The sequence below is a fragment of the Chionomys nivalis genome, chromosome 19 (genome assembly GCF_950005125.1).
Source record: "Chionomys nivalis chromosome 19, mChiNiv1.1, whole genome shotgun sequence".
Taxonomy (NCBI): Eukaryota; Metazoa; Chordata; class Mammalia; order Rodentia; family Cricetidae; genus Chionomys; species Chionomys nivalis.
Genome location: NC_080104.1, coordinates 37,629,037 through 37,773,215, shown reverse-complemented (window position 1 = coordinate 37,773,215; position 144,179 = coordinate 37,629,037). Strand labels below are relative to the sequence as shown.

The window sequence follows — 144,179 nt, the reverse complement described above, 5'->3', positions numbered from 1 at the left end:
TCCCTGCACCTTTATGCTCACACTCATTATTTTGAGCCATTTAGGCCTGGTTACTTATTTGGCAATATTTTTATAAGTTTTGCAGTTTTAGTTTTAGAGCTAATTGATTTGCATGAAGGAAAATGGGTTGATCATCAAGGCTGCCAGTCATTAAATGGGTAGCTTAAATTTCACCAAGGAACTATTTGCAAACACTTAAAATCATCTTTAAAACACTCTTCCTTATTATTTTACTACTAAAAGCATAAGTTGTTTAAAATTCATTGCGAATTATGCACAACTTAAAGTTCCGGAGACTATTTTCAGAGTGCGATTCAGTAGCAGTAAGTACATACACCTTGCTGCGGTATAACCACCACCGCCCACGGGTAGAACTTTTGCATCTTCCCAAATAGAACTCTGTTCACATCAGATAACTCCCCAACTTTCCCTCACCAAGTCTTGTGCCTGTCTGTGAAACTTCCCTTTGAGAATTTCATAAATGTCTATAATGTGTTTTGATCGTATTCTTCCCATAACCCTCTTTATTCCCCTCCCACTCTCATTGAACTCTATTCTCAATAACTCCTCTCTCTCTGCTTTTATGGGTTTTTGTTTGCTTGCTTGTTTTTTGGTGATGCACTGAGTTTAGTCACGGTTGCTTGCATGAACACGGGTTATTTACTTGAGCACAGACAACTTACCTGCAGCTACACCACTGACGGAAGATAACTCTTCCTCCCTCAGCAACCATTAACTCCCTGATGTCTCCTCAGGGAGGATGGGAACTCATGAGGCCCTCCCTCATCCATGATGCAGTGTTGATGGGCTCACTCTTGTGCAGGTAGCATAAGCTCTGTGAATTCACTAGTACAATGTCATCTCTGGAAGACGTAAGTTGCTCACACTACTCTCCTTACTCTGACTCTTACATTCTTTCTGTCCTTTCTTCTAGAATGTTCCCTGAGCCTTGGATGGAGTGATACAGATGTCTAAATTAAAATGGAACATTCAACAATTGCTTATTCTCATCACTTGTCCTAGTTTATGAATCTACATTAACCACTGCTCACTGGAAGTAAAAGTTTCTCTGACCCAGGCTGAAAACAGAATTAATCCACGGGCATAAGCAAATATTTAGAAGAGAATCTGAGAGCATTCCTACTTAACAAAGCAGCAGTAGTAGGCTCCCAATTAGAAACTATGATCTTCTCAGCTATGGGCTTTTGATCAGGCTTGCAGCAGTAGGCACAAATTCCCTCTTGTGGAATAGGCCTCAAACACAATCAGAAAGTGATTGGCAACTCCTATAATAATCGTGCCACTATTGCCTAGCCAATCAGTATGCAGGATTGCCTATACAGGTCAGCACACAGGGCTCACAGCTGAGTGACACTGTTGATGACTTTCTTCTGAACCAGCCTTCAAACCTCTTCTAGAATTAAGAAAGCTAGTTCGTGTGAAGGAAGCTTCCAGCTCTCTTCCAGCTTGGATTTTGAATGTCCTGTAACCAAAGCATATGATGTCTTCAGCAAGGGAGTCTTACCATCTAGTTTTGGTACACAACTGAGAACATTGGCAATATCCAGCATTATTTTGGGTAGCTCTGGTGTTTCCCTGACCAAAACTGGGGGAAGTATCCCAAATCTGGCACGAAGATTAACTATGGCTTCCAGGAGCAGATTTATTACCCCAAGCAGAATGCTTCCTTTCAAATTTATTTAAATGGAGTCTCTTTAAAAGTATTTTTTTAAATAATTAAAATTAATATATTTTAATAATTAATATATTTTAATAATTAATAAATATCATACCACGTGTGAGCAAACTCATAGTGTACATAGTGATCAGGGAACAACTTTGTAGACCTGGTCCTTGCCTTCTACTTTTACTTGAGTTCTGGGGATTAAATTCAGGTCATCAGGCTCGTGTGGCAAGAACTTTAATACTGGGCCAAACTGCTAGTTCTTAATTGTGGTTTTTAATTATCTTATAGTGTAGTAGACATGTATCTAGTTTTTCATATAGCCTTGGTTTGACTAACCCTCCTCTACTCTTCTGTCTCTCACATCCCCATCTAAACTTATACCCCTAGTATTTCCATCCCATACTTCCATGGCACGTGTTCTGTTGTTCTCTCAAACCCACCACCAGTGGTCCCTTTCTAGCTTTCAATCCTCTAAGATATTCCCAAGCTAAGCAAACAAATCAAAAAATGCCAAGCAAAGATCAATGTATGGAAGAGAACAGGTAATATTTGTCTTTCTGGACCTGAATTACTTCATTCAGTATAATGTTCTCCAGTTCCATTCATTTTCCTGTAAACTTCATAATTTTTTTTTACAGGTGAATAAAATTCTACTGTATATAAGTACCACATTTTCATTATCTTCTAATCAGCTGATAGGCATCTAGGTTAATTCAATTCCCTATATATTGTTAATTTCTTAAAAAAAGGAACTATATATATATATATATATATATCACAGAGAGAGGGAGAGAGAAAGAGAGAGACAGACAGACAGACAAGAGAACCTAATCCCCAACATGTAATATGAGGAGGTGTGGAGGGGTCCTTTGGAAGGTCATTAAGTCACAGGAGTAGGCAATTCATGTATAGGATTATGTTTTTATAAAAATCGGTGTTTTTCCAAAAATTTTATAAACATTGAAGAGCTCTCTTGCTCTCCAGGCTGTGCGGGCACAGTGACAAGATGACCGTTGATAAGCAAGGATGTGTATCTTCACCATAAATAATAAGGCCGGCAGCATCTCCATCTTCTACCTCTCGCTTCTGGAGCTGTTAGAAATAAAATGTGCTGTGTAAGCTGCCCAGGGATGCATTCTGTTACAGAAGGCTGAACTAAAGTCTAAGTGATAAACATAACAACAAGAACTACAGTGCGTGCTTCTTGAGTACATGCCTTTGAGCTCTTAAACACACAGGCCGTACAGTTATAGATGAGAAAACGAGGTTCCTATGGTACCTACTCAGGTAGAAACTGTCACTTGGCCTTATTCTGAGTCTCATTCTGAGAACTTTTATTTGGTAGCAGAGACTGCTCTTTGAAGACTGCTAACAGTAAACCTTGCAATTTCCCACAAGAAAGGAAAACTGTCTTCAGTCTGCACATGTGTCTCCTCCATGCAAGGGTACTAGCTGTTAAACGCTGTATCAGTTTACTTGCTCAGCCAACAGCTGGAGGTGCGCACACAATTAGCTTAAAAGCAAACAGCAAACTCTCCTTCATCCATTGACTCTTGCAACTATGTACGATGCTAGGTGAGTTCAGCAACATCCCTTCAGGCTCACCCACCAGGCGCAGTACAGATGCTCTCAAGACTCTACATTCAAATCAACATTTCAGTGGGGCTGGGCTCTTTTCAGATGCTATGTTCTCATGAACATTTCAAACCACAGTCTATAACAGGCAGTCGGCAATGAGGTTAGAATTGCAATAACTCTGTGGCACCATCCAACTCTGCTAACATCAGTAAGTGTCAGACAGGGAAGAGAGGAAGGCTAGCAGACCCCTGAGAGCTGGTTTATTTCTGAATGACTCCAATTTGGGTATGTCTGAGGTTCAATTTGTCCCCAGAGTCATGTGTCAGAAATTAGATCCCCAAATCCCTGTGTTGATAGTATTGGGAGGCAGAGCTTTGGGAAGTGATTAGGGCTAGATACCATCATGTAAATCCCTGGGGCCTCCAGGATGGTATTGGGGGCTTTATAAGAAGAGGAAGACCCAAGTTGGTATGATTGTTTAATCATGCTATGTGATACCTTCTGTTCTATTATAACACAGCAAGAAAACTCTCTCCAGATGTAAGCACATGCCAGCATGATATTCTTAGAATTTTCTGTGTAATGTGAGCTAAAGGGTCAATGAAACAACACAGAGGCTAGGAGAATGTGAAACACGGGCCAACGTGGTATCAGAGACATCAGTTCAGTGGGCAGCACAGGCCAACGCATGCCACAGAAGTCAGTACAATGGAAGACACAGGCTGACGTGATGTCACAGAGGTCAGTACAATGGGCTACACAGGCCAATGTGATGTCACAGAGGCTAGAACAATGGGAGACACAAGCCAATGTGGTGTCACAGAGGCCAGTGCAAAGGGGTATACAGGCCAATGTAATGTCACAGAACCAAGTGCAATGGGAGACACATGCCAATATAATATCTCAGAAGCCAAAGGATGCACAGGCCAGGGTATGGCTCAGTTTTTCAATGTTCTTCTCCAAACCAGATGGCGGATTCATTCAATGCCTTGATTCTGTCAGATGTGTCATTTCACTAGGTAGATGGATTCTTTTCTATGTCCTCAAGCTGGATTGTCTTAATATACAGGCACCGTCCACCATAGCTTGTCACAAAGTCCAGATGCTAATGTTGTCCCTGTTTCATTTGTGTGGTCCTAAGTGGGAAGTGTGGGCTTTATCTTTTCCTTTGTCTCTCATTCTTCTAACCCCATGGAAGGTGAATTAGAATGGTTAGCTTAGGTGACTGGCGAAAATGAAGCTGTCCTAGCTTATTGCAAGTTAGAAGTCAATGAGAAGAAACTAGAAGCAGAGACCAAACTGGAGTCCAAGTCAGCAGAAGACTGAGCATAGACTAGACTGCAATCTGGGAATATGGCGTGACTGTGAGAGCCTGGGAAGGAGGACGAACACATCTCAATAACTGCACAGAAACAGGGAGGATCATAGTAATGTGGGGCTTCTCTGTGGACCTTGGAAGATGATGGCTATATTGACAAAGGCCACACTTGCTTCCTCATTCCGAGAATCTCCAAACTGGGAATCCATTCCTCGGCTAAGTCACTGATTGTTGAGTTACATAGACTTGAAGACTTCTAGGCTGATCTTATTCATACAAGTAACTCAGGGTAAAGAAGGGGATGAGATAATTTCAGAATGAGCTTGGGGTGCTATATAGGAAGGGGAGTGTCTATGTGTTTATATATGTATACTTGCATGTGGTTGTGGTTTGTGTGTGTACTAGTGTTTATGTGGGTATGGGTATGTAAAGTAGAGTTAAGTGTGCCTGAGGAACGTGTAAGACTGCATGTGAGTATATGATTGATTGTTGTGTGTTAGGTAGGAGTGTCAATGTGTAAGAGCCACATGAGTTTGTATTGAGTGTGCATGTGAGTGCATGCATGTATGTATGTTGGGTAGGCATATGTGTGCGGGGAATGGATAAAGTGTGAACACTGAGTAGAGTGTCCAACAGTACTTATTTCAAGTAGCAATCTGGACTGTATCTAGAAGGGAGTATCTGGAACTAATATCCATCTCAATTTCTTACTTCCAAGACAGATATCCTATGGTTAAGTTCTGCTGTTCTGATCACACAGCTTTTCTCTTTTCTATCTACTAGAGAAAGACATCCTAGTATGTGCCTGATTCATAGGGATTTGCCTTGCAAGATGCACACCCAATGCTCTAGTCAATGATTTAAGGAATGAAGACAAAGGAGGTCTGCTTCTCCACCTCGACTTTCTTGCACCTTCTTGGTCATGCAAGTGTGGGGAAGGGAACCTAAGCTGTTTGGTGGGTGGTGGACTATTTCAGATGACCAGAAACTGGCTATCGAAATATGAATGGAATTTTCAGGGAAGACCACGAATCCTCAGCAGTTATTTTGCAAGATTTAACAAATTCAAGTTATATCAAAAGCCGAGCTATATACCATGGTGGAGGAGGGGGCTGATTGTGTTCAACTATAAAGAGCTCCTGGTTCAAAGGAACAGCAGGTGTATATGTAAGAGCTACACTAACCCTTTTAACTGCCATTTCCTGTGGACTCCTAAAAGTACCTGTTCTTATGTTAGAAAGATGTGCATACTGATATTAGGGAGAAAGTACAACTTGATGCGATTCAGTGAAAGTTTATTGTGATAACTAAGAGACTTAGGAACATTTGGAAATATTACATTTATATTGTTAATCCCCTAAAAAGATTTTCTAACTGTCCTAGTGTCTTTGTGCTGCCTTCTAGACTGTTTCTATTTAATTTAAATTAATGTATTTCTCTAGTTACCCAGTGTTTGATCATAGTCTTTAAAAGGTATTTGTGAGCTGTGGAGACAACTCAGTTAAATCTTTGTCCTGCAAGCAGGAGGACCTAAATTCAATCTCTAGGACCCACATTTACCAAACAAAAGCAGAGCAAAGAAAATCAAAGCAAAATCGATCATGAAGGATCACATTGGTTATCCCAGCACCAAAAACATGGAGACCAGACAGTCCTTGAAGCTCACTGGCCAGCCAGCAGACTACTCAGAGAGTTTCAGGCCACTGAGAGCCAATCTCTCTCAGTGGACACCCAAGCTGTCCTTTTCCCTTTACATACACATGCATGTATGCCGTGCACACAAATGTGCATCTGTATGTTGCACACACGCACACACACACACACACACACAGACAGAGAGAAAGAGAGAGAGAGAGAGAGAGAGAGAGAGAGAGAGAGAGAGAGAGAGGAGAGAGAGAGAGAGAGAGAGAGAGAGCAATATTTGTTCTTTCAAATGGGGTTGTGGGGGAACAGCTGTATCCTGTGAGCTGCCTCCACCTCTCTAAGTCATTAGAGAAACCCTTGCAGGGGCTGAAGCAACCCTCACAGTCTCGGTCCCGAGTTTGATCTTCCTGTCTTAGTTTGCAGACTGGTGCCAGTCTTTGACAGCAGTTTTTGACAGCCTGCTAAAGCACGGGCAGAGCAGCCGGGAGCCCACTACTTGGTAACCAGTTACAGAATACCCATGTCTTTATGAACATTTTTGATGACTAGGCTAGTAGCTTTGTCAGTTTAACAGCAGGAACCAGGGCTTCAGCTGCCTTCTCAGTTCTCTGTAAAATTCATGTCCCAGGCCTCATTCTCCTAGAGCTAATATTAAATCTAGATGCAGTTCACCTTGCTGCCAGACTCAGGAAAAGATAAACTCACAAAACAGATTTCAGCGTAGCTCCTTCCCGTTCCTTTGTTTAAAGGAACTTGCTTTGCACTGACTGCTCTCAGTGGTCAGCCCCCTGGATCCCTGGGGGATTAGACCGAAGATTTGTTTATGTGAATGTAGGAAAGTTTAAGCGGTGAGAAGGAGAAAGTGATCTGAGATCTATAAAAGAATAAAATGTTTCAGATTTCTTTTCCTCACTATGCTACTGTTATAGTAAGACTCCAAAGACTCTTAATAGTAGTTGATGGAATTCTGATAAGCTATTAATCTAGCTCTGGCAGAGGTCTAAACACCATACTATCACTATATGATCATTGTCACAAGATCAGTATTTGAAATTCCCTTTGGTTGTTTTCTAACTATAGACTTAAAAGGTACTTTTCGCTGTACTAAAAACATCTGTCACAGCTTTCCAGATAGAAAAAAAAAAAAAGAATGTTAACGTTTTCAACCGGAATCATTTCTGGGTTCCCAATGATTCAAAGGCAGGAGTATGATGCTTTTTATATCATGTGAATTTCAGTACAGAGTATAAAGAATGGGAATGTTAATGTGTCGAAAACTTATCTTTTTGTGAACTCAAAAACCTCTTGTGAGCTCCGGAAAGTAGACTTGGATCCACCTGGAACAGGTCAGGTGCACTGTTAGATGCTTCCCAGATAAAGTACTGACAATCAACTGCTCAAATTTCCCACCTCTTCCCGGGTCTTGGGGCTCCCCTCCCTCAATTATCAGGACCTAAGAAAACAACTTTCCACCTGAACTTTATTTTCTGCTCTGGTCTTTATTTTCTTGCCAGGTCCACGTGGCACCAGACCAACCCACAGAACCTGAAGAGCAAAGTGAAACAGCTGGTTATCTCAGGACCTGGCCAACACCTCAGCTTTCTCAGGCCCCCCAAAATGTTATGACCCCGGGTCAACAGGAAGCAGTTTCAAGAACCTGGCACCCTCATTCCTGTCCCGCTTGCTATCCCCCCTTTAGCGCCTCACCTTTTTATAATAAACAGAAGGAAGGAGGAATGGTAGCATTCAAGCGTTATGCTGGCCTGTCCCTTGGGGACCTGGCAGGGCGCTTCATCCCTGAGTGCATACACTTGTCAGTACTCAGGCAGTACTCTGGTCTGCTCAGGGTCCTCACAACCTCGTCCACTACAGGGCTACGTAGTCCCTGTACACATGCGCTAAGTACCCTCCTAAAAGGCGGGTCCTGCCCGCCTCCCGTCTCTCTTCTTCTCTTCCTCCGCTCCAGAGACAGGTCTCAATCTCCTCCCTTTTCATGCCCCTACCCCAATAAACCCTTCACATGAGTTCTGTTGCGTGGGTGAGTGTCTCTCTCCCTCCATTTTTAAATTATAACATTAGGATTTCAGGTTAGAAGAGGTGGGGGTGGGTTTGCAGCTCTGTGTGTTAAGGAAAAAACATCGCAGGAAGCTGTGGGCAGGACAGTCTTATTGACTGGATGAGTATCATCCCCTGAAGGCAATGGCAAGACACCGAGCCTGTAGAACCAGATGTGTGAGGCCTTCTGTAGACAGTGCTTCATGGCAAGAGGTGAGATAGAAAAACACAAAGACCAACACCCAGAACCCCCAGCAAGCCCACTCCCAAACTTACTGAGCTGAACCACAAAACAACCCTATCTCCATCAACTCCCCCCTGTATGGATAGCAGTGACGTATGAGTTAGAGAACCTTCCAGAGCAGGGTGGGTCACGGGAATGATGCATTGTCCTCACCGGGCTTCATGAGCTTGGACGTGGAGCATGGCAGCCTTCTAATAAACAAGTGAGGCGTGGAAAGGGGAATTCATTGCACTCAAACTTAGACTCAGGTCTAAGCCTGAGCCAATCCAGTTTGAAGGCATGTCAGAACATGCCTCTACCCCATGGAAAGGAATTAAATTCCTTCTGTTTGGAAAAAAAAAAGTGTAATACTTGCAGGCTACTCCCCGTACCCTATTGTTTGTGCTCCAATGTGAATGAGACAAAGGGAATTGGTAAAGCAACAAGGACAGACAGACACACTCCTGCTCCAACCCTAAGAGAAACTGTGTCTCATGCTCTCTCTGTAACGCGATTCCTGAGATAGACAAGTGAAAGGGCAGAAGATTGATTTTGCCCAAAGTTCGGGGGTCAGTACATAGTTGGGGGGGGGGTCATTGCTCTCGGAACCCTGCTGAGTCCAGACATCACGGTAGGAACAAATAGCAGAGGGAAGAAGCTGGTTCGATCCCCAACAGGCAGGCGGACGGGAAAGGGAGCCAGTTCTGAATGGTAGAGCTAGCAAAGTCACACCTTTTCCTCACCCTCCGGATGAGACAGAGGCTTGCTAGACCTTTTCTTCTACAGCCCCCGCTCCCTACTTCTGAGTGCGTTCACCTACAGCTGTGCGCTAATCAGTTCCTCTTTCCTTGTCTAAATGGACCCATTTGAAATAGGGGAGGGAACCCATCCCAGGCCACCAGAACCACTTAAAACCCCCGTCTCTCTAAGGGACTGGTCCTAGGGACTATTTCTCTCCCTGAGCTTTGTTGCTTGTGAAGTTTATTACCTGTTGCTGTGCCGGAGATTTCCCCTGCCCTTTCATCCTTTAATTGGCATAGAAAAGAATCCCTAAGACCCTCTAGACAATAACTGACTCTCCTCACCTAATGGTGGCCAGAAAGTAAAGGAAGAAGGGGCCGTGGTCCTGATGGGGCATACTTCTGATAACCCAGTTTCCTCCCTCTTTTCCCTTCCGTGTTTGGAGACCCAGCATGGTTACACGGCTAAGCTGGGCTGGAACTCTCGCGAGTCCTCCCGCTTTAGTCTCCCTGTGCTAGGATTATAGCATACCTGCTAGTCCCCACCTCATCCAAATACTGCTCTCACACAGGGCCTTTGGAAGGTGTTCCAGGCAGGTTTGGGGGCTCCTGAGAAGACAGGGGTCACAAGGTAGTTTTTCAGAAGTAAAACTCTGAGCATAATATGAAAAGCTCTCAGAATTTCATGGTAAGAGTTTTCATACTAACCTTCTACTCAGTGGCAGGGTGGGGCAGGGCAGTAACCCAAACATACTCATCTAGCATGACAAACCTGTGTCGGGGCTCAGAAAATGACACCCCCCCCCGAATATGGCAGTTTGACCTGTTATTTGATCTGAAACAAGCAATCTCAGAGACAAGCCCCCTCTCCCACTTCTCTCCTTTCCTTGAGGCTCAGGGAAAGGAGGGGCTTTCTCTGAATTCCTCTGCCTCTGAATTCCTCTATCTTCCTCTAGACCAGAGCCTTTGGAGAATTAACTTTCAGGAAATGTCAGAACTGACTCAGAACCCAGATGAACTTTGCTCCAGACTATAGTAGTTCTGTGGGCCCATTTAACTCTACAAAAAAAAAAAATCACTTAGAGTTACTCCAGATTGAGATCCCTTGTCAAACTTCATCTCAATCTGAGCCCTTAGGAAAGGCCCCTTGATGTTTCTAGCATGTTCTGTTCTGGACCCCCAGATCCCACAGCAGTGAAGTGGATGCTTCTGCGTGAGAGGCAAGCCTCTCAGAGTGGCTTTCAGAGATAACAGGGTCTAAAGAGTCCCCTGCAGGGTCTCTAGAGACCCCTAAAGCATATCTTGCCTTTCTTGTGGGTGTTTCTGGGTTGTGTTTGGGGCAGAGTCTAAGAGGCTGGTGGTATTAGCAAACACAGAGCACACAGAATTGGTCCAAAGCACACTTCCTCATTGCAGGAATTCTCAGAGCCTTTCATTGCCAGCAGACGCCATGACTCCTCGAGAGCAAACCATTGTCTACGACCAAGATGGCTGACATGGGCTGCCATCTTGATAGTATTTAGAATCACCACAGAAATCTGGTGGCACCTGTAAGGAATTTTCTAGATTATGTTCTTTGAGGTGGGACACCCATTTAAATATGAATGGCACTGCTTCATAGGCAAGGGAGCCAGACAGGGTGAAGAGAAGAACATGAGCTGAGAACCAGCATTCAACATTCTTTGCTTCCTGGCTGCAGGCACAATGTGACCCACCGGCTCAGACTGCCATACTTTCCCTATCATGGCAGGTCGTATCCCCTTGAACCGGAAGCAAAAATAAACCTGAAGTAGGTGTTAGCCAAGCATTTTGTCACAATAGCAAATGACTAATCCAGTGACATTTCAAATCTTGAGGACAGATCCCTCTGCTCTTCACTGTCCCCTGAAGATCCATTGAGGAAGGTTGTGTGGGCTCTGATTTCTGCATTTACAACAAGGGCCTCTTCCAGACTACAGCCAGGTTTCTTCCACTCTGAAAGAACCGCTCAAAGGTCTAAGGAGCATCAGAGCTGGACCCTCTGGGAAACAGCAGTTGTTTCTACTTCCTGGCTTTGTGCTCACCAGCATTTGGCCGATGACACTGGGCATAACAATGACAGGAATTTGTTAATAGTTGATGGAGTGAGACCATTGTTCTTGACCCGGTTTTGACATTCTTTCTCGCTGAATCACAGAAAAATGTAATTGCCTTCTGACTTGTATGATCATAGGAGTTCTGAAAACAATACATATACGTGTATGTGTGTACATATCTACGTATGTATATATGTCTCTGTGTGTGTTTAATTTTTACAATTTAAGTGCAGGGGGTAATGGAAAGAACCTAATAGCAATACCTAATTCACTTAACTCTAAAGGAAACTATGTAGCCAATTTCTACCAGATGGTTTTAAGACTGTACAGTGTTACGCTGAGAACCTTACTCAATAACCATTGGAATTATTTCATAGAGAGGCTCCAGTCATCCCAGGGTGTGGTGGTGTAAGAAAGCCCGTCTTCATCCTTGTTGCACAAAGCTGCCAGCCAATGAGGGCTGAGCTTGGCTGGAAGGGAGCCAAGATGTTCATTTGTTTCTATCTGTCTTGCCAGCAGGGCTGCTAGCCTGTCCAGTTGCCTGCCGTCCCTCCACCCTCAACCCCTTGCAACTTGGAGATGCCTCCCAGGTCCTCAGTTCAGAGAGCAGCTCAGCTGACCATTCTGCCACAGCTTCTAGCTTCAGCATCCCATCTCTGACACACCCTTTAAAGCGAAAGAAGAATAACAACAAATGTCACCTGTATGAGGTTGGTTGACATGCAGGCATCTTCTTCCTCTTGCTTCCTCTGGTTTTGTAATGAATGAGCGATCATTTATTAAACACTATGGTCTCGCTGTGTCAGGCATAGGGCTATCTCTGAGCCTCAAGGTGTGCCTCTATGGGCCTGAATATAGAATGCCCTCCTTACCTGAGGTTTCAGTTACCTTTGGTCAGCAAAAACCTGAAAATGCAAAGTTCCAGGAATAAGAGTCATAAGCTTTGATTGCACATTATTCTGAATAGTGTAATAAAATCTCAACCTACCGTACTGTGTCCCTTCTGGGCCGTGAGTCATCCTATTATCCAGCATATCCACACTGTATTGTATGTACATATGGAGGAAATTACCTCTATCTGTCAATAGTGAGAGACAGTGTGGGTATATTGGACTACCGTGGTTTCAGGCAGTCACTGAGAATATTCAAAGTATTCCCTAGGATTAAAGATTAAGGAACTGTAAATAAAAAAAAAGGGGGAGTCAGTGGATCTGAGTTTTCAAGGCCAGCTCTGAGTTCACTTGGTTGAGTTCTTTAGCCCTCTTCGTCATCGTCATGACAACTAAATTAACTATTGACCTGTCTGGAGAAGACCTCTGCCCATAGCTTCAGATGACCAGACCTTCCCTTTGAAATGGGAAGATCACAGTGCCCTTGGGCTGCAGAGGACCAGCATACCTGCCTTCTTCCAGCCACCGTGGCATGCCCTCTGTGTCCAGTCCCAGAGCAGAGCCATGTCAGGAGCTGGCATCTGCAAGTTTGAACAGGGCCAGCCTGGCAAAGGCCTGCAGACACCTGGTTTCAGTTGACAGTCTCATATCACAGGTCAGGAAACAAAAGAATAATTCAGCTCTGGGGAAAACCTGCCAAACTTCCACACAGCGGTTTCCTTCTTGAAAACACTTTTTTTTTTTCCTATCACAGAAAAGAACTCAAAGGAAAATGAATAATTGCTAGGCTATTCAGAGCCCTTGGTCCCCTACAGACAGGGTTGTTCCTGCATGAATCCATTAATTTTCATTTCCAGAGTTTTCAAATGTAAAACAAATGTTTGATGTAATCTGCACTGCTGCTCTGTGCTAATTAACCACCGCCTCGCCTCCCACCTAATGCTGCAAACACTTCATCGATCAGTAATAAATTTGGTCCTTAGGAGATTGCCTTTACATTTGTTTGACTCATGGGAAAATGGCTGTAAGTATTTTCTGAGGGTTCTTGGCTGCTGCTCTCCCCCTGGCTGTAATAAAGCAACTGATATTCCTGTGTTGCCTTCCTGCATTCTCACTGGACAGGCGGGGACTCAGTGCACATATGCTTGAAGGGAAAGGGGAGGTGGGCAATCTCAAATTACTGATAAAATACATTCAAGTCCAGGAACAAGTCCTCACCATCCTGACCATAAGTTTTGAAGTGTCCCGTGTGTTCTAGGAGCTACTGCCCTGATGAAGATGTGGGTCCTCTTGCAATTCAAAGAATGTCTTATATCATCCACTTTCCCTCTTCTGCAAGATAAGGTGTTTAGGTTCCTACTAGTCCTCATAACATAGAGTCTACAGCTCACACACAGCAAATCGAAGGGCCTGGGTAGCTTTCAAGTTGCCATTTCCCCATTGCTCAATTGTTGAGGCCACTGGACTGCCTTAAGTTGTGGGAGAATGCTCTTGTACACTGTAAAGATTTGTCACTCATATTGGTCTAATAAAATGCTAATTGGCCAGTAGCCAGGCAGGAAGTATAAGCAGGGCAACCAGACTAGGAGAATTCTGGGAAGAGGAAAGGCAGATAGTCAGTCATTAGCCAGACAAAGGGAAAGAAAGATAAGAATGCCTTACTGAGAAAAGGTACCAAGCCATGTGGCTAAACAGACAGAAATTATGGGTTAAGTTGTAAGAGCTAGTTAATAATAAGTCTGAGCTAATAGGCCAAACAATTTATAATTAATATAAGTCTCTGTGTGTTTCTTTGGGATGGAACGACTGCCGGACCAGGCAGGACAGAAACATCTGTCTACAATAAGTAAATCAGGCCTTTCCAGGGGTCCAGAGTGAGCCTGGGCTTAGTTAGGAACACATGGGCTGTTGGTGTTTCATTACTCTGGTGTTTAGGCACAACTGGCTCTGCTACAGCTGGATGGCAAGGCTCATACCTGAGTTTTCTGACATATAGCCTTCATGTTGCTTTCCCTTGGGGGTTCAGTTGCATAGAAAGGAATCCACTTGAGCTGGTTTAAGTTGAAAAGATTTATCATAGCTTGCTAAATGTCATATGAAGTCTTCAGTAAAGCTGAAAGAACATATTGTATCACACCTAGTAGAACCTGTTTCCAGTAAGGATGCTAGCTAAGAATCCTGCCAACATCCTGTTCTCTCTGTCTCAGATCCACCCCCTCTGTTCTTATCTTGGGAGCAGATATTGCAGGGTGTGCCTTTCTGATCACTTGACTGGTTCCAAATGAAATGTCCCCGCATGCATCAGGAGGTAGATCTTTGGTGAGGTCAAGAACTCTAGTTTCAGGAGACTTGAAATAAACTCCTCACTTACGTACTTCTGTAGAAGATTCCAGGCATTTATTGGTAGATCTTGAGTGGCCTCTGTGCACAATGTCAGTTTCTCCAAAGCCTATAACTATTTATATTCATATTTTGAAAGCTATCTGTATAGTAAGCTTAACCCTATGGGATACTGGGTATCTACTTCTTGTCTAGAGACCAGGTGTTATGTTAGATAGTTCTAGTTCAACAACTCTTTTTATTAAACATGTGGCCTCACATGGCAGCTCACAACCAAACTATAGCTCCAGGGTACCCAATGCCCTCTCGTCTTTTTTATTTATTTATTTATTTATTTATTTATTTATTTATTTATTCATTCATTCATTCATTTATTCATTTTTTGGGGGGGGGTTGAGGCAGGGTTTCTCTGTAGCTTTGGAGCCTGTCCTGGAACTCCCTTTGTAGACCAAGCTGGCCTTGAACTCACAAGAGATCCGACTGCCTCTGCCTCCCGAGTGCTGGGATTAAAGGCGTGTGCTACCACCGCCCGGCTGCCCTCTGGTCTTTATGGGTACTAGGTATACATGTGGTATACAGATACATATGTAGGAAGCACACATACACACAATCCAATGGGTGTTCTCATTCATTTACCCTTTCTCCTGTCCACCCTCTTGCTTGCGGGTCACTCCCGAGAGTGTTTGACCACACTGATGGCTTCCTCCACTGAACTGCCTTTCTCATCTGTCTTCCGGATACTCAGAGAGTGTGACTGATAGCTCCAGGGTAAATGAGCTCATTTTCGGCATGCATGACCCTTTGAGATGACACAGTCACAGCTTCAGAGACAGAGTGCAATAGGCCAGCTTGTTGTCTCAGAGAAACCCGGCTTAGCTCGGTTACAACTGCATTTTACAGAGAGGAAGAACATTGCTTGATCTCAGCAAGCTTCCAGGTCAGGCATCTTCAAAGGCATTTTCTGATTCAAAAATTAGCGTTTGGTTATTGGTTATTTGATACTTCAAATTCAGGACGTTTGTCTGCTTCTGCCAAGGGCTGTAACTAACAGCCAGCCCTCTAAATTCAGCTTCCACTAGAAGTAGAGATTTTACTCCGGGGTGGAGACCAGCATCTTGAATAATCTATGCTATGAGTTCTGGTGTCTGCTAAAGTAGCCAGTCACTGGTCTACAGAGCGTGGGAGTGAATGAACATAGGGTCACTTACTCTCTGCGTCTGAACTAAAACTTGAACTCAACTAAAACTTTCCCTTTTTGTTCTTTTTTTCCAGTAATTTTTTCTTTTTTTCATTTTAAATCAGGCAATTCCTTGGGGGTGGGCAGCTCATTAAAATTTGGATAACACGTTTCACTTCTAGTAGCCAGAAAAGACATGCCGAGAGGGAATAAATCTGTTAACACAATAGAGTTATTATACTTGGTAACAAAAATGGGTGAAGTAGAGGCACAAACGTTGCTTTTTATTTTTATTAATAGAATAAGGAGAGGGGAAGCTGAGTACGAACTAGTACGGGGTGACTTCACCTAAGCAGAATTTTAATGCAAGCTAAACCAAACTATGTTGCTCAAGGATGCTTGAACAGGAATTGAAACAGTGGATGGAGTTAAGAACAAGTTGTTTCTAGTCAGAATAATGGTCCTCTCTGTGGGGAAGAACCGTTTCAAACAAGAAGAGATTTACGAATAATGGGTTCAAGCTCTCAGGTGTTTCCAAACTTTTGACTTTGCAACATGTCATTGTCATTTAAAAAGTTTGTGTTCCGGGCCGTAGTGACAGCAGCAGCAGCTATAGCAGCAGTGGTACACACCCTTAACACCTTTACTCTCAGCACTCTGGAGGCAGAGGTAGGTGGATCTCTGTGAGTTTGAGGCCAGCCTGGTCTATAGAGTGAGTTCCAGGACAGCCAGGGCTACACAAAACCTTGAAAAACAAAACAAAGCAAAGTCATACTCTGGAACTGTGCAATAAAGTTACCAAAAGACAACAGAGCAAGGGACACAGAATAATCTTACTTAATGTTGTTAAGCAAGTGCATGACTTTGTCTCCAGCTGCAAGTAGCTATCCTCAGCCTCCCGTGACTCTAAGTGGTCCATAGGGCACAGCTGGGCATGTGTCTGCGGTCTTTTTCATGGCTTGGGTGGTATTTTTGTGGGCATTTGCCTTATAAACATGTTAATCCCAGAGTGGAGAGATGACTTAGTCACCAAAGGGCTCATTGTGCATGTGTGGACCTGAGTTCAGATCTCCAAGCCATTCTTGGCAGTATGCACCTGTATCCCTAGCACTTGGTTAGACGTTGTTTGCACATACATGACTTTAGCATGTACAGGCCTGTTCTGCATGGTTTTGTACTCATGAGCAATCATGCACTACCTAGGATGTTTCTGCGAATATTCACTCAATGACAAATCTCACAACTATATCACTCATAATTACTGCTGATCACACCACAGTTTACCTAACTACTGTGTTGCTGGTGAACATTTGGTTGTTTTTAACTTTTGTAATCTATTCTAAGCAGTATCACTATGAACACACTTGTATTTTATAGTCTCTGTGTTGCTCTATTCACATATACACGCTATGAATACACCAGAAGAGTCCGTCAGTGTACATGGAAGATAATACATTGTGGGATTATGGACATAGTTGACCCTCCGCATCCATGAGAGAGATGATCCGGTAACTCTATATAGTTACTAAAATTCATAGGTCTCTAAATTCCTTATTTAAAATGGCACAGTATTTGCATATAATACGTTTATATTCTCAATCACATACTTTAAAGCTTCTCTGGATCCCACTTTAAACCCACAATGCAATGTAAATGTTTTTAAATAGTTGCTATATTTTTTTTTAGGGAATAATAAGTAAAAAGATCTGTACATGTTTAATACAGACAGGATCCTTTCCCAAATACTTTTCAAGCTATAATGGAAATCTGGGGATACAGAGGACAGATATTATTGTGGAAATACACTTATGTACATCTATCTATCACCCATATATATTATATATACATATAATTTTCTGATGTGTTTAGCAGTAGAATATTTTTGTCATTCAAAAAGTTATATTCAACTTGATTATGATATTGTTTGTCTAGTTGGGGCTGGAGCAATGGCACAGTGGTTAAAAGCACTGGCTGCTCTTCCAAAGGACTTGGATTTGATTTCCAGTTCCCACATAGCAGTTCACAACTGTCTATAACTTCAGTTACAGTGCCCTCCTCTGACCTCCATGGATGCCAGGCACACACATGGTGCACAGACTTAGAAGCAGGCAAAATATTAATAATATAAAAAATAATAAGTCATTTAAAAGATATTATCCATTTGTTCCTGAAAGAAATTGCATCGATTTCTATTCCTAGCTTTAGAGATTTAGTTCAGTGTTTGAATTCTTGATGGGAATTTGCAAAGCCCTGGAACTAGTCCCTAAACAAACAAACAAACACACACACACAAAAAGTGGGACTTAAGGACAGAGAGAACTCTGGGAAGAAGAAAGGGGGAGTCACCAGCCAGATGCAGAGGAAGTAGGACATACAGGAGAAAGAAAAGCCACGAGTCACGTGGCAGCTATGGACTAATAGAAATGGGTTACTTTAAGTTATAAGAGGCAGTTAGAGACAAGCCTAAACTAAGGCTGAACTTTCATAATTAATAAGAAGTCTCTCTGTGTCACTATTTGGGATCCTGCTGGAGGGACAGAGAGAGACTCATTACAGTAATCCTTGTTTTCGATGGGGCCACCTCTGCCTTTGTTTCCACCCCCATACTTTCTGCCATTCTGTGCTTGAGGGATTACTCTCATCTCAAATCCATCAAGACAGTTTTAGAAGATTTTCTAAGTCTGTCTTTTCAGGCTATACCTTAATTCTGTTTCCTATCCTTTGATACGGATAGGATTAGATGTTTGCATTGTGGTCCGACTGTGCTACTTCTTCCGAGATCCTGCAGTGCCTCTCCAGATAGTTCCCACTCTCAATATTTCAAGGCCAATATCTGACACAGAGCTTCCTCCGTTTTGCCATTTTAGGCATTAGCTATCGAATTCCCATGATGGGAGACAAGATCCAACTTTCAAGCCTGGACGGGCCAGGAGTTGAGACAGTTTTTTCCTCATCTTTTTCTCCCTTTTCTAGAATATGAGAAATCTTGGTAATTTGGTTTTGAGTTCTTGTCTATCCAATCATGTCTTTTCCTCTTCTCTCCATTCTGGAAGATTTTTTTCAACATGATTGTCGAATCTACGAAGTCTATGAGTAAGTAAGGTCAGCTTATTCTTAGTTCCCAAGAACTCACTTCTGATCCTCTTACTTTTCCAGTCTGATAGCATTTTACTGTTTGACCCCATTGTATTGTGAGTGTAATATTTGTGTAGAACGTGGGGACCAAGTTGGTGGAACTGGGGTATTCAGGCAAGCAAATGGCCCAGGCCAACACTGTCAGACAGAATTGCAATGCGATTAAATCATTCCATTTAAAAATGTCTAGTTAGAAACATGTTTGAAAGTGAAATGGAAAAGATGAAAATGAATTTACTAATATTTTATTAAGTGAAACGTATCAAATTTATTATGTTTTCAATATGTAAGCGATAGAAAATCTTACAAAAAAGTTTTAATTCTTTCTGTGTATTTTATACTTAGGCATGTCTCCATTCGGATGTGCCACATTTTCAAGTGGCCCAGTGTCTACAATGACCTGTGATAACAGTGTGGATCAGTTCAGGTCTCAGGAAACGGCACTATCCTGTGGCTTGCTCCTAAACTTCCCGGGCTCTAGAATATACTCAGCCTGCCTCGTCTTCCAGGATGACCATCCCTGGACAGGTGGTTCTGGGTTCTGTAAGAAAGCAGGCTGAGAAAGCCAGGGGGAGTAAGCCAGTGGGCAGCACCCCTCCATGGTCTCTGCTTCACTCCCTGCCTTCAGGCTCCTGCCTTCTGCTCCTGCCCTAACTTTCCTAGATGATGGGGCTCTAAGCTGAAATAAAGCCTTTCCATTCCAAATTGTTTTGGTCTTTGTTTTATCACAGCAATAGAAAGTAAACTAGGGTAGATTCTGTGATCCTCACTCTAGAGTTTCACTTAGACCTTAGCCTGGCTCCATTGGTCTTGCCCCCTAACTACTGCTCAGACAACAGGCCATAATCTGGCTAAAAATTTGCATCATGAAACATTATAAGGGGAGGAGAGGGACTTTTCCTGATACACTAATTATTAGAAATGGCCAGTAGGCAATATCTCTAATGTTTCCAAATTAAAATTCCCCATAGGGCATGGACCAGTCACATTTTTTATCACAACCGCTCAAGAACTGCTGTGGGTTAGGCTACGGTGTCTAGGGCTTGACCTTAGGACCTTTGCATAGGTAGGAAGACAGCAAGGCAGCTAGAAATACAAGCTGGGCCAGCAGGCAGAGGTAGAAGCCACGATTTAGTGTTAAGAGGCAGGGCAGTGGAGTAACGCCCACCCCCTCACCCTACCCCCTACCCCCACCCATCAGCAATGAGGAAGCTCCACCCATGGCACTCAGGAAGATCTGCCCACTCAGCCTCCAAGAAGAGCAGGCAGAGGCCCTTGGGGAGTCAGCCTTGGGCCCCACTGCCTCCTACTGACTTACAGCTCACACAGTAGCCCCTTTGTGTCCTTCTCTTTAGCTGTGGCTTAGGTTCCAGCCAAGGGACTCAGCCAGGGGACTTCTAGGGACAGAGAGAAACAACTATGAGAGCAGCCTTTGTGCAAGTCTATTCCCAGGAAGGAATCCCTAGGGTCGCAGTCCGTGTGCCTGTGGCCGAGGGAGGACAATGCTGAGGAAGTAGAAATGGAGCCTACGCTTTTCCGGGACTGATTTGGAAACTGGAAAGAAAATGTTTCAAATAGGTAGGAAGTTGCTGGAAATTTTCAGTGGGTGTTCAGGCAAAAATCCCAGAGCCAGAAATCTAATACTGATTTGAAAGGTCTACTTTAGGTGTAATGGTTTAAGTCAAGGGAGAACTTGCATGCATTCACTTATCTGTCACTCTGTGTCTACATGGTGCCACACGTAGAGACCTACCTGAGAAGGACATGTGCTTTATGTAAGCCCACTGGCTCTTCAGATGGGGGCCTTCCTCAGGCCATTATCTAAGCTTAGAGGGTCTCATCTCCTCATCTAAGAGCAGTCTAGGGACAAGACCTGGTGCTCTGGCTCCTGCTTTGGGGTGCAAATTTTGATCATCGAATGTCTACCTCTGGGAGAAGAGGTCATCTAACCAGGGAGGAAAAGGCGTATTTCATCTTGTAGTTGTAGCAGCTTATGAAGGGAACTCAGGGTAGGTGCTGCAGACAGGACCTGCAGTCAGGAACTGAAGCAGAGGCTATGGAGGAACGCTGTTTACTGGTCTGCTTAGTCTTTCAGCCCTCAGGATCACCAACCCATAGGTGGCACAGGCACAGTGAGAGGAGTCCTCCCCTATCAAGAAAATGCTCCATGGGCCAACCTGGAGGAGGCATGTTCTCAGCTGAGGTTCCCCTTTCCCAAATGACTGTAGCTTATGTCCAGCTGATAGAAAACTATGACATTGTCATGGCTAGGCTCCTATCTGGGAGCTGTTATGGCTTGAAGGATGTGCTGAAGCGTGATTGCCTAGAATAATTCACCTGTGTGCATGGACAGGCGATCTCTTCAAACTTTCAAGCAGGCTACAACAGAACCCATATGAGGGCTGACCCACTTACAATGGCATCTCCTAGGAGCCTGTCAAAGACACGGATAAAAAGCTGGGAGTGGAGTAACTTAGAGGCTGAGGCAGGAGGATCACAAGGCCGGTCTGGGGTAAATAGCAAGACCAAGTTTTGAAAACAAAACCAAAAGACTTCAGAGACGTGTGAAGTTCTGTAGTCAAGCGTGCATTGTACATGTATATAAGACCTTCGAAAAGTACCCCCCCACACCACCAGCTAAAAAGGTGGTGATGGGGGTTTAGCTCACTGGCAATGTATGCTTGGCATGTCCAAGACCCTGAGTGCAACCCCAGAACCAGCTCCAACGAAAACTCATAGACATTTCTTACATTAGGAATAGAGTCTGAGGTATCGGTGTGAAACAAACCTAGTGTCTGAACTGAAGCCTAGCAGTCGAAGGAACTTCTCTTAAACGGCAATGCCACTGGGCAGTGGTGGCGCACACACCTTTAATCCCAGCACTCAGAAGGCAGAGGCAGGTGGATCTCTGTGAATTCGAGGCTAGCCTGGTCTACAAGAACTAGTTTCAAGATAGGCTCCAAAGCTACAGAGAAACCCTGTCTTGACCGCCTCCCACCCCAAAAGGGCAATGCCAGGATCCTCAGAGAAAGAGAACACCATCTGGGAATGGAGTCTCCATTTTTAGTCACAGGTTCCACTACTGAACTTCTGCTCCATCTTCAGGTGGAGACTGTTCTTCCCCATCCCCACCAGGAGAAAGCTGAAATGCCCCAAGGAAAATTACTCAGGATGTGGTTTGTCAAGGTCTGGTGAGATGGTTGTTACCTACGGTCCTGTGGGGCCTCATGGTAGGGACCTTAAAAGGAGGGGCTCCTGGAGTGTGCTGGAGTAAGCCTTCTTTCAACTCTTGAAGAGTCAAAGGTCCTAGGGTACATGGGCTCCACCAGGTGCCACCAGGTGAAGAGCACGCTGAAGAGCTCTTCCGTGAAGTCTTCACAGGAAAGCCACTAATGGAAGATGACGACTAGATCCCGTGACACATGGCAACACTGCACTGCATGTGAAACCCTTTCCCCGGGCTACCCTGGTGAACCCTACCTTAGCCACCCAGGTGACTCTCACGAGGAAATGTGTGGCCAAGACCAAAGAGAGCTGTCTTCAGTGACAATAGGCCTTGAGAAACCCCAGTTCATCTTGTGCTCTTCAAATGGCGTGCTTCTTCCTGAACTGCTGGGCAGCCACATGCCAGAGTCATGCTGGCAGAAGGCCTAAGTGGCACACCCAGCAGCTGAGGCATGACAGTCCGTGGCAGCGTCTGCCATCTGTACCAGTGAGAACAGAGGGTAATGACCCGTGGCACTCATCTGAACCAAGGTCTGTTCACTGTAACCAGGGAGCCAACCTCAGTCACCCGCCACACACCTTCAAGTGACTATAATACACAATAGAAAGACTGGGGCTCTTAGGGCTGCATCAGTGTTCTTGTTCATTCAGAGAGCAGTTGTGTGCCTTGTGAACCGATTTAAAACCTGTCTTCACCTTTAAAATAAGCACGTCAGTGGGGTCACCTCACAGGGTTGTGACCAGTTAGTGGATGATACCAGGCCAGCATAGAGGACACACTCCTGCATTTTGCAAAGCAGATAACTGAATAGTAAACACTGATGGAGACAGCAAGGTTTCCAGAGACAGCCAGGGGACTGCGTCTTTAAAAGCTCTGACTTCATACGTTTAAACCACTGATTTCCTGAAAGTGAACTTCCAGCTTGCTGCGTTAGGTTCTGAAATTCTGCCACTTAAGACTTAGCATTTCAACACAACAGTGTGGGCTGCAGGGGCTGGGGAGATGGCTAGGAGAGCAAACGTGCTTGCTCTGCAAGCCAAGGCGAGCAGCTGAGACTGACCCTCAGATCCCACAGGAAGGAGGAAGGGGCAAAGCAACTCCACCGACTTCCACATGTAAACACCCCTGCCTCATACACACTACTACCATTTACTAACAAAAGGATAGGAAACAAGACATACAAGCAATTGATGTGCTAAGCTCCTATGAGAGCGCTCTCATTTGTGTGTTTGTGACATGTGTGAATATGTGCATATGTCCACACCACATGCACTTGGAGGCCAGAGGTCACCATCAGGGCCATCCACTATCCACTTTATTTTTTGAGACAAGGCTTCTCACTGATCTCAGTGCGCATGGACTGTTTAGAATGCATACGCAGCGAGCTCTGGGGCTGGCTTTAGTGTGACCCACACTTGACTTTCTGGGGGTGCGGAGGCTCTGAACTCAGGTCCTGGGCAGCAGGCACCGTACCCACAAGTCATCTCCTTCTGCGATGGGTTTCCTGGGACTCCTGGAGCTGTCCCTTCCCCAGAGAGTCAGGTCTTCCAAAACACAAACACACAGCTTAGTCATGATACTTTTTTTTTATTACAATAGTCAAAAAACTGGGTATGCAAGTTTAGGGGATCTCAAGACCCCTTCTTCAATCGTAGGAATGTGCCATCTCAAGACTCTATAGTCAAACTATAAAGAAGTTCAAATGTAAAAGAAAAAATGAAAATGCAATTTCTTCATAAACATTCTGTTACTACCAATCACATACTCTTTTGTAAACCCTGAAAAATTTCCCTGTAAAGCAAATAATATATATATAATATACATATATTATATATATATATAGTGTGTATGTATAAAGTATTGGTAGCTCCCCTTCCCGAGAGATCAGCTGTTTTCCTTAATCATCTGTTATTAGTGTCAACAAACAGCTACAGGTACATATTACTTTGAGAATTAAATACATAATTGTGAAATTCAAACAAGCCGAAGGGCAAGAAGGAAAAAGCACTATGTGGATGGCACACCTGGGGGTACATTACCCGAGTTTCTTTCTTTCTGCTGTTGCCTCTTTTGCAGACCAAAACAAACAAAAAAACAAAACCAAAAAAAAAAAAAAAACCCTCTTTTATTGCAAGCACAGCCTCAAAGGCACTGGGCAGTTCCCTTACCATCACCTCCCCAGGGTTTCCAGTATTGCTATCCGCACATTCTTGGACTCCTGCAGAGCCTGGAGCCAAAAAAATAATAATAATATATATATATGCAGGCCCTGGACCAGCATGGCTGATGGGAGGCACCAAGCACCCGTGAACACAGCTCTCAGAGTGTGTGTACTAATGTCACATGTTCACTACATACAGACTTTCTGCCCTCCAAATAGGTCCCAGTCTTTTACTCGTGTGTGTGTGTGTGTGTGAAGGATTTAAACAGACTGCTTCCAAATATAAAGGAAAAAAGTGAGCAGCTTTGCTCCCTTTGACCCTCACCACCTGAAGATGTCCCGAAGGTGGTGGCCATGGGCATGGCTGTGAGGACCTGGGTAGCTATGGTCAACCGACGGGGCTACAGAGTGGAGGTGACCCAGGCCGCACGGGTGGAGGTGGCTGGCAGCGCTGGGCTCTGGGAGGCAGAGGTGGCAGCGAGGCCCACAGTGGGCAGGGCACAGAGAAGCCGATGGCTGCCTTCACTGCAGGGCCCGGACGAGGTAGAGCTTCTCGCCATGTTCGCTGGTGAAGATGGGGGCCTTCTTGTAGTGCTCCACAAGCTCGTCCATGCTATGGAACCGCCGCTGCCCGATGCAGTAGACGCTGTCCACCAGCTGCACCTTGAAGTGCTTGTTCCTCCCTGACGCTTTGAGAGACACAGAGAAGTCACTGGGCTGGGGAGGAAGAAAAAGGGAGTTACCAGCAGCGTAGGCACCGCGGAGACCAGGGTCTGCCTGAACAAGCACTGTGTTCGCCCAGAGCAGCACGGTCCTCAGACTGACCGGCAGCCCAGGGCTTTCCAGTTCATATTCAAACACTAATGAAATTCTGCTTCCCACGGATTCAGGGATAAAAAATGCACTCTGGGCCTCTGACAAGTAGGAACTCATTATAGAGAGAATGACAACTGGGTTAACCTTGGGGCGGAAGAACCTGAGATTTCCATTTCCCCAAATTATTTCTGACAAACTGGGGATTATTCACAATGGCTCTCAGGCAGGCAGGAAAACTAGAAGCACCCCTTTTGGATTTCTATTAGAATCTAAGCCCCTTAAACAACAGATACCGTCAGAGCAGTGGATGTGCTTTAAACAGTTTGCTGTGTCCCAGACATGGCATCATAGTGATTCAAGCACAGATCTCAGTGAGAAAAGTCTAAATTCTGTGATGAGTTCAGTTCCTTACTGACTTGAGTATATTTTGGGATATACTAGTGTTTTTAGTAAAAATGGCCATCGCATCCATGTATTGAAAGCCAATCGGAAGGATACTGCAGGGAGGTATCAACCGATCCAATGTTTACTAATGATCGTATGACTTCATGCGATAACCGGTAAGGAGGTGAGTACGGAGGTCGGTCCGTGATCGCGACTGTGCTACTTCTTCTACTTAAAGTAAGTGTCCTCACAAGCTTATGAGCCAGGAGACACAACATGAAGGAGAACGTGTACTTGTGGAAGTTGTACATAAGTGAACAGGAATGTGAAGTGTGCAAATATCGATGTGCACATGAGTGCACTTGTGAGTGAGTTTGCACACTTGTGGTGGAGCCAGGAAAGACCACTATAGATAGAGAAGCTGAAACTGAGTTACGGGCGGGAAGGGCTTGCTGGCGGTGTGCACGGGACCTATGGTGGAGAAAGGAGGACCTGTCCTTCTGCACTAACAGGGCAGTATGGCTCAGGAGGAAGTAAGAGGCTCACACCCCTAGACCCTGTTCACTTTCACTTATGATATCCTCGGACTGTCCTCTGTTCCCTGATTAACTAGTGCCTAAAAGATGTTCTCAAAAGCTCCAACATCCCTCGAAATCCTGCTTGCCTGGGCAGGGCCAGGCTGCCCCTCAGGACTCACCCTGAAGCAGTCAGTCCACACCCCTGACAAGACCTTCGGAGCCTGCTCCTGCTTTTCCCCATCCCTGAGGACTTGCTACTACTACACAGGAGCCAGTAGCTAGCCCTCTTTTCCAGCAGGTCCTCTACACGAAGTTCACGAAGCCCAGTGACTTATTTGATGGGCTGGCCAAGTACTGCAGATGAGGAGTCCATCCTTGCCCTTGGCCATTCTAGGATAGGAGCCTGGGGCAGCTCAAACACAGTGGGCAGCAGGCTCACCCACCAGCCACTGCTGCTTGAAGAAAGGAATGACAAACGACAGCAGTGTGAATTTATGCTATATCTATCCCCATGCTATACCCAGGACTGGATGGCTGGGAGGAGGCCCAGCAAGAAATGGGCCTCAGGTTTTTACTAGCAGGGCCATGCATGAGCCCCAGGGTGGGCAAGACACAGAACCTGACACTTTCTTCAAAGGATCATGGAACTCTGATGTCACAGGTGAGCATGCCAACAAATCCCATGAACAACATCTATAACACATTGATATGACAACCCAACCGTGGACCTGAGAACCAAGACAGTTACAGATGGATACTAGTTAGAAGCGTGCCAACCGGCCCAATCAACACCATCTACCACAGCTATTATGCTCCCAGACCCCCAAGAATGCTGCAAGCTGCCATTTCTTTCCTTCTGGGATATTCAAACTGCCAGCACCATGGTTAGTGCCTTCCGATGTCCATATTTAACAAGGGTGATTGAATATGACCAGTGATATCCCAACCACTGATAACCAAGACACCTACAGATGAACACAAGCTAGCCTCAGAATTCTCTGGGGCCCACTTGGAAAGTGAACAACAGGTACTGTCCAACAGGCACACACAGCCTGCTCACAACCCCAGGCACTCACCAGGCAGTTATCAGACAGTTGCGTACAAGAACACATACAAGTTAGGAGCTGTTCAACCTTCTCCCAACAGCTCCAGGTTCTCTTTAGAGGGTGGGTGGGTTACATTTTAGTTCCAGGCTCCTCAGTATCATATTCTGCAAGTAATCCACCTGAGCTAAGATGGGGGTGCCCTCCTTGCATCAGCTTGCCAGGAGTCAGACCATGTGATGTGGATGATTCTTTAGTCAACCACGCCAAAGGAGCCTTGTTTTCAGGGGTGGTAACTGGGGATGACTGGAACAGGCATATGATATGCCCGGTATTCACTAATTAATAGGACTTTCCAAACAGGAAATTTTGCTTTTAATCTGAGATCCTTAATTTGACACTATGATGTGTGTGGGTTTGTTACAGTACAGAAATAAAATGTTGCAGCAGGGAAGGCGGGTTTTTAATTTCATGGGCTTCTTGAGCGGAAACTGTGAAGTCAAGGACACACAATCAACTCATGGTAAGCAGGAGTACCAGGGAGTCTGGAGTGTTCTTAATTCAGATTGAGGAGACATTCCTCAGGCAATCTGAAAATGAGCTACACCAGGAGACATCCCTTCGTGTTACAGGTTCCGACTGCCTCTCAAAACACTGAAGAGCAGACGTATTTCAGATTTTGGATTTTCTTCATCTTTTTTTTTTTTTTTTTTAATGGTTTGGTTCTGCCCCGGGGGAGTTTCTGCTTCTGGAGCAGACCTGAGAACCTCCTTTCATGACGACCCTGCTCAATCAAGTGTGTGTGGCAGACTCCATAGCACTGAAAACGCCACCTTCTTACCCTGTCACTCCTGTAACGACTTCCAGGCTTTGTTAAGTGGCAGGAACTTGAGAAACATCTCCCAAGTGAAGGACTCTAAAGATAAACGTAACAAAAATGGCAAAAGCCACTCTGAGCAGATACATGCCAACTGAGCAGATACATGCCAAGGTGAAGCCAGGGAGGTGGCTTGCGGCTGTGGATAGGTGCCGGCTGTGCAAGCATGAGCACCCAAGTTTGGATCCCCAGAACCCACAAGGGGGATAAAAAGTCCGACATGGTGGTGCACATGGAGCCTTAGAGCTTGGGAGATGGGGCTGAATAGATGAGCTCCAGGTTCAGTGAGAGACTGTTTCAACAGAGTGGGTCAAAGTACTTGAGAAAGACATCCACCGTTAACAGGTTATATGCACCCATGGGAATAGGTAGACATGCTACACACATACAAGTATAGCAAAGATTAAAGGTCAAAACCACGCTATATTCATTAGACTGTTTTTTGTTTGGTTGTTTTTAAAGTAATAAATGCTACCAAAGATGGAGAATCTGAGTTCCAGTGCACTGTTGGTAGAGATGGAAAATAGTGCAATCACTGTAGAAAACATATGTAGGTCTTCAAGAAAATTAATAGGTTTACTATTTGATTCAGCAAACCTACCAAAGGGTATACATAAGAGAAATCAAAGTAGAAATATTTATATACCCACAATCATAGCAGCATTAATAAAAAATAAGCAAACTGGAAACACTTCAAAAACTCATCACCAGGTGAGTGGATATGTAATATTATATTATTCAGTATTAGAGAAGGACAATTTCTAAAGCATTGCTACAATAACACCGATGAAAGTGAAATAAACCAGGCACAGGCAGACAACCACTGTATCATTCCATTTATAAGAGGCCCCTAAGTATAAAAAAATTCAGAGAGAGTAGGAAGGGAACCCCACGGAAGAGGGCAGCCAGGGAGTGAGCGTTCAAAGGGAACAGTTTCACTGTGGGATAGCAATGAAGCTCCGAAGAGTGACAGCCTCAGAAAGATGTGAAAAGTACTGCCGACTGAACGGTACACCGACTGAACGGTACACCTACAAGCTGTCCTGAAGACGTTTTACCACAAAAAGTAAAGACGAAGTGATGATCTGCACAAGATCTGTGAAACTCTGATGGGACTCCAGGAAACGGAAGCACCATGGGTGGGGAGGCTGTTCCCTTCCTACCACAGAAGCCACCAGGGGTGGCCAGGAAAAACAGGGGAAGCTGTGTGTGTGTGGGGGGGGTAGGAGGCACAGTCCTCCTGTGGTCAAACAGAGCTTTTGTCTTAGGCCACCTGAGCCACCTGGTGACCATTTCCGTTTTCCTTAGGGACCAGGCGAGCACTAAGAGATGATCAGGAATCTCTGGACTTCTAGCTCTTTCTATGAACCACATCTTTGTCCACTTTTCAAAAATCCCAGGGACACTGTGGTTGCTGGTGCCACTGTGCTTCTCCGCAGGTGACATCTGTAACACACTGCGGTGGGATGCAGGCCAAGGGGCAAGTCGTGAAAGAGGTTCGGAAGCTAATTGTTTCTAGTTTCAACTCTGCTGCGGTCCTTCCTTCGCTGTGGATGCTCAGTCTGTAAAAAGGTACCGGACAGTGAAAGTGTAAAACGGGAGTGAGGCTCCACGGCTTCAGGATGGCTCTAGACGGTAGGGAGGCCTGGGCCAAGTGTTCAGTGGTTGTCTTACCGAGCCGTGTGCCGGTTTTATCTGCCGGTTCCTTACAACGAAGTTATTTTATAACTAAACATTAACATTACCCGTGGAATTTCCTTGGGAAATGGCAAAGAACTCTCGAAAGGACACTGGTGTGGGTCTCACCTGTGCCGCGGGGACCTCTGCATTTACATCCCGTTCTTCACAGCAGAAAGCTGGGCAGAGAGGCGAGCATGGGCCTGCTGGTCCGCAGACCCGCTCGCCCTCAGTCTGCACGGCCATGCATGTGTTCTGTTAAAGACAAACATGGCCCAAGCCACACTGTTTCTACCATCTCCTCTCCAGACTGCTTCACGCAGTATGCTTGTGGGACTGCCCCGAGGCAAGCTAAACTCTTACAACTCCTCCGTGGGGCAAAGGAAGGTCTCCATCTCCAAGGCAGACACACACACTCCGTGTCTTCTGAGCGACAAAAAGGCAGCGCCAGGAGTTCCGCATTAGCATAGTTCTTGCCACATGGGCATTTCAGAGACTCAAATGATAAAGGTGTATTTGGACCTGGGATTTTAAGTTTCCTTTTCCAGTTCACTTTTCTATATTTTGGGTGACAAACATTTTTACTATGTACTACCAATTTTGCATGAACTCTACATATATCTTTATATGAAAAGGAGCTCCTGATCTAAGGGATTTTAATGAGAACATTTCTGAACACCCTTAAGGCTGAACTGCTGATTTGGCATCCTTTCTTATTCTGAAAAGCTGTGTTGCTGACAGTGGATACCTCCTCTCCCCTCACCATGCTGTCAGACTCGAAGAGCCAGCATCTGGACCCTGTAGCAGTAGCAACAACGGTACTTCTGAGGCCACGGGTGTGACCCAAGTCAGTCAGCAGTCGGTCATAACCACACATGAGAACAAAATACAGGCTGATCTAGGCAGCCCTACAGCTCCGCTGGGCTTCAGAGCAGAATCTTCTGAACTGTACATAATCAATTCACCCCGAGAGGTCTAACAGTTCTTAGGCCTCTGTGCCAAGCCAGGTAGACACAGTTAAGTGTCCCTGACATATCCCTGTGCTAACCCTCACTGAAAGAGGAATGCAGGGGGGATGGAAGATGCACCTGCAAGCCAGCCAAGACTTTTTAGAAGTAAAGCTAGCCAGGATGAGAATGGAAAGATGTTTCTTTGCCAGGAAGGTGGGCATGTTTAGCTGCAGGGGAAGGGGTGGTGTTTTAGTTCTCTACATTTGTACCGAGGTCTCTGCAGGCAAAGCCAAGCTGGAGGAACGGATGGAGGTGAGAGTATGTGATACAGAGAAGCTAAAACCATTGCTGGGGCAACAAGGAGGCCACTTGCGAGATGATGAGGAAGAGCAAAGGATGTTTTACCACCCCAGTCCAGACAACTATTGGCTCAGAAGACTCAACTCACAGACATACTGTGATTGCCAAGTGCTGGAGGTTCTTCTCTATTTTCTCCATTCCTTTAGCTCTATATTTCACTCAGAAAGGTCAACATGGATTCAACACTGTAGGTCTAGCAAACAAAAAACATCGACAGCTTGTACTGTTTGCCAGAAATCAAATGAGTACACCCTTGTAAGCATCCCCATAGAATCCATGTAGGCAAACACATAAGGATTTGATGCCCACAGAGGGCGGCCAGGGCTTCTGTAGATTTTCTGCATCCACAGGTTGGTTCACAAGTAGAGGGTGACAAGTAACAATACCCCCTTAGCTTTCAAGAAGAACTGATCATCACAGATAAGAAAGAAGAACAAGGGAGGAAAAGAGGTCAGAAGAGAAGGGATGGTGGTGCCGCAGCTGGGGACGGGACAGACAAACAGGCCTGCTTGGTTGTTCATTCCTCAAGTCTAGCACACTTCCTCCATCCTGGAGGCAAAGATAAAGCAAGGTTCATTTTACTTGCAATACACCCACTGTCCTCAAAAGTGGACTTCCACGTACCCAGATATGGGTAGATTTTAATTCGTCAAAGGAGAAAAACAGTAGGCATTTATCAGCACAGAACACCATCCAGAGCCTTGCTTACCTTGCAATCACCTAAGACAGATTTTAATTGACCCCCGTCAGCAAGACGGGTTCCCCAGAGCTACTGTTCCCGCTCAGGAGTCAGGCTTCCCAGAATCACTTCTACAGTGGAGACTCCAGGCCCAAATGCATCTGCCTTATTCTTGTGGTAGAGTCAACTCCACCCCCTAGCCCCGTGACATGCAATTAGATGGTGAATTAATGTTCTGTGTGACCTGGGCTTGACTGTGAGAACAGGCTCTGACCTGAAAAATCCCAGGAGAACAGGAAAAATGAGAGAGAACACGGGAAAGGCAGAAGGTACAAAAAGACAAGGGAGTCACCCGTGTGTCTATTAGCACAGGCCCTTCACCGACACCAAACGGAGCTGCAAACAGACAAGACAGTACATCTGAACGTGGCCCATTTTTTCACCCATGGATAAACACAGCACAACTCGGAGCCCCGTGTAACAGGTTCTTGGCATGGACCCACAGTTTAACAGCCCTGAGATCTTCGGAAAGAGGCCACGCACAGTTGCAGGCTGCAGGCCAATCAGGGTCTCTGGAGATGATACACGGTCCAAAAAGGCCTTGTTTGCCCTCACACACCGCTGGCAACAAAAGCCCGTCTGACCTCAGCTTCTTAAGTTAGGCAAGACAAAGGACGTCCATAAAAGGGAGTTTAAAAAAATTGTAAATAATAAATGCCTCCATCAGTAGGAAGCAGGCTGCTGATGCGGACACAGAAAATTAACAGGTCTATTTAGACTAGAAACCCTAGGGGACATGTTCATCTGTCAATGAATGATGCCAGTATGTGGTTCTTGCCCCTTCTCTCCCAAGAAGCCACTTCAAATACAAGCGCCTGGCTCTCAAGCACTTAGACGGGGCATTCTGCACACTAATTGGATTTTCAGAGCCTTCCCCGTTCCTACTCTGTAGTGGGAGAGATATCGCTGTCCTCAATTCCTCACAGGCCCAGAATGTGATCTAAAGGCAGCCATGCACGGAGCTCCCAAGGCGTGAGGACAAAGCCATGTGAAGTCCTGCCAGCAACAATGAACGCTGGGCTTGATCAGGACATCTCGGGATTTAGATTTCAGACGCAGTCAGCATTCGGAGTACTGCCCGAGAACATCTGAGGCTAAGGCCAGCCCTGAAAGGCCGCTGACACATAAAGGGATTCGGTTCCTGCAAGTCTGATGCCCCTTCTGCTACGAAGAACACACTCCAGCGGCCCCTCTCTACGAGGGGCTGTGACCGCATCTCTCAGATCAGTCCTGCGGGGCACACTGCTCACTGGGCTAGCAGAGCGGAACACACGCATCCCGCTCTTAGAGTGTGCACTTAAAACACGAAACCAAAGCCTCGGAGAACCAGTTAACACTTGAATACACAGGACTAAATTCTTGCTTGTAGGTTTTTAGAAGAGTCACTGGGAAGGTATCTATAAAATGGGTTATTCCCAGGAGGCACACGCGAAAAGGTTGCCTGTGGTCAAACTGTCTGCTTCTTTCAGAAAGTCCCGATGAGCCACAACCCCAACAACCAGCCACCTGTTGGGGGAGGACTGGCTGTGCCAGACAGGTGGCCTGATTCCCCATTTACTCATCTCCCTCAGCACTCCGGGTTTCCGGTCAATCCTGTTTGTAAGTACTTTAAGAGCTTTGCAGGGACGAGCTTTGCAGCGGCGCTGCGTGCAGCCAAGACAACCTTGGGATTATGTGGTATACAAAGAATAACAAAGCAGCAGCAACAGAAGGCTGCATCAGAAGCCAGGCACCTGCTATCTGAGAACCTGCTGATTGCTCAGATGTAGATGGCACCAGGCGAGCCATCACAGGGGTCTCCTGCACAGGAAGGGACCAGGAAGGAAAAGGAAACCTGCATCTTTAAATGGCCTTACTACAGGGCCAAAATCACCCACGGGAGCCGAAAGGCACCCTCCCACATCTCCCCACATCCAGGAAAAAGAATGGCAGCAAGGATCTCAGCCTAGCTCTCCCAGATTCAGTTAAGATGGGAGCAGCGGACCCTGTGCCAACACAATATTCATCTAGATTAGTATGTGCCTTCAAATACCATTTTGCTATTTCAAGTATAGTCAGTGAAGATGACAAGAGAATGGCACACCAGTCATGTCCCCCACATAGGTGGTCCTTTTTGAGGGAGGTTCCAAGAAATAAAGCAGCTACCTGAAGCCATGGTAGATCAGAACCCTAAAAATGAGTTGTAAACCCCCCCCCCCCCCCCGCAGACAGGGTTTTAAAGGCGTGCGCCACCCAGCATAAAAATGAGTTTTTTTCTTATGTCCAGGACTAAGTCTAATCTGTAAATAAGATCGGTAAAATATTTAACAATGCTAAATCAGGCAAATGAACTGTAAGGAAAACCGAGAGACCATTGAGCATCCTCAGATCAGGGCTGGAGTGAGTCCCTGAACTCGCTCGCAGGTGAGGGAACTGTACACTTAGCTTTCTCCTGGCAGTGCGGCCCCAGCAGAGGGGCAGTCGGGCACTTACCGAGGACTCGCTGTCCCTAATGAGAAAGTCGCCCTCGACGCCCCGCTCGTTGAGCACGCACTCGGCCTGGTGTCGCGTCACGTTGCCATAGTACCACTCCCGACCAGCGAATCGTCCGCTGGCTGAGGGCCCCGTGTAGCTGATCTGCGGGGTGTGCGTGGGGTGCAGGGCAGGCCCGTCACTGAGGACCACCACGTAGTTCTTGGGGACCAGGCCCACCTGGCCCCGGGCATTTTTGCATTTCCACCACTCAGGGTCGTTCTCGGGCTTCTCAATCACTTCCATTGTCTCCCCCTTCTCGAAGCTAAGCTCCTCCTCAGTGACCGAGCTGAAGGGGTACAGCGTCTGCACCACATGCAGCACCCGTGCGCCTTGCCCGTTGCTCATCGCAGCGCCCCGACGAAGGCTCAGGAAGCTGGGGGCCTCGGCTGCCGCCTCATCTGCCTCCTCCAGCACGTAGTTGGAGGGGAACCAGCCGATTTGCCCATTGAAGCTGCCGCGCCACCAGCCATCGCTGCATTTCTCCATAACTGTGACACGGGAGCCCTTCACCAGGGACAGCTCATCCTCTCGTTCAGCTACGTAGGCAAACTTGACAAAGGCAGGGATATTGAGGTCGTAGATGCGGTCGGCGCCGCTGCCATTAGATGGGTACTCCGCATCAGTGCTCGGCGTTGGCGATGCATCTCGAGCGCTTGGCTTCCTGCGTGTCTTTCCGAGGCCTGTGAAGACAGGGCAGAGGGCTCAGTTGGTACTGGGCGCATGTTGTATACCCATGAAGGCGTGGAAGTGTTTTTACCAGGAGAACACAAAGACCAGTTACAAATGGCAGTGACCAGCTGTGGGGAAAATGGTACAGCTGTGTGGTACCGACAGGAGTGACGAAAAGCTGATACTTACCCATTAACTATTGCCAGTGGGGCTATGACACAAAGACAGCAAGGACAGAGAAAATTCCTTCTGGAAGGATGGCCAGCTTTAGAGAACCCCTGGGGCTCAGAATTGAAGGTGCCTGCAATTTTATACGGGGTAAGGAGTTGGACTAAATGAATGTAAAGATCGATGGGCTGGTACCCTGTCCTGCATCCATGTACCTCCCTCCTGAACAGTTTATTTTTTGTTTCTCCCCTGAATGTGCTGCCCTTCTATGCCCTACCTGCAGGCTGACCCTTCCACCTTCCGTCTTCACTTGTAACTCATCTCTGCTCACAAAACTCGGGACTGATTTTCCTGTCAGGGAATTAGTACCGGATGCACTGACATACTAAGTCCAAGGCAGGCCTCTGAAGACTGTGAGAGGAAAACCTGCAAGGGGATCCTTGGATCAACGAAATGGGCCGCAGAAAGCCAGTGGATGGAGTGGGTTTAAGGGGATGGGAAAATCTTAAGCGAGTATCGAGGTTTGCCTGTGCATACCTCTGTCAGCCACATGTGAGCAAGCACTGCCCTGTAATGTGAAACACACTTCTTTCCATACGTAGGAGGGTGATTTTGAGAAGTCCTGACCTAAGCATGCTTCTGACCCAGTTAAAACGTAGAACTCCAGACAATTCTAGGGGAGGAAAGAACATTGGCACTGCACGGGGCAAGACGCCTCAGTTTTTCAGGGAATCCTCTCCCGCCAGCTCTGCTAGCAGCATTCTGTGAAGTCCCTTGCAGACTCCCCTTCTCCCCAGTGACACCGAATGACCTCCAGGGGTAGTTGAGTTCTCTCATCTTTAACCTGCAGACTAAGCAGGCTAGTCTTCAGGGTTGCTTTGCCCAGGGTGCAGGTCCAAACAAAGGGGCTATGCTGCCTTCATCCTTCGTCATTCAGTGGGGCCACTGGCCCCAGTTCAGAGCCCGGAGCATCTGAGGCGATGCAAACTGGTCTGAGTGAATACACAATGCAGTTAAGGCTATGGCAACTGCTCTGCTGCTTCGTTCTGGACCACAGCATCGGATTCAAATACATGGGGATATAAGAGCAAGTCAGAAGATTTAGGTCAAAAAATCTAGATTTCCATTCTACTTAAGAGTCATCTTGGTCTTCAACCCCAGGTTCAGTTCGATCTTCACCTGGTTTTTCCTGTGTATGTCATTCTTCACATATAAGACAAACTGAGTTAAGGCCTACCTATTCTTAATATGCTTGTTTTAATTGCTATTTAAAGGCCCCATCTCCACATAATCCCAGTTTTGAGGTTCTGGGGGGTGGTGGTCAGGATTTCAACATATGGATTTGGGATAAGTTCAGACGATGCATATGGAACACACAAGTACCCCAGAATCAAGGTATTCTTAACTGAGCAAGGGTTTTAGATGTCTTTGATCGGAACAACACTTTGTCACAAGAGGTCCAAAGTCCTCTTCAAAGACTCTTGGCCACAATCCCAGTGACGCCAGAAGGCCAGGAGTGTGCAAGCCTTCTGAGAGTTGGGCCTCTGACACCAGGAACTCTCATGGCAGCTGCCGGGACAGAGCAATCTAAGAGGAAGCTGTACAAACTGTGTGTGTGTTGGTGGTGGGTGTGTCGACATCCCAGCCATGGATATTATCCCAGCGTTCACAATTCTCCCCAAGCACGCGAGAAAAACAAGATTGGGAGAGATAGGGGAACTGGATGGCTATTCCCAGACAGTGAAGTGGTATAAATCAAAGCATATTTAATTCATAACAAACCAGATGCCCAGCTCCGTCAGAGCAAACTGGGGTGTCAAGAACTTATTTCCATCTACTGGCCTGAAACTGGAGGTCAATGGTTCCTTTTATGGTAGAAGATGATGAAAACAGTTCTTGAGTTTCCAGCTACAAGTAGGCAGAGCCCCGAGATTTTAAGATAGGAGAAGTAGCATGGGTGAGGAATATGGGTAGAATAGCATGCACAGACAGGCTGGGACAGGCTGGGGAGCTGCTGGGTGGGCAGAGCATGCATGGGAAAGTCACGTGGGGTGCTGAGAAGGGGGCCCATCTTTGCTCTGGACTTGCCCAATGGTAGAGCTAATGTCATCTAAAACAGAAAGTATAAGAAACCCTAAATGTTGGGACAAAATAATCTGTTGCGCCCCCTCCACTCCGCTTACTGCTGAGAACCTCAAAGAGACCAGTGGTGGCCTAGGTTGGGAGTAGTAGGGAGCTGGGCACCTACAACAAGGTGGTGGCACCGCTTGTCTGAGGACCACGATAGAAACTGAAATCCCAGGTTCAGGCTAACCTGTGTAATAATTCCCAGCCCGCTCCTCTGGCATTGACTGCCCAGAAGCTGGGACAAGACGCATGAAGAAGGAATAGGCTGGCTGCCCCCACGCTCTTGCTCTGTGTGCACACTTTTCAGCATGCCTTCCTGCTTTGCCACTTCTTTTTTTTTTTTTTTTTTTTTTTTTTTTTTGGTTTTTCGAGACAGGGTTTCTCTGTGGTTTTGGAGCCTGTCCTGGAACTAGCGCTTGTAGACCAGGCTGGTCTCGAACTCACAGAGATCCGCCTGCCTCTGCCTCCTGAGTGCTGGGATTAAAGGCGTGCGCCACCACCGCCCGGCTGCTTTGCCACTTCTTGCATGAAACCCCCACCACATATTTCTTTTAGTTGTAACACAAACACAACTTCAACTCTAATGTGTTCACTATTTTAACACACTACTATGTACTACTTTCTCCTAGAATCTGACACATTTTTCTCAATGAGAGAGGCAAGCCTATTTCTCAAGGACCCAAGTCATATTTACTGGCTATAAATAGCAAACCTACAAGAACATGGCAGACCAAAACCCCAACACACCAGAGTGTCTGCTCAACTCATCTACACCACATGTAGGAATTTTCTAGTGTGGTATCCAGAATCCTTCTCCCTGGGGTCCCAACAACCAACTCCTGATGGAAGCACCAACAGTGAGGTCCCTCCTGATGTCCTTAGTACAGCCCATCCAGAACAAATACGCCTAGTACCTGCCACCTTATACTCACAGCACAGTGTACATCACGCATCCGTACCAAACCCTGCATGAGAGTTCAACAATCCATTTCCTTTCCAATTTTCAAGTTACTCCTAAAACCGTCCCTCAGAGAACTGACCCGAGGCTGTGAGCTCTGCAGCTGGGTGTGCTGCCGCAGCTTGCTTTGCATACATCATATGGATGAGACTCTCTAGAATGAGCCCATTAGAAACTCTCCAACTGCTAGCAAGCTATGTGTTGGGTCAAGTAAAGTATCACATTTGTGCAAAGCAATGGCTTTACTGACAGCCTGTTCAATAATGCATGAACTGGAACACCCTGGCATGGGGAAAGAATTGAACAAAGGAGGAAGAGAAAATCCCAGTGAAAAATCCCCAAACAAAACACTTGCAAGACGCTGTTTTCTAGGTCTTAGGAGTGAGATCTTAACATCTACATTGAAGATCTGTGCTCAGAGAAACCTCTCAATCTTTTAAAATCTATTGCTCTAGGAGTACGGTATTGGGCTGAGAGTAGAACACATACAAACCGTTGCCAGGGCCCTGTGCTTACTGCTTCCAGCAGGAAAACAAAGCTGCAGCATTTACAATTAAGAAACCTTAGAGGTCCACCTGTGCAATAACCTGCTACTACATAGTACCACGGGCTACAACAATTCATCTCCTGAAGTTCTGGAAGCTGGGAATCTAAAATCATATAGCCCACAGACCGGGCGGGTCCTGTTTCACAGCAGTAAGAGTGGGGCCTCCTGGCTATGTCCTCACCTGGAGGGAAGGAGAAAACGGGTTTCCCTAAGACCTTTTAAAAAGGACACTGGGCAGCCATTTTTGAGTCCTCTGAAAGGTCTTATAAACCTCCCAAGAGGAGGGAGAGGATGGGGTGAGGTTTCAACACTCCAGCTGAGGCAGAACACAGATGCTTGGGCCTCAGCAATCTGGCTAATGCTCTTCAGCTCCTGCCGTGGGCAGTAAGCCTTGAGTCGTGCTGCCTAATGCCAAGGAGACCGAGAAGCAAGTGCCTATGCCCCTGACATTTCTTCCTATAGCACCTCTGAGCAGCGATGATGCCGTTTCCTCTTCACAGGGCCCTAGGCAGAAAGGCCATCAACAATATGCTCAGCAGTTGACGCGGGTTTCAGACTCTCAGAAGGGGTGACTGGACCAGCCAGGCAGCAGCCCTCCCTGGCACAGAGCTGCCCAAGGTGGGTAAGGTTTGCCTGCTATAGGAGGTGACCAAGCTCCCAATGAAGCCACTTCTCTAGAGACCTAAAAAGGAGACCAGCTACAGACTGTGCCATAGTGACTGTCACCTGTACATGATAAAATGTGCACTGTGGAATTGTATTTCTGGTCTGTGAGCAGATAGCTCCGTTTTAAATGGCTAACAGCTGAGCTGGATTTAAAGGGAGACAACACTTTAATACTTTCTACTTTTGGGACAATTTTTTTGACCCTAGGTGTTAGCTTCAAGGCCCCGAGTTACATATTTTTTGATAACAGGCACATTTTAACTTTCTCGAATAATATTATATACACTGAAGACCGAGTTCTAATAAAAGTTTGAACGTGTCATACATTATTAATGTAATTCATTTTAAAGTCAAAATCTTTTATGCGCCCCCCCCCATCAAGATGAAGGGCTGTGATAACAAACACCTCTGAGACAGGCTCTGGCTGTCAGTTTCCAGCTGGAGCCCTGCAGACTTGGGAGAAGATGTCAAACAAATTTGATAGTTCTAAAATATATTCAAGCTAACTCGTTCAGATGGCGTGTGCTCGAATTCTGGGAACTCTGGGGGCAAATCACTTAATTTTGCCACTAATCATATCTGTAACCTAAGTGATACGGAACCAAAAATATTCCTTACACCTAGAATACTATTTAAACTGTTGTGATTAAAGGGGATTAATGTGTGGGGACTCCCTCCATTAGAGTTAGGGCCTATTAAAGCCAGCTAAAAATTAAGAAAGGCCTTTCTTATTAGAGGCTATGCGATCGGACAAGGTTTGAGGAAGGAAGGTACAAAGTGACCACAGCAAGTTCTCATGTGAAGACAGCGTGTGACAGACACTTGGCTTGGGAGCACTTCCACATCGCTGCCCACTGGCTTGGTTTGCGTCGAGTTTTGCGGTAACGCTGAGGAGACCAACTCGGTTATTTCAGGATAAATTTTAAAATAATTTAACAACCACAACAAAACCACCAGAATAAGTGAAAAGACAAACCTCAAATTTGCTATGCTGGCTAACGTTTTTTTTTACCAACTCAACACAAGGGTCATTTGAGAGGACAGAACCTCAGTTCGAAAAAAAAAATGCCCCCAGTGGCTAGGCCTGTGGGCAAGTCAGTGGGGCATCTTCTTGATTAACACTATAGATGGGCCCAGGTCACGGGGGATGACGCCACTCCTGGGAAGCAAGCTAGTAAGCAAGCAGCGTTCCTCTATGGCTTCTCTGCTTCAGTGTTTCTTCAGGGATGGACTTTTTTTTCGGTCATGGTGTTTTGTCATAGCAATAGAAACCCTAACACACTAAGGTGAGGACATTTGAACGGGCTGACCATGCAAGACCATACAGTGACTCTAGTTTGAACCTGGTCAGCAATTCCAAACCCCTCCCATATGCAAGGCTCTTCCACCTGGGTTAGCAGGGCTTATACCTGAACTGCTGGGCCGGGGATAGGGGGGTGGGGAGAACATGTGTTGTTTCCACAAGCTTTCCAGGGAGAGTGAGGGAAAGCCATGGGCAACAGATGCCAGCAGCATTTGGCGTTAATGAGGGTAGAGGTGAGCAAGATAAGATCCAAAGAGACAGAGGCCCCACAGCAAGAACCAAGTGCCCAAATCCAACCTAGAGTCTCACGATATAAGCTGACTTTAGTATATTTTTTTTTTTCAAAAGCTAGGTTTCAGCTGACTTTGTCTCATCGACTGAGAAAATAAAACAGACTTCCCCGATTTACACTTCCCACCTCCACCTTCTAGAATGTGCCCAACCACTGATGCCTACATGTGAAACTGCTGTCTGGAGACAAGCAAGAAAAAAACACTTATGGTTTGGGGCCGCCTGAGTTTGGTGTGGGAGAGACAGAAGGCAGCAAGCTCACGGGCTGCACACCATGCTCATGGGCTCCATAAACCACTGGGATGGTGCACGTTGTTTTCTGAGCCTAGAGTGTCTTAGGTTTCACTGCCAGAGTTCTCCGGAGCAATTTATGACAGAGAGTACAGGCAGCCAGGGGGCGTCATCAAGCAGCCTGCCCTCTGCAAGCTACCTGACTTGGTGGAGAGCAGCCCAGATGCATTTCACTATGGCCAATGGTGGCGTAGAAGGTATCAAAGAAACACCACCTGTGGTTCAGGGAACAGGACAGGCTCTTGAGTACAAACCAGTTTTAGACAAAGTCAAGTTTAAATAAAAATGGCCTCAGTCACAAATGTGGCCAGTTCCTTTGGTCCTACAGACACTTGGCGATGCTAGTAACGATGTGCAGGTATTTGCAATGTAGCAGAAGTGGGATCTGAAAGGCCAGTGAGTTTTTTTTTTTGTTTGTTTGTTTTTTGGAAACCAAAACACCTCAGCCATAGCATAACCGCCAAAGGCTGGCACAGTGTCGTATCCTGAAGAAGAGCATGATTCTACTCCTGCTCCGCCAGAGGGCTTAAGGGAGTGATGAGCAACATGGGGGCAGGGTCACATCTTCCAACAGCTTCACATTCCTGCATGATCTAATGCACAACAGGTGGTTCTCAGGCTGCAGAAGATTTCAGGACATTCCACCAGACTATAACTGTCCCCAACCACTCCCTCAATCTCCCCCTCCCCTGTACTGAACTAGGGCCAGCCATGACTGCAGGGTAAATTTCTATCAATGGCACCTTTGCCTATGCCCCTTTCTCCTCTGTCTTATCAAAAAAGATCTCTGCTGTTCACTGCTCAGCCTGAAGCAAAGCAGGAAGAATGTCCTTCTGACCCCTTGGCCATCACAGACCAGTGCAGAAGAGTCATTCATGTAGGCTCTAAGAACAGACGCCAACAACTTTTGCCACTAGTTAGGTCTGTAACCCAAACTCAATCTAACCAAAACTCCTGCTTATACAAAAATGTTGTTTATACTAAATTAAGACCAGAGGCTACTAATGTGTGGGCATTTCTTCCATTAGAGTTAGGACCTATTAGTAAAGTCAACTAAATATTATGAAAACTTCTTAATACTAAATGTCACCATGGTGACAAGTATAATGAAAAGGACTCAATGGAATGTCCCTGTGAGCCTGTGGCTTCTGCGCCTACAGGAAGCAGAGGAGCCAACCTAGATAAGACCAGGAGTACCCACGGCAGGAACTACAGGCTATTTGGAGTCAGCACGGAGAGCAGGAGCAGGGGACAAAGGTCAGGGGGTGTACTTGGGGAAAGCAAGTGCATGGGCTGGAGGCTCCAGAGGCCCCTCGGAAACTACAGAGAGGGGGAGTGGGCAGTGGAGAAGCAGAGCTCTCCCCAGAGGTTGTCAGAACAACCATGGCAAAGCAAAGGGCTTGTCATCTGGACATTCCCACCTCGGTATCTTGCTAGGGGAAAATCCTCTTTATCGGGAACTAGGGAACCATCGCTAGGAACATAGGAGCTCTGAATTCTAAACAACCACAGAGGCAAGGCACCAAGGACAACATACCTATGCTTTCCCCCCTCCTTTATGGATCACAAATACTCCGTCCCACCTCACCCCAAGACCTCAGCCACTGTCACTGGGTTCATGTGGGGTCTTTATGCTCTACAGAGGGAAGAGTGTGCACTCTCTGACAGCCAGAATGTGTGAACCCAAGGAGACTGAGAGCGGGCAGGAAACTTATCCTGGAACTTTTGTTCCTCCATGTGAACTCCAGCTTTGAAAACTGCAATGCCTTCTCCACAGGCTGAGTTGACCCCCCCAAGTCCCTTTGTGGGTCACGAACAGCACAGCTGTGGAAAGATGTCCTAGGCACATACATGTGCAACAACAGTGTCCAAGGAATAAGTACAATGTGGGCTTTCCTCCACAAGATGGGGGCTTACCCCAAAGATCTGCTGAACTCCTAGATCTGTCAAGAGCATTAAAACACTGCGATGGAGCACCCTGTGAGGAAGCCATCTTGTATGCGGTTCTTCCCTGCCGCTTCTTAGGCCACTTATCCATTAAAAACCAGCAAACAACGGAAAACATACACTCAATTAATAAACTTGGCTTTCTTCTCAGACCACTCCCAGTTCAAACACTTTGTCAGCCATTCCTAACCAATGCTGGTGACTGCTCGGAGCCTCCACAGGTCAACCCTCTTCCTTCACTGGCATTCGCTCCACTGTCTTCTCCTAGAGCAATTTCTTCTCCTTGCCCTTTGAGAAAGCTCAAACTCTAACTGTGGGCCTGTGAGGGTAGAAGGTATGGCCAACAAGGGATGACACCAATTCCTGACCCTCCAGCTCTCTCTTCTCTCTTGACTCTGCAACTAACGTTCATTTCTTTCTAGGAGCGTGTGCCTTATGACGAAGGGCTCTCCTGAATATTATTATATAAAACTCCCATGTTCAGGGTTGAATGCTAAGGACGGGAGGAAATGGGGAGATCTGTGAGCTGAGTGAGCGCCGTCACCCCGCATCCTCCCTCTGCGGGACAGAGGTGTTGGGGCCATCAGGTCCTCCCACAAGTACACAGTTCCCTGTGCACAGGGCTCTGAACTGCGAACTCCTGGCTCAACTGAAAGCTACTCCTTCGTTAGTGGACAGGTAAGTGATGGGACTAAACATTTAGGGTTGGGAAAAATGATTCAGACTTTTTTTTTAAACAAATGCAAAAGTCAAATGGTAACACAGATGCCAAATAAAAATACCTTCATTTTTCATTACAATTTTTGATGAAAATAAATATTTAGCACCTCTCAACACATACACCCTATCCAGGAGTATGAATCATTTGCATATGCAAAAGGGTAAGATGAGGCCCAGATTACAAGTGACATTCTCCAGTAGGACTGGAAGTATCAAACCACCAGCAAAAGTCGAGCACACACCTAGCTTTTAAGATTGTATGGAACTATGAGAACTGAAAACTGCAAATTAAAATGTATAAATGGTAATGGGGCAGACATGGGCAAATGGCGCTTCTGCAGGATTGTCTGAGTCACGTTTGGGATAGCTCTCGTGCTGCCCAGATCTGGGGAACACTACAGCACCTCTTCTGTTGTCCCTGTCATCATCTGTCACAGAAATGGGGGGGGGGGCAGTGCCAGGTGGGTGAAGTAGCTGGGAAAGCTCTGGATTTAAGTGACTGGCACACAGCAAGAACCCAAGTAGCTTGCCTAGGGGCTTGCTGTAAACAAGAATTTTGATTAATGCCAGAGTTAGAGTCAGAGGAGGATCAATTGCAGAAAAGTAGTGGCAAGGCTTTCTCAACTGAGCTGCATGGATTCGTCTCCTATAGCATTCCCCAGGGGCAGGTGTCACCTCCCTCCTGCCCTTGGGGGCAGAAGTAGATGATAAACCAGAGAGACCCGGAATAATCCGAGAGAGGCTACTTAGTCTACACAACAGAAGGTCTTAGTGTTAGGAGGAGAAAGGGCACTGCTTCCAAGGCACAGGTATCTGGACAGATTCCTTGCTGTTCGGGGTAGACAGAGGTGATCAATGCCCAGTCCTCCAGAGGCCTGTACCCTACCTCTAAGTCCTCAGCTACTGATGGCCTACAATCAGCAGTGCCCAGCTGGGACACAAGGGACTTCACTCCTGGCTTTGGCTAAGCCTCAACTGTCTGACTTTCATAGCAAAGTGTGGCATAGTGATCTAGAAGAACCTTCTAGAAATCAGCACAGAGTCCATGAACTATCTATGCAGGAATAAATAACATATAAAATGTCACAGTGGATCCAAGGGTCCTTTTGAGGACCACACAGCTAACTTGTCAATGCTATGCTTTAACACAACACACTAGGTGAAACAGTATGGATCTGATCAAATTCAATTAATAGCACGACAATAACAACACATTACAACTAACTCTACTTACAAATACCTACTTGCAAATTTTATAAGTCAGTCACTCAATAGCTGTGCTTCCTAAGGAAACAAAAAAGACAAAAAATCAAGCACATTTCCCACGGAAAGCCATCAGCCATGCCATGCGTTCTTGAAGAAGCTTCAAAAATATTTAAGAACTGTCCTGCAAAGTGGTTTCCACAGCTGGGTAAACCAACAACAACCTAAGCATGTTTGCAGAACCTGTAAATTCAGGAACAGAGCGGAGAAGCAGTAACAGCCTGGAGGGAAAAACCTCTAGGCCAGTGGTTCTCAACCTTTAACACGGTTCCTCATGTTGTGGTGAACCCTGATCATAAAATTATTTTTGTTGCTACTTTATAATTGTAACTTTGCCACAGGTGTGAATTGCAATGAAAATATCTAATGTGGTGCCCCTATGAAAGGGTCTTTTGAGTCACAGGATGAGAACCACTGCTCTAGAGGCAAAAAAGGTCGCACATGTGACCTTGATTGACCCATAGAAAAGTACCCAGTACCACCTGGCTGAGCCTATTAAGTAGACCCTGGTTCTCTGTGCACGAAGCAGAAGCCTTTGGATGCCCACCTACCCTCTCCATATACTACCAACAGCAAGCACAAGGCCAGGGCTAGAGGAAAGTGGGTACCAGAAGGAGCTCAGGTAAGTATGGGGGACTCGGCAATCAGTACAGCTACATGATGCCAGTCAGCGATGCCCCAAGGCGTCTCAGCTGTGGATAGAAACACGCAGTAGAGAAAAGGAACATTTCAGACATATGGAGGGGAGCGAACAACAAACGCAGGCCATATGGGGAAACGCGGTCTGAAACACGGGGAGATGGTCTTACTCTTTCCCGGTCCATGCCGCTCTGTTCCACGGCTCGAGTTAACTTTTTAGCTCAGAGCGGGAGTTCTTTAGCAAGCTGCCACATGGTGAGATGGTAAAAAACAGCCACTATGTCAATTATTCTGAAACACAGACAGTCCTCAGGATCCCCAGGGCAATGTCCTATGATCTACCATGGCCACCAAAACTCATGTGTCCGCACATCCCATATATAACATGGCAGACTATTTGCATAGAATAGAACCCACACACATCCTCGCGTGTACTGTTCGTCAAGTACCACCCAATATAATGTAAGCGTTATGTATGCTGTACTGTATCCTATGGGATAATGACAAGAACAGAGAGCTGTACCTACGCTCATAGACACACAGCATTCTGATTATTTCCAATCTGCTCGGAGTTGGTAGAATCTTTAATGTGGAGCCAATAAGCAGACACAGGGGCTCCCAGTGCTGAACCTGACTCTCTAACCTCCACGAAGACACAGGGGCTACAACAGCGCCCTGGGCAGAGCAGCACAGGTCTCATGCGCCCCACTGTGCTTCACTAACTTTCCTGAGGTATACACTCCTCCCACATCTCAAGGTCTCTCCTAGCTTTTGTCCTATTAGTAATTTTTTTTCCCTTCAAAACAATCTGTCTCTATTTTCTAATCATCCTCCCACTAATCCGTTGTAAGTTGTTTTACATTTTTGGTTCTAAATACTTGGAAGCTTATGACATACGAAAACAAATCTGAATTTATTCTGAATGTCTGGCAGCACAGCACTAAGTTTCCATAGGATTCCTGCAATAATGCATGTGACAGCCTGTTTCGATTGGGAACAATCTGGTGAGACGGAGTTGTAATGGATTCTAAATTACAATGTATTATGTTTAATTCATGCTTGCACAACGGCGGATATTACACCGCGGAGAGGGTGAAGTCATGACAAAACAGACCTCGGGAGAAGCTGGACCTCTGAGACGGAACTGACAGCCTGCCTTTCTAAACGTTATAACACAAATTTTCCGGGGGGGGGGGGGTGCTGGCCTTTGTCCTGTTCTCTAATGAAGCCGCTGCATGTTCCAGGACAGGGTGGCTAGCAGCAGTGTTCTTATTCCTGAACAGTCAGTGCAGAGAAGCCCACGACTTCTCCAACGGACGAGAAGAGTATACAAACTCTAATCATTCCCCCAAATCAGAAGCACAGGGACTGTCAGAAATCTGCCATTCCCAGTCAGTGTCAGGCTCCCTGCAGAAAGAGTTCATATGCTTTACACTAACTCCACTGAGAACAGTCACAAGTCATCAAACAACCTAACTGTAATGCCTACAAGCATCAAGAGATTAGATTCAAATGCTAACTGGTTCTTTCAGAGCCAAGACACCCCAGGGAATGTGCTTCCTTCTAAGTTATTCTCACAGATTCCAATTTTCTTAAAGGTATGTCCATCTTAAAGACTAGAGACAACTATTTGATAGTTTTATGAAATACAATCATTTCATGGGCTATAATTTTTTTACATTTTTAATTAAAATATAATCACATCACTTGTTTCTTTCCCTTTCCTCTCTCAACCCTTCCCATACCCTCACCATTTCAAATTGATGGCCTTTTTTTTTATTATTGTTACATATATATTACATATAAATGGGCAAATACATAAATACAATCTGCTGAGTCCATTTTCATTGTGTATATATGGATTCAGGACTAATATATATACACATATAGACATAAGGCAGGCTCTTCTGTACCGGAGACCATTACAGAAAATAATACATAGACACAATGCAAAAACCAATGCAATGCACTGTATGGATCCTTGCCCCAACTGACAGCAGAGCTCAGGGAACGCCACAGAAAAAGGGGGTGGAAAGAATGGAGGAGCCAGAATACCAGGAGGTCTGCCATTACACTTCCTCTCTTAGAAATAGTTGCATAAACAAGACCTGAACAGTGGCTCAGAAAACAATCTGGGTGGCTGCCACAAGCAGCAGGCATTCCTCACTCTCATCCCAGAGATACGCAGAAAATAGGTCGACCACAGGAAGTTACAAAGCAGGCAGGGGCATCATTGTGATGAGGAATCAGCAGAATGTATGGGCACCTGCGGTTTTCCCCTGCCTCACGCTTGATCACAGTGCATACTCATGATCTCTGAAAGGCTAATTCCAAACTGAAGTCGCTCCTACAGAGCTGGGGCTCATGTCCTAGCAACCCCTAGACCATGAGATGCCTCTGGACAGAGGGTGGTCTCTAAAAAACTCTCTTCAGTGTGTCTGTTTGCTTTTAATGCACAGCAGGGCAACAGAAACCCTGTGTCTGGGAGCCATTAGAGACTAAGCTGCTGAGACCACCCCAGTATGACACACACAGACACCCACTAAACCTGGGGAATTTACATCCACTCCTTAATATCATCATCATCTAACCTGGAACCTCACGCAACCTGTGTTAATCAGGACCTAGTTTTTCATGTCTAAAACAGGCAAAGTATTGTTTTTAAACTGTTCTCCTACATTCCAGAATGCTAACTTGGAGATAGTTTCCAATCTACTGCACAGGGAGACTGACCACTCAATGCAGACGGTCAACTCTATATAGACAAGCACATCAGTCAGAGCAGAAGTGTACTCTGGATGTCCTATCTGGTGTTCTTAGGAAGGCCACAGGGACATTCTCACGCCAGGGGTGGTATTGCCAGCTTCAGTGTAACAAGAGACGTTTTTACAAGTTCACATCCCAACTGGCTATACACATCTTGCTTAATTTAACAACCTGTATCTTTCTATATAAGTCATAAAAGCATATTAGCATGCCCACTGGTCCTCCTGTTGGAAGCCTCCAGGTCCTTTCTAGACAGAATTTGGCCCCTTACTGTTGACAGAGACAATATATGAGGGGTAGGCTGTATTGGCAAGGACAAAGTACTTGGTGACTTGCAAGCTGCTCCATGCTTATATTTCAGGCAACTGCTGCAGGCACCCAGTGGCCCTGGCGCTCTATGACACCGGGCTCCTGCCCACTACTACTTATTACCAGTTTATTGACAGACTGATGGAGGACAAAACTCAGAACGGTGACTAAGGGAATGGATCCTTTATGGGAAACAGGTATGCTTTAAGAAGCAAAATGTGATGGCACCAATGGGAGAAATCACTTGACCCTGTGATCTTGCTGACAGTTTTTACAGGGGACCGTTTCACCCGTCAGAGGTATCAGAATCAGGTCCACTAGTTTACTTTTCTCCAAATACATGAAGTCTGTCTATAGTATGGAAGATTATACGCAATCCTCACACTAAACATGTGAGAAGCCACCCATCCAGGCTCACATTGTAATCCCAGCACTTAGAAGGCTGAGTAAAGTTACTGAGAATTCAAGGTCAATAGGGTTATCCGGTAAGATCAAGGCCAGACCAGCCCAGAAGGCAAGTCCTCTCTGCTTTGGTGGGGGTTACTTATAATAATAATAATGTCAACTGTTAAACTACGTGTTTAATTTTTACATGAAGGAGAAACTCACTTCCTAGTTCATTCAAACTTTAAAATCAAATCTGAAAGAGGTGTTTAAGTCACTGGTGAGTGTCGTACAAGTTCTCTCCCTAACAGAGGTATCATAGCTTTATTATTCCCTAACTATTCACTGTGAAACACTTTCCTAAGCACACAGCTCTTGTCTTTGTCTGCCAGAGGGCTCCACTATCAGGCTGGATCCCCTGGCAGTGCAGCAAAGGAATCCTAAGACCTGAAGGCTCCCAGGTAGGAACTTGGTGAAAGCAGAGGAAACACCCTACATGAGACAAGCATCCAGGTATCCCCTCACCCCAGTGCACCAGCATGGGGACAGGGTTCTATCTTACCTGTCTTCCTTGCCAGTCTATCCTTCCATCCTCCCAGGTGTCCTGTTTGGGTCTAGAGTAGGTTATGTCTGCCTCTTGACCTCCACCTTTCTTCACCCCCATCTTCCTCCTATCGCTACAGAGGCCACAAACACTTCTGCTCAATTCTTTAGCTGTTCATAATCACCCAGGCAAAGTTCAACACCTTTGGGGCTGTGGTGGGTTGTGGCTAGAATCAGAATGGTAACAAAAACTGTTCCTGAGGCTAGTGCACAGAAATTTTGAAAATTATCTCCCAGGGAACAGTATCTCCATCCCAAAAGGCTAAGCATAGGGCTTTACAATATTTAGCCTACATAGTTATGCAGGTCAAATTGCAATGTCAAGGCCAGAAGTAGCCTGGGTTGGCTCACTGCTGAGCTCATAGCTGTGCCCGGACACTGCCTGAAGAAACACACTTGACAACCCATCACCCCTAGTTCTGCATGGGAACATTTTCTTGACTGTTCGTGATCAGGAGCTGAACATGGAAGAAAATCCAGTAGCTAAATGCTTTGCCCTTGTGAAAGAAAATACAAGATCAGATTGTTTTGCTCAATTACAAATCAATGAAAGAAAAGAATGTTAATACTTTTAACAAGACACTTTTGTCAATTATACTGTTACCTTCAAGCGGCTCTAAGGAAACACTGTGCGTGACAAGATGTAAGTCTCCCAGGCACACAGACAGCCACACAGAGCCACTGTCTCCTCCCCTAAGGGAGAGAAGCTCCAATTCATAATCCTGTGGCTCTGGGGGACCCCTGCACAATTGTGTCAAAGAAGGCATCAAGCTTGCAGTCCTACCCACAGACCTCAGACTCAGTAAACTCCAGCAACAGGCATAAATCCCACATGGATCGGCACGCAGTACAAGAAGCGAAGGGATGCAGTCTAGGGCAATAGTCTGTTGCTGCCTTCACACAGCAGAGACACTTTCTGTTCTGCACAATGCAGTCCACGACTCGTGTTCTAACTATGAGGACACACCGGAGTCCGTAACTAAACAGGAAGCCGCGAACACTCAGTCTCCGAGGTCTGCGTTACAAGAGACACCTGGGAGACAGGAGGGGCTACAGACAGCACCTTCACCGCTGTCTGGCCTACACACTGTGGAAGTCAGCCTGTGGAGAAGGAAGCTATTTTGCACACAGAGACCGATAGTGGAGGTGCCTCCCCTTCTTCTGGGACTGCTTCAATGGGAAGCTCCTGTTCAGATAACAAGGTCCCTCTTTGTCTGATGGCAAAGGTGATCATGACAGATATGTCAAACCACACAAACAGCAGCAACCAAATATTAACAATGGGAGCCAAGCTCAACGGTTAAGGGTGCCTGCCATCAAATCTGAAAATGGCAGATGGAATTCAATCCCTGGGATTTACATGGTAGAAACAAGGAACAGACTGCTGTGGGTTGTCTTCTCAGTCCCCCCCCACCCCCCCGCCCAACACACACATACATGTTGTGGCACATGTGCCCTCATTTTGTGTGTACATGCACATATAAAATGGGCCACTTCTCACTGAGTCCCAAAGGCTATGAAAGTTGATTCCTATTAATAAATAAATAAATCTAGAAACATAGTTTTATCTGTATTTTTGCAATCTTTCACGCTTGATGTAAATGTTTTCAAAGACCTATGTGCTGAAATGGAGTCGGAAGCTCACAGCAGAACCGTCACTCACTGGAGAGATTTGCTCTGTTTGGCAAAACCCTGGAGGGCAGAGTGAGAGCCAAGGGGAGGAAGTTTGAGAAATGTAAAATTTGAATCTATTTAAGGAAGCACTTTCTAACAATCTGTGTTCTCTAAAAATGGAATTGGCCTTCTGGAGCAGTCTAAGCTCCAGCAGGGGTTGGGTGGCAATCTGTCAGGGACAGGGGAACAGGCCCAGCACCAGGGTGGGATGCGCTGCTTCGCTCTGTGACTTGAGATTGTGGGATGAGATGAACTGATGGGGAAATCACGTGTGGGGAAATCTGAACACATTGGGCAAAGATGAGGCCTAGAACCTCAACCTGAGGCCTGGTCTTTCCTCCCAAGAAAGTCAACAGGCAGCCATTTAAGGGGCTCTCTATGACCTCAGGGGGCTTACTTTTTCCAATTCAAAGTTATGTCCGTTTTGCGGTTTACAGGATTCTGAATTTTTTTAAGGCAAAATATGTCAACAATGCCAAACATTATTACAGAGGGTGTGTCAGGGGATGGCTGGAAAGTCGGTCAAAAACTCTCAGAACACTAAAGCACTGACCCACTCACCAGCGCCATTTTCCTTACCATACTTAAGTAACATTTCTCAAGCAAAGAAAAAATACACAGGAGAGAGAATTTGGTGGAAAAAGACCTGAATGCTAATAACAAATGGAATTTTTCCAGCAGTCTTGGAATCTACGCTGGCCGCAGACATCCTAAGAAAAAGTCCATGCGCAGCACAAAATACCTCCCAATGACTAAAGGCTTCACCCCCTGAACAGTCAGCACAGACCTTTATGGACTGTACAAGGAGGAAGATGGGTACCCCGAAACACATCCGGTGTGATGCCCTTCTCAGTTGAACCATGTCTCCCTCACCCCTGCTCGCTCCAATGAAGCTAATCCTCTTCTAGTAACACAAGGGGAAGTCTACATACACTTAGCCTAGGGTATGGTACTGGCTCGCGTCCACAGTGAACCTGAAGTGATAGGCTGGCACTGTTGGCTACAAACAACTCTATACTTAGGAGACAACTGTCAATTGTCAGCTCGGCTCAGCTGTCCTTCCATGAGCCTTTCTGATTAAATTCTAGGGTAATAGGAAGCAGTAACCATGGGCACTGTGTGCACACTCAGGTATGGCTGGTCACCACTGTGGTAGCGATCTCCTGTCGGACCCAGGGCTATGGACTGAAATGGCTGTGTGCACACTCAGGTACGGCTGGTCACCACTGTGGTAGCGATCTCCTGTCAGACCTGTGGCTATGGAGTGATATGGCTTGAATGTATCTCCTTACCTGGGTCCCTTTGTGAATTTAATCCCCACTGAGAGTAGTAAGAAGGAAGAAACTGGTTCCTATCATACTACTTAGAGGTGGGGCCTTTGGGTGGCAAAGGGGACTACACAGAAGGTGTATAAATGAATACCGGTGGAATACAAAGGGAACAATGTCAGAAGACACAGATACTATGGTTCTCTACGTCCCCCAGTCTCTTGCATAGGATACCTGTACCACATTGAAACTTTGCCAAGAAGGCAATACACATATGGTCACTTGACCTCGTGTATAAAGCAACCCACCATGAAGGAGTTTGCTGCAGTGCTAGAAAATGAACTAATACACCAGAGGAGGAGAAGAGGCACGAACAGGGAGACACAGAGAATGTCATAACTGAACAGGGCTTGTGGAAGTGTCCATCTGAGAGGCTTCTGATTGCTCATCACCCCAACTACACATTAACTTACTGCGTGAAACTGGTATAAAATATCCTATCACCAAGACAGGAATAAAAAAAAAAACAAAAAACAAAAACAGACCAAAAAGTACCGGCGTCTTCCTTCAGTAAGTACAAAGATAAATGCATGAGAGTTTGTAAGAGAAAAGGGTTAGTGTGCTGATGGGCAAAGCTACGAAATTTGTTGTGAGTCTAAGTCGGGGTCTTCTAGAGTTTGAATGTAAGGAGACCACTGTGTAAGGTTCCGCAGCACACACAAGTGTTGATTTACCCGAGATTCCAAACTCTATCAATTATCCAGAAAATGATAAACAGAGTCTTTAACTTGACCTCTGTACAAAACCCAAGTAGGAGTTTGTTAACAATTAACACCTGCCCCAAAACACACACTTATATATAACATACCACATTATACCCCTACACAGCATACCACATATACATACACACTACACACAGCATGTTTACACACTATATCACACTCACACACACAAAACACATACACGATACACACATAACATACCACATCACACCTTTACACAGTACATCACATATACACATACTATACACACCATAACAAATACTCTAAACGTCACACCTCTCTCTCTCTCTCTCTCTCTCTCTCTCTCTCTCTCTCTCTCTCTCTCTCTCTCTCACACACACACACACACACACACACAAGCTGAAGCAGCAATGCTGTTCCCTGGCCTAGCTATTCCAGGTGGGGTGTGGATACTCACCTAGCGTGTCCTTGAGATTCTTTACCAGGGAGCCCTTCTTCAGGCTGTTCTTGCGCTCCACATAGTTGGACGGCACGTAGCCTGTCCTGTTGGCTGCGTTCCTCACCCGCCACCACGTCTTGGAGTCGTCCAGCAGCCACAATCTCTCGTTCTTCCTGATGTCGAGCTCCTGGTCCTGCTGGGCCGTGTAGTCCCACTTGGCTATGACAATGACTTCTTCTGTCATCTTTCATGGAGTCCTTCTGCCAGCAAAACATTTAAAGATGTTCATTATCTACCTGCACACCTCGTCCTCTGGCGGAGCTGAAAAATCAGGCAATGACAGCTCCTGTGACGGCCCTGCCACCAGTCTCCTCCAGGCCTGAAACACTCGTCCTTAAAATGACCTTCCAGCAAGCTCTAGGGCTGCCGAGAAACATCTTGTCACCAAAGCCTGCGGCCCCTCTCCCTGTACTACACGAGCTGCACATTTTACCCAAGCCAGATGCAAACTTAAAAAAAAAAAAAACACGCTCAAAATAACAATCTTATAATTAAAGTGCTCATTTGCCTAAAGGACACCAGCCCCTTCTAGCTGATAGGTTTACACTCAAGCTCTCAGCATATGCTGAGGAGTTTGAAGACATTTAGCAAATATAACACACCCAAACTACTCCTATAAACTCAAATTCAAATTACTGTACTACTAACGCGACGTGGCATCCTGAGACGGGTGGTAAAATAGAGAAAGAAAATTGGCGGAAACATTGCTGAAACGTAAACAAAGCCTGGGCAACAGCAATGTGCCCATGTTAATTAGTTTTGACAACTCAATGTAATATGTTACAACGCACCGGAGAAATCAGCAGAGGGGTATATGAGAATGTTCCGCACAATAACTCCACAACTTTTCTGTAAAAAAAGAAATTATTCTTGAAGACTGGTATCTTGAAGACTGAACTTAGATATTTAGGCCATGTTATTCACAATCGTCCAAACTGGGAAGCCACAAAGACATCCTACAGGAGGAGACCAGATAAGCCGTCTACCTGCCTATGAAATATTTAAGTGCTGGGACAGAGCGAGGGGAAGTGTAGGTGCCTCCCAGAGTGAGAGCAGCATGGAGGCCAGACAGGCTGGGCATGTGGATTTCCACAAGGGGCTCCTAGGAGCAAACTTTATTGAAGACCCTGGGAACCCTTTCTCTGTGGCTTTTATCTTTGCAGCACCCAGTGCTAGCAAGATCCTCCACCCAATACCTGATCAGGTATGCTGCAGGTGATGTCTACAGTACCCCCTGAACTGGCTGCCTTGATGTCCCCTAACTAGTTCCTGAATAGCAATTCCATGATAGGACACTCTGGGAAAGGAAAAATAAATCTATGGAGACACAGGACTAGTGGATACTGGGGGGAGGAGAAGCAAGCAATGCAGAGAGATGGTGAAAGCAGGTAGCTGAGACTGTATCTCAAAACACGTCAAAATACACATTAAAACGACTCCAAATTACAGCTCATTAAAACAGGTATGGCACAAATCTGATGAAGTCCATCTGAGAAGTAATAACAGGGAAGAACACAGCACACACAGGCATCACGTACATCAGCAATTCCACTCTTCTCGGGCAGACGAAGCCCAAGTGTTCTTGCAGGAGAAAAATCAGTATTCAATCCCTCTACTGACTGGAAATGTCCCCAAATTACAGAAGGAACAAAGACAAGATACTGGGTCTGGACCGCCTTGTACTCCTGTCAGACTTCTGATCTCATACCCTGAGTTCGGAGTTACAGAGGAAGACCATGCGTCTGACTCATGGGAGGCATGAATACCACACTTTCTACCATATTCAGGCACACAGAATAATACAGGTCTTTTCATTTATGCATTTCCACATTAGGATATTAAAATCATTTGGGAATAATCCAGTAAAAAAAAAATGGGGTATAGACCTAAACAGAGAACTCTCAACAGAGGAATCTAAAATGACTAAAAGACACTTAAGGAAATGTTCAACATCCTTAACCATCAGAGAAATGCAAATCAAAACAACTCTGAGATTACATCTTACACCTTTAAGAATGGCCAAGATCAAAAACACCTATGACAACTTATGCTGGAGAGGTTATGGGGTAAAGGAAACACTTCTGCATTGCTGGTGGGAGTGCAAGCTGGTACAGCCCCCTTGCATCAGTATGACAATTTCACAGAAAATTAGGAAACAACCTACCTCAAGTCCAAGCAATACCACTTTTGGGTATATATCCAAAGGATGCTCAATCGTGCCACAAGGACATGTGCTCAACTACATTCACAGCAGCACTGTCATAGCCAAAACCTGGAAACAACCTAAATGCTCCTCGGCCAAAGAATGGATAAGGAAAATGTGGTACATTTACACAATGGAGTACTACACAGCAGAAAAATATAATGACATCTTGAGATTTGCAGGCAAATGGATGGAGCTAGAAAACATCATATTGAGTGAGGTAACCCAGACCCAGAAAGACAAACATCATATGTACTCACTCATAAGTGGCTTTTGGACATAAAGCAAAGAAAACCAGCCTACAATTCATAATCCCAGAGAACCCAGACAATAATGAGGACCCTAAGAGAGACATACATGGATCTAATCTACATGAGAAGTAGAAAAAGACCAGATCTCCTGGAAGCATGGGGACCATGGAGGAAGGTGGGGGAGGAAGAAGGAAGGGGAGCAAAGAAAAATGTATAGTTCAATAAAATCAATAAAAAATATTTTTTAAAAATAATTTGGGAAGAAGAAAATGCTTGCAAGCCATACAATGTCCAAGAGGGTGGAGCACACGAAGTTCTTCTCAGAGCTAGAGACCTACAAGGAGAGGACCTCTAGTTCTTGTCTTGTAGCTCACACATGTGATTTTCTCTGTCAGATAAGACCTATGAAAATCATCAAGGCAGACGTCTTTTTTAAGGTCAAGGACAAGGACAATAGCAGGAATAGAAATGAGGCTCAGAGGGGATGCCACACCAGGTTTGCTGCTAACTTACATAATTTCCCAAACTATTTAAAACAGGAACAGATCACCATTTAAATCAGTTGATACCCAGCCAACCAAAGCTCTCTACCGAATGGCCTTCTGCATCCACGGTAGCAAGGGGGAGGAGCTGGCCGCATTCATTCTGGTGCATGCTGAAAGCATGAAGACTTATAAAAACACAGCTTCCTGCTAAGTCACAGCACAGGAGATGGGAGAGGCTGGAAACATGCCGCATTGGGTCAGGAATGCAGCAGGCACCCGGTGCAGCTAACCGAGAGAAAAGCCACATATGCTGCAGGCCCCATATGCTAGACATGGAGGTGCAAGACTTGGCGTTTGTCTGGCTGGGTGTCAGCCTTGTTTTGGTGGCATCTCTCCTTGCTATGTCCCAATTCTTATGCCCTGCTCTGTGATATCAGATATTGAAAATTTTTAACTTTGTTCTTTTATCTTATAGAAGTTCATGCCTAAGATTTGTCTCAGGTCTTAGAAGAAACTTTGGGTCTTTGAACGGCATTGAACTAAGACCATGATGACTTCAAAGCTGGAATGAAGGCATTTTGCATTGAAACATGGCCATGAGCCTAGGGGGCCAGAGTTGGGGGTTGGGGAGAGTAAAATGTTACAGTTTAAGTGCTGTTTGGGTGTCAAGTTGATAAGGGATAAACTTGTGGTGGTTAAACTGTCAACCTGACTGGACTAAAAATCCTTTAGGGCGTTAATGAAGCACAGGGAGGTGTTGGGGATATTCCTGTTTTTCCAAAGAGGCTTAGTTGAGGGAAGATCTACCTTGAATTCGGGTGCCCACAATCCATGGGCTCCTGGACTGATCACAGTGAGAAGGAGGAGAAAGGCAGCCAGGCCCTAGCACTGTCCTCCCTCCTTCCAGGTCAGGCCACAAACCAAGCTGCTGCCTTAGCTTCCCTGTCATGATAGACCATGCTCCTCTGAAGAGGAAGCCAAATAAATCTTTTCTCCCTTGTGGGAGGTGGTTGCTTCCTGAGCCCTTCTTCTGGCAACTGTATCTGAGCCTCCAGGAAAGGGCCAGGTACCAAGACACCCTTCCCCTCTCCACCTGCACCTCCACCTCACTCCTGCATAACTCTCAAGTGATTTTCACAGGCTTTTAAAAGGAAACAAGACACAGAAAACTGAGGCAGAAATGTCTCAGGGAGACTCCTTGGGTCAAATCTCTGGGCATGAAAACAAGAAAGTCAGAGTGTTCCACGTAGGACTCAGGTTCTTTAAGCCATCAGTTGGGAACCTAGGAGGGTTGCAGAAACCCTTCATGACACATTTGGCAACAGTAAAAGGTTTCTGAATGTGCAACCAAGAAGTAATTCAGAATCCAGCAGGGACTAGCCTGAGGTGGTACACTCAAACTCCCTGCAGCCTCGGCTCTGCGCATGGAATGCGCCACATAAACCCAGTCAAGGCTGCCCAGATGTCTCAGCTCCACCGAACTGAGATATTCGTCCTGTCTGTACAGAACCTTTTTAGGGAAACAGAATGGTTTAATTATGGGGAGGGGGATCCTTCCTGCTGTCAGCCCTCTCTGCATGGAAGTTCCAAATTAGTATACTTTGGGTCGTAGGGCTGTATAATGTTAGAATGCTTAGTTTTTAAAATGCGGAGTCACTAACTTGAGCGTCATGAAACACTGGCAATAAACTCAGGCTTGGTAATCGCAATAAACTTTCCAGCCATTTCAGACTTGGCCCTATGACACACTTCTGCTATTTTGTACAAGGTATGTGGAGCATACAATAAAACTATCAATCAACTTGGAAAAATGTTGAAGATGATCCTTGTCCTGTAGAACTACATATTAAGTAGAGGTTTAATGCTTTCTGTGAAAAATAAAGAAGGCCATTTGCATGCAAACTTGCTCTCCAGTGGCATGGGACTGTAAATGGAAGAGTTTGAGAAGCCCTGCTATGGGAAGTAAATCCATCATTTAACCCACAGAATAGACACCATTCTGAGCAGCATCTTTTAGGAGACTGAGCATAAGAGATGGAATGGTTTGTTTGGCTACAGAGCCAATATCCCCACTTTGGATGATAGCTCCCAAATCTGTTGGGCAACACAAACTGGAATCCATGGGTAAAGGGGAGGAGGGAAAGAAGGAAGAAGAAGGAAAAGAAGAAAGAGGAGAAAGAGGAGAAAGAGGAGGAGGAAACCTTAAAGTTGGGTGAAAAGGGATGGGAGGATGGAGAGAATGGCTGGAGTATGTGTGACTACAACCCAAACATGTTATATGAAAATCTCAAAGTAGAAAAACATTATTTAAAAAGAATAATAACATTGACTTAGTTTGTTTTAATGATTAATAAAGATCTTAATGAGATTAATATAACTGAGCCAATCTAAACGTGAAATTGAAGACATAAGGATTTCACAAACAAAAACCAAAACATACACATAGATGGGCAGGAGGGCAAAACAAGTCTAACACTTTATTGGATGCTGATTTGAAACTTTGGGGAAATGCATTTTGTGCCTGTGAGCAAGTAAATGACTGAGAGAGAGGGTAGGGTGGAGGGTAAGACCAAATGGAGACAGATGTCACCCCAATGCCAATATTCAACATAGTCTGAATTATTCAAATCATATAACAACTTCACGGAGGGCCTCTGGAACTCCTTATTTTGTGTAATCTCTCATGCCGGGGGTGGCAGAGGACTGCACCTGGTCAGCTCCTGAAAACTCACTCAATGCAGGCTTTGGAAGACGAGGTAAGCATCCTAACACGTGCAACTCTGGATCTGTTGAATTGCATGGCCAACAGGAGGCAAGATCACTAACTCTGTCTGCTCCCTGTGAGACAGGGAGATGATCTAGATAGCCACAACCATCCTCACTAAGAGCAGGAAAGTCAGAGAGAGATTTAAAGACGCTATGCTGCAGCCAAGAGATGAAGCAGTCTCCAGACACTGGAAAAGACAGTTCTAGAGCCTCCAGGAGAGCAGCCCTTGATGACATCCTGGTTTTCACCCAATGAGGCTTGTACTGGGATTCTGAGGAGATGCTATTTTAGGGCATTTGCACTGTGGCATGCGCTCCCACAGCAACAGGAAACCAACCTCAGTGGGGAGTCTTTGCTTTGGAAAGGGGAGCTTCCTTTGTTCTCCCCCATTTACTGCAGTGTTCCTGGTCCTCCATGCATGGTCTGTGAAAAAAGCCCATTTGCATTAAAGTGACTGACTCATGAATGGGTCTTAGAGGCAACTAAAACTCTTGATTAACCTCCCAAAGTTGTGTATAGATGGACTTGCCAAATGCCAACTCATCTGACAGCACTTGGCAGGGCCTGTGGTCTCCTGTCGGGGAACAGAAAGGCCAGTTGGTGGCTTTCTGCAGCAGGGTCACTAATTACAGCTAATACACTTCAGTCCTACCTCCAACACAATATGGGACCTAGTGGCTGTTCCAACTCTTACTAAGCTAATTACGCCGTGACAATAGACAAGGTCTTACCACCTCCCTAGAACAGAAAAGTACACCACACATAAAAGAGAACATTTACAACAGACATTTCCATGTACAGCCGCAGTGAGTACCTGGCATCACCTGCATGGTCAAGGCGTGCATGGTGACAGTCAACTGAGACCCCCCCCCCCCCCCCGGCATGGTGCTTCACACAGAGGAAGGCAGCAAATGTTCATGAGGACCCTTTGAAATAAATGTTATCTACATATGCATTCAGAAGTGATGAAAAGGGGCTGGTGGTGGTGGGGGTTCAGTAATTCACCCAAGTCCACAAGTCAGAGAGCAGAGGACCTTGGGTTCAAGTCCACCAGAGGGTCCGCTCTGTACTATTCTCACTGCCTGCTAGTGAGACTTGGAAGTCGAATCTTGCTGTCGCTCTGAAGAATAAATCCCAGGGGGAAGATGGATGCTCATAAGCAAGAGCCGAATTCAATTTTCTTTTGATAAATGAGCAGGCAGAATTACTTAGGAAGAAACACTAGGCCCTGATCTCCTGGGGATGACGCGGGACAGGATTTGTGTTTTTAATATTTTATTAGAGAGAGCCAAAGTCTCCTGATGGGTAGGCTCAAGCTGGATGGTACAGGGCGGAAGAAGCCAGCTTGCCTCGGTGGGATATCGTGGAGAGGCTCTTTCTGTGGTTTGTTTTCTGGCTTTGTTGGATGATAGCCTGTGAGGTCCCTGTCTTTCATAGTTTTTCCGTCACAGTCACCAGTGTGACCCCTTCTAAGATACTTCTCTCCAGCAGGGTTTGTGAGCCAGCCTGGTCGGAAAGCCATCAGAGCGGGTGGCTTTTGAGGGAAGGTGACTGATGATTCCTGACTGCCACTTCTTTTTCCTTCTTGGCTTCCTGTGTGTGGTTCATGCATGTATGTGTACGTACACTCGTGTATGTGTAGGTTAACTCTCCCACATACGGTTTGCCGGGGCCAGGAGTCAACACAGGTTGTTTTTCTCAATTACTCTCTAGCTAATTGTCTGAAACGCCGTCTCTCACTGGACCAGGAGCTCAATGACTGGTTAGTGAGCTCCTGGCATCTGTTAAGTCTCCAGGGAGACCACATGTGCATCACCAAAGCCAGCATCTGCATGGGTGCTAGGTTCTGAACTCAGGTTCTCAGGCTTGTTCAGTGGGTCCCAACACGTCTTGGGACTCCTTCAGCTCCCTTCTCCCAGTGTTTCCACTGTGGCTAATACCAATGACAAGCCTATGTCTAGGGGATTTCCAGTTACCCAGAGTATCTGCCACGCCATACTTCACAAAACCAAGCTATTACTGCTAAAACAGAGAGCTAAAATAGCAGCCAGAGGCACGTAGCACCTAGGACAGGTCAACACCCAGCATCTCCCCAGAGACACACCCAAGTGTCTCCACTGTCCTCCATCCTTCAAAAGGCCGTGAGAGCTTCCCACTAGTGATGGGGCTTCCATTCCCATCTCTCTGCTTCCAGAGCAACAGGATCTCCCCCCATGAAACACAAAGGTTCAATATCTTCTCATTGCCAACATTTATTTCCAACAGCAGCCATCCTACTAGGTGTGAGGCACTCCCAAAATCCTTTTATGAATCTTCTCACTGCATTCTTTTTTTTTCTTTTCAGCTTATTGTGTTTTTTTTCTTATAATTCTTTTTTTATTAATTAATTTATTTAATTATTAAAGATTTCTGCCTCTTCCCCACCACCACCTCCCATTCCCTCCCCCTCCCCCAATCAAGTCTTCCTTCCTCCTCAGCCCAAAGAGCAAGCAGGTTTCTCTGCCCTGTGGGAGGTCCAAGGACCACCCACCTCCATCCAGGTCTATTAAGGTGAGCATCCAAACTACCTGGGCTCCCACAAAGCCATTACGTGCAATAGGATCAAGAACCCATTGCCATTGTTCTTCAGTTCTCAGTAGTCCTCATTGTCCATTATGTTCAGCGAGACCGGTTTTGTCCCATGCTTTTTCAGTCCCTGGCCAGCTGGCCTTGGTGAGTTCCCGATAGAACATCCCCATTGCCTCAGTGTGTGGGTGCACCCCTCGCAGTCCTGAGTTCCTTGCTCGTGCTCACTCTCCTTCTGTTCCTCCTTTGGATCGTCTCACTGCATTCTTAAAAGGATTACGAAGACATAATTATCTCAATAAAAACGAACATTTTATACTGATAGTTTCTCCCCAATGTCCTAGTTCTGTTTTCCCATCCTATCAAGGATCCTAGATTAGGCCTCTCAGCTGCTTAGGTGCCTCCTGACCGTGACAATAACAAGACATCCCTGCTTTGAGGAGTGTCAGTCAGGAGCTCTGTAAAATGACCTTCCATTCCGATTCTCCCACTCAAACAAAAGAAAAATCAATGTAACAAGCAACAAAAATTCCAGAGTTGTTTGCCCAGTGATTGCCAACCTGGTAAATGAAATGCCATATAACCATTCACCTGGTGTCAGACCAAAGATCTGAGACTCCCATACTCCCATCCCCTACTCCTTTCTCTTCCCAGCCACACAACAAACCCCAGCACACAGGCTGGCCTTGAAACTGTGCCTTGAAGCTAATCACTTTTCAATCCCTCCAAGGCAAAGCCCTGCAGCTCTGCTTCAACTCTCCAGGCCTTATAGAGATCCCTAACCCCATTTCTATCCCTCCTACAACTCACAGGCCACTCCCCAGGTTCTCCAGCAAGCAATTATCATGGTATAGATTTAGAAAGAAAAAAAAAACGGTTAAAGATTAATAAAGCACACGTTATGCCCAAGGCATGAATGAAACTCAGTGTCTTCCTGGTACAAAAATAATATACATACTTTTGATAAAATTCTAGCATCTAAAATAAACACTTGCATCGATCCTTACCAACTCTATGGTTTACAGAAGAGCTGTGGAACAATGAAACAACAGGAAAAGTAGTCAGAGACCTATCAGCACACATAGAAGCACTGCCTTTTACAGAGTGGTTATCCGCTGTCAGTTCAGGTAAAGACTGGAGATTATTGTAACTCAGCAGAGGGTCTAGCATGAGTATCCAACTTTCTGACGGCACAATACAATGCTGTCATCCCAGAAGCTCACACTCTGGAATGGTCAAATCAAGCTTAAAAAAAATTTCAAAGATTCTCCAAAAAATTTAATATTGTTTATAAATGTATTTATGTGTAGGAGGCTGTAAATCACATGGGAGCTGCAAACCTTGACTACCTCTCAATGTTGGGCTACACCCACAGGACTCCTAGGGCAAAGCCATCAGCAGGCCACAAGCTGAACACACCTGGTGGGGCCATGGGTTATTTGCACGTAGGAATTTTGGATTTGGAGATCAAAAGATGGAGTATGCTTGTTTACAAATGGCCGCTAGGAAGCAATGTCTATAATGACAAACGGCTGGCGTCAAGAGTAATGAAAAGCCCCACAACGCAGAGGAAAAGACCAAGAGAAAAAGCAGGCAAAACAAAGTCACTGCAGACAGACAGCACAGATGGCGAACGTACATAAAACAGCATTCAAACTCATTCATTGCCTGCGACCACAGTAAGAGCCCACTTTAACACTAGCTGGGGAAACCAGAAAAGGCTGGGGGGTTTTCTGAGTCCACACACTTTGCTGAGGAATAAATGGGGTTTGCTAGAAAGCAAGTCACAGTGATCCTACCGAGCATACAAGGTCGCACGCCCACTGACAATCTGAAAAGACACCTTCAGTGTGTTGAGGGCCTAGGGATGTGTACAATTATGCTCACAGCCGCAATAATGAGGTGCTGAAAGACAAGGACCAGCCCAATCAGCAGCCAAAGGGACAGATGGGCAGTGGCGTCACACAGCTCAGTATGCTACAGCAGTGTAAACAAATGAAGCCATCATCTTCCTGCAGGCGCACAGGTGACTCAGAATACAGAAGTAGCGAAAGTCTAAGGACTAGAGAATTCAAGGCTCCCTTTTAAAATGCATTAACACAAGCAAAATAGACGATGTGGTTTGGCCTCGTGTATATAGAGGCTGGAATCAATTTTTAGAAGCAAGGACACAAACAACTAGTAAATAAATAGATGGGGAAAATCCCATGGGCCGAAGGATCGGGAATAACTGAGGTGGATCCCTCACCTAGATGCTGGGAGCGTCCCTGTGCATCTAGCCCCGCTCCCACAGAGCAGCATATCAAGCAGAAAGGCATCACGACAGAGGTGAAACCTGACAGGTGCCCAAGGTCAATGCCAACAGCGAGGCGTCCTGACTGTGTAGGGAGCTCATCTGGATCCATACAACCATAAGAAAGAAAAACATGGCATGATGCAGCAAAAGGGCCTTCTACACAATCCCCAACCTCTTACAACCACAGGGATCATTAAAACAGGTATGAGGCACAACACCCAAGAGGTACCTAATGGGTCCAGTCACTACAAGGTGGCGTGCAGGACGAACTCCTGGACGGAACATGGATGTCTGTTAAAAACCCAAGCGAAGTTGAGCATTCAGTTAGCAGCAATACAACAGGTTTACTAGTGTATGGTAGTCATGCAACAGAGAGAGTGTTCCTCTGTCAGTCAGCATTCCCTGAAGCTTCTTGGACACCAGTCAGATGGGCGTTGAGCATCCACTCTGAACTTCCGGACCACTTGACTCTTGATCAGGGCCAGGGTCTCTAGGTAAGTCACCAGTTCATTTAGTCATCTGGTTAAATAATACTCATGTTTGGAAAAATCCAAGCCACAGAGAGACAGAGTATATGAAGTCACGCTCAGCTAGGTTTCTATCAAAATGACATTTCACTGACCATGACTTTCCCAAGGGTGCAGCCTTCGAAGAAGAGCAGCAACCTATTGCTGCTCTCTACAGGACACATTCTAGACCAAGCTCACTAGGTGCTCACAGTGCGGCGAGTTCATCTCCAGGCAGCCCCTCTGGGGGTGTCAGGCCTGCTACTCAACAGACATGGAGACTGTAGGTGTACGAGCCAGTGAGCTGCTCAAGACTGCTCAAGATGCGACAGCCAACAAAAGAACAGATGAGACCACAGCCTGTGTCTCCTGACCCAGAGCGGTAGATCTGGGTACCTCATTTGCAATAACTGACGTAACTTACAAATCCTTGCTTGCAAAGCCATTGTTTATAGCCTTGCTTGTTAGACTTAGCAGTCAAAACATAGTAAACACTGCATTCATTTCGTGTGTATGTGTGTGTGTACGTGTGTGTGTATGTATGCACATGCGCATGCGCGTGCTGATTGCAGTTTGAATTGTAGTATTCTTGTAGTCAGTACACACGGCCTCCATTTAATTTACTTGAGCAACATTAGTTCAATCTAAATTCTTGTAGATTATAACCATGAGCACAGCAAGGGCTCAAGGCAGGAACAAGAGCGCTGCTGCAGTCATGGTATGAGTTCCATCCCCACATGTACTGTTTCCTCCTTTCTGTGAGCCACTCATTCACAGAAACGTAAACTGGAAATTCTTAAGACTCCAACCAACAGGCTCCTGAAACAAGGGGGAAAAGATGGCCTTCCCCTCCTCAGCCCCAACTTTTAAAACAACCTCTTAAACTTCCACTCTGGAGTAAGTACAGATCCCCAGGACTGTGCAGAATTACTTGCACCCAGCACCCATTTTTCCAAAACTTACACATTACCTAGCTAAGGACAACAATGGGTCCTGCGTAAGCAGTTCTGTCAACTCACGGTGTGTGGGTTCCTGCAGCCATCAAGACATAAAACTGTTCCATCCAGACCCCTCCCTCATACCTGCTCATGGCCACTCTTGTCTGTCGTTTGCTTGCTTAACCACGATGGGCCTGTGCAAGGTGGTTTCAAAACAGCCAGAATATGGAATAGGGGAGAGACTCCTAATCACATGGTGGCCAGGCAGCAGAGGACAGGGCATATCCTTCCAATGTCCGCCTCCAGTGATCTCAACCAGACCCCACCTTCAAGAGTTTCTGACACCCCAATAGTTCCAGTAGCTAGGGGCAGAGCCTCTAACACACAAGCCTCTGGGGACATTTCCTAGAAAACACTACTATAACCTCTCCCTCGCTTTATTTGAATGAACATTTAAACCAGCCTTCCAATACGTGACTTACACGCATAAACTTGTATTCATATATCCATATACAATGACTCTATCATGTGCTAAGAATGCCCTCAGTGCCCAGTGCCCAGGACTTGCTGTGACAGACAGTGGTCCTGTGAAAACTACTGAGAAGCAGCCCAAACATAAGCGACTGGGGGTGGGTGGGTGTTGTCCAGCCCCCTTTATCATGCTGAAACTTAGTTCTGATGCGGGTACACGATGGTTCTTAGTTTTATTTATTTATTTTTGGCAGAGGAAACAACTGATTGATAAGGTATTCTATATAAGCATTGTTAAGCTGTTATTCCTGACATAGTCAAAATAACACTTTCTCCCAAGCAATATCCATGCTATTAAGCAAACCACTAGAGGAGACAGGAAACAATTGGCCCGCAAAAGAGCCTTGTGTTCTCCAAAGCTCCAGCAGGCTCTCACAGAACCGAGTGTTCCAATTCTCATCACCAGGACACAGTGACATAGGGATTGCAATTTTGAAGGCAGCAGGGTCTGGCTAGGGACATGACAGAGCCTGGGGTGTGTCTCAGTCACTATTTGATTGCTGTGAAGAAACAAAAGAGCAAGGTAATTCTTAAAAAAAAAAAAAAAGAAAGAAAGAAAGCATTTAATTGGGGGCTTGCTTTCAGTTTTAGAGGGTTAGTCCACTAGCATCATGGTGGGGAGCACAAGGTGCTAGAGCAGTAACTGAGAGCTACATCTTGATTCACAGAGGGATGGGAGAGCTCAAGGCCCACCCCCAGGCCACACCTCCTGCTCCTCGAAGAGTACCACTCCCTGACAACTTCAGATGTATGAGCCTACGGGGGTCATTCTTATTCTCCTCTGTGGTGGCCTACAAAAGGGTCCCAACTGGTATTTATGAAAAACCTTGTTTTCACAGGGTGGGATCTGATTATGAGGGTCAGTTCTATCCAGGTGTCCTTAGAGGTCTTAAAACATGTCCCCTCTGCTGGGGGTGAGGTGGGGTTACTGCACATGAAAAGTCAGCACCCGTGGACTTAAGTGCTCCTCTGTGTGATCAGTGGAGGTAAAGGTAACTTCTGCTGCCTACACACCAACCACAGAGAGAGTGACTGCAAACAGAACCCGGACCGAAGGCTGGAAGAGACAGCCTATTAGAAAAATGGAATGCCAAGTCCGTAGACTCCCTCCACCCGTGTCCACGGAAGAGTCAAACTGCCTAGATACTCAGGAGGAATGCCACTGCTATATCCCCTCTGGCTTGACGTCCACAGAGGTGGAAAGTTCCTCCTGACTGTGGCTTGTGCATCCTGCTGCCTGCACCTTCCACCAAACAAATACTAGGGTCTCCCTTTGTTTCTATCCAAAAGATCTTTTCATATTTGGCTCAACTATCTACACAGCATACAAAGTCATTCCCCTTAAACTGTGATCTCCAATAGTCTGGTTTATTCATGTTTTCATAGCCATTTTAAATCTCAGAACCCACAAACATTTGCAGTGGTTTAGAAAAAAAAAAATAAATAAAAGAATCAAAAGGAAAATTAATCCTGACAGGAAAAAGCTAAAAAGTCAGGCTCCCTGGTCTCCTGTAGAGAGATCCACCAGAGGCATGGGCAGGTGCATGGACTTAGGAACCCCCACACTGCCAAGGCTACAAAGACCACCAGGTGCCTCTCACTCCTAGAGTGTACTCTTGGGGCAAGTGCATGTGGGGGTATCCCATCTGCTCTCCTCACACTGGCAAAGCAATTCAGTTTTTAGTTACCTAGCCAAGGGCCCATTGCTAAAAGCCTGTCACCCGCCCCGACACACACAACAGGAGTGTGTCTACTTCCGCCCAGACACACACAACAGGAGTGTGTTTACTTCCACCCTGACACACAGAGCAGTGTGTTTACTTCCGCCCTGACACACACAACAGGAGAGTGTCTACTTCCGCCCAGACACAGATAGTAGTATGTTTACTTCTGCCCCGACACACATGACCTTTTGTTTTCCACAAGCCTGTCTACTCTTCCTGAGTTCAGAATCTCAGCAGCAGCAACACTACCATTTGCAGCGGAGAGACTGCTGCCTCCCTACAGTCCTCTACATGCCTGAAAGCGTGGACGGATAGTTCCCAGTCCTATATACAAGCCTGTTAATGCACGGTTGGTCTCGTGCAGAAATGGCTACCAAGGGAGGGTATACCGCATGGACACACTGGACAAAAGGATGATTCTATCCTGATTGGAGCCCAGCAAAAACTCATTGAGCATAAACTTGAAAACTGAATGGATGATTTCTGTAGTTTTCTACTTAAATTTTATTTTTCTGGGAATGGCTAACAAAGAAAACTGCAGAAAATGAAGCCTCGGATAAGAGGGAAATATTTTCATTTAGAACAAAAACCAGAATTTTAGTTACTCAACTTCTATCAATCTATCAGGAAAAAAGAAAGGTGGACATAGGCAGACTGAATTTTCAAACTTCTGTTTCTCTGGTTCAGGGCATCAGTGAAGACAGACGGCTGGGGAAGCTTGTCTTATCATTACTCCAACCATGAGAAAACGATCATTCTACTGATCACGCACAGAAAGGTTAAAAAGCAACATGAAAAGCTCTGCCCTGCAGAAGGGACCAGAGGCATGCTAGCACACAGGAAGTGGTTACTGAAGACCAGGCACTGTCGTCTCTGTGGATAATTCCTGTCACGGCAGGTGTGACTAAGTCGGAATCAGTGGGCTAAAGGACCCCAAGCACCAAAGCCTGTGGGTTAAGCAGCCTGCAAAATTACCTTGGCCCAGCTCCAAAACTGCCACAGGGATCCCTGCCTCTCCCCAACTCCTTCTCACTGTCCCTTCTTTTCCTTCACATATTTCTGAAAAGGATTCTTCAAATCCTATTTACTAGCTGGAGATTTTCCTATGGGGGCAGGAATAAAAAAAAAAAATCAAATCAAAGGAAGCTGACATAAAAATGAAAGGCTTTGGCGCAGGGAAGGACACACCCAGCCTCCTGAGACACCTACAAGCCTGGAGTCCAGGTTCAAGGTCAGCAAGTTGTCACTGTCCTCTCCAGGGCGTCAGGAATGTTAACAGAACTGTGAAGAGGGGAAGAAGGCCAGAAGCAGGCCTTGGTTTACAGGCTTATCTTACCTATTTACCTACCTACCACGTGAGGCGATCTATCTGCAGTAGAGGCCAGAGATGCAGCAGAAGGGCAACCCTCTCGCTGACCCTACCAGGGTTCTGCAACCATTCCATTACGGTAACCATGGAGGAGGCAATGCTGTAGGGCTTTTTTTTTTTTGCATGCAGCTGTAAATGCCTGCTGAGCAATTATTTAATCAATTATTACAGACCTGCTCCGTATAAAACCTGCAGGATCAAAGGCTATGGTCCTCTTTGGGCCCTGCAAACTACCTTGGACAGGTAGAAACTGGTCCAAGCTGCAGAGACTGTGGCCTGGACTATCACAGGTTCCTCTGCTTCTGCAGAAACTCAACAAGTCACTTCCAGACACACAGACACTTCCAGCTGTGCACCTGTGGCAGCAGCTGGGGTCTTAAAGTCCTAAGCACGTATCAGGCAGCTTCATCGACAAAGAGCCTTTCTAAGTCACTGTAGCAACCGCCAAAACAACAAACGCAGGGCCGCGCTAAAAATAAGGAACAGACCAATCCAAGACGTTCTCTACGTACACTGTTATGATTTAGATGTGACTGAGGCTCCTCCAGGGTTCGTGTGCTGAAATCCCCACAAGCTATAAGAAGGAGGTACTAAAGAGGCTGCAACTTAATCTAGGACACTTAGAGGAATGACTGGAATTAGACAGAAGCATCAAGATGCAGATCCATGCATGAATGAGTGTTGGTGGCCTTTAATGAGAAAGGAGAGAGAAAGGACAAACTGTGACGTCATGCACAGCCTGGAGACTCTGCCCGGAAGAAGGCCCTCACAGTTGAAGCACCACAACTGTGAGCTAAACAAGCTTCTTTTCTTGATATCCCTCCAGCCTTGAGAATTGTGTTGCAATAATACAAAAACAGATGGTCAGCCTTAGAAAAATTTGCCTTTATATAAATCAACTATACTGTGAATGTAAGTCGTGAAACTTTCCTTCCGTAATGGCCTATTACTGGATAGTAATCTTAGGGATGCAAGGGTGACCGACAGGCTCGCTGTGTTATTTTCTCCTGCATTGTAGAATCTGTGAAGGATGGAAGGAGACGGACACAGAAGCATGGGTGGTATCTACATCCCAAGATATTCCTGGCCACCACTGACAAGCCGGGGAAATCCAGTGGAAGGTATTTCTCCTCTCAGGATAGCACATAAAGGTCTCGTGGCATCCACCCCACTAAGGGACAGCCACCTCCAACAGCAGGGAATTTCAGTTCTCAAGTAAAATGCTGAGTGATCGTCTGTAAATAAAACGAGCTGAGTGCAAAAAATGGGGTGTGAGCATCCCATCTCCATGGTCCCCATTCTCCAGAGCAGGCAGGCCAGAAGTGCCCCAAATTTTGTGCCTTTACTTCAACGGGATAAGACCATGGGGCAGGAAAACACAGGAAATGAGCTCAAAGACTCCATTCTCCCCAGACTGCTCCCTAAGCCCAGGCCCAGTTTAGGCCTAGCAACCTGGTATACACATCCAAGAAGGACCATTCCAGTCACCATGCTTCCTAGACGGCACTGTAGTCTGGCACACTGAGGATGCTCTCCAATCATTGTGCTTCCTTCCTACTGGCACTTCAGAAAGTGCATCTCTAGCCCCACACACCAGTGTCTCTAGGACTCACCCCACTCAGGCCACCAAGCCTGGCCCGTGCCAAGCAGGACAATTTGTCTCTACCCACTCGTCCTTTCATTCCATCAAAATGAATCCAGTGCAACATCCCTGGGCCTTCCCAAAGGACAGACAGGTTATAGACACAGGGTACAGTGTTGACCAAGGTTTTCTGTCCCGCCTGGTCCTGCAGCCGTTAAGTCCCAAAGAATCACACAGACATCTACATTAGCTATAAACTAATTGGCCTATTAGCTCAGGCTTCTTATTAACTCATAATATATATTAGCCCATAATTCATGTCTGTATTAGCCTCGTGGCTTGGTACCTTTTTTGATGAGGCAGTCATATCTTGCTATCTCTGCGGCTGGGTCATGACTGCAGAATGAGCTTTCCTCTTCCCAGAATTCTGCTGTTCTTGTCACCCTGCCTCTACTTCCTGCCTGGCTACTAGCCAATCAGCATCTTATTAAATAAAATTGTATTTTATTAAAATACAGTTGATAGGGTACAAACCATTGTCCCACAGCAATAAAGCCCATGTAGTCTAGCTGGTCCTGCCTAAGCTCTTGCCCTAGCCAGCCAGGACACATGGAAGGTGTTGGAACTGTATTTTATCTGGTTTTGCAGCTGCTGAACGGCAGTGAGAAGACATTAATAGCTAAATGGCTTAGACTGTGGCCAATGCTCACAGCATTTAATACACGACCGCTCCGCCTCGAAACCCCAAAATTAAATGCTTTCTGTATAGATCTCATCCCTTATGAAATAAACATAGCCCTTGAAATCACTGGGTGGCCGGCATACTGCACCGGCCGAGTGTGCAGGCTGGTTCGGAACCAGGAGTTCATACAGTCCTCTCCCCGCTCAGTACAAACTCTAAGTCTGTCACTGTCACTGACGGATCATTAAAAACTCCCTCATAAGCAGTGCCAGTCTGCTCCTGATGACTCATTCATGCATTCTGGTGACCAGATCTGAAAAGCTCTAATTTCTAACTTACGTGTCCATGAAATTGAACAAATGGATTGACAGCTGACCACATTTACAAACGACTTGAATCCAATAAGGCTCTCCATCTCAGTGACCATTTCTAAGACCATGAGCTACTGGAGTTTGAGAAGTTTTGTTTGTGGACAAACCTGCTCTGATCGGGATGCTCCCTACCCCCACGGGCTAGTCAAGGGGAAGTCACAGGAGGGCCCTGTGAAGGCAGGAGGGGAACCGAAGCTCAACAGTGCCCTCCGTGGGCAGTGATGTGATAACAACCATGGGGAGGGCTGGGAATCGGGTTCCAAGGCCTGAGTGTCACTCATTTCTGGATTCCAGGCCAGCACCTAATTCTGAAGCCACCTCAGACAGACAACACATCTGGGACAGTGAGCCACTTCCTCCACAGGAAACCATAAAGACGTCAAGGTAGACACGCACTGGGCACTTCACTAAGGGCACCCTCACGAAATACAGCATTATCAACATTATGGCATTCTAAATACCACTCACTGTAACAGGCATAGCTAGGCCATCAACACATTTCCAGACAAATGTTTTAAAAAGGCATCAAGGAGAAACAGCACGTTCACAACATCAGCGGTCGTTTCAGACCTAATGAGAGAGAACTCCAACCAGATAAAGGTACATTTACAGAAATCATTATGCCAAACTCCACAGACCAAATCCTAGGTTTGAGACTATCTCAAGACAATCTAAATAACAGAAACAGTATGAGATTTGCGTGGGAAGAGGGGGATAATGGGTGGGCGCTAGCCCTGCAATTCTGAGGCAACCCTCTACAGACGACAATATACCTTTCTCATGAGGTATTTCTGTCAGCCAGAGGGAACACCAGATGAACAACAAAGGCCTCAAATGACTGCTCATGGCCAAGATATTTTCGTGGTCTTGGGGTACAGGTCATGTATAGAATGGTTGTCTAGAATATATCAATCCCAGCACACTCACACACAAATGGACCGCCCTCCTGCCCTCCCTTTCCTCCCTCTCTCTCTCCTTCCTCCCCCTCATATATTTATCACACAGCCTCATCTTTGTCCACCGATATCACTGTGGGGACTCCGTGGTCCGGGTCGCACAAGGTCAATTCCTGCCAGCACTTCCTTCTGATACAGCTGGAGCGCACCGCTCACACAGACTTGTGAAGCAGTCCTAGAAATCTACTGTTTATCTGCATCTCTTCTGATGTGAACATACCCTCTCAGCACCAAGCTGGACTTGCACTTGACAAGGCTGAAGACCACTCGCCTCCCTGTTGTACGCTTCCAGTCCCCCAGTTAGTGCACAGGCACCCTCAATTCAGAGAACATTCCAGAACATCATTGCATGGGAGGGATATGTGAACTGGTCTGCACACTTCTATTAAACACTCGAAACTACCTGCTCTAAGTCAGAACAGTGACAACCTAGTTTTTGAACTATGTCCCGTCAGAGGTTAAATTTAATGCATTTAAACAGATCAGGGCCATCACCTACTGCTGTAGTACTTGTTTAATAACTACGATGCAGGGGGCTGGAGAGATGCCTCGCCGGTTAAGAAAACTTGCTACTCCTGCAGAGGACCTGGATTCAGTTCCCAACACCCACATGGAGTTTCAGGGGATCTAACCCCTACTTTTGAGCTTCACAGGCCCTAGGGCATACACATAGTGGTACACAGACATACAAAAACACTCATAAGCATCAAGTAGAAAATCTTTAAAATTTTAAAACCAAATAACTGCTATGCAAATTAAGCACTCAAGGCAAAAAAAAAAAAAAACCTCCAAAAAACAGCCAACTTCTTTTGCCTCTTTGATGCAGAAATCTGCAGGCTTACCTTTGGCACACAGTTGCAAGAGGTGACTGGCAAAACGTAGCACTCTTCAAAAAGATAAGTTTTGTTTTGTTTTTTCCGTCTGAGGACACCTTGAAGGTTACAAAGCTGCAGTGATCCTCTAAGCTCTTGAGTCAGCTCGGACCTCAGCAGAGAAGTATGAGCCGGCGTGGTACTCGCTCGCAGGAGAGGGACCTATGGGCTCTGTAGAGAAAGAAAGGCTATATTAGAAATTATAGAAACAAAAACCACATTTTAGGTGCGCTTGGCTTCTTTGAGTTCAACTCACAGAAAGGTTGGGGGCGGAGGACACTGGTGAGACAGGACAGGGCTGGAGAGACAGCCAGCAGCTAGGAGTGTTTATGCTCTGGAAGAGGATCAGCCTTTGGTCCCCAGCACCCATGCTGGAGGCTCACAACTGCTTATAACTGCAGCTTCCAGAGGATGCAATTCCCTATTCTGGCCTTCTTAGACACCTCCTCTCATGTGCAGAAACATACACGCACACCACATACATGCACACACACACACACACACACACTTAAAACTAAAACTCATTTTAAAAAAAATTCCCAAACACCTGGTAATTGATTGCTCCGGGGAAAACTCCTCCACACTGAGAAACACCCACCAAACCTGAAGACTCCTTTGTCACCTTCCCTCCTCCACAAGCTCCTCTGCAGGGGCCCAGGTCACACCCAGGAGCACAGGTGCAGCCGGTGAAGAAATGGCAATGGGGACAGACTCCCAAGCATTTCAGGCCCTCTTCTCTACTCTGACCTCTCAAAACAATGCTGCCCCAAACAGAAGGAAGGCTTTCAGATGCAGAGGGAGGTGGACCACACAGGGCTCTGTCTGCAACTGAGCGTCTCTTACATTGTCATTTACTGAGGTGTCATCAACTGAATCACAGTCCAAAGGCTAAAAGCATCCCTGACCATACTGGGAATCTGCGACCAGCACCTCAAAGGTACAGGGTAGTTAAGAGGCAAGCGGCCCCATAAAGGCAGCCACACTCCCTCCTGTCTGTCGAGCTGGCCGAGCATTCACCACGCAAACACTTGGGCAAGCACTTATGGTTTCCTCTAGCATTTTCAAGGAGACTCTGTCGTGCTCTGCAGATGTGAATTCACTGGCATCTTTAATCACACTTCCAACCCAGAGGGGACCTGTCTTGACAGTTCACTTGGAGGAGATCTATTAATTCACCCCTAGGATGATAATGCCCCAAAAATGTTAGAAAAAAAAAAAGAAAAGAAAGAAATCCACAGAAAAATTGAATTCTATTTTACTCGAATAGGAAGTGATAATTCAAGCAGAACCATCATAAAGCGTTACAAGGCGAGTTCATAAATTTTGATTTAAAAATGAATCCCTCTCTTTGCATTCTCTAGTTCTATCTCAAGAACTGGATGGTTTTAACAGTGCGATTCACTATAAGGAAAAACCATAAGCAAATACAATGAAAATCCTAGGTGCCTTTCTCTCCATCTGGATGTGAGTTCTTAACCTACCGCTGACACCACCGACCTTACTATGTGACTTAGCTGTGACCCAGCCGACCATCTCTGTATTTCAAAGTTCCAGGTGCTATTCTAGAAGGATGAATTTTTAAATTTTTAACTGAGAAGTGGTGCCTGCCCGAAGCCAGGCTTTCTAAAGACAATTTGTGCTGCAGTTGGATCTAATAACCTTCCAGGACACCCATGAATGCTTCAGTTTTACAGGGTGTTAACTCCCTTGGGGACGACGTAGGTCAGCTTTCCTTTTCTGTAACAAAATACCCAGGATAATAACTGATTTTGATGGAGGAAAGGTTTATTATGGCTCAGGGTTTCGGAGGATTTAGTCAGTGGCAGGCTGTTTCGGGGCTGGTGGCAAGGCAGAACACAATGGAAGGGTACAAGGTAGAGCAACACTGCTAACCTCACATGGGATAGAAAGTGACAGAGAGGAGGTGGCCTGGGTCCCACTATCCCTCTCAGGACACGAAAAAGGGGACCTACCTCCCTTACAGACCAATGGATGTTAACCCTCCTAATGCTGTGACCCTATAATACAGTTCTCATGTTATGGTGACCCCCTGTCATAAAATTATTTTTGTTGCTACTTCATAACTGTAATTTTGTTACTGTTATGAAACATAACATAAATACCTGTGTTTTCTGATGGTCTTAGATGATCTCTGTGAAAGGGTCATTCAACACCCTCCCCCCAGGAGTCACGACCTACATACAGGCTGAGAACCAGTTTTCTAGACCCTATCTCCTTAGGGTTCCCCCAGTTCCTAAAGGTACCAGAGGCTGTAGAGGAAACCTTAACTCACGGTCTTTGGGGGACATTTAAGATCCAAATCATAGCAGGGACACTGAGGGTGATCCTTAATTGGCTTTTCAGACAGAAGTTCACCTGGTCTTTGCACACCTTGCTCCTTCTGAAGGTGAGTAGAAAAGAAATGCCTCTAATAGGAGCAGAGACCCGGGTGCACCATAACCACTGGCCTCAAGCAAAGCTATGAACTGGAAACCCTTGGTGTCTAATGTTTGGACAGGTCCAAACACAGTGCCTGTCAGTACCCCAGGCAAGGAAAAGCAAGAGGGCTCAGGGCATGACTTGAGATGGTAGAGGAGCCGGGATGGTGATTAAACTGCCGAGAAGCCATCCTAAGGTGCCAGAGGCCCATCTTTAGTCAAATGTGAGAAATGTTTACAGCATTTTCCACGAGACAAGCAACGAGCTGCCAAACCATCCACGCACCAAGTATGCACAGAGACAGGAAGAAAGGCCAACTAAGACCTCTCCATGGGTGTAAGTGAAGTTCACTTCTGTCTCTGTTGAATCTGGGACTGTCAGTTTATACAAAACTTTGGGTAAGCAAGAACAATTCAAATCAGGTCTTTAGTAATAACAAGCTATGATCTAAAAACATTGCTGTGCAAAAACTATCTGCCTGCTAGATAATCGCTATCAAGCGCATAGTCACAAGCAGAGTACAAAGACCTCACCAAAGAATTTATTCAAGGATTTCCTGCACGTCGTTATATGGACAGATGAGAAGAATCGAAAGAAAAGTGTGGATATGTGTGTGCTATTTTTAAAAATACATCTGTACTCCCTTAGAAATAAAAAAATAAGATCAACATTTATACTTTATTTATCTTTAAAAAAAAACACTTTAATTTGGACCTTAGTAATATTAACATTTTCCCCTATAAAATCCAAAGGTGGATCCGATATGATTCCCTATTAACACTGATTTTCTTCTGCTCCATCCCTTGGGCTTACCACAGTCTGTTCAAAGGTGTGTAGTGGCGGAGTTTGCTTCAACTCTTAAGAGAATGTTCCAAATTGCAAAACTTAGCCCCAAGGGTTGCAAACCGTGGCAGTGTTCTCACACCCAAGTTCAGGAGTGGGCACAAATAAAAGCTCAGTGCAAGTAGACCTCAACCATTGTTTCTGTTGTTGCTTTGTTTAGGACAGGGTCTATGTAGCCCTGGCTGTTCTGGAGCTCACTATGTAGATCAGGCTAGCTAGCAACTCAAAGAGATTGATCTGCTTCTTTCTCAAGAGCGCTGGGATTAAAGTCACACACCAACACATCTGGCCATTCCAAACTTCTAAAGGCCCGCTGCAGCCTGTTCTGTGTGGTGTGGGACTACTTCCTGCTGATCTAGGGTCTGATATGGATCCCCAATGCTGACATCCATAGCTTCTCTCTAGTTTGGTCACTTGGGGTTAATACAAGGGTCATGTATGCATATTTTATAGGCTTGCTACTGCTGGACATCAGGAGGACCCCCTTGCTTCAGAGATGGCCAACCTGTCCAGGTGGCTACCAGTAAAAGCTAATCTTCAGAAAGCTCTGGAAGGCCATTTTTCCTCCCTGTCTCCCCGACAGACACACAACAATGCGCAGAGAATAACAGGCAGTGGTTCTATTGACACACCCACTGTGCCTGACCTCAGCCTCAGCAAAGACTGAGTACAAAGACCTCACCAAAGAGCTCTGTGCTGGTCAGGATTCAGGTTCTCATTCCAGACTCAGGATCACAGCACTGTACTCCAGGTATGAGGGCTACGTCAGGACAGGAAGTACGGCTGGGGACTCTCCCTTACATCATAGTATTAGCTGCTACGGTCCGATCAGGCCTATGTGTCAAAGGCTTGCTTTCAAGCCTGCACTACTAAGAAGCTGTAGTAGAGCGTTTAAGAACTCTAAGGCTAATGAAAGATAAATAGTGTCCACTGACAGATAAATGGATAAGAAAATACGAGATACGTGCACGCTGGAGAACACCACTTAGCACATGCTACAACATGGGTAGGCTGGAGGACACTATGCTCAGTGAAGAAGCCCAGGCGGAGAAAGACAAACAGTGTGGTGGTGTCAGTGCACAGAACAGCAGGGAGTCTAGATGGGATTCGTGCCACCAGGTGAGACATGGCAGCAAAGACATGAATAAGTTCTGTAGCTCTATTTAAAATGTACTTTAATTTTTAAAAAAAGTGATGTTTTTTAAAAAGCTAATGGTTATAAAACTTAAACATGGAGGTTTCTAATTATTGTAGCTGAATTGAAATGTAATACACGGTGCTGTCTTAATGTATTCTGAAGACTGCCAGAGCAGAGGCGCCCACATTCTTCCTGCATGCCAGACCCCTGGCAACCACGAGCCTGCGTCTGCAGTGTCTTCTCTCTCCTGGAAACATCTTTGTCTCAGCTCCCAACATCACTGTCCACCCAGACCCTCGCTGCTGAGGCATGACTGCAAGGAGGCTCTTCTGGAAGATCGTCTTCCAGTTCCATGGAAACCACAGAGCACAGTCTAACATGTACTCAAGTGTCCGTGGAGGAAGAGCCACCACAAAGAAAATGCAGCTTCCTCTGGGCCGCTGTCCGCGTGACTCCAGACAGAACCTCACACGTTACCAACTTCCAGGTCATTTTTTGGGGAGTCAGGGAAAGGGGGAGATGACACACGGATGGAACAGAGGGGAGGATGGGACAGGGACGTGGGGTGTAGGGTGTGTGTGTGTGTGTGTGTGAGTGAGAGAGAGAGAGAGAGTGAGAGAGAGAGAGAGATCCTATGGCAGCAGCCCAATTAATGCAATTCATAAAGAACCATTCAGATACTGTGTCTGGGCTGAAATCCAATTAAGCCATTTCTGTGTGAATATCCCCAAAGAGCCACCCACTGAGCTCAAGAGGAAATAGCTATAAAATGCTCAGATTAGCTGTGTCAGCACTTCTGAAACTGAAATCAGACCAGAACACAGAGATGGACACGGCAAGCCTTTTTGGCCAGCACAAAGAACCAACAGTCATGCCAAAACCCACCTGGCACCAAGCCAAGCCCCACCCTTGTTCAGCCAGGTCTCAGATACTCCATTTACACACTTTAAAACTCCAACTCTACATGGCAATGTAATATACTGGAGGAACACAGTCAAGGGCTGATTTTGAACTTTCTCTGAATTCATCATTTTATTCATCGGCCTTATAAAGTCTATTTTTGAAATTAGTAAATCCCAAATTTCGCCCCTGCTTTTATGCATGTAATCTGTCTCATGAGAAAACGTGCAAGCAAAGCCAAAACAAAACTAAAACCAGAAAACTCTGAGACAGATTTAGGAAGGGCTCCAGCAATGTATTAAACCAGCCCTTCACTTTGCCATCAGACTGACAACTGGCACACCAGAATGCCTGCAGGTTACACCTGTAGGAACAGGGGTGCTGAGCGTAGGCGCTCAAGAAGCAGAAATGCTCGCAGCCCATCTTCATCCTAAGCAAATCCTACCTGGCTTCTCCATTATCTGTTGCAAGAAAATCTATTAAGAAAAACAAACAAACAAACAAAAAACCTAAAACTTTTAGGTTGGTTCTAAAACAGCTCGGTACTACACAAAGTATCAGCCTTACAGTAAACACTCTATGGAGACAATCCCAATATTAACATAATTGTTTTAGATAAAACCTAAGAAAGTGTATCTAATCTTCCTTCCCAGAGACTGACCTCAAAAGCCAAAAGGGAACTGTGAAATTTCCCAGAGTCACTTTTCAGAGAACTCTCCTAACTTGACAAGCAGAAATAAGGTTCCCCAAGCATCATATCATCACCCCAATGCTATTCTTCTAGATACACTTAAGTTAACTCATTCAGCAAGCACTACGCAACAGACACCAGCCCCGAGCCTGATACTGCCAACCTCTCCAGCAGGGACATTTGCAGGCAGATGAGGCTGCTCCCTGATGCAGGGAACACACACCGGCTTTGGAGTGGATGCTCCATCACATTGCTGAGTTTACAGGGTTTCTCAGGAGATGTGGAAAATAAAGAGAAAAGACTGTCCTGCAGATGTGTAGACATAGATTAAAGAACTCGTAAGTGCCATGCCCACAGGGCTTCTATTGCTGCAAGAAAACACCAGGACCAAAAGAAACTTGGGGAGGAAAGGGTGTTTCAGCTGATCATTCTCAGGTCAGACTCCATCACTGAGGGAAGTCAGGGCAGGAACCTGGAGGCAGGAGCTGATGCAGAGGCCATGAAGAGGTACTGCTTACTGGCTTGTTCCCCATGCTTTGCTCAACCGCTTTCTTATAACACCCAGGACTACCTGTCCAGAGGTGGCACCACCCACAAGAGGCTGGGCCCTCCCACATCAATCATCAATCAAGAAAATGCCCTCTAGACTTAATTACAGGCTAATCCTACAGAGGCATTTTCTCAATTAAGATTCTTTCTTCCCCAAATGACCCTAGCTTGTGTCAAGTTGACAAAACACTAGCCAGCACAGAACTCAATCTTCTTCAGATTCCACCCCGAGATCAAGCCACTGTGCCCCTGAGAGGAAACACAGAGGGCCAGTAATTCGTCAGTTTCAACTCTCTTCGAAGATGCCCACTTTTCTCCTTCCTGATGGGGGGGACCATTTACTAAGCTCTACTTTCCTGGCACTCTTCTCCAAGGTCCCCCAGAGAACACCCACAGAGATTGCACCCTGTACCGGGAAGAACACAGAACGTAAGAACCCACTCGTTCCCCAGTCAAAGCGCAAGGGCTCTCCTACTGACAGCACCCCCAGCCCTTGAATTTCTACTCCTTCTCTGTGATGCCCGCTCTGCCTTCAAGATCACCTCCACCTACAGACAACAAAAATCCAGACGGTCAACCACACTTCCGCAGCAGCAGATGCTGTAAGTTGGCTTTCCGTGACTGTGATAAAACATTGGAGAAAAATCAACTGCTGAGAAGCAGAGGTTTATTCTGGTTCAGCTTCAGAGCATGGGCCTTGGTCAGTTGCTTTGGCATGGGATAGCACGTCCTAGTTGGGGTTTCTATTGCTATGATGAAACACTTACCAAAAGCAAGTTGGGGAGGGAAGGGTTTATGGGTTTACACTTCCACACCATCGTCCATCACTGAAGGAATTCAAACAGGACAGGATTCTGGGGGCAGGAGCGGATGGATGTAGAGGCTGTGGAGGGAGCTGCTTACTGGCTTGTTTCCCATGGCTTGCTCAGCGTGCTAATAGAACCCAGGACCACCAGTCCAGGGGAGGCATTACCCACAATGGACTGGACCCTCCCTCATCGGCCACTAATTAAGAAAATGCTCTACAGCAGCATTTTTATGGGGGCATTTTCTCAACTGGGGTTCCCTCCTTTCACACGACTCTAGCTTGCGGCAAGTAGACATGAGACTAGTCAGCACAGAACATCACAGTGAGAACAGGGATGAAGCGAAGCTGCTCACCTCACAGTGCCAGGAAGCAAAAAATGAAAATGAAGAGCCTGAGGTCTGGGCCCCCGTGTCCTCGTGAAGGGTATGCCCCCAAGTGATCTAACTTGCTTCCTTTAGATGCCAACCTAAACATTCTACCACCTCAAGAAACACAGACCAAAGTCAGACAGAACTTTCTCTCAGACCTGAGCTGGGTTTCAACTTCTTCCTGCTAATCACACACATACATGTCTTGGCTTGTGGTACTGGAGTCTGAAGTCAGGGGCTCTTGTACATAATTCTAAACTAGCACTAGCACACATTATCCAAGGATTCATTTCTGATGGTTTCAGTCACTCCCAATTAACCACAGCATGAGAATATTATTGTCTTGACTCAAGAGAGAACATGTTCATGCCAAATCCTGGAACTGCATGCCTCAAGGCTCACAAGCTAAAGAGGAGAAACAGACCTTGATGCTGACAACCACTTACTGGACATACCCTGGGTGGCATGGGCACGCATTACTACACTCAGTCCGAACAGCTGTGTGGCAGCTCGTTACCCTCATACCCAGCACAGAACTGAGATCGTGTGCACGCGACTGACAGAAACAGGTGGCACAGTCAGAATCCGGTGCCTGCCGCCTTCAGAGTCTGTAACCTTTAACTGTGTTCACTGCCCCTTGTTGATCTAGAGACCAAGGATGACAGATCACACAGATGACCACCACACTGACTCCTCCGGCCATAGGGTGTGTCAGAGGAGGACACACCTAACTAGCTCCACCCATATGTTCACTGGTGCAGACATATCTAATGATATCTCACCAACAGTATTCCCAAATAAGACTCTCCTGTAACCCACTGCCAAACTCTGCATAGGAATGACAGGGATTCTTACAATCTTTCCACAATGTGTTTGACTTGGCTTTAGCCTCTCTAAATACACACACAAACACACACACACACACACACACGTCATTAAAAGTTTCAGTCAAATTTCTCCCAGATATCCTTAACTTGCTCCTTACAACCTACAGTATAGTAGAAATGGGCAAAGACAAGTCCAGGTAGAGACCTGTGAATACATGTGGCCCACTTAGACCTGGGCTGAGGGGAACCACCTGCCCTCTTTCCTATGCTTAACTAATTCAGTGGCCTTCAAGCTGCTATTGTCTTTCTTATAGGTCATCAAGGTACAGCTGGTACAGCTGGTCCTTGGTGTTCATAGGAGGCTATCCCAGGACCTCCTGGCTGTCAAAACCAGATGCTGAAGTTTTGTAAAATAGCTCTCACAAAAATATTGTATCATATTTACATGTAACATATGCACATTCTCCATACATATACCTAGATTATTTATTTACTGGTAAATACTATGTAAGTAGTACTACGTTTATGGAAAAAAAGTAGGCATATGTTCAGTAGACTCAATTTTTGGATCCAAATATTTTCAATCTGGTGTGGGTTGAATCCAAGTTGGCTGCATCTGAGGATACAGAAAACTGATGAAAGTTATTAACTCCAGGCTTTAATAGATTAGTATTCTGTCTCTGTATTTGCTTTACAAAGTTTTCAAAGAGTTCATCAAGTCTACTTTGGTATGGCATGGGAGGCTAGGTAGAAGCTAAAGAAACATTTGGAATAGTAACACAAAAAACGAGACCAGACAGTCACTGAGGGAAAAGTAGCTTCTCAAAAAATGGCAACAATGTGTACACTGGAGGTGAAGGTGAAGACTCCAGAAAAGGAACTCAAAGCACCTATAATTTACTGAAAAAAAATCAAGAGTCACAGAGGGAACACGGAAAACGGTCTTTACCCTTAAAGAAAGTTACAACTAAACCCCAAAATGGCAAAAGAAGAGAAAATCAACAGAATTCAATAGAATAGAATAGAATTCAATTAAACACAAACCTTTTTCTCGCATGTCAATACACCAGAGGTAGATTCAAAAGACAAATTAGAAGCCAGGGGAAAAAAGTGTAGCCATTTGGGACACAAGAGACAAACTTCCTGATCCTGTCAGGGGCCCTGCAAATTGGTAATAAGGTCAAGGTCAAGAAAACAAAGGCAGAGGAAAACAGAAAAAACCTGGTTGTCCACTGTGGAAGAGGCTGGTCTCAAGAGAGATGTAAACTCAAGAACACCAAGACAACAACTCCCATCAACAGAACACCAATATCACTCCCTTCCAAGGTTTGGGGAATAACACGGAAAGAGGAGGAAACCGAATTTAACCGAATTTAAGACTCAGACTACGGGAAGGAGGGCCTTAAGATCTTCTGGGAATGGCAGGCTGCTGCATTCATGAGGTTCCCTACAGGCCAGAACAATATTAGACCTACCATCAACATTCAACCACAGATAAGGGTGGGGCTCATGGGCCACCAACCACTCTCAAAGGAGAATGATCAGCTGTCAATGGCTTTGGGGGAGGGGAGCACTGTTACCAAGGCTTCAGTGAGTAGCACACAAAAACAAGGCTGGGATGGTGAGTGGGACCAAAATGTGCTATATGCACACATAAACTTTCAAAGAATAAACTACTGAATAGAGACATCAACTCTGAGCTGCCAAACTGGCGGGTGGTCTTAAGACCAATACCTGAGCCGCCTCCAGCTGACTGTGTTTAGGGGGAATGCTGGTATTCTGACAAAGCAGGAAAGGAGGAGGTAGGAATTCTCTCAAGTATCTCAGCAATGTTTTGTATATCTAAACTTACTTCAAGATAAAAAGGTAAAAGAAAACAAAATGAAAAACAGTTCGACAATGTTCTGTTGTCCAGGATAGAGAAAGGTCTCATTTGTTGGCAGAGCAGTCCGACCAGGGACAGTGATATGGTGAGATCTGAATGTCTGTTAGCAGGTGACAGAGCACTGGTGTGCTGTGACACACTTCCCACTATAAACCATAATTGTTTCCTGGCTTCTTAACGGGAGACTTCCAAAGGCGGGTTAACAGCTACTGTTTTCTGTCGTGGGATATTATTTTAAGATGTGTTACATCTGTTTATGCTGTGGAACATTTGTTTAATGATGCTAAGATGTGCTGCCTTCTTTTATGTTCCTTTTGTTTAACTCTGTGAAGCTGTGTTACTTTGCCTGTCTAAAACACCTGATTGGTCTAATAAAGAGCTGAATGGTCAACAGCTAGGCAGGAGAAAAGATAGGCAGGGTCGGCAGGCAGTAAGGATAAATAAGAGGAGAAATCTGTAAAGAGGATGGATCAAGGAGTGAAAGGAGAGGAGAGGAGGACTCCAGGGCTCAGCCACCCAGCTACACAGCAAGTCACAGAGTAAGAAGCAAAGATATAGAGAAACAGAGAAAGGTAAAAAAGCCCAGAGGCAAAAGATAAACAGGATAATTTAAGAAAAGCTGGATAGAAATAAAACCAAGCTAAGGTCGGGTACTCGTAAGAAAGAATAAGCCTACATGTGTACTTATTTGGGAGCTGGATGGCAGGCCCCCCCAAAGAGTCCATGGGAAAAAACAAAAACAAAACAAACAAAAACTACAGTTTTCCTGACACATCTACCCAGGAAAGCACAACCAATGCCTCACTGCTTGCTTAAGCCACATCACAGTGTGTTCCCACCTTCTTCTCATCATCCAGACTCATTAATCCACACACACTTAATTACTGTAACCTCAATGGGCTCACTCTAGGCTTCCCATCTGGGCAACCTATAAAAACGTTTTGAGTTTAAATCGAAAATGCGTAGATCTCCTGGTTGTGTTTCAGCTCCTAAATTGGTCTTCACATTTTGAAGCTGTATTTTTATTAATTTGAAATATAATTCACACAGCATAAAAATATGTCATTTGGCAAAGGAGTTGGGCACAGTGGTGCCTTTAATCTCAGTACTTGGGAGGCAGAGGCAGAGGCTAGCAGATCTATCTCTGAGTTCAAGACCAGCCTGGACCTACATATTAAATTCAGGACAACTACAACTACATAGTGCGACCCTGTCTTTAAAAAAAGTAAAAAGTGGGGCTGGAGAGACGACTCAAAGGTTAAGAGCACTGGCTGCTCTTCCAGGGGTCCTTAGTTCAACTCTCAGCACCCACATAGTAGCTCACAACCATCTATAATGAGATCTGGTATCCTCTTCTGGCCTGCAGACATGCAGGAAGAACACTGTGCACATAATAAATCTTTTTTTTTAAAGTGTACAATTCAGTGGTTTTATTTATTCATCAACTATCCTTTGCGGAACAAATGCCTTTAAAAAAGAAACAGAAGAACTGCCCATAAGAAAACATAAACTCAGCCTCTGGGTACTGGGAATACAAGTTCAAGTGTAGTTTATATCAACATGCTATTCTTTCATATAAAATGTTTTTCAGCAAAAAAAATCCACAGTAGATGGAAGAGAATAAACCCTTCCTCAAGTCAATCCGACCTCCACTGAAATCCCAAGGACAGCGGTGTTGAGTCTCCTGGACGCCCAATGACTAATACTGGCTCTGAAGCAGAGGCCAGAAATAAATGTCTTAATAATTGTGCTCTACGAAATGAACTGAATCAGATTAAAACAGCCACCCTCCTCGTCACCCTCCTCAGATGGCCAAGCTGCTAACACCCCCACATGCTCCAGCTTAGGAAACTTGTGAAACCCTAAGTTAGTCCCAAATTAATAAACGAAGTTCACATGGAATCACTGAGTTTCTGGGTAGCAGTCTGTTTTCTTCTTCAGAGCGTGGTGTTTCTGTGGGAAAGCAAGAGCAGACAAGAGGCTGCCATGTGGTCTGGTGGCCAGGAAAGAGTGGGCATCTGCTTGCTTAGCTGCTGGAAATCACAATGAACCTCTCTTGCAGAGTCTAACACAAATTCAAGGGCATCTGGCTTTCCTGCTCGGACACTGCCTCTTCTCCCCGTACCAGAATCCAAAGAGCACGGAAGAATGCCTTACGCTGGTAGCCTGCTACCTGGCCACACCAACCCCCACACCTGGGGGCCATTTTTGTCCCTGCATCACAATGGTTCTACAGGGCTGGTGGGAGCATCTTTGACCAGAACACAGCATAAGGAAAAGTACGTGTCGGTTATTTCCTACCTAGAAATGCACCAGGTGTCCTATTTAAAGAGTCTATCAAAAACCTGACATAGAGATGAAAAAAAGTAGGTCCTGCCGGTAGGTGGTGGCACGCACCTTTAATCTCAGCACTCCAAGGCAGAGGCAGGCGGACCTCTGTGAGTTCAAGGCCAGCCTGGTCTATAAGAGCTAGTTCCAGGACAGCCAAGGCTACAGAGAAACCCTGTCTCGAAAAACGAAAGAAAAAAAAAAACAAAGTCCTCTGCAAGATTCTGATTTTGACCAGACAGCAGTTCAGAAAAAAAAAAAAAGTATCTTTTTTTTTTTTTATTAAAGATTTCCGGCTCCTCCCCGAGACAAGACAGAACATGCTGAGATTAAAAAGGCTGGTGATATATGTTGGGAGGCAAAGGTCTAAAATGAAGAAATTTTTTTTGCCCTAAAAAAGTCAAAAGAAGGTATATTTGAGGACTAAAGCCATTTCTTTTTTTTTTTTTTTTTTTGGTTTTTCGAGACAGGGTTTCTCTGTGGCTTTGGAGCCTGTCCTGGAACTAGCTCTGTAGACCAGGCTGGTCTCGAACTCACAGAGATCCGCCTGCCTCTGCCTCCCGAGTGCTGGGATTAAAGGCGTGCGCCAACATCACCCGGCTAAAAGCCATTTCTTAAGGACTCCCTGGAAACCAGCAGCGCCACACTCAGCCAGGTGCTCAGAGCCAGCAACAGGCACGCTGAAACCCACCCCACTGGAAACCATTTTCTAAATTTGACGATGAACTCTGCCTGTGAACTGCCACCAGGAAGTCGAGAAGCTCTCTACAAACGTACACCTATCTGCAATTCCATGTGTACTGCATTTACTTTTGTCAAAGAGAAATGACCAGCTGGAGAGGGCTTTGTTCTGTGGTGTCATCGCTCCCCCGCCGACATTCACATTCGTTTACTCCATATGGTAGTATGGGCAAGGAAAGCGAAGCCATGCTGTAACTTGTGGAATAGCGTTGAACTAACTGGGCACTCTTCGTTACTAAATCAAGGGGAAATGCCTAGGTAATCCTCAAGCTCCCAAAGAACGACCAGCCCAGACACGTGCACACTGTACATCTCCTCCAGGCCCAGACATGCTCTCTGCAACTAAACTATATTGCAATATTTCCAGCAGCCCTCCTGTAAAGAAAAGGAACACCTCCCCACATCCATCCATGCTTATATACTTGCTTAAATTACTGACTCCATTGAAATGAAACTGAATAGAGTTATTTGACAGTGGGGATGGGATCTAAGAATTATGTCATTAGGTGACTTCCTCACTGAGGGAATACCTACCACTTAGGCAACATAACCCCAGGGGTCCATAATCATGTCTGTGGCTTGGTTGTGTTTCATGAGAGAGTAAAGAGGGGCAATAGAAAACAGGGACGGAGACAGGGAATGCCTGTTCCAACCCAAGCTCTCCAGTACTCACAACCTTCCCTCGCCCCAATCACGGGCATTTATGCAAGACTTTGAATGACCCACCTTCCAGGGAAGAGTGTCTCAAAATCAGCCCTAAAGCCACCCACCTTACAATGCTGCCAACAAGTCAGGTAGTGGACCTCAGCAGGTCTCCTGTGCACCTAACTGAGCCTACTTCCCTGAGCCCCGTGATAACTAAAAGTCGCTTTCCCAAACCACTTGGCTGCATACCAGACTCATCCCAGAAGAAAACAGCAACACAGAACATGTGCTAATTGTTCTCTCTGTACAAAGCTGGGTGAAAAACACACCACTGATATTCTCATGGCTTTTCATATTTTAGATGGCCAGTGTCTTCCTAAAGTCCTAGCTGTAAATGTCTGTCTTTGCTGAAAAGCATCAAAGTGGAAGAGGAAGGAAGACGGGAAGTGAGTGGGGGTTAGGGGTGCGTCTAGAGGGAGGAACACAAGCCTTCAAATGTCTGGGTGAATCTGACAGGCTTCTGTTAGCATCGGCACACTGTCATTTGGGAATAGACAGTGCTTTGTTAGGGACTGTCCCAAGCATCACGGGATACTTAACAGAAACCTCCACTCTGTTTGGAGTTGAAGCAACCAAAAATGTCCCCAAACGCTGTCAAATATCCCTCGGGTGTTAAAATCATGCTGGTGAGAACTACTGAAGCAGACATGTAAATCACAGAAAAAGCAATAAACAGACAGGGATATTCATGTATTTTCTAACTATCTTGGCATATGATTAAAGCATTTAGACAGATGTTGCTGTAATTATCCCGTCTAAAATAACTGAATAAATAGCACATTCAGTGGCTCAATGTCAGGATTAACTCAATTATAATATGCCAGAGTTAGGAGTAAGTCTTGAGACTCTAACTTGGGCAAAGGATACAGAGTACCAGTATGATAGCTTGTTTTTTAAATAGGAAATATTAAAACTGTAACTGTACTTTATATGCATGTGTACACTTGCTTACACTAGAAAACAAAATACCATCTATTTGTTCAAATCCATGATATGGACCACACCAAAAACAACCCTCAAAGTAGACCATGAGCCCTGGCTTGAGAAGGTATGTCGATGCAGATCCAACAGTTTCAGCAAACTCACCCCCACCACACCATGGCATCGTTAATGGGAGAGGGGACCGGGCTGTTCAACTCCTTTATAAAAAGTTATGGTTGTAGCCTGTGCACACCTTCCGTAGACACAACCTACTTCCCTCTAGACGGGGGCTAATACAAACACAATAAGGACCATGAAAATAGTCGTTACCCACAAAGCCGAGGGAAGGACAAGAAAATCTGGACTGGTTACAGGTCAGTCACCACATGTATGCCCAGCAGCACACATGTCAGCAGACACGTGACATTTTCCAGGCAAAGCTGGTTACAGAGGGAGCTGCCTGTGACAGGCCACGAGACGTTTCTGAACACACCTTGTTTGGCATCAGAACCACACAGTTAACAAAATTTACTTCTGGGTATTAGCTTCTGAGTGTCTGAAAACAGAAAGAAATACCTAAATTATATGTTGAGCTGGTGGCATAAACACAGAGGGATCATTCTCAACGGCCCGGAATACAATAATCTGACTATGATTGCTAGTGGGATAAACCCCAAAGACAAAGTATTTTCAGCTGTTTTTGCTACGCACTCATTAGCAATAACATGGACAGCTACTTGAAACATTTATATGTATTACGTATAAATAAAATAATCAAGCCAAAAAGTAATTACATAAACATACCTAGTTATTATTTTCAGAAGAAAGCACACACAACTGTAAAACCAAGACTTTATCATTCTCATTCTGAATTTAAAATGTCAAGTAGATGTATAATACATTTCAAAACAAGCAACCATTTAAAAAGAAAAATCTTTCAGCTGCTGAAAAGGCCTAGACACAATAGCCAAACAGGGGCAACAGGCATCCTCAACTCCCAATGCAGTTCCCAAATTCTATTTTATAAATCCACAATACCATTACTCTTTACAGGACTGCAGCCTCTGCCTGCCGCCGGCGGGCTACATCTGCAGGCCCCAGGCCACAACCCCCTGCCACTAAGGCAGTAACTTTAAAGATTTGAAAAGCAACAGCCCCAACACTTGCGGCTCTCACGGGCCAAAGCTGGCACTCGCAGCAGTCAGAGCATCCACTTCAGAACCATCTCAAACCATGAGTTTATAATACTGCAAACGAGGCCACTGTAAAATAAATGTACTTCGAGTTAAAATGCGATGACCACGCCCACCACAGCACATCCTGCCCAGCGGGCGCCTCCGCAGACTGCAAGCAGCAGTCACCACAAGCAGTCCCAGGGGGATGCGCATTCAATATTCAAAGTACCGTTTCTCCTGGCGGCGGATCACTTTTGTACTACCATCAAGTCAAAAGAGTGAGTCAAACAACCCTAATCCTGGAGACTGTTCTCTGAAAAGCAGATGTGTTTCAGGCGTCAGAAGATGCGGGGAAGCCTAGGCCAAGCACAGTACTTCTCTGGGCACAGTGTCTTCCAAATCTGGGTAGCAGATGTGAAAGGAATAGATCGCCCACCGATGCAATTGCCCTGAGTTATGAATGGGGGTCATCACCCAGGCTATCCACAGGGGCCACTTCCTGGCACTCACATGCACATGTGCGCGCACACACACACACACACACACACACACACATACACCTTCTCACACAATGGAAGAAACAGTCTTGAGAGGAAACAGATCAGATGGGCTCTATATCTGGCAGCTGTTTCTTGGATGACCCCCGTCAGCAAATGCTAGCTTATGGGAAAGCCAAAGAATAAGTTTCTCAAAAATAAATCAATTGGCAATGCAAGAAAGAAAATGGTCTGAAAAATCAGTGGATTGCCCAGCCGAAACTGATGGACTCTATTGCATCTTGGTTTGAACTACATGTACCTAAACGTCTTTGAAGTCAGTTGAGAAGATCTAAACATTGCGTAACTGGTGGTCTTTAAGAAATCATTACTAAAATATCATAATATCTACAGATCTCATGATTTGGCATCTGAATTCCCTTTTAAAATTACATGTGGGCTTAATATAAGAAACAAGCTTAAGAAAAAAAAAACTAAACAAGACTGGCCATAATTAGTAATTGCTGATATTAGAAGATCTGTTCTGTGATTGGCCTTAAAACCTAACACTAGATATGATATTGATAATCAAGAAACCATGAGTCAGAGCACTATATAGTGTGATGGCCTAAGGGACTTTTAAAAACCACTGGGCTGCAAACCACTTTCTACACCTGAAGACCAGCAGAACAAAACCCCACCCAGATCAAACTCACAGCTGATGGTGAGGCTAAAATAGGAAGCTAGGGCTTCCAAAATCTCAACCACCCCCAGCTGTCATGGCATAAAGCATGACTGGGCCTAAGGAGACACCAGGAAATGTGTCAGGTGACTCTGCACAGAGCCATGGCACACTGGTGCTTTAGCTGGCTCTTAGAGTCAGCTTACCAGGACAAGACATTAAGGCGGTTTGAGGCCTTGGTAGTCTATAAACTCCTGCCACTAAAGATAAAATAGATAGAGTTCACTCTACACGTGAGGGTTTATTCTGCGGATGGACACGGTTGATAAGTAATCAATCAATCAATCAATCCGTGTCCTAGCAAAGCACACTAACAATTACAATCCAGTCATGTTTTACACGGACCAAAAACACCCACACTTCAGGGACTGCAGGAAGAGCGGTGTCACCGTTTTGCCTGGATTATAGAAGGGAAAAATTAAACCCCTAACAGCACCAGGTCACTCTCAGCAGGTGTATTATGTCAAGTCAACCAGAAAGTCCCTGTCCGAGGAAACACCTCAGAGTGCTGTATCAACATACAACAAGCTGCTGTGTGTATTCGGAAATGCAGAAAGTCCGAGGACAGCAAGCAAGAACAGCCACAGGCCCACACCAGCTGTGTGGCTGTACTGCACCGTGAAGCACTACCTACCCTATGCTCCCGCCTGCCCAAAAGAGCAGCCAAGAGCTACCAGAACCTTCCTTCTCACTGGACGATCCTTCATCCAAGTAAAAAGAAGTAGAAGCTGACAAGCTTTCGGGGAAAGAGGAAAAAAACATGCCATGTCAGTGTGGCTGGAACTGACTTCGTTTCCGGATGAGATGTGAATTCCATCAGAAATTCCTAGAATTTGAATCCTGAAGGGAAGGACTAAGGAGAGAATGAAGGTGCAGAAATGAAGGTTCCAGAGTCAGGATGCCATCCCCCGTACACCAACTGCTCTTACACTTACGTTATCCAGTGCTATTTCCAGAATCCCCAAGTTTCCTGAACTGTGGCTAGAAAAACCCTCGAGTACCACAAACCATTACTGTCCAATTCCTACAAAGTTCAAATGCCAAGAGCACTGCCCCAGAGGTTTCTATCTAGGGCTGGTGGAATGGGAGGCTGATTGGGGTGGCTTTTTTAAATCAAGCCCTTTGGCCACAGGCACAACTGGCCAGCCATGGGGTACACCAGCTGACTAGTCGCATCTTCTGACAAAATTCAGAAATCAACATTCCAGCCAAGCGCTTTTCCTGGGCATCTGCTAGAGGCAAAGACACCTTACCTGACTGTAGGAGGCAGAGTCCTGCAACCATGACCCCCACCTCTGCCTAATTCTCCCTGGGTGTGCTGAGAACGGAGACCAGAGCACAGGGGTTCCGACAGCTCACCCTGAGATGAAGATGGGCAACGAGAGAGGGCATTCATGCGCCCCATGGACTGCTTGGGCCAGGCAGGGAGCAGCCACACTTCTCAGAGCTCCAGGGAAATGGAGACTCCGGTTGTGGCTGCTCTCAGGTAGGCGGAGGGCAGTAGGCTAACCCTCAAAGGCACTCCGCTTCCACAGTGCCAAGGCCTACCACCTGCCAGCCTGTGATACCGAGTATGTGATACTCACCAGACCCTGCTCTGAGTCAGTCATGCAAGATGAACTAAAAATAGGCAGAGAGAAATTACACAAACAGCAGGAAGTCCAGAGCAGGTCCATCAGTGCAGCGTGCTCCAGCAACTAACTCTAATAACGAGGACTCCCCTCTCTCTCTCTCTCTCTCTCTCTCTCTCTCTCTCTCTCTCTCTCTCTCTCCAAACTCTAATTAACAAGAATATGCTCTCTCTTTCCCCCATCCCCCCATTTTCACTGTCTAAATCCCTTTACTTTTCCTTTTATTGAAAGTAGAATTTTTTCTCACATATGATATATCTTGATTACAGTTCCTCTCCCTCTACTCCCTCCTTACCCCCCACCACCACCCAGATCCACACACTGCCCCCATACCCCCACCTCCCCTCAACCCACTCCACCTGTGTCTCTCATTAGAAAACAAGTTTCTAAGGCAGTGGTTCTCAACCTATGGGTCTTGACTCCTGACCTTTTCACAGGGTCACCCAAGACCATCAGAAAACACAGATTTCAGAAAACATTACGATTTATAACAATAGCAAAATTACAGTTATGAAGTAGCAATGAAAACAATTTTATGGTTGGAGGTCACCACAACATGAGGAATTAAAGGGTCACAGCATCAGGAAGGTTGAGAACCTCTGCTCTAAGGGTGCAATAAATAAAATAAAACAAAATAAACAAAATAAAGATAAAACAATAAAATAAGATAAAACAAAAAGTAACATACAGGAACAGAACAAACAAACTTAAGGAAAAAGAGCCCCCCCCCCTCCAAAGGCGTCTTATCCTCTGGAGTCCTTTGTTTCCCCCATGAGACTCCCTTGGAGCAAATGGAATTTCCTTTTGCAAGTGGTCATCGACTGGAGACAGCGTCTGGTTAGGGATGGTCATGCACCCACTTCTACTTTCAGCTCTTCAGACCTCACCTGGTGCAGACCCGTGCAGGCCCTATGCATGCTGCCTCAGTCTCTGTGAGTGCCTACGTCCATCAGTCCTGTTGACTAGAGGGCCTTGCTGCCTTGGTGTCCTCCATCCCCTCTGGCTCTTACACTCTTTCTGCCCCTTTTTCCAGAGACACCCCACATTTAGGACTTAGGGCTGAGTGTTCCGAGGCCGCTCACTCTCAACAACAGTGTGGTGTGCCGTCGCCACGCCCACACGCTCAGGTCTACAGTGGGCTTGGAGGAAGAATGGTTAACTATATTTGGGTTTATACATCAACTTCTAGCCCTTCCTGTCCTACACACACCGGGAAGGCAATCAGAATCAAGATGTCAGAAGAGAAGCGGGTTCCCCTCCCTAGCAAATAATACAGGAATCGGAATCCATCACAATTATTTCCTCATTCCCATCTCCCTCCCCCAAGGTGAAGGCTTGGTTCCCAGTTTGCTTTGACTTTTTGCAAGGGGGGGAGGGGAGGATCTTTCATCACCTGGGGACATGTTCAGAAATGCAAATTACTAGGAACTACTCCCGAAACTAGTTGGGAGTGGGTGATCAGCAGCTGGTGTCTTTAGAAGACCTTCTGTTTGGGCTGGTGAAGTGGCTCCCAGCCTGACAACCTGAAGAACCCTGGAACCTGCACGGTGTACGGAGAGAACTGACAAACAAAAGTTGTCTCTGGCTGTCACAGGCACACCACGGCACGTGGACATACATACACACACAAAATAAATAAACAAATGAATGTCTTTAAAAAAGAAAAATATAAAAAGAAATGCTTGACCTAGGGCAAACCAATCTTGAGAATCCCTAACTACAAGGTGAGTCCTGACAGTGACCAGTAACGCAGGCCACACCAGTTGATTCTTACTATGATTTACAACCCGTTAGGACTCTATCTAGCATAGAGAACCGTTGGTATCATTAAGACTCAGGAAACACTCTCTCTACTGAAAAGAGCTCCCTTATCTAAGATCCAAAGAATGGGTACTCCTTATATCTTACACCTGGCCTCTCGCCGCCTGGAGGGAAAGGGAGCCAGATTGGTGCCCTTGCTCCTCTGAGACAGGCAGGCAGACAGAGCTCAGTATCTGTGTGCACTGGGGGGTGAGGGGAGGTGCAGAATTAACAGATTCAGTCATAACATATTCTAAATGACGAAGGGTCTGTACCCACTTAGAATTCTAAAACGATGACTGTAACTGGAATAAACACACAAGCACTCGAACCAGAAAATAAAAGATTGACTCTCCTGCCCACGATAATCTTGTCATAAACAACAGAACTAATGCAGATGACTTTCAGTTTAGAGCACTGAATGACAGCGGGCGGTGACCAAGTCACTTTGAGAATGAAGGAATGAAACTACAGAAAGAATGTATTTCATGAATGAACAGCATTGAAAGAAAATAATGAAATAAAAGACCCCAGGAGAAAGCAGTTGAGGAAAACCAGTAAGTTCTACAGACCAGCATCCAGGAGCTGTACCATCATTTGGGGATATTAAGAATCTCTACTGCTTACACTATTTGTCAAAAGGGTTGGAGAGAAGAGTAAACTGGGAAAATCTGCCCTGTGGTCACTACAAGCACTGACAATTCCAATTCAACACGGGCTCAACTTAATGACTTTTGGCCTGAAGATGGGGTGCAAGGGTGGCAGCCCTGACAGGAGGGAAGACACACTGAAGAGAGACACTTGGCTATCTCTTTTGGCTATCAACTACCGAGACAATAGATTCCAATGAATTGGAATTTCTCCAGGAGTTCTGTGGTAGGAGAAGAAAGGGTTTGAAGCACAGTGTCAGGTAGACAGGAGAGAGCTCCTGTCCCAGGAGATTTTACAGTTCTGACAACTTGCCAGACAACTTTATAAGACAAATTAGGAGCCCTGGCGAGGGTGGACAGAATCACACCTCGGCTAAGACTGCTCAGCTGCATGTCTTTTGGTGTCTATTCCTATCCAAGCCTCCTCGTGTCAGGCCCTGAAGATGGACTTGGAGGTCACTGTGTCTCTTTATGTGATCCTCCTAATGTGGCCACACTGAGTAATTCTCTGTCTGCTTTTCACCGCTTCTTATCTGTACTATTGGCCTACTGAGGATGGTGTTTGACCCTAGCTCCTTAGAGCTGCCAGAGTCCAGGGTGGGACCTAACAACTCTTACAAGAAAAACAATGAGTAGAAACCACACCTCAAATCTGGATCTTTCTCTAGCCTAGCAACATGCAGTAGGACCCTCTCTGGAGAGGACAGACAGTGCCCATCTTGAGGAAAACCCTGACCTAGCACATTGCTATTGCCAGCATTATTTCAGACATGATAGTTAATAAATTCCATGAGCTGTTCACAGCTAGCTCTCTGTTAGATGCAATTGCCCATCTGTGTGCTGATGCGAGAGTTATCTGGGCATTTAAGGTAATCCAGGCTAGGATATTTGGTAGGGTGGGTGTGTTAAATGCATTTTCAACTTACATATTCTTCTGTTTCAACTTAGGATGGATTTACTAAGATACAACACCATAAATCAAAGAGTGCCTGGACACAGTCTAGAGGAAAGGAGAAGCCTACCTGGAGAAAAGGCTGAAAATTCATCATTTCAACTGTGATTGGCAGGATGAAGCAAAAACACTCCCCTTCCATGGCTACAGTACAATGGTTTTATCCCACCAAAGAGCGCTTTATGGGTAAGTTAGTCTGGGGGGTGGGAGGGGAGGTCCTTTTACGTCAATGATCCCTACAGTGCCTAGGTTCTATAGTTTTTGTTTCAATTTACATAACTGATTAAAAGGGACACATTACGCAGCATTGGCCTTCCTCCTCCCAACCTCCCAGTCATCCCCTTCCCAGTAATTCAGACAAACAAGTGTAAGCAAGCAAAACTTTGAAAACTTGCAAAGCCCAAGTCATCATGTTTGCATCCTGGAAGCAAGGCTGGCCTCAGAAACAGGGGTATCCCAACTGTCACTGCCTGATAGCAGATGAAGGCTGGAGAAAGGAGGGAGAGTAGATATGCAGCAAAAAATCCCAAGTCCATTTGGTCCTCAAAATAGGTCCAGGATTAGAGTGTCAGAGCTCTGTTTACAGTTCTCTTAGAATCAGTACAGCTTACAGCCTAAACACAGATCAAAATTAAAACCAAAAACAATGTCCATAGCCTTCCCATCCAACACCCTCAGTCACATCAGGAAAGGGAGCAGGGTTTTGTTCCCTAGTCTGAGGAAGTCTAGCCAACAGGGACACCTTTGGGGGTGAGTAACCATGCCCAGCACCTCATAAGATTGCATCGTCACCACGGCAACGGACCAAGAGGGGCTCAATGACTGAGTCAGGTAAGGTTGCTAGAAACAGTGATGGACAGCTCAGCTTTGTATAGTCTGCCAGTCCAGAGTTGGGCTGCAGGCAGCTCCTGGTGGTGTCTCTCATCCTGGCTCACAACGACCTTTTTCAGTATCCTCATGTGGTACAGAGACAAAGACCACCACTCTGCTCTGCTCTGTTCTGTTTGTTTGATGCAGGTTCTCACTACGTAGCTTGAATGAGCCTAGAACTCCGAAATCCACTTACCTCTGCCCACAGGTGCCAGGATGACAGGCATGTACCACCATGCCTTGTTAGTATGCCTTCGAAAAAGGTTCTACCCTCAATATCTTGGCCCCGCTCTTAGTTAACTCTAAAGGCCCCATCTCCAAATACAGCCACTCAGGTTCCACCATACGCCTTTTGAGGATATTAATATTTTGGTCCACCACATTATTCAGCCAAGGCTCTAAATGCAAGCTCAGCAAACTGGGTTCTTACACTGTGCTGGGCTTAAGTCGGTTCAGTGTGTACGACAAGGAAAAGAATCACCCAAATCTTTGGGAGAGAGAGTGAAGTGACTCCAAACTAAGCGCAGAGAGCAGCAACACAGCTGCCCCATGTCTCTGAGACACTGGTCCAGAGCAGGACCAGGGGAGGGGTCAACCAAAGGATACGCCTTCACACCAGGAGGGTCTCTGAAGGACACCGAGCTGCCAAGGCTGGTCGTGTCCCAAAACTCACGACCTAACAGGATGGTATGGGCATCCCCATGGAGATGAGGGACCGAGCAACAGATGGCAGAGATGTAAGAAGCACTCAAGACCGGGCAGCTCTAGCATGGGGATGCAAATGATCCGAGGCAGCTGGGCCATGGGGGTGAGGGGCAGAAACCTAAGCGCATGGTGGGAGGGGAAGCCATGTCCACAAAAGCGAGACCAGGACCACGACAGTGGCAGAGATGCTCTGTATCCACACAGCAGGGAAAACCAAGGCACAGCCACCGCAGGCAAAGATGGAATATTGGCAAGCCACTCTCAACATTTTACCAAAGGATTTCACGTCAAGTTCCCGTGCCCTGAGGTTGGTCTTCCTTTCTGTGCCTGGATGTGTAGACAAGGCTCTCTGCTAAGGGCTGGCTTGGTGCCTCATAAAGGGAGGAACAGATACAGAACCAAGTGCGAACTCCAAGGCTGAGGCAGAGGCTCTAACAGAGACCCATCCTGCTGTCGTAGCCTGAGCTTGCAGCTAGTGCTCAGGCACTGCGCATACTCACACAAGTGGCACCTGAGCTTGTTTGCGCATGGCATTCCCCCTGCATTGGGTGCCGGGGCCATTCCCAACTGACCGTCCTGTCCACAACATAAACCACAGTGCCCTCGACAGCAGAGAATCAACAAAAGGCCGGCAGACTTAATGAATGAATGAATCTGTAGAAAGAAATGCAGTGGAGGGGACATGTGAAAGAGGTGAATAAGGGAGAGACAAATGAGAACTAGATACAGGCATTAGTGGACACACTCTCATTTGCAGGTCTCAAGTGTGTATGTTGATGCCTACAGATATATGCAGAAGGGACAAGGATCCCCAATTTAAAGATCTGTGTCTCCCCAGAGAATCATCGGAACCAAAAATACTGCCCTATTCTAGCTGTAATACGTATCTGCATTCCAGATTAAAAACAGATAAGTAAAAAGAGATAGCACTTACTAAGAATTATGCATCCGCACCCAGGCTCCAGCTAAGCCCTAGAACGGCATTCGTGTGCCATCGAGTTCTCCCAGGCTTTGCTTACAAAGAGCAAAAGCAAACATGTGGTCACGTTTAGAGCAGCCCAGGACTCTCTGCTGAGCAGACACGGGTAGCATGGACTCCACTCACCAGAGAAGAAGCTTCTCCCCTGCGTGTGTGAGGACCACCAACCTGTCACCAACTGGGTTGGCTGTCTTCTGGATGAGGCTTTGGGGGTCCGTTTTGAACGGTGTCCTTGGCATGGCGGGGATTTCATCCCCATCTTTCCACACGACAAACACCAGGATGACTTTCTTCCGTGTCCACAGACATCTCCAGGAACAAGATCTCCCAGGAAGAATCCTTATGGGACCTAACTCTGCCTTTTTCCAAGCGGATGCAAAGACCATGGCTACCCCAGGAGCCAAGCAACACCACACAGAGATAACTGCCTGCTTCAGAGACATCCTTAGGCCCCGGAGTCACCCATATACTCTTTGCCTCATCCATTGCATCCTGAGACTCCATTTTAAGTTGCATGATTTCTGTACATTCTAAGAATGCTGAAATAGAAAACAGTAAGAAATACCAGTAACCTGGAAACACTCAGGACCTGACACAGCAGCTGAATTATACAGGAGCATGGAGACACAATGTCCCTCTGAGGGCCAACTTCCGGCTGTTTGCAATCCCAACAGTCTAAATGAGACATTACTGTGGGAAGCATTCAAAACTGCCAGATCTATAGACATATGTGACTTAAATGACAGTGATTATCAGAGTACACACAAGAAAGATACAAAATACACAGAGGCTCACCTACATTTCAGTTTAAGCTGCATACTCCTCAAGCCCTTCCCATGGTGCTGGGGAAGGCCAGCCCGGTGTGTCTAGCACTCCCTGCTGTGTTCTGAACACCCAGTGGAAACACAAAGCCCCTGGAAATAAGCATTTCCCCTTCCTTGCGCAAAACCAGCACCAACAGAATTAACCTGGAGAGACGACCTCACACTGTGAGGTCCACACAAGAGTAGCTCCCGTTTCCTGGCTCACCCAGGCACCTCCACAAAACAGGCTGAAACTCTGCTCTTAGGACCCTGTCACAGGACCTGGGATGGCAAATTTCTATTATAACTAATACAGTCAAGGCTTTTGTGACTGAACAAGCATTGCATCCCTGTCAATCACCATGCACTGCGTTTAGGAGCATCAGCAGCACAACACAGGTCATAGCTGCAGACTGTCCCCAAGATAAGAGGGCTCGGATGACAGTAACAGAGTGACCACACTACTATCTCAGTCTGCTGCAGGCAAAGGAGCTCCGTTGTCCTGCAAACCTCCAATTTATCTACATTTCTGTAGTATTCACGGAAGGAGAAAAAGCTCCACATTCTGGAAGGTTCCACTAGTAAATTCCCTCTTAGTCACAGGACATCACGGATGAGATTAGCTGGAACAGGCTACCCTTCTGTGTGCCTCTAAAAAAAAAAAACATGAGGCCTTAATTTGTAGCCTTCTTGTGGGGGTGGAGAGAGCAGCGGGTAATCTGAACACATGTACGCAGGGCTGTTCCTCAGCGCATTTATTAAACTTCCACATGCCAGCACATTTTACAGTCCTCAAAGGAACAAGCTGAATCAAAGTTACCATTGTTCACTGGTAATGGCTGTCCTACCGGCCACTGCACCAACTGTGGGAACCACTACACATCAGCATAGACTACGGTGTACCCTCTGCTCCACCAGGGGATGCCTGTGGTAGAAGGGTCACAGCTCCAGTTACTCTTGCTCTAAGTAAATATGGGTTAAGAGCTGGGGGATGGTTCAGTGGATAAAAGCCACCCCTGTACAAGCTAGAAGACTTGAGTTCGATCCCCAGGACCCACATCAAAATAGGAACAGCCATCCCTGTTAGCCCCCTTGCCTCTCCCCGCCCACACACACACCAAGGATGCTCTTCGTGAACCCAACGGCTCACGAACATGGGCGTCACTTCACAGCTAGCTCTGCCTTCCCCTTTCACACAGCCAACAGTGCAGTATGTCTACCTCCAGTGCCAGGAGCAGTGACCTCTCACAGGGACAAGCTGGCATGCAGTTCTGCCAGCTCTGCCTCCTATTCTGCAGGACTTGGCTTCTCTTCTCCCTAAATCCGCCAATCTAACACGTGACAATAGCATCTTAGTTGCCTTCTGAAATAGCTTTGGTTACTTCACCTCCATTCCCTCTGTTTTAAGCGTTGACTTCGTTTACAAAATCTCTAGCAGCTAAGTCCAAGCCCCAAGAACTGAGAGAGCAGCTGGCCTTGGCACACACAGCACTTAACATGTTTCATCCTCGATGCTGTTCATCCATTTTCTTAACAAGGAAACTGGGCTTGGTAGTGTGTGAAGTTTGCTCCAAGGGTGAACATTTCCCAGAAAGGGCAATCTGGGTCACAAGTTCAGTCCCCATAAAGATCAACATCCATTGAGTCCCCTAAAACTCTAAATGGCGCTCTCAGAGCCACGCTACCCAGACGGACTCAGGTCTACACTCCCGAGACCCTCACAGGTCCTACATCCCATACAGCTCAGCCCAGTGAGTGTCCTGAGCTAAACACTTTGAGGAGGGGCAAACAGTGTCCACATGCTGTGAACAGACAAGACACATCCAGTCCATAAAAGGTAAATACTTTCGCCCTTCATATCCATGATCAGATTCAAGTAACCCATTTCCACTCCAAGGGTTCCAAAATCCAGACTCCGGTTCTTTATTTAAAACAGAGAGCAGTGTTTACACAAAACCTACCCGTGCCCTCCCACACACAAACACTTTAATGATTTCGAAGCAACTTATACTTAACACAATGTAAATGCCACAGTGACTGTGCTATAGAAGACGATACGAAAAATAAACAGGCTGCCCTGCCCATGCTGAAGAGAGCTGTAATGTGTAAATATCCCGCATCTACAGACCATGGCCCAAGGTTTTCTTGCCTGCAGCCAGGAGGTGCCAGGCTCATTCCCTCCTTTATCTGAGAGCCCCACACAGGCCCTCGGGGCACTTCGCACTATGACCCCCAGTGGTTCCCACTTCTTCCCTCCATCTCACAGAACACAGCATCACCCACAGATGCCTTTAAAATCCCTCCTGTCCCAAGAGCCTCAAGCCTATCAGCACCCATAAGGCAAGTAAGTAGTAGCAACAGTTGAGACAGGTCAGCCTGTGACCTAGCCCTAAGGGATGCCAAGTTCCCCTTGCCAGACACTTTGTTATCCAAACTGTCCCTTAATATGAATCCTCAAAAATGTCACCTCTTGCCTATGGGGGTCAGTGTGTCACCGCTGGGTGACTGGCCAGCTCCCAAAATTGTTACTGCTACGTGGAATCTTTGAGGTTAGTGTCCCATCACAACCTTTATTACTAACACTGTGGCCTTAGAGCTCTCGGCAGAGAAGCAGATCGACCCCAGTGTCCTTACCTGCTCAGCCTCAAGAAACTGAGGGGTTGACAGGCGAGGCTGGTGGAGCACACCTGTAAGCCCAGCTACTCAAGAAGCTAGGCATGGTCACCCAGGTGCAAGGGCAGACAAAGTGAGGTCTTGCCTCGACATAAAGAGTAAAGAGGAGGTTGGAGATGTAGCTCAGTAGTAGAGTGCTTGCCTAGCATATGCAGAATCCTAGGTTCGATCCCAGTATTGGGGTGGGGGGGAAATAAAACAGGGAGGAAGGGGTTGATGACCAAGGGATTAAGAACAGCCACATTGCTGCTCATCTAAAAGACTAGGAGCTGAAGCTCAGCTGTGGATGATCTCAGGGTGTACCTGGCCACCAAAGAACACCGGAGGCCTGGGCGGGGAAGGCGGGAGCGCAGATGCACAGAGAAACTAATTCTGTGTGAGGAGGACCCTGTGCAGATAAATATGCAAGTCTCTCTTCATGCCACAGCATAGCAGATGGGGTCAAACAAAGACTGAGAAAATGAGGGTTCATGGCCCACCTAGTGCTACCTGTAGGTCAGCTAAAGACCAAGAGAGGCCGTCAGGGAGCGAGGATGCAAAGAACACAAGCGAAAGAAGCTGGGACCAGTGTGAAAACAGCCTGTGCGTTAACCAGGCAGTCCAGCACAAGACAATCTGCCTAATGGCCTGGACCTAGTGACTTTTGCAATTAAAATGTAACGCAATGCTCACTAACTGAAAAACAGAAAAACAAATAACCACTAGGCAAGCCCCAAGGTTTCCTTTAGCTCTTAAACATGCCTTCAGCACACTTGATCTAGGCCCTAGGCGGGACATTCTGACATCACCCAAGAAGTCTGGAAAAGGTGTGTTTTCCCTCAGAGCCTCAGCCCATTTCAACCCATCAATTATCAAAGCACTGGGCTCATAATTGCTCTTCTTCAAAAGTCTTAAGTAAGGAACGTATCTTCGGCTCTTGACAGGCATGGGCAAGCTCATGGACTCCTATCGCCTGCTGAAGACCAAACACCACTTATAATGTTGGGGATTTAAGTAACAGGTCTGCAAAAGTGTCTGGAACCCCTTCCTCAGGATGCCACGGCCACGGCTGTGAGTGGAGGAGTCGGTCAACTCTCGTGCCACATAGGGCAAACAAGACAAACCATTCTGCCGTGACAGTTTTATTTTCAGTTAGGAATTTATCTATACTGACACAGCAACAGATTCATGAAGTTGCCTGTTCTTCTAACAGACCTCCTTTCCTCACAACGGTCACACATACAGCACAAAAGCGGCTCAGCGCAGTAAGGCTCTCCCTCAGGTTTTCCTGCCGCGGTGAAGATGCACACTGTTCGCTCTACAGACAGACCAGCTGCCAGTACGTGAGAAGTCACAAGAAGACCATCGTGGGCACAGACTGACGACTTGATAAATGGCACTCCCTCACAGCCAGAGCACGTGAGCTGGGCTACCAAAGGCCAAGGCCACGGACGGACAGCAAAGCACCAGGGGAGAGTCAAACAAGGTCTCTGCCTACAGGATGCAGGCACAAACCTGTGGGCACAAACCCTGAAGGCTCCTTCATCTCGTTGTTGACAGACAGGTGAATTTTATTCCAGCATGGACCATCCTCTAAGTCTCATGCACCCACCCCGATTTCCAGGAGGTTTTAAAACTAAAGCCTGCTGCTGAAATAGGCACCACCCCTGGGCAGGCGGTCCTGTGTAGAGCAAGCCATGGGGGCGGTCTAAAGGCGACATCAGGCTGAGAGACAGCTCAGTAGTTCAAAAGCGCTTGCTGCACAGCTGTGAGGAGGACCCAAGTGAGGCGCCCAGCACCTGTGTCAGGAGGTGGGTGTGGTACCGTGTGATCCTGAAACCCCAACGCTGTCAGGAGCACTGACAAGAAAATCACGAAGACCAACTGGCTATCTATCGGCCTAGTTGAAAACTTTTTAAACTCAAGGTCCAGGAAGATAGCCTGCCTCAAAGGAATAAGGCGAAGGGCAAAAGGAGGCAACTGAGCACACATAAGTATGCGCATGCCATACACACCACGCAAATAAAATCAATAAAAAAAAAAAAACAAATGGCAACACGGATGAGGTCAGAATAACATCAGAACCAGTAACAATTGGTAACACACATTATTTTGTAGATACAGCAGACACACAAGAATACAGCACACAGAACAGCTTAGAAGTTCTAAACAGCACTCAGAAATGGCTAGCAATAGGCACGTTCAACACGGCCCAGCACGAACCACCCAGGGCTACCCCACTCTCTGGCAAGGATGATCCATACTTCATTTGACCATATATGTATGTGTGTGTGTGTGTGTGTATACACACACACACACACACATACACCCTTGTCCTCAGTCAGTGAGCAAACACCTAGCATGAAGCTGATAACATTAAACCGCCATTCAATCCTGGTATCATGATATCATCTAGCTGCAATATGCTTGAATAAATTCAGGGGGTCAGTATGTAAAAATACCAAGTCTACATACCAATGTTGGGAGGTGGCAGATGCCTAAAACATTGTCTTTGTGAGAGATCGAAGCGGTTAAAGGGTACTGCCCTCAGAAGGAACTGCACTATGCTCATGAAATTCAAGATCAGTTTTGTAAAACGGAGCTGTTTTCAAAGTGAGCCTGGCCCCTCCCAAGCCTGGCTTCCCTTTTCACTGTGTCACCTCTCTGTCACATGCGACGCTATCACTGCCCATCATGTCTTCTCCAGAGGCTGCACAAACGGCTACCCAAGCAATCTCAGACTTTCGGCCTCCTGGGATGTTAAGATTAATGCGCCCTTTGCTCTTAATAAAGTATACAGCTTTGGATATGTCACTGTAATAATGGGAAACAGACTAAGACAGTCCCTACTTCAGGTAACCCCTGAAGGTGTCCTCAACCTTCCTGACCACATTATTTGAAGCAGGAACCAACTCAGCTGCCAGCTCAGGTCTGTGGGAGACGCCGTCAAGCAAGCTCCCTGGATTTGGGACAACTTGGACCTTCACATATAAGAGGCCCAGTGATCCCCAGCAACTATGTAAGACACTCTCGAGGCAGGTGAGACAGGACATCGCAGCCTAGAAGGACGACCACAGCACTCAAAGTAACATCACCACCATTTCCCTCCATTTCCACAAACTCTCATCACGTTAAAGAAATCCCCCAGTTGAGTCTACCATCTCGGGGAGCTGGTTCTGGCACAGCTCCTGCAGAGAGCAAGGGGGAACTTGGGAGGATGTGGAAACCACACTTCAGAGCTGTTGTTCCCAGAACTCTCTACACTGCTTACAAGTCCCCACCAAGGCAATTCCCACCGTCTCGCCAAAAACTACGACCCTGCCAGTCGATGGCAGCACCTTCCACCGATGCATAGGGGCATACCACAGCCTTCTCCGTCCACCGACCCTGCTGTCAGACAGGGCATCTGACAAACCACAGCAGTTGCTTCTCCGTGTCTGGTGGCCACATCCCAGTGCACAGACCAGCACCTTCTCTGTGCCGTATAACACACCAGGCAATGGGGTGAGAGAGAGAATCCATTCACTGGGGCTCCACACTCAAAAGATGTAAGTAAGAACCTCCAAAGGCTCCCCTTCTAACACCATCACCTAGCAACTAGACTCCCAGCACCAGGATTTCAAGAGGAAGAAACCTCAGGCCACACAGTGACTTTAAGAGAAAGAAACCCTCAGGCCACACAGTGACCGCACACTCCCTGGCAATTGTTTTTCTCCATGGTCAACGGCTTCCAGGCCCATACTATGGAAATCACGTTACTCAACACCCACTTCAACATGAGGCCATGAAGGATGAGGATGAACATGAGAACTAGAATCCAGACCCCAAATTAAAGCATTATTGTATGCAGAAAACTGTCACAATAAAACCCACCATTCTGGATAGTTAACATGTACTGAGGGGAGGGGAGGGGAAGGGAAAGGAAGAGGAAGGCTGGTATATTTCCTTGGGTCAATTAACATGTACAAAAGCCATAAGGAAATGAGCATATGGAAATACCTAAATATTTATAACTCTTCGGACCTAAGTAAATGGAGTCTAAAAAGGAAAGAAAATATTGAAATTTCACTTTAAAGGTTATTCAAATAATCTGTAGTAATTACTAGTCTACATTTATCTTGCAAACAGAAACTTGAAGTATGCTTTGTTCCTAATTCATACAAAATATGGTTAGTTAAAAATAACACCATCTATAAGGCAAAGGGGAGACTAAACAAATGAGAAGAAGGGATAGAAACGGATTCAAGAATCGAAGACACGTGAGCCATTTAGGCCCAATGTGTCTGCTTGTGGTAGGGTGGATGGATGTGCACCAACACCATTCGGCAGGTGGGTGGGGGATGGGCCACATGATGCTTCACAAAGCCTGCCTGCAGAACCCTCATGCTGTTTTTTTGTTTTTTTTTTTTTTCAGGTCAGTTCCATCTTTTCTACAAAGACACGGATGGCACCATCCAAATGGAGGAGCCCATAAAGCCTACCAGGGATTACCACGCACACACGTATGAGTACGCATTTTAAACCAACTGGCCCAGGGCAATGGCTACACCATAAATGCAACGGTTATAATTCTGTTCCCCTCCCCACACAGGCCATGCTCAAGCAACTTCTCTTTTCCATGTGCCTGGCACAAGGTCAAACATGGAAGCGTAGAAGGTAAACCCCTAATTCAGGGGCCCAGCCTGCCCTGGGAAAAAGTACTACACCGTCTGCTGAAATGGTAAAGTTACCATATCCTGACAGTTAAAACCTCTACGTGGCAATCAACATAAAGCACCCCTTGGTTATGATCTAGATATGATTTAGATATGTCTCCCCGGGGCTGTGTTCAAACTGAATCTCTCCACTGTGAGTTATCCACGGGAGGGGAGAAGGAGGAGCCTGTACTGGATGGGACACACCTTAATTCGATCACAGTGTTTAGAGGTAGGATCACTGAGAAGCAGTAGGAATAGGTCATCAGCCTGCAGCCCCTATAACCGAATCCTGGTTACATTCTAAGCTCATTAAGAAAGACGAAAAGACTCATTCCCTCCCTCCCTCCCTCCCTCCCTCCCTCGCTCTCTCCCTCCCCCCTCTCTTTGGGTACTTCAATATGCATACACAAGACCACCCTGGGACTCTTCAGCAAGGAGCCATGGCCCTTTGACCTCCAGAACCTTGAGCCAGGATGAAGTTTTCTTTACTACTCTATTATTGGTAATAGGAAACAGAACAAGGCACCCTTAAAAGGTCCCCTTTTTCTCCCCAGGAGAGATTCTGATAGACACATTTGATTATCAGTTCTCAGTATGGATTAGTCTTACTACTCAAAGCTGATATTCGACGGCAAATGAAATTCTGAGTTTAGGAGGATTTCCTCTCAGAGCAAACTCTTAAAGCTCTTGAGTTTCGTTTTTGTCTTCTTATCCCAAAAGCACAAGCTGATGCACATATTTACCAAGAACAGTAACAAAGTAACGATGGTGTCGGTTCCCAGCCTAGACACACAGAGAAACCAAGCAATGGTAACCAGGGCTGACAGTCACTGTGTCCTCTATCTCTTGTGACAGAGGTACCACTTGATTTGTCGGTAAATCCCAGTAGACTCTGCCCAAAACTACTGTCTTGGTCCTGGCCGTCTCGGTCCTGGCCAGTGCCATAGCCCTTCCCTTGGCTCCCTGGCAATAATCAGGGCAGGTGTGTATTCTTCTGTGCCGCCCTCCTCCTCCAGGAAGGAGTCAGCTGACTGACTCGGAGTAGCAACTAATTGAACTAGGGCAAAGATGCCCCTCCCTGAGGGATAGAATATCAACCAGATAAGGAAAATTTGGGCCGAACATTTATTTGTGCGTCTATGCTGTGGGTGGAGGCCATTCTGCCACCACATACGCTGGGAGAGGGACAGCCAGCCTACAAAAGGCACCAAAAGTGCCATGAAGAGCCAATGATTTCCACCAGGTTCCCAAAACCCACTTCAACCCTAGGACAGTGAGCCAGAGAGGCCTGCCAAGAGTCATGTTAAGTTTTGGGTTTGTATTCTCCAGTTTTGGTAGGTCTGTCTCACTGCATTATTAGCACATGTTCAATAGCCCGATTACACTGACCCATACTAGGATTAGGCAGCAGCTACTTCAAGCTACCCACCCCCAGCCAGGTGTCAAATATTGGCTCATTAAGTCCACCCACACCTAAGAGATTGTGGTACCAAGTGTGGGTTGATATCGGGACCTCACATGCATTTCTCCATACAGCTGGGGCTGAGGGCCAGAAAGCTATATTTCACAGATCCTTGTCAGCTGAATTCTGGCTAGGGGCTTTGCCAGGGCCCTGAAGTGACCCTTGAAGACAACAGGGAAGACAAAAGTCCTGCTTCCCTTTCCCACCCCCACTCCTGGCTGAGAACAGCAGGTTCCTGTGGAGGGGATTACAAGCGCAGCGAGCCACGGTTTCACGGCTTCTGCTGGCTCGCCGCAGCAGTGAGCCGGGCCTGAGAGCAGGCCCTAGGACTCCCCTGTCCTTGCTCTCATCTCCAGCCACGGATAGCTTTCTTATTTTCCGATCTTCGCTTCCTGCAGCCCTTCACACTGCCGTCCCCTGTGCTAGATTCTGCCTGCACAGAATACCTACAATGCTTTTACTTACCAACGAAGGCCACGGGAGTGAAGCAGAGATCACCTGAAAATCGAAGCTACAAGTGATGAGTCATGTTTAGTCAAAACAAGAAAGAAACCCGGGGGGCTGGGCCATTCCTTAAAGAGTTGCTGTGGCATGAAGTGGCCCAGGCAGAAGTCCGCCTTGCTGGGGCAGCTGGGCTGAAACCAGCCGGGACAGATGGAAGAGAAAGGCAGCTCGCTGGGTAGCCTGCTCACTACCACTAGCTGAACACAGAAGAAGAGTCACAGGCTTCGTTTTCTGGTCATGTCAAAATGTCCCAGAGGTCCCCAGGTGGACAGGGGGACAAGACAATCAGACGGCAGCAGCCTTCCATGGGTAGTTGACAGCACCCCAGAAGCAGCCCTTAGAGGACAGCCACCCTGGACTGTCACTGTCTCCATGACAAAGGCCTACCCACACCCTGACCCTTCTACAAGCTGCTGTCATTTCATGGTATCTTAATGTTTGTGGAAATGAGGGGCAAAGGAGAAAGATGTATGTGTCACAACGGGACAGAAGCTGGGGTGTCCCCACCTGAACCACTGAAAGATGCATAGGAAATAGTAGGAGCTGATGTGAACCCTACACAGGAAACTGAACCCTGGGGATACCTGGGGAGAACCCAGGCCTGCCACAAGGCCATCTTAAGCACAACAGCGCACCCAAATAGGGCAAAAGAAACACACAAGTAGAAGTTATTACCTCCCTGTGCAATTTTTAGCCAGTATTATGTCTTCCAATGTTCCTTCTCCGGTTCTGAGACCAATAGGTCTCATTCTCTCATTTATACATAAGAAGACAAGCATTATTTGCGCGCGCGCACACACCACACACACACACACACACACAAGGCTCAATGTAGCTGTGACAGCCTGGACCCTGGGGGTGAGGTGCTCCCATGATGACAGCTGGGAGGGTGAGAGGAGAAGGGGTGGGAGAACTAATTTCCAAACCGTTTAATTAGCTGATTCCTCTTTACTTAGAAGGCAGCAGGAAACAGCTCTCTTGTTGATAGCAGAAGCTGTTTAAGGTAAGCCATAAAACAACCCAAAAGTAGACAAGGAAAAAAAAGTACTACATGGCACCAGGGGAAAACAAGCAAATCACCGGGGAAAACAACTATGTTCAAACAAAACCAATTTGCAATTAAATCTTAAAAATGGCATCTGGCTACAGACGGTCTCAAAAGCGTTATCTAGCATACTGGTCTAGAATTTGCTTAAATAACCTAACAATGAATGCACAGTCAGAACAAGGTGTGGGGATCAAGGTGATTCTGCACTGGCCATGACTCTACCCTGCTTCTGCAGGATTCCAAACATGTCACAACTTGACATTTCCCAAAGTTAGGAAAAATCATTTTGAAATCATTTTCAAAATTATGAAATTCAAAGCTATGAAAACTCATACAGAAACAGTCAAGTTCGCAACAAAGGAGCAGCCAGGTGCCGCACCTGTAGGGATGAAGACTGGACAAACAGGTAAAGCCCACCCCTCAAAATCCGCTGCAGTCATTTTTTACAAAGCCAAGTTAATATCAGATGACAGGGTACTCGTGACAGTTTCTAAACCAGTCCACCCGGTAACGATTTTTGAAAGCATTTTTTTCTCAACGGCGCTCCATGTAAAACTGCTTGGGTCACACATAATTCTTTCATCATACATACAATTTGAGGAGGCTTTAGACTTGATATACACAGATATTCCTTGGTGTCATCATGGGGTCTGTAGAGTCAGGATTCCCTCCCCCACCAGGCCACAATCCCAGAAAGCCAAAACTCCTCATAATAAAAAAGCACAGTGTTGATAAAGACCTGACGCATGCTTTTCCACATTACGGATAATACCTAACATGTTGTAATGCTATGTAGATAGCATATGAGACTATATTCTTCAAAGAATTCTGACAAGGAAAATGTCTCAAGTGTTCAGCACACACGAAAGCAATCTTGTTAGCTCTAGCTGCACGGTACAGGCCGTAACATTATCCATCCCAGGCTGGCCCAATCCAGACTTCAGAGACACAGGCTGTACTACAAGCTACTCTGAGAGAGGGAAAGACTTTCTTGTTTGCAGCATCACATTGGGCAGGCTTGGGGTTGGTCAGTTGTTTCCTGCTGCTATGATGAAAGGCAAAGCTACTTAAGGGAGAAGAGTTTTAGGCGGCTCAGAATTCCTCCTGGCCATCCAGCACCTGAAGCGCTAGACGGCCCACAGCCACAGCCAGAATCAGAGAGGAGTGAGTCAATGTGTGCACAACAGCGCGGTTCTGTTTGCTCCTCTTTATTCTCGTCCAAAACCCAGCCCATGAAATGGGGCCGCCTACACTCAGGGTGGGTCTTCTTCTGACCTCAATTAACTCAATTAAAGAAATCCCTCCCAGCAGGCCCAGGAGTCACCATAATCAGAACATTTCCTCCTTGAGTCTCTCTCTTCTCAGGTGAGCCAGGCTGTCTGTCAATCACCACACCACCTTAGCAGCTCTGGGGAAACTGGTTACCTTACACCGCAGGGTAACACAGAGGTGAGGAGGAGGAAACATTCCTGGGTGAAGCAATGCCCAGAAGACAGAAACTCCTTGCTTAGCAAGCTCTAGAGAAGGCAGAGCTGCTAAGAGCAGGGGATGATCTGTTGGCGAAGAAAGGAGACAGACGGAAGGGAAGCTGATGGAGAGGAAAACCCAGGCAGCCAGGAAAACTCCAGGTCGGAGTCTGGGATGCGGGACAGGGCAGGGAAGACTTCAAGAGCCGAGGCAATCCTTGTGTTAGTGGCCTCTGCATTTCCTCTATACTGAAGACTGTGTGCTAAGCCGAGAGTGACACCCAAGGCCTGATCCAGTACTGCCCACCATGCTGGGTGAGAGGGAATGCAGACAGGAGAGATTAGACTGCTCTTGAAGAAGGTGGTCTGAGACCTGGTCGCCTAGCTAAAGATGAAGTCTAAGTAGGGCTACAGTGAAACACAGAACTGGGTCCCAGGGAAAAACAGGGCGTGCTTTCCTTTACCCCAGTCTTATACTTTCTAAACACAGGCAGACAACAAGGTTCCGTGTTATTCGCACAAGGGCTGGGTGGGCAGTCCCGGACCAAGCAGGCGAGTTCACCTTGCAGCCCGGTCTTGAGGAGGTAAAAGTCAACAAAGGCCCTGGTTCTCAAACTGGGGGTTAGAGGAAGATTCCAGAATGAGTCACTCAGTCTCCTCTAGCCACCTCATTGCCATCCTTAACACCATCTGCCTTCAACCCTGCCATGTCTGCCTCCAGCAGCGTGAATGAAAAGCGGGACTCTACCAGCCCAAGTTCCCCAAAACTGGGAGGCTAGGGAGTTCCCAGAAACTTCACAAGCCTGAATTGAGAGAAGCAGGGAAGGGGAACTACCAGGTAGCCCTGAGAGTACCCACGGACAGGGGAGGACAGGGGACGTCGAAACCCGAGGGTGCTTCTGGGAACAGCTGTAGGGAAAAATACAGATTTGAATGACAGGTGGGCCAGAGCCGAAAGGCAGCTTTGAGACCGGGACTTAGACTCTGGGCAGAAGAGAAAGGCTAGGTATCGCTGCCAGCACCACCATGCTTTTTCTAGAAAGGTTTATGGACTCAAAGGAAGTCTCAACTGACTCTTTATAAGAAATGCCAGCTTTCAAAAAACTTTCTTTTAGTCGTAACAAAATACTGGTTTCTACCTAAGGGGCGTGGTAAGAAAGGGTGAAAAGCATCCTCGTACCATCTGTCCAAATCAGGGCCCACAACTCTACCAGAAAAAAACCACAGAATCACGGTGTCAGCAACAAAACTGAAACACAGGGACGAGAGGCGAGTTACACGCCAGCATGGTGCACAAAGCCCAAGCAGCCACCACGAACAACTTCCTTCAGTAGCGGAAGCATTTCAAACGGCCAAAAATAGGCTTTCAACAGTATTTTTCTCAACCTGCTAACCAACTCCATGTTTAAAATAATGAACGCTAATTCCGGAGACAGAGGAATAAATGGTTTGGTGGGTAAAAACACTTGCTGAGCAAAAATAAGGCGCTGACTTAGCACCCTCTAAAAAGGCCAGGCATGATGGGGCACGCCTGTCACCCCAGTGTAGGAAGGCCCGGCATGAATGGGAGGATCCTGGGGGCTGGATGGTCAGTCTAACCCATTAGTGAGACCCTGTGGAGAGCAAACTACGAGGACATCTGACACTGACTTTGGCCTCCACTGGGCATGCATGGGCGTGTGCACCACACCCAAAGGAACAAACCACACACACACACAACTAAGAATTCAATTTACTTTTGCTGTCCATTTCCCAGGTGTTATCACCCACTGTGATACCATGGGCCTTGGAATTCTGAATTGTTGTTTTACAGATCCGTGCCTTCCTAGAGCAGACCGACTAACCATGGCTGAGTCTACAGGCTCCTCCCTCCACAGATACTATTTCAAGGACCATCATTCACACAAAGACACGCACATACACGCTGGAAGTTTCATGTCTTCTTAATTACAGAAAATCTGCTTAACCTTGCTGTGCATCTTACCCCCTAGGAAACTTAAAAACCATCAGATTGCAAATGCCGTCCTCCTCATTAGAGCGAGCCCCCAAGTGTGTTACACGGTAGGTTGGAAGACGCTCGGCGGCCATTTCAGCCAGACTCCTCAATGTTAAAGAATGAGCAAAGCCATGCTCAGAATAAGACACGCTTAAGCCTTTCCACCCTCAGACATCCCTTCAGCAGCCATGTTCCACTTAGTTCCGCAGGGCTTCGGGCAGTGCTCTCTTCTGTGGCGGCAATCCTCCTGTCTCTGCTCACCCTTGTGGCCTATGTGAGACGGTGAGAATGCCCAAGTGAAGGCATTGTTCTGCTCATCTTGCCTGGATCTGTTCTGTGGCACTCGGGATGCATCCCAGGATCTCACAAGAGTTAAACAGATGCTCAGCCACAGAACCACACCTCAGCCTTATCTGTATCCTAACTCCTCATCTACAGAACGCATCTTCCAGGGAGAGCAACTGAAACATCGAGAAACCATCGACCTGACGAAGGCTGACTACAGAAGGCAAGACCAGACGCCAAAGCTCAGGCTCCAGGGTCCTGAAGGCAGCTTCGGATGAAAACCTAAAACAATAAATGTTAAAATACAAGTGAGGGTAGCTAGGTGACTGAGCTTTCTCACCCAGCACACCAAAGGCCCCAGGCTTCTATCCCCAAGGAGGGAAAAACAAATGCAGAAATATCACACAAGGCAGGAAGAGAGGCTGAAGACCACACTGGGGACTTAAAACCCGCTGTGACACTCATTTTCCCAGTAGCATCTCACTGCACACGTCCCATCCGCCAAACCAGGTTGGGCGAGACCAAGCTGTCACTCAGACCCAGGGCTGCTCCCATGTTGGTCTGATCTACCCAGGGCCCACAAGGACGGTGGGGCAGGATGGAGAGTTGAGCCACAGGGCCCATTTGTCAGAAAACCCACAGGGAGACTTATCTCCTACGGCTCGGTTATTCTTCCACAAATTACTGCAAGCGCAGTCACAATGCCACATTTAAAGATCCCGAGTAATGTTACTATATTTTCCTGCATTTGCTTCCTGAGAGCCGAGCGGGGGAGTTACCAGCCCAGTGTGAGATTCGGGATTACTCAGACAAGGGCAAGGGAGAGTGGAAAATAAGAAAGCCTCAGCTCAGCTGCTCAGGGAAAAGTGTTCTTAAATAGGTTTGGCCAGCTGGGGAAGGGGTGGGGATGGGGTGGGGAAGGGGTGGGCCTTGTCATGGAAACAATAAAAAGTAGCTCTGGGCTGTTTCCTGGCTTCTCATACAGAGCTCTCAGAAAACCCAGGAATTTCCTGAGTGACAGAGGATCATGAGCCACAACTAAGCCTGTGCCTATGCAGGGACGTGGTACGGGGGTCCCGAGACAGTGAAAGAGCGGACAATATCAGCCTTACATTCGCTACTAGTCAGGGGAGGAGGGAGAGCTGGACAGTGACAGGGTCCTAACTCTTAAACACTGGATTGGGGACTTCCAGGTTCAGAGAGCCCCTTGGGATGATAGTCTGAAAGGAAATGCAGAGGACATGGAAACTCTGCAGCTCATCTCTGCCCCAGCCACATTGTGTGTCCTTGTTCCCTGCTGTTCCTAACTTGCATGCTTCCTAATAAACGTAGAAGTCTACAAACCACGTTGCTGCAGGTGGACCGAGGGTTTTTCCTGAGTTGGGGGAGTTGTCACAGGGACATTCCAGAACAAGAAGGGAAAGTCATGGGAACTTAAAACAGATCAGTCAGAAACACAGGAGGGTCTTTCGCAGCTGGCATCTGAAGTGGGGGGGAGGGGGCGGGACATCTTGTTGAACCGAGTGCTCACAGCCTGTCAGGAAGGTACCAGTTCTGCACGGTCAGTGTCAGGAGTGATTATTATAGAACCCTTCGACTGTGGTGGCTTCCTCAGGATGTGGCTATCCCAGCTGTGACGTGCTACAGAGTAAAACACATAATGGAGTCTCTGGAGTCTTCAGGAGAGGCTGGGATGGAGTAATTTGTTACACCGACTATATGTTGGCATGACGTTCTGTAGGGCTGATCCACATATTATTAAACCTGTCTGCTTCCTTTTACTTTCTCAATGAGGTGGCAGGGGTCACTGAAGCAGCATCCGAAATGGGCACACGCGTTCCACTTCAACTGGGTGAAACTTTGAAATGTCTCTCAAAGTCTCCCATGAAGAAACAAGCAAGTCTACAGATTAAAGCACGGGATGAGAGATAGGGGGTGTTGCTAACGTTTAGGAAGGGCTTGTTATCTGCCAGGAACCACACAGTGTTTCAGGAACCCTCCGCTGAAGGCTGCCTCCTCCTCCTGCCCCAGAAAAAAGGAAAGGGCTCTGGTGCCAAGAAAGAGACAGGCAAGGCTCCAATACAGCAACATCCCACTCCAGTCCTGCACTTCCCCACATACCGGGTAAACAGGCCTCTTCCAGAAAGGGCCTAATAAACACAGTATTTCAGCTTTTGTAGGTCACAAGCCCAGTTACTCAGTTTAACGATGCTGCCACAAAGGCAGCCACAAACAGCACACGACTGAACAACCGCGGCTGTGTTCTTCTCTTGTCTTTTGTGTTTTGTTTCCTTGAGACAAGGATTCATCCAGCATCAAGATGGCCTTGAACTCCTGATCCTCCTGCCTCCATCTTCCAAGTGTTAGGATGATGTGTGCCACCACGCCTGGCCAGGCTGTGTTCTAATAAGACTGATCCCACAAGAGGTGGTGAGACAGAGTCAGTCCATGGGCTCTTTGCCAAGCCCTGTTCTATACGTGAGGAAAGAGACATTCCTAAATAAGTGTGTCTTATCAGTGAGCTGGAACATCTACAAAAATACCTTCCGCAAAATACCAGCAGAACCACTGTGGAAACAAGGCTAAAAGTATAAAATCCTGCCACATTAATGCACTGTCAGGCTTCTAAACTTTCGCTGTCCATCACAAGCGACCATGCAGGCATGTGCAGTGAACTCTCGAGGTAACACCAGACTCTAGAGGCAGCAACTGAATGACACCAGACTCTAGAGGCAGCAAATGAATGACAAATTACATCCATGCATTTCTTCTTACTTTTGAAATGTGGTTACCAGTAATGTCAAAGTTAGACCTCTGATTTACCCATGTTGCTTGCATCTTATTGCCTATGGTGACCCAACAATGTGACATCAATAAAATGGCAGGAATACAGAGTGGAAGGAAGAGACAAGACTCCACAATCAAACACTTTGGGCTTCCAGGACAGAGCCAATGGGACGGACAGAGAGGGGAAGGTCAGCACGACTGTCCAACATTCTGAGTGTGGACTTCATCTGCACAACATCACAGAACTCAGTACAATGAGAAAACGCGCAGAGGGAAAAGAGCCCTGCAGGCCCTCAAAACAGAAACAAGGTTTGCGGATGGAAGGTGCTCAGCATCAGAAGAGCCAATCCTTGCTTCCATCTACATCAGTCAAATCAAGAGACAAAATTTAGCTTCCTACCTAAGTCTCCATGCAGGGGCCACACACCCAGATGGGAGGAGTTACACTCAAAGGCATCAGGGTTCTCTCTGAGACCAACACTCCCCCCCCCACTCCCAAGTCTGATCAGCATTATACATCAAGAAAACGAAGGCACTAGTCCATCAGGACACTAATGTGAAGGCATTAAAAACCATTAACAAATCTAACAGATCCCACCACAGAAGGAAACAGAATGGAGGGAACAAAACCTAGGCAGGCCCTGGGAGCAAAGGCAAGGTGTGTGACTAGAACCACACTGGCCTGCAGAAGCCCGTCCCTGGGATCCCTAGTACAGGTCACACTGTAGATTCTGCGGGAAGGGAAAGCGGCCCAGGGAGAGAAGGGCATCTAAGGCAGGTAAAGACAGAGGCCACCAAGTTCTCCTACACCTTCCAGCTTCCAGGACCATCCTCGGTCCACTCGGTTCCCAACTGGAAGGGCTCCATGATTTCTGTGCAGCTCAGACCACTAGCACAGTGCCTCTGCCATCTCCTCTTCACCCTCCCGCTTCCCTCAAAAGTCTTATAAAGGGACCCCACACAGTCACTTTTCTGCACTCTTGGAAAATCAGGGGAAACACCATAAAAACCTCATGAAGAATTAGAATAGTAATTTGGGGGAGTCACGCTTGGTAGCAAATGCTGACCAAGAAGTAATAAAAGCAGGTGTCTCCTGTGGGCTGTATTAGTCACCTGATGGAGCATCATGGAAGAGTGCACAGGTGGCAGCTGAAAACACACAGCCTATGACTTATCTCTGGGAGTCTGCAGTCTGGGCACGCCATGCCCAATGTCCATGCCTACAGGGATGCCCAGTCACAACATGTTTCCTTCTAAACTTTAGAATCCCAACAGCACCTGTGGTAGGCTATCTGACCGCTTCAGGCATGGCAGGTTGATGGAAAATACTCATGCGCCATGCAAAGGAATTTCAGTCACTGACAGAACACACCCCTAACAGTGGTTCTCTTAAGGGATAATGGAACAGAAAACCTCGTGCAGCCTGGTGACATCAGAGTCACCCTGGCATAGCAAAACACATTTGTAGTGAGGCTGATGTAACATACCTACTTTGCCACAAATCACGTGTAAGTGCACATGCAACTATATGCAGGCTACTATACTTGATGATACCTGCTTGCTCCCAGCATATATATATATATATATATATATATATATATATATATAGTTACTGTACTGCGCATTTTATCACTAGCCTATACTCCTACTTATATTTTCCTTTAAGAAAAGAAAAAGGTGACTATAAACCACTCTGCCACCTTGTACTGGCAGTAGTCTGAAATACTTGTACCTTACTGTGTCTCCTGATTGCCTCGTGTTCTCTTGTGCTCAATTTAATCTTGTGTTGCTCTGTCATCATGACCATTCAAACAATGGAACACACACACACACAAAAAAACAAAAAAAAAAAAAAAACACAGTGAGGTCCACACTTATCCAAGTGTGATATGGCTGTCTGGTATTATTCCTGGACCATTTAGGTTTGTGGCATGAAATCACATGACAGATTCCTCAAACACACCCGCCCCCCAACATTAGGTGATGCGTGGCTGCACCTGCAACCAATTCCAAGGGTCCACAGGGAACAGATTACTCAACAAAGGAACAGCAAGACCTCTGTTTCACTCGGAAGCTGACTAAAAGCATGATAATCCAACTCTGCCATTAACTCTGTGGCCCAAAGAACAACCCACTGACAAGAGTGACAGCTAACTCCTAAGAGCAAAGGACGTGCCAAGACTAAGTGTTTCATCAGCTCTCGGGGAGTCTATTCATAGAAGGGATCACATGCTCCCCAGTAAACACACAGTAGGGCTGCCATGGAGGCCGACAAGAGGCAGGGCTAAGTCAGCGAGTCCCAGTCCTATCCCTGAAATTCAAGGGCTGCTTAAGAGGAAACCAATTCTAATAGACACAGAGCCACAGACGATACAAATTCTAGTTGACTGACAACAACAGCGGGGCTGTTATTCATCGTTCTAAGACAAGATCCTCTGGGGGATGAACTCCAGTGCCATCTGGAGCAGCCATGCACACTCCGACTTCCAAGGAAGCAAAGCCTGGGTAAAACTTACTTCTGTGCTACTGGAAACTGGTGTGACTCTGATGGTACATCTCAGAAAACTGAATCAAGATATCCAGAAAGATATCCATACTATGAAGTTCTGCAGCCTCCTCTTAAGAATTATGCCGAGGAAAGGACTCTGCTGCAGAGACAGATGTAGAGACATCAGGTCTACTGGAGTAAAAGTTCAGTGTCCAGCTCCATAGACGGCTTGCACAGGGATGGGCCTGCAACTCCATAGGCAGCTTGCACTAAAAGGAGCAAATACTACAAAGATTAGTAGTGAGATGGAGAGGACATATTGACATTATACAATGAGACACAGTGGCTACAAATATAAAGACCACAAATGCACAGATCAGAAGATTAAGCCAACAAGAGGGGGATTCTTTCTCACAACTGTCTTGAGGTATCTGTGTTGTGTGCATTTTGGCAGCACGTGTACTTAAAAAAAATCAGATAAGAGATACATTCTATAAGGAAGAAAAAACGATGCTATCCTTATCATTCAAAGAAATATTTCACAGGAACCAAGTAAGTAAAAAGTGCCAGAAAACTGTATCTCAGAAGCCAAGGTCTTGAACCAGGGGTGTGGCACAGTGGTAGAGCATTTTCCTAACGTATCTGGGGCCCTGGATTCTAACCAAAGCAATGCATAAGTAAGTTTATAATAAGGGAGGAAGGAAAGGGATGAATCTGGGTCTCAGTAAAGCACTTGGAGTTCTATTAGTACCTACAGAACAGCGTTTTGCCTGACAACGCTACAAACCTCTCTTTAGACATCCAGAGCTGGTTTCTTTCCCAGGCAGACAGGATTGGCTATCAAATTCTGAGGCACCTTCACTGCGTTTTGTGCTTGAACCCCAAAAGCAGCAGTCCTGGGATGGTAGCCACAGATAAACATGGACCTTGTGGCCACAGGGAAGGGAGCATGTCCACTCCAATTGCAAGGCTAAAATAATTAACGATGCCTTCTACACACCATCCATTAACCTGGAAAATGAAGGTGCAACACGCCTACGAGTCACGGTTGTGGCCAACGCCAAGCATGACGGCAGAGGTGTGCAGAGATGATACACCCCCAGGAAAAGGCTCCAGAGCAAAGCCGCCAAGACCAGCACTTGAATAAACTGCTTAGCTCCTTCAAGCCGGCCATGTCCTCTTTTAAAAAGGCGAAGGGCAGCCTCGCAGGGCTATAGAGAGAATCGAATTAGACAACAGGTATGAAATGCTCAACCCGTTAAGTACTCAATAAATATCAGCTCCTCCTGCCGCAGCCCTGGTGCTGTGGGAAGGATCCCTTACACAGGCCAGCACGGGAGGGAATTTCTCACCTCTGGTATTTACAGTACTGCGCCCAGAGAAGCCAAGTGCAAGCAATGTGTGTGCCAATACTTATCCCTGAATTCCACTGCATGTGTCTCGAAACACGGGGTCAAAAGAGCCAAGGGCTGCTTTGCCACAGTACCCGAGAGAGCCAAAAAGCCTTAGTGCATATACTGACATTTCCTGTTCCTAGAAGTCATCCCAAGTCCTTAAAAAGACCCAACCCAACTGCCATACTATGAAACGACCACTTATCCCAAAACACATTTACATTAGTGTTTTTAGCCAAGGAACAATATAGACTTTCCTACTATGGCAACTTAAATAATTAATTTCATTTATAAAAACAATGAGGGAGCCCCTTTCATAACTTAAATAAAATTATGTTTACATTTTTTCCTTTGGAGAATATATTTGGTTATCTACCTGAGGGTAGATAAAACATCGCAAGGCTGGAAAGAGTTCTGTTAGGTGACAAAATTGAGCCACTTTCCCCTAGGGCCGGCAGCAGGGGCATCATCATCATGGAAAGACAGAATGATGCTGGCTCTAGACAGGCGGGTCTTCCCGTTCCCTGTGCATCTATCAATCTCTAAGGACTGCTGATTTTTTTCCAGTGATACAATACTGAGGCTGAAGACTCTTCCTCAAGAGTCCTTCAGTTTTAAATGGTTTTGGTTTTAGGCTATTTTTAAATATCAGAACAGTTAATAACTTGGGATTCAAAACCAGACTTGATACAGTCACCGCCAGGCTTCTTTATGCACACAGTGAACAACAGGGTAGAGTGGCAGGCAGACCTAACGAGAGGTCAAAGGAAGGCAGAAAAGGGTCTGTCTTCAGCATACAGCCATCATGTCCCTGGGAATTGCAAAATCTGCAGACTCTGCCACTACAGTCACACTTGAAGGAAATACTATATATGAACTAGATGCTGAACAAAATAAAAATGCCTGTTTTGTTTTTGCTTTTTTTCCATCTCAAGACGACAAACACCTCTGAAGTCATCAGCAGAGGGGAATGGGTGGGTTAAGGACCCTTCTCTGGAAATTAAACCTGAACCCTGTATTACATCAGCCCTCCCTCACCCTCTGGTACCCACTACCTGCTTTAACAAACCTTTAGATCCCAAATTCAGGGCTGGAGCACAGAGGAGCTGGTTTTCAGAGAAGAGTTTCTGTACTGTTCTGACTCTAAGGGAAGGCTGAGGTGAGGAGACTTCTGACCTGCCCCGCCTACCACCATGCCTGCCCAGCGTGTACAGGAGGCTGCATCCTCAGGCCAGGCCTCCCTTGGTTTGAATAGAGGAGATAATAGAGAAGCCCCTGGCCCAGGTCCCTCCCACAGGCCATCTGGGGCTTCCAGCAGCCCTGTGTGACAGGAAAGCCCCAAGTCAGGCAGTTCCACAAACCAGCCCTGAACGTTCCCCAGCCCATAAATGTCAAGGAGTCAAGAGACTTCCACACAAAGCCACTGAGATTCACAGTTATAATCGCTAACTACTGCTGATTTTTCTTTTAAAAACAAAACAAACAAAACAAAATGACAAACAGAGCCAGGTGTGATGGCCCACACCTTTAGTCCCATCACTCAGGAGGCAGAGGCAGGCCAATTACTATAAGTTCAAGACCAGTCAGGTCTATATAGTCTGGGCTGCATAGAAAGACCTTGTCTCAAATAATAAATAAAAACTAAACAAATAACACCAGAAATCATGCTAGACACTGATACACGCTCTGCAATCTCAAGCCTTAGGAATTTTCTTGAGAGGAGTTTGAATCATTTGTCAGTAAATCAGCGAGACCCTTTTTAAAAACAAAGTCAGTGAGTCTGTGTGTGTGTGTGTGTTTGTGTCAAATAAACAAGTTCAAAAACATCCCTAAATTTGTACTCAGTCATTTTAATACGCAAATACAGCGCCAACCATAATATCTGTATAAATGCAAGAAGGCTCCGCAACCGCAACCTGTGACATTCTGGAGATGCAGAGGAGTCACCTGTTCCCTGACCTCACACTCAAATGACATCACTACTGGGGGATCGAGGGAACAGAAGCTACAGGCCTTGGCTATGACCTTGTATGCACTCAAGAGAAGGGCCAAGCACTCTTCTCCCGGCACCCCCAAAAGCAGACAGCTCTAGAACTTCAGATCAGTAAGCCAATGGAGAAAAATGGCTGTCTTCAAGATGCTCCCCAAGCTAGCTTCTGAACTAACTACTCAAAGCCTCCCACAGCCCTTGCCCTAGCTCGGCAGGCTGGGTACGAAAGGAAGCCAGAACAGGCTCGGGGCAGACTTAACAGACACAAGACATAGCAACACATAGCAAGCAGGCTCTTTATCTGGAGGCACTTGGTCTCAGCACTGGATCTGGACCACTGTGCCAACCCTATTCTTACCCAGAGCCTCCTCAGGCAACACCTGAGTGAAGGGCCACTCGGGACCCCAAGGTTGCAGAGCCACTTTAGGCCGCTGTCTACCTACTTCAATCAAGGATCTGCCTCGGAGTCAGAAGGCTATTTCACAGCACACCCACTGGGTAGGAGTTTCTGACTGACTTGAACACCATCCACATGGGGTCTGAGCGTCCCTCCCTCCCCTGAAATGAAACTGCTTTCTGGCAGACTTGGCATTTCAGGACCTCCATTCCCTGGCCCAGACTGTCTCCGAGGTCTGTAGATCTCAGAGCTCTCATTCAGTGTCTTCCTCTACTGCAAATCTGAAACCACCAAACCGAGAAGTGAAGCTGTCTATCGAGAAAGAAAGGGACCACAGGCTCATAAAGGGGGAGTCAGTTCGAGGTGCTAGAAACTGTGGGAGGGGCAGTGTTTTACTTAGCGTTTCTATTGCTGTAACGAAACATCATGAGCAGAACTCAAGTTGGCGAGGAAAGGGTTTATTTACTTATTGGGCTTATACTTCTGTATCAATGTTCATCATCAAAAGAAGTTGGGACAAGAACCTGGAGGCAGGAGCTGATGCAGAGGTCATGGAGGCGTGCTGCTTACTGGCTTGCACCCCATGGCGTGCTTGACCTGCTTCCATAGAACCCAAGACCACAACCCCCAGGTATGGAATCACCCACGCTGAGCTGGGCCCTCCCCATCAATCACTAATTTAAAAAATACCTTACAGTTGGATCTAACAGTGGCATTTTCTCAATTGAGGTTCCCTCCTTTCAGATAACTCTAGTTTGTGTGTCGAGCTGACGTAAGACTAGCCAGCACAGGCAGGGAGGGTAAAAGCTCCTGCATGGAGCCTTGGGACTCAGTATACACAGCAGCACAGGGCGACCACAAGAGCAAAGTGACGAGAGGGGCTCAGATGCTCATCCACAGCAGAGGCCCTCAACTTTCCACACAGATCGGAATCACCTGGGGAACTCGTTCAACACGATTCCAGATCAATCTGTCTCAGAAGAATGAGTCATTAAGTCCAAAGCAGGCCCCGAGAAGTTACACTTCTCCACATCCGGAAACCACATTCTAGAACTATGATAAAGCACCGTCCTCTCACCTCCTCTACCACAGTGCCATGCTGTCACGCCTTCTACAGTCACTGAAATCATCTCCCGCAAGCTGCACAGGTCAGCATCTCCCGTGAAGACTTCCAAACAGCTACGGGACACAGAACCATTCCAGGTGGCAGAGCACAACAACAGGCTCCAAAAATGACTTTTCCCAAAGACCAGGGATGGAAAGAAGGGAAAGGATCAACATTAGAGAAACCTATACCTCAACCAGGTGACTGAGGTTAACAGTTACAAACCATGCTGACGGCATATACCTACGATGGTTTAATTGTCACTTTGACACAATCTAAAACCGCCCAGGAAAGAAAGTCTTGGTCTGTGAGTACACCTGTGGGAGATCTTTCCTAATTGGGTTAAGTGAAGTGGGAAGGTGGGCCGGAACATGAGTAGCACCGCTTCATGGCTGGGCCCTGAACTGCAGTGACAAGCAAAGAGCTTGAGCAGTAAAAGCATGAACTGATTCTCCGTTCTCAGCCGGGGACGTGACTAGCTCCTGCAAGTTCCTGCCTTGACTCCCCAAATGAAGAATTATAATCTTGAATTATAAGATGAAATACAACCCCCCCACACACACACCGCAAGTTGCTTTTTGTCCGCGTTTTAGCATAGCAACAAGAATGAAATAGGGCCGGGCGGTGGTGGCGCACGCCTTTAATTCCAGCACTTGGGAGGCAGAGGCAGGCAGATCTCTGTGAGTTCGAGACCAGCCTGGTCTACAAGAGCTAGTTCCAGGACAGGCTCCAAAACCACAGAGAAACCCTGTCTCGAAAAAAAAAAAAAAAAGAATGAAATAGGGCATGACTCTTGATATGGAGAGAATGGAACTTCACCTCTCGGCCCACAACTCCAATCTTATCATGAGGAAACTAAATCACGCTCAAAACACCTGCCCAATGTCCTTGGAACCACCCCAGGTAACCAGGCTTCGGAAACTATGCCAGACCACAGAAACTAGAATGACAGGATCAAAGGGAATGTGGGGTCCTCAGACAGAAAAGCAAAGTAGGTATTAATTATAAAACTCTAAACACAGCACAGGCTTTTGTTGACACCTATCAACTCTGATCATTCCATGTGACCCGGGCCCTACAGGAATGTCACTCAAATGAGGCGAGGAGAAGTCGTGCTGGGTACGTTCCCATTATCTGAAAATATCCTAACATGTGTGGGTGGGTACGGTGGTACACCCCTGTAATTACAGCCTACAGGGCTCGCTAACATGAAGATCTCCAGTTCAAGCAGGGGCTACAAAGCAAATTTACAGCTAGCTTGTGCTATATAGGGGGATCCTTGGAGGATGGAGGACATCATGTAAATTATAAAATACACGCATGTGCACAAAGAACCATGGTAGACTCTGAACAGTAACAAACTGTACTTTGATAAAAACTGGTGAATCAAGGTACTCACGAAAATAAAGAGTTCGGAGATAGTGCTCAGTGAGAGGGCCTTTGCCCAGAAAGCTCAAGGCTCTTGGCTCTAGGTTCTAAATTTATACCAACTTTGCAAATTAAAAAAAGAAAAGAAAAAAGGATAAGACAAACATTACTAAAATACAATGGAATGAGGTTTTTACATGACTGAAATCCAACAGAATATACTATGTGTAGTGGGATACACAAATGATAAAACAGACTGTATGAGCAAACGTATACCCTTCAATGAAACTGAACAAGGACTTAGTAAAAATGCTCTCCTTCTCAAGGCCCAAAACCAGGAACCCAAGCATTGTTCTACCTTTAATCCCATCACAAACCTCCCATCTCCAAACTAAACTTGGCTTACTCTCAAATTAAGTCCAAGAGAAACACGAAGCCTCAACTACAGGCTGTCATTAATTAATTACAGTATTTCACATATGACAATAATCCATGTCACCAAAGCCAAAGGAGATGGGGTTGCTGCAGCATGAATTAGTCATCAGTGATCATGGTCCTACGTACACTGACAGGCAACACTAGTTTGTTTTCCTATGCTAATCAGAGCTTAGACATAAAAGGCGACCTCTGTCCACTGCTGGAAAAGAGTTCTGTAACACCTCACCTTCAGAACACCTTTGTGATCTGGGCACTAGGTGCCGGGTCTCAAAGGCTGCGTTACAAACACAAAAGAAGGTGTTTAGGAGGTCCTAGGTGCAACCCTCATGCAAAAAGCAACATTCATACCAGCATAAGAAACAGTTTCAAGTTCCAAAGGAAAGAATTTCCAAATCAGACCTAGGGGAAAACAAAACAGGCCTTTCCAATGGCCAAACTGGGCTCATCAGCGACATTCACTGCTCCAGAAGAAGCAAACTCTAAACAAGAAAGTGAGGTCATGAGCCAGCTCTGGTGATCCATGCCTTTAATTCCAGCACTCCAGAGGCAAAGGTGAGGGGGGTGGGGAGGGCAGATCTTCAAGTCTGAGGCCAGCTTTGTCTACATAGTGAGTTCCAGACCAGCCAGGGCTGCATAGTGAGACCTTGTCTTAAAAACCATAAATAAAAACAAAAATAAAATGGGAGGAAATGCATTTACACCACTATCAACTAAAATGTAAAATAAGTTATCTGTGTGCCACCTGACTGCTGGCTTAGGCTAAAAGCAGCAATAAGTAGTTTTAGTGATTTTTTTTAAGTAAAGAAACAATAGACAAGCAGAGTTTATATTATCTGAAAAGAACAGGGTTAGCTGAACGAAAACACAAGAGTTCACTCTGTGCAAACAAATGGCCTGACTCTCACCTGGGCCCCTGAAAGAGGGCCAGGAGAAAATGAGGGTAGCCACCAGCGGTCACAAACAACTCCACTCAAGCGACTATTCTAGCCTCCATTTCGGAGGAACCTGGGAAAGCATTATTGTCCTCCAAAATATTGAAAATACATTTCTACTGGGGCTGCAGAGGGTGGGAGAGACTTTCTGTGGCATCACCTCCAACACAAAACGTGAGGAAGGTGATCTTAATTACTTGTTAAAAGAATTAGGTGGCTGAACTTGGAAGATCTCCAGGCTAGTTTCCAGGCTCCCCAAGGGTACTACTAGGTCTTTGGCTCCCACAGCCCTGGCACATAGGGGTATCGATAAATATTCACTCAGTGAACTTACACAATACAACCTTACCAGTAGCCCACCACACAGGCCAGATCAGGAAAAATAACACAGCTCTGCCACCTCCACACCTACCCACTTCCAGTCCCTAACCACCATCAGCGATCCGATACAAGTAGCAGGTCTCTGTATCTATTTACATCATTTATCCAGGCTGCTTGACTGACACTTTCTCCCAACTAAAGACTACACCACTCTTAAAAGCCCCAAAGGCAGTGGACTCAAAGAACACTGTGGCAACCCCTTGTTTCACAAAACAGGACAGGTATCAAGAGAACATAGAAAGAACTTTGTAACTAGCCAAATCAGCAACAGAGGCTCTCCGCTCAGTCTATGAATCAAGACTTCAGACTCTCAAATTTAGATAAGCCTATTAATCAAATTCTGAAGGATACGATTTAATCCAGCTCGAAGTATAATGAAAAGTCAAGAAATCCCCACCTAAGGCAGATGCTTAAGGGCTGAAGGAGACACGCCACAAGGGAGGACAGAGCCAGCAGCTTTCAGAAGCAGCCACATGATCGCCACACTGCAGAGCTCTGTCCACAGAGCCAGTCGGGACCAGTTTGGGTACTTTCCTCATCTACATACAAAATATCCAATCTCACTGGAAGAAGAAAGGACATTGACCAGACCACAAGCAACAAAAAGTGAAACAGGCTGATCAGCACTGGGTAAATTCCAAAGTTCCCAAAGTTCCCGGTGTTCCCCAAGAGTTACCATTAAGTTTCCTGAGGATGTCAACCACCCGAGGCAGGATTGAAGAAAAGATGGGCTATACTCTTAAGGCTCTCGGAACTTTGAAATTGCACCAGTTTTCGCTACTGTATTTATCCTAGCAGCAGAACAGGAAGAATGATAAGAAATTAAGTCAAAAGAGGAAGAGAACAAGGACAGGAAATAATCAACGCAAAACAGACAGCTCTCGGGATACAGCCACTCCAACTGGCCAGCCTCCTCCACATTTCTAGGATTCTTTTTTTTTCTCCCTGCTAGATCAAGAAAGAGCCTATTTACAAAGGGAAAGGGCTTCAGACAGTCATCATATCTTAGGCTGGCTAATCGGTAGTTCTGTAGACGCTGGGAGTCAGCAACTAACAGCCAAATTAGAATTTTCCCTTTCCTTTTCCTTCCTAAGGTCTAATTTGTGGTATTTGTGTTCTCTCCTTTGAAGAGAGTAAGGACCTTACAGACATCAAACATTCAAACATGAACGCATGCACCCAGCTCAAAACCGAGGCTGAGCCCTGGAGTCCATGAACTTTAGTAATAAACACATCTCTCGGGGTAATCAGCAGTGTCAAGTTTCTAAGAAAGCAGATGTCTTTGATTAGCCTTCGCTTAAGGAAGTGATAAAGGGCCCTCCACCATTCCCACATCAGTGGGCATTCTGAGAGCATCCCAGCCAGGTGTCAGGATGCAATAACCAGCTCTTCCTAGGCATGCGGTACAAACGTGCTGATGGGACACAGATAAGCAAACTGACAAACTTTAACGTTACTCCAGACAAAACAAGCCAATTGCACAGAAGAGGCTCCTTTACATACTTGACAGCACAGATGTACAAACAGTGTTCGGGAGTTCTAAACATGCATTATCGTCACTGTGTTGATTAAAGAATGAAATCGGTCTCCTAAAAGCAACTGTGCATGCCATCTACTGTCACCAACTTAAAAAGCATTTAAATGGAGAGAGAACAGCACTCGCTCACCTCAAGACTGATTAACTAAGGACATTCTGAGCCAGTGAATTCTTGGCTGTGGAGACAGGCCTATGTATTACAAGATGGCAACACCCCAGTCTGCACTTACTAGCCACCTGCAGCACCCCAAAACATGACAACAATGTCTCCAGACATTACCAGCCCAGTTGAGAATCAATGCGTTTTAAAGATAGGGGTTGAGGATGTTCAAACTTCCATCAAGTTTTTCAAGATATTATTAACCTTGGGGGAAAATGTAATTTTGGATTAGCAAAAGTGGATTGCCTCTATTTCCCAATCCAAATCCAATAGCAAATTAGATCCAAGAATGACTAGAAAGCTGAGCATAAACTAACATGCAGCATGTTAAAACACCTATTTTCTCCCTTAAGCATGGAACCCTGGCCCCACTAGACACATTCATGAAAAGAGAATCCACTGCTACAGAAGACAGACTCGGCTTTTCTCTGGATGACGGCGTGTAGCCGGTACACAGGACGATCGAGTCTGAAAAGAACGCCGAGACTCCTGACCCACGAGCGGTTCATCAAACACGCTTCCGTTCCACCCAGGCAAAGCAGAGGACTGATCAGAGGGGCTAAGAGTCTGTCTTCTAAAGTCAAGCAGGCTACATCCTAGGGAGACCACGAACAAGGACATAAAGAGAGTGTGCGAACCCAGGTGGACAGACCACGCAGAAAAGCCCACTGGCTGCGCTGAGGTGCACACAAGAATGAAGAAATTAAGGGAAACCCCAAAAGTGCAGAAGGGGAATTCAAGAGAAGGAAAAGGCCCATTTTACTATCTAGCCTGCTAGCTTCTGCAGAGTCTGTTTCTTTAAATTCACTGCTCACCCATACCAAGATTCTGAAAAATTTCTAATGTAACTACCAGAACCCTTTATTTCTTGTCTTAAATAGACAAACAGATAGACAGATATATAGATAAATAAAATGCTTTTAAACTTAAAAACACTAATGTAGCTTGTGTGTTATGTCAACATCAAGCCGGCTTCTATCACAGACAGTAATGTAAGACTTTATTACCAGTTCTGACTGGCCTTCCTCACACATACAGGCTTCAGACAAGCTTATAAAGTGATTATTCATGAAATGGGCCCAGCTGAGGGAAGGAGGCAAGGGAAAACAGGCAGTAAATGCCTCTGCAGCCAGGCTTCCTACGTGATATAATTAAAAAAAGTGATATAATTAAAATATTTGTTGACGTAACAGACATCCTGAAATGCTCAGCCGGAATTCATACATCACTAAATTGAGGCACATCCTTGAAGGAAGATCGATAGAGACGTGGACAGATGGTATTATTTCCAGGCACTTTCATCTGCTCCTGGAAAAGCCTCCTGATAACCCCAAGGGCACGCCAAACACTACCGGCCAAGTTTGGGAAGGTCTGGGAGAGGCGCACTCTCCTAGAATGGCAGCCAGTGCCATAGTTCCCATGGGGACTTGGTAGCAGCTGCTTCCAAGAATGCGGACTAAGCCTAAGCGGCAACCCCGCCCTCTGTGACTAGAAAAGATATTCAAGCCAACCTGGAAATCTTCAAGAGCTTCACTCATGTCGGATGGGCACCAAGGAACAGTCAGGAGAACGGGGTAACCCTTCACAGTCACCTCTTCAAGGCCACTGAAGAACTATTCATTGAGTCCTTCCAAAGTCCAGAGCCTCCTTCACATGTAGCGAAGGAGTTTCCAGAATAAATCTGTACCCAAGCTCCACTCCCTACCAATGATTTTTTTCTTTCAGCGTTTCCAAACCTTAACTATCATGAAAGTTTATGTTCTGTTTCAGGCATCTTAGACACATCTTAGCGCAGGGACAGTGGCCTAGCTTAGAGGGTGAGGTGGTGAGAACAACAGTCCCAGACTACCAGCTGAGTGGCTGTGCCATCAGGCGGCCAACCCGGTGCCCTTGCTTTACTTCCCAAAATAAAGGCAGACTCAGGTCTGGGGAAGGTTCAATGAGTTATTGTCTATAATGTTCTTACAACAGTAATTACGATGTCTGGTGCAGTGCGTGCGTGCGTGTGTGTGTGTGTGTGTCTGCATGTGCACTAAAAACCACTCAAAAAATATAATTTTAGCTTCTATACCTATATACAGACTAAGTACTTAGCACTGATCAGAAATATGTAAGAACTTACTTTACGTTGGCATTTTACATCTCTAATCTCTAGCATTAAAAACGCATTTTAAAAAGATTTGTAAAACATACAAAGTACATTGATGATATGTGTGCGTGTCTGTGTGTGTACTTTTTAGTCCAATACGATTTTAGTCCCCTAAAATGTTTTAGAGAAACATTCCTCACACTAAATTGCTGTACATCCAAAGAAAAGCGGAATCATTGCCTCACTATCATTACCCTCCACCGTTTCTGCAGTCCTAACTACGAGTCTTAACTATCTTCACCTGGAAAAAAAGCACAAACCATGGACAGTGTACCCCCAAGTTCCCCAACCGTGCAGCTATGGGGACAGCCGAACTGAACCAAGAAGGAAAAGGAAAAGGTGTGTGCTGTAACTATACCATGTGTGCTGAATTCTGAAGCCTTCACAACAAGGAAAATCTAATTATACATTATGTCTTATAAAGATCATATATTATTAGATACATAAATACTTTATACATATACACTTCAGATATAATGGGTAAAGAAAAACACTTGTTTCTTTTTATATTTTTAATGTGGTCCTGAGAATACTTAAAGTCACATCTGGGGCTCGCACTGGTGACTCCCGTGGTATTTCAATGGGGATGGCATGGCTCCTGACAAATGATGGCTTCAAGAGGAATTCACAGGGCGACACTCTGCGTTAAAAGGCACATACCCACGGTGCTTTCTACAGACAATCTCTCTTGCCGTAAAGAAGAGCCAGGCTCCAGCTGCATTGTGGGCAGAATCACAGTCACCCAAGAGCGCGACAGTCGAGGGTGTGCCCTGAACAGCCCCAGTGGACAGTGGTGTCTAGGAGCGGCTCCTTACCAGACTGAGCACACCACTGTCGGTGTGGTTACAGCCAGCGGTAGCTTAGGGGAGAGGGAGGTTTGGAGAACAGAGGCGACAGTGCCCACGTACGTCTGCATCTGTAACACCAGGGGCTTGGAACATCTTCACACATGGAGCCTGGGGCAGCGGAGAGTCACCACAGGCAAGAGGATGGCCACAACTGACTTAGTTAGGGGACAATGAGCAAACAGATGGGCAGGAGTGATTAGAATCTGTTTTGATGTCAACGTCAAAGAAAAAGGAATAGAGCGGAGTTTCACAGAAAGGCAAACTGCGAGGAGGGATTCACAGATGAATGAGCTGATATAGATGAAGAGGACAGCACCACAGGGCAAGGCAGGACAGGAGATGGTGCAGCCTGAGACGCTGGAAGTTTCAGAAAATAATTAGGAAAGATAGCTGATTCTCTGAACAAATGGACGGACAAGCAAATGAACAACAACCACAAAAAGAGGCGACACAGGAAGCGTGGGCTAACAGAGCTATATGGATAGAAAGTGGTGGCAGGTCAGCCCCCACCCTCCAATGGGATCACCGGGAACAACAGACTGGCCTTGGCGGTGAAGACACACAGATGAAGGTATGGATGTCTCACTGAACCCCACCAGGCACAGGCCAGAGAGGGCACTCACCGCCTCACACACCCACAGCACTGCCGCTGAAGTGGCGTTCCTTGCCCACACTTCACTCTCAGGGGTCAGCAGACGCTTTCCTCCTCATACAAAAACCCACCATGATCTCCACTGGATTTATCAAAGTCCTCGTAGGGGGCGGGGGACACACGCACAAGCAAAACACAGCAAGTGCCCACAGCCAAACCACACGGTGAGGGCAAGCATCCATAATGGACTGAGTCAAGCCTTTTTGTCTTTAATCGCTCTGCTTAAAGCCTCAAAGGCCAGTGCCAAGGCTTCCTCCCTGCCTGCCGTGGGATTTGAGGGCTAGACTCAATGAGCTGACAGTCTCTTTTTACTTCTTGCTATTCTGAAACAGTCCCTGGCAGTTGTCCTCAGACAAAGATAAACAGATTCTAGGTCTGGGTGCTGAAAGCAACTGCCTGTCCTAAAATCAGCCATTTGAGAACACAGTGTTACACTGTGACAGATGGGACCTGTAGCCCCAGATTCACATGCTGAAGCCCTAACCCCCAAATAACGATACAATCCTCCATCAGTATCACGGAAGACTGGTTCCAGAGCCCCCGGGGCACCCAAATCTTCAGATGCTTCTATCACTTCTGTTAACATCACACAATCTTTGTACCATCACCTATGCACTTCATCCCACATATTCTAAATCATTCTAGATCATCCAATAACGTCAAAGGAAACTGTATTAAGAAATACTGTGTGTATATTTAGTACAGACTAAAGTTTTGGAGTTAGTAAAAAATAAATAAATAAATATAACCACAGATGTTGAAGGCCAAACATATCTGGATACAGAACATTAAAGAAGATATTTTGAAACTGGGAGTGATGAAGAACACCTTTGATCCCAGCACACAAGAAACAGAGGCAGGCAACCCTCTCTGAGTTCCAGGTCAGCCTGGTCTATAAAGCGAGTTCCAGGACAGCCAGACTATTACACAGAGAAACCCTGTCTCAACAAATAAAACAAAACAAAAAAGAAGATAGTTGAATGACCTGGTGTGGCAGAGTATGCCCTTAATCCCAGCACCTATAAGGCAGAGGCAGGAGGATCTCTGTGTGAGTTTGAGACCAGCATAGTCTGCACAGCGAGGTCCAGGCCAGCCAGAGATACAGTGAGATCCCATCTCCAAAAACAGCAATATTATCACATTGGGAATGGAGAGATGCTTACTGGTTGTGAGCTCAGACTGCTGTTGCAGAGGGCGAGTTTGGTTCTCAGCACCAATGACAGGCAGCTCAGAGCTGACTCTAACACTCCAGCTTCAGAGGATCCAACCCACTCTTCTAGTCCCCTTAGTTACCTGCACTCACATACACAGCCACAGCACACACTCACAAACGTATCATTAAAAGAAACATTGCAACTGGGGATGATTACAGTTATAACTGGTAATAAGAGTTATCTAATAGAATTGCTACCTTCCTAAGACAACAAAGACACAGCAGAGACCCCTGACTCTGAGCTTATACAATCAATCAATCATCAACAAATCAATAAATAAACGTGTGCGGGTTAGAGACAAGAACACTAGCAAGAGAAGCATGCCACACCAGAAAACATGATAACTTGGTCTTGCAGCTCCCAGAATGCTTAGTAAATTCGCTGTTGCTTCAGCCACCTAGTCTGTAGCATTCTACTACAAAAGATCAAGCAGACAAAACACACACTAAGCGGGAACGGATGCACTGGACACGCGGGGGGACTTTCGAGGCAGCTCTGGCTCCTAAAAGTGAAGCGAGGACACAAAGTCACTGCCATTATCTCCCGTCTGCCGCCACACAAATGGTTCTTCTTCCAAGTGAGCCCGCATGTGCACTGCCCCAACTACGTCCCTACACACCTGCAACTCAGCACAGGATAGATTTGTGCGAGGGAGCTCACTGGTTGTATAAGAAAGCAGGCTGAGCAAGCCATGGGGAGCAAGCCAGTAAGCAGCATCCCCTCCATGGCCTCTGCATCAATCAGCTCCTGCCTCAAGGTTCCTGCCCTGTTTCAGTTCCTGTCCTGATTTCTTCAATGATGAACTGTGATGTGGAAGTGTAAGCCAAATAAATAAGCACACAAACAAACAAATAAACCCTTTCCTCCCTAACTTGTTCTTGGTTATGGTGTTTCATCAGAGCAATAGAAACTGTAACCAAGACAACACCCAAGGGCTATGACAATACGCCAGGACTCAGTGACACTGTGGCCTCATCTGTTGTGTACTGGGCGGTGACAGGGCACTGAGTAAGACCTAAGTCTAGGATCTAAAACGCCTGGCATTGTCCTAGATCCCAATCTTTTCAAACAGATGAGAGTCAGACCCAACTATGCCACTCTATGCAGAACACTAAATAGTAAGCAAAAATTACTTTGTAAACTCTAAATCACATTAATACCTTATTCTAATCTCATTATATGGAAGTTTAGGTTTTTCGAACAACTGGTTAGCCAATGCATCTATTTCCTCAAACCATCTTAAAAGAAGAAATTTCAATACAGGCTGAATGTCCCTCGTCCACCTATTCAGGGCCAGAAGTGTATAAGCCTCTGAAGTATGTGCATTATATTCCACCCCCAGCCAGAAATCCTGAGCTAAATTCTGTTTATCCTGCTGATAAATTAATTATTTATTAGTGTTCTGATCTACAACCTGCAAACGTCACACCTTAGAGGAAATAACATCCAAGTCAAAACAAGAAACTCACGTGTTTCATATCCACTTTATATAAGCATAGTCTTCGGCAGTATGTCTAGTCCACCCAAATTTGTCACAAGGTCAAGGGTGGAATTCTCCATTTATGGCATCGTGTCAGGGCTCAGAAAGCCTTCAACTTGGTAGTGCTTTCTCAAAAAACACTAATCAACCTTAGCAATCAGGGATTTACACACTAAAGCTTTGAGACTTCAACTCACCCTAATCAGAAAGATCATCAAAATGGCTGACAAGAAAAGCTGGACAGACTGTGGGGAAAGAGCAACCCTCACCCACTATTGGTGGAAATGCAAACGGGTGCAGCTCCTCTAAAAATTGGTAGAGAGAATCCTCAGAAACAAAACAAAACCAAAAACACAAAAAACAAAAAAACCTACTACACATAAATCTAGCGTGTGACACAGCTGTACACTCCTGGCACATGCCCAAGGGACTCTCCTCATCCTACTCCACAGACTCCTGTTCAGCCACGTTTATTGCTACCCTATTTGGAATAGCTAGGAAACAGAAACAACCTAAATGTCCTTCAACAGATGAACAGTTAGTGACAACGTGGAATACTATTCAGTTGTAAAGAAAAATGAAGTCTTGAAATTTGCACACTCAGCATTTCAGATTATGGATCTTCAACATGAAATTGAACTGAGTAAGCCTGAACCTTCTTTTTTGTTGTTGTTTTGGTTTTTTTTTTTTTCGAGACAGGGTTTCTCTATAGCTTTGGAGCCTGTCCTGGAACTAGCTCTTATAGACCAGGCTGGCCTCGAACTCACAGAGATCCGCCTGCCTCTGCCTCCCGAGTGCTGGGATTAAAGGTGTGTGCGCCACCACCGCCCGGCCAACCTGAACCTTCTTTTCTTAAAAAAACATTACGAGTACAAACAGCAGAAAGAAGGGCACTGACCAAATATCTACTTCCTAGCAAAAATAGCCAGTGTGTTGGCCGGAGCTGTCACAACAGGCTGACATGAGCAGCCTTATCAACTGAAAAATCAAACATTGGAGCTGGCACGACAGTGCACACCTGCAATCCCAGCATGATGGGGGCTACAGAAGAAGGATCAGTCTGAGGAGAGCATAGGCTACATAGTGAGACCATAAATCAAAACTACAAAAGCCGTTTGGGCAGCCCACCACATGGCTGGGGGGTGGGGTGGGGTGTTTGGCTCCAGGAAGTCTAAGGCAGGTGCACAAAAAGGATTACGTAAGATTACCTTCAGGATGTGTAAAGGGCTATAAAGGAATTCCATGGTTTGTTGCTGTCTTTAGGTTTCAGTACAGGGACTCGCCTGACCAGAGAATTTACCAAATGAGGCCACCAGATCACATTCCCTCGCTGTCTGGAAGGCCTAGGGACCAGGCTAGGTATGGTGTGGTATGCTTCTGAGCATAGGCTAAGATTCTGATTTCATAACCAACCTCAATAACACAGGCCAAAAACCAACGATGTGTTACTAAGTGTGTTGCACACATGAAGTGTGCATCAAGTCCACAGCAGGTTAGGAAACACCACAAACATCTAGGGAGAAGGCCACAAATGTCCAAAGGAAACTAGCAAGAGAGTTCTGCTGGAGGTCCCAGGACACATTTTAGTTAAGATGCAAGATGGTGAGATACAGGAGAGTAAAGACCACTAAAAGAATGAAACTTAAGTCGGGTGATGGTGGCGCAGGCCTTTAATCCCAGCACTCAGGAGGCAGAGGCAGGCAGATCTCTGTGAGTTCGAGGCCAGCCTGGTCTACAAGAGCTGGTTCCAGAACAGGCTCCCAAAGCTACAAAGAAATCCTGTCTTGAAAAACAAACAACAAACAACAACAAAAAAAAGAATTAAACTTGAAACACTCACGGAAGCTGTGAAAGGGACCAGATCTCTCTTGGGCTACTCATACAGGCACAAGTCAGAGATGGGGAATACCACTGTGAACCTAACATAGCACTGCTATTTCAATCTAAAGAATGCTCTTCACTGCCATGGCCTGGAGGACTGAGAACCTCGGATGGAAGTGTACTCCAGGGGGCAGGGTGGGGTAGGAGTGGGGTGCAGAGGCTGTAACTCCCTAAGAAGGCTTTAACATCAGGTTCTCTGCCATACGTGTGTAGTGAGTTGCTGAAAAATAAAGTCATTTTAAAAGTCACACTACTCGGAAGACCTTGAGAAATGAACTATTTTCACTGTGGCTGCTTCAAAACAGTGCTTTGACCGCCTTCTGAGCTGCCTTAATGTGGGCATTTAGCAGCACAAACAGCATCCTTTTTTCATTTCTGTCCTTTGAAAACACCCTGAGAAATGTTTCCATCTCTCACTTTAGGAAAGAGAAACAATTCCAAAGCGCCCCCCCCCCCCCCCCACATACACACACACTGAAGTCCCTCTGGATGGGAAAGCTAAGTTCCTAAGTCTCTGGGGGGAGCTGTCAAGAGTTCCCAGTTCATTTGTACAAAAAGTTATCTCACTAGTTTTCCCAAACACGGCTGGCTAGCCAGCTCTGCACTTGCAGCAAGCAATCTGGAATTCTTCCGTCATTAAGCCTCATTCTGAACATCAGAAAAATCATTTCCACAAGCCATGTCAGCCCCGGTGCACACCGCCGCAAGCCCATCAGTTAGGGAAGCATGCATGCCTTACAGAGCAACCCGGCCCGGCCTTGCCAGGGCAAATTAAGCTAACTCAAGAGATCAAATAAAGAACTCTGGGTCGCTATATAATCAGTGAGTCTCCGGGTGTTTTCAAGGGGTCATCCAGTCTGTTCCAGCAAGGAAAACACAGGGAGATTTAACAAGGATGAAAGTGCATTTCCCCAACACCTGGAAGCTGCTGTCTGTTGGGAATGTTCAGTCCCTCAATGTCGATGACAGGGTCAAACAGAACAGGGAGGAAGAGGACCGAAGCAAGGAACATGTAAGGAAAGAAAAGCTGAAAGCCTGGAATCGGACTACAGGGAGCTGGAAACCACCTTTTATATATGCTCTGCCCATTCTACGGAGCCAGTCTCTCCACATGTTGGCTGATCAGCTAAGTAGCAAGCAGCCAGCTGCCCAACGGCAACTCTCCACCCCAGACTGCACAGCTAAGAGGTGGAGAGCAAGGCAGGTAGTAAGCTGTTAACTCCAAGCTTTACAGCCGTACCAAGTTCTCAATTTGGACCACTGGAACCTTTTCTTTCTTCAATCAAAACTACATTAACCGATCAGGATGCAAGAAAGTTTAAGATAGGATGGTCCCTTGTGGTCACTTAGGAACAGCCCGAAGGTCTGAAACCTTAACAGTCTAAAATGCACTTTTTCCTCGTGGCCACTGGCTGCCTTCGCTCTAGTAACCTGGGCAATTCACGAAAGTCTGTTTCTAAGTTTCTGTATCTATAAACTCTTGCAAAGAGAATGGAGGGAGTGCCCAGAAGCACGGTTTAGATGTTTTGATAAAATAGTGACCTTTACACTAGAAAACCACTGTTGTTAACTATACCAAAAACCCTGCCTTAAAACATACGCAAAATTATTTTCATTCTTCCTCAAAATCCTCTGCAGAAAAGTCTGCAGTGGGTGAGGAGCAAAGAAGGAGGGTACCTGGCAAGCCATGCCCACTGGCCAATGGTCTGTTTCTTTGGGACCAACCAAGGAACAGGCCTGTGCACCTACGGTGCAAACTGGGGCAAACTGGGACCGGTACATCCTAGGCAGACTCAAACTTGGCAGGACTAGCCTTAAACCTGTTAGCAAAATAAGTCAAATAAGGGGCAAACTGCCGACCTGAACAGGCTAGGGTGGCAGGGCCCACTCCACTTAGCGCCCAGCTGTGTGTCCCCAAGCTGTTCTCAGGATTACTGTAAGTCTCAATATTACTGTAAGTCACGTCTGCTATCCATTAACCACCACCCAGCATCCCGCGTACACCTTCTAGGAGAATCCTTATTGTGTATAAATTACAGCGTTTTGCAAAGCAAACCCCCTCCACACAATGCCAAGCTAACAGTGCTCAAAAGGGAGGTGCCGTCGGGGCATTAAAAGTCACACAGCAAATTTTTGCAGAACCACTTACTTAAATCGCCATGAATAAACCGAAAGGGCAGAGCAGCTGGGAGAAACTTTGGCTCGGGAGGTTTAAGCCTTGGAAATGCCGGGCAGGGCACAGGGACTGGAACCAGGCACAAAAGCGCCCGGCACGGACCTCTTACATGACAGAAGCTTTGTGCCGGATCACGAATAGTTCTAAATACAGTAAGTTCTCCCCGGCCACCACAGCCTCTTGCTTCCTAGCGCCGGCGCCCTGAGATCCCAGGCTATTCTTCCCAGGCACGCGCGTCCGGCGACCCGGCCACGGCTCGGTCCCACGCCTGCCCGCAGGCCAGGGCTGCTTGTGCTCCCGAGGGTTCTCAGTCCACGGTCACCGGTGTCCGCCCGCGGAGGGCGCCCCACCCCCACGCCAGCCCGGGGCTAGGGAAAGCGAAGGCTCGCAGAAAGGTGTGGATCCGAGGTGCGGGTGCTCGGAGACGCCCAGGCCGCGGCGGGGCCGAGGGCACTAGCGGGGCGCGCAGGGGGACGCGCTCCCTGCTCCTTCCCGGGCGGTCCCTGCCCGCCGTTCCCTCTCTCCCAACTCCGCCGACCCGCCCAAGTTTTCAGCCCCCGCCCGTCGCCTTACCTCGCTGCACACCGCACACCGCACGCCGAAGCCGGAGGGCAGCGGCGCGGGTCCCGGGGCGGCGGCCGCGCTGCGCCCGCCCAAATGCCGCTCTTTGTCTACGCCGCTCCCTCCTCCCGCCGCCGGGCGGACGATGCCGGCCCCGGCGGACCCCGCCGGCCCGGGAGCCCCGAGCCTGCCCGCCGCCGAGCCCTCCCCGCCGCCGCCGCCTCCCGCTCGGCCGCGCGCCCCGGCCTGCGATCCGCGGCGGCGACCCTCCCGCGCAGCGCCCGCCTCCGCGCGCTCCCCGCCCGCCCGCGCTCCTCCCCGGCTGCCGTGACGCCGCCCAGGGGCCGGCCCAGATCGGCGCGCGCCGGGCGGGGGACCCACCTGGGAGTCCCGGCCGGGCCCGGGAAAAGCGCCGCCTGCGGGCTTCACGCAGCAACCCGCTCTCGACCGGTGATGGAGGGGCAGGCGGGCGGGGGAAGGAAGGAAGGAGAAGGCTGTGCGACTTCCAGCCCCAGATTCCCACCGGGTGGTCTCCGCACCCCCCGCTGTGCGTTAGATTCTTACAGCGACCACCCCATCCCACCGCACACACACCCCCTCCCCGGAAGCATTCCCACGGCACTCTCAGCCAAGCAGGCCTGGTGTCCGTCAGAAAAGTGACTTTCATAAAAATGTCACTTCCTCCCAGTAATTGCTTGTGGGCATTTTCTTTATTTATTTGCCTTGCATCTATTTACTTTCCCAACCAGACACTTTTTTACTCCATCCTCCCAGGCGGGACCACTTCCTAGGGGGGGAGGAGAGGAAACCTGACCTCCTCTGCCTCCCGGGCGCCCAGGCCAGCTCTATGGTGCCTGGGATTCCTCCTTTAGTATGGCGGGGGGCTGGAAAGGCTTTAGAAGGCGCCCTCGCTCACTCAGCCTTGAGTAGTGGCAAACTTGGAAAGCTAGAACCCTAGAGCAAGGGGAAGGAACACGTACGCCTTAAACACCGGGATCCAGATGTTTCTTCTCCAAGCTCCTTCTCTCCTGGTTCCCCAAAGGAAGCCCTAATATTCAAATGAATTCCGTTTTCTGGTTGGGTAGCTCACATTTATGTTAATAAGATTCTACCCTGGCCCTTGGCTCCTCCTTATTAAGGCAGAAACAATTCACCCTAAGTGACCAGTCAGCTGCCTCCCTCCGCAAAGGAAGTTCCCAGGCATGGATAATATACCTGAGGACGCTTGGCACGTAGTCATAGCACAATTTGACTGCAGGCTTCCTGAACTGTGTCACCTTACACAGGTGGTTTCCTACCTTTCTCAACTTTAGCACGTGAGATGTTTACCTGCCTCCTATGTAAAGCACTTGGCACATTACCTGACAGAAGGGCATTAGGTTAAAAAATCACCTTATCCAACATCCTCTTCCAGTCTGAGATGCTATCTCCGTTCATCCTTTCATGCAGACCTCATCCTGTTAATACTTAGATTTACAATAAGAAAAGCAGAACGCCAGTCAATAGTTTAACCCTATTTAAAATCCATTTACTCTAAATAAGTAGGAGAATATGGGCCCAGTTTTTTAGCTTTTGCTTTGAGTAGTGGCCTCAGACTGCTTCTCTTACTGATTCTTTGTTAAGTCCCTAGGGAAGTTTGAATAAGAACGGCTCCCATAGACTTATATGTTTGCATACTGAGTTCCTAGTTGCTGACCTCTTGGATTAGGCTGTGTGTCCTTGTTGGAAGAGATGTGTCACTGGGGGTGGACTTTGAGGTTTCAAGAGCTAGGCCAGGCCCAGTGTGTCTCTGCCTGCTGTGGATCAGGATAGAGCTCTCAGCTACTCTCCAGCACCGTGCCCGCCTGCTCGTTGCCATGCTCCCTGGCATAATGATAATGGACTAAGCTTCTGAAACTATAAACACCCCAGCTAAATGCATATATGTGTATGTATATAATATGTACATGAGTTTTATATGTGTGTGAGTATATATGTGTATATGCATATGTATGGTGTCTCTTCACAGCAACAGAATACAAACTAAAACAGTCTCCAATGGCATCTTGCATCTAAACTCAATAGCTCCTTCCCAACCCTAGCCCACCTAGTTTTCCTTCAAACAGGTGGCATTTTTGCTGTTGTCTAAAGTCCATCGTCTTGTTGTAAGATGTTTCATTCTCGTTCCTTGCTTTTCCGGCCAACCTGTCTCTGTCTGCGAGGAGTAGTCTTCCAAGCATCGACAGCAGAATTCCCAACGAGGACGTGGTTTTTTGTTTTTGTTGTGAGACGGATTTCTTTTCTGTATGTATGCGTGTGGTGTGCATGTACGTATGAGCACATGTCTGTGCTAGTGTTTATGGAGACCAAATGGTTTTTGTCTGGTGTTCTCCCTGATGGCTCCCACTTGAACCCAGAGCTACTGCAGCTAACCAGACTTGGAGGGGGAATCCCCTGTCTCCACTTCCTTGAGTGCTGCATACCTACCTGGCATTTACATGGATACTGGGAACTCAAGTTCTGCTCCTAGTGTTTGTATGTCAAGGACTTTTTCACCGAGCCATCTCCTGAAATATGAAATGTCATCTTTTGTATACCCCAGTCCCAGTTAAACAATACTCTTAAAGAATTCCAGTTTATCTGCATTATCTCAAAGCTAGTCCATTCTGCTCAGCCACCTAATATCCTTCCCAGGCTAGCTCTTCATCCCACAGCTTTTGCCATGGCCTAACGTAGTAGTTCTTAACCTTCCTCAAGCTGTGACCCTTTAATACAATTCTTCACGTTGTGGTGACCCCCAACTTTGAAATTATTTTCATTGCTGCATCATAACTATATTGTTGCTACCGTTATGAATTTAATATAAGTATCTGTTTTCTTTTTTGTTTGTTTTGTTTGTTTGTTTTTCAAGGCAAGGTTTCTCTAGCTGTCCTGGAACTAGCTCTGTAGACCAGGCTAACCTCAAACTCACAGACATCCTCCTGCCTCTGCCTCCTGAGTGCTGGGATTAAAGGCATGCACCACCATTGCCTGGCAAGTATCTGTTTTCTGATGGTCTTAGGTGACCCCTGTGAAAGTCGTTCAACTCCCCAACCTATAGGTTGAGAACCACTGGCCTAGAATCTACTTCAACTCCCAGGAGAAACCATTTGCCATCCAGATCACTTTGTGACCCATCTGCCAGTCACCTCCAACCCTAGAAAGAAAGTAGAGGGGCATTAGAAACCCCACAACCCCATACAGTCCAAAGGTGATTCTTGAAGTTCACAGTTCTCAAGCATTTCCTGGGCCTTCCCTTCCATTGCCATCACAGGATCCTGGCATTTACATTATGCCCCAGCAATACTTACCATGAACTGTTACTGAATCTGGACACCTATCCACTCTAAGGCCCATTCACATCTTCAAAACCCGAAACAGCGAAAGAGCTGGGGCAGAGCTGTGTGTCACAGCTCTCGCTCTTGCCGTGACCGCCGCCTTCCAGTTAGTCACGCAAGTTTTCCCATGTTCATACTAGGTGGCGGTATCATCCTCACCTTGCTAAAAATGCCTTTCTCCTGTCATCTCTCCTTGCTAAAAGTAAAAATATAAAAAACCTCCCCATTGCCCACCACAGTCTCATCTTCTCATCTCCGTGTGTCTGGAGACTGGAGCATTGGCTCTTAGGGAGACTGAGGAATTTGCTCTAAGAAGTCTGTACTACCTTCCTAATGTTGCTCTTACGATGTTATGGTAGTCCCGGTAACTACCTTAACAAATTAGACAAGACAATATAAAGCACAGTGTGTCCTTTCCACACTATGAAGTCCTGAATCTCCTCGAAAGGCCCCAGAGAACAGCCTTTCCTTCTCTTTTCTGGCTACTCATGACTCTAACTCTGTGACTTGGGTCCGCTGCATTCCAATGTCTGCTTCATGCTAACATGTCTGGTCCCCAGTACCTGCCCATCATCTCCTCTTCTCCTTCTAGAGACACATTTTTGGGGCTACCATTAAATCCACGACAAGGACCACCATGGAAGACATATGTTTTTATTTATTTATTTATTTATTTTTTTTTTAGATTTTTCGAGACAGGGTTTCTCCATAGCTTTTGGTTCCTGTCCTGGAACTAGCTCTTGTAGACCAGGCTGGCCTCGAACTCACAAAGATCCGCCTGCCTCTGCC

General features: G+C 46.3%; 1 protein-coding gene across 1 annotated transcript; it reads right to left on the bottom strand.

Moving 5' to 3' along the window:
* Nucleotides 1–23,666: 23,666 nt before the first annotated feature.
* Nck2 (NCK adaptor protein 2) lies at nt 23,667–140,294 on the bottom strand. Its single transcript, XM_057751949.1, has 5 exons — nt 140,047–140,294; nt 74,031–74,231; nt 53,921–54,162; nt 34,086–34,807; nt 23,667–24,966 (listed from the first exon to the last, which is right to left on the bottom strand). The coding sequence occupies exons 3-5, from the start codon at nt 54,144–54,146 to the stop codon at nt 24,772–24,774; spliced, it is 1,143 nt and encodes a 380-aa protein (XP_057607932.1). The 5' UTR covers nt 54,147–54,162; nt 74,031–74,231; nt 140,047–140,294; the 3' UTR covers nt 23,667–24,771.
* Between the last annotated feature and the right edge of the window lie 3,885 nt (nt 140,295–144,179).

Bases quoted from the DNA above. Each gene is read 5' to 3' on its own strand.
- Nck2 (XM_057751949.1), bottom strand. From the start codon at position 54,146: ATGACAGAAGAAGTCATTGTCATAGCCAAGTGGGACTACACGGCCCAG. The intron at 34,808-53,920 runs GTGAGTATCCAC...CTGTCTTCACAG, and splicing joins GAATCTCAAGGACACGCTAG to GCCTCGGAAAGACACGCAGG. The intron at 24,967-34,085 runs GTAAGTGCCCGA...CTTCCTCCCCAG, and splicing joins TTAGGGACAGCGAGTCCTCG to CCCAGTGACTTCTCTGTGTC.